Source organism: Petromyzon marinus, chromosome 73, assembly GCF_048934315.1.
Source record: "Petromyzon marinus isolate PM22_M1 ecotype Great Lakes invasive population chromosome 73, UKy_Petmar_22M1.pri1.0, whole genome shotgun sequence".
Taxonomy (NCBI): Eukaryota; Metazoa; Chordata; class Hyperoartia; order Petromyzontiformes; family Petromyzontidae; genus Petromyzon; species Petromyzon marinus.
Window position 1 is genome coordinate 5428208 of NC_133739.1, and position 143878 is coordinate 5572085.

At 52.2% G+C, this 143878-nt stretch overlaps 2 protein-coding genes across 4 annotated transcripts; one reads left to right on the forward strand and one right to left on the reverse strand.

The window, feature by feature from the left end:
• Positions 1-12210: 12210 nt before the first annotated feature.
• On the reverse strand, positions 12211-93333 carry LOC116957376 (uncharacterized). Of its 3 annotated transcripts, none has more exons than XM_076055863.1 (24): positions 92865-93333; positions 83561-83706; positions 69278-69478; positions 64398-64462; positions 63131-63409; positions 61296-61978; positions 56528-57265; positions 54100-54286; positions 51450-52690; positions 46207-46389; positions 44198-44231; positions 41961-42140; positions 40751-41145; positions 39686-39846; positions 38781-38897; positions 37367-37492; positions 35036-35128; positions 30952-34096; positions 24552-24621; positions 23325-23374; positions 22874-23151; positions 17968-18036; positions 15520-15670; positions 12211-14500 (listed from the first exon to the last, which is right to left on the reverse strand). In XM_076055863.1, exons 2-24 carry the CDS (start codon positions 83611-83613, stop codon positions 14357-14359), a joined length of 8643 nt encoding a protein of 2880 aa, XP_075911978.1. In that variant the 5' UTR covers positions 83614-83706; positions 92865-93333; the 3' UTR covers positions 12211-14356. The 3 variants fall into 3 exon arrangements, with proteins under 3 accessions (XP_075911978.1, XP_075911977.1, XP_075911979.1); XM_076055862.1 differs by having other exon boundaries at positions 24552-24624; XM_076055864.1 differs by lacking the exon at positions 92865-93333 and adding an exon at positions 71940-72001 and having other exon boundaries at positions 24552-24624.
• Positions 93334-105818: 12485 nt separating this feature from the next.
• On the forward strand, positions 105819-134100 carry PSMC6 (proteasome 26S subunit, ATPase 6). Its single transcript, XM_032979461.2, has 14 exons — positions 105819-105978; positions 107545-107624; positions 108510-108549; positions 112486-112538; positions 113862-113929; positions 114963-115077; positions 116024-116111; positions 116495-116556; positions 117439-117562; positions 123628-123689; positions 127171-127291; positions 131083-131163; positions 131680-131751; positions 133872-134100. Exons 1-14 carry the CDS (start codon positions 105876-105878, stop codon positions 133988-133990), a joined length of 1188 nt encoding a protein of 395 aa, XP_032835352.1. The 5' UTR covers positions 105819-105875; the 3' UTR covers positions 133991-134100.
• The last annotated feature ends 9778 nt before the right edge of the window (positions 134101-143878 follow it).

A 143878-nucleotide genomic window follows, 5' to 3' on the forward strand; every position in this document is an offset into this window, starting at 1 on the left:
ACTTTTAATAACCACACTGTTGGTATCTCCACCACTATCATCTTATGTAAGGACCTTGGACTCAGAAGGCACTGCGATATAAATCGACGCCGTGGCTAGGAGATGTTAACTCTTTCGCCCAGTATACAGGAGGTCGTGGGTTCGATCCCGACTCTGAGGCCTGCTGTATATTTGGAGTCTGCGTCTCTCTCCCCATGGTTGTGTGGATTTTTGTCGGGTCCTCCGGTTTAACCCTTCACATTTAGAATGAACATCTCTACGCGTTTAGAGCTTTTGGCTGCCATACATTTCCACGTGATGATGATAAGCCGCTTCGTTGAGCAATTACTTTTTCGTCAGCTTGCTTCTGAAAAAGAGCTACGTAGCTCACTAGTGGGCCTTCCCTGGTAAAATAAAACATTATTTAGTTTCATAATGTAGTTTAAATCGAAGATATATAAACATAAGAAGCTTGCTTTACACTAGACCTGCGTTCATCTCTTAGACCAGTAGTGACAAGGCAAGCGAACACTGCTGTTATTCACAACGTTGTTCCTGAAAATTAGTTAGTGTACTGCTGCATTCAGGAGTCGCAGGTTATCTCTAACCCCTAATCTTAGGAGTGTCCTGCTGCTACACTGGTTTATTTGTAAGGTGCGTTGATGATGACGAGCTGTGTTTGGTCTTCACGTGGGAGAAGGAAGAAAGCAGAGACAAACCCATGCCTAGCACAAGGGGGAAACGCTCTATCCCCATACAGATGAAGATTAGTCCACACGTTGCTGTACTGCCTTCTCTCCTGGCAAAGACAATGGTACGGCTCCTAAATGCCCACCCAAGGGTAGAAGGGACGTTTCAAAGCCCATCTGTGTGTGATCCACCAACCCTCGCTACGGTTGCTGCTGCTTCCAGACACTGCAGGCAGCCATGCGAGGCAGCAGAGCCACTACCTCCACCACCCCCACCCATCATCAGACAAAGATCCCTGTGTCGCCTTAACCAGACTGTTGGGGAAAGTGCTGTTAGTGAGCAGCGCCTTCGAAGGCCGACACAGCACACGAGGGGGTGGGTGGCCAGCACCACGCCCAACCGCCTTTGTCTCCCCAGTGGTGATGTTTAGACACTGCACCAGGTATTCATTTGAGGCTGAGTCGACCTATGGGAGGTCCACGACCGGTTCTGGTAATCGTCACTAATGTTGGCCGTGAGGGGGAATTGAACTTGGACTGCCAGATTCGTAGTCCAGCATAGCGTTAACCGCTACACCATCGTTCTCCATCGCTGCCACCAACAACAACAACGGCCGTGTTGCTTGTGCCAGGCCAGGTGCACTTTGAGGCCGCTTGAAGTGTTGAAAGGCTCGCTGCTGGCAGAAGGTCAAGGGATAGACCCAGGTGCCTTGAGTTGACTGAATGAGATGACTGGCCGATGCACCACCTGTGCTCCCCCTATTGTGCCAAATTGCGTGCGTTTTAGCCATCCGCTGCTCTACTCGTTCGTCGCTCCTCTGCCCTCCGTTGTTGCTGGAGGGCGACTGCCTCCAACAGCCCAGTAGCAGCGTCCTTTACGAGCCTACTCCATAGAGGCCGATCTTGACACCACTGGTACCAGTGATTGCCAAGTCCACTCAGCTCCACATCCTCCTGTTCTGTATCAGTCCAGCTCTTCTCGAGCCCATACCATGCCCGTTTAGCCCCCTCTATCCAGCCAAACAGAAGCTGCTTGGGCATGTCGTGGCTGGGCATGCAGGCTACATGACCCAGCCAACGCAGCATTGGCTGCAGGAGGAGTTCACCGATGCAACTTTGTTGAGTTCTTTCAAGGATTTGTGAGTGCCTCACAATCCAGCCTGCAGGTTAAACCCAGGATGCATTGTGTAGTGTTGAACACGGAGGCACACACTTGACTTGGAGGCAACACGTTTATTACACAGCCCCAACAGGGCTAACTACATAAACGTACACTGGTTCAACATCTACGTGATAACTACACTGTTAACTAGACCACAACAGGTTAACTACATAAACGTACACACTCTAGACCCTAACAGGGTAACTACATAACCGGGTCAGTCAGTAACGCCCTGACCGACCCACGATGCCGAGCGGAGACCGAAGATCGGAGAGACGTGGCGCTGAGGGTTGATTCCAGAAAACAGCCCAGAACACTCCCGTGTCTGGCCCTTTATGCGCCTGAGCATGGCCTCGCTCCGCCCTTGACCACGCCCCCTTCGATACCTTTCCCGAAGGATCTCGACCGAGCATCACGTGTCCCTCAAGCCCCCCTCGAGCCCCTTTCACTACCCTGTCCCAGTCACGTGTCCTCCCGGGTTCACCCAGTGTACCATGTCCTGACTTGCCCTCTCTCAGGCCGTCACCAGGACTATGCCCCCTAGGGCCCTTTTGCATGCCGTACTCTGGCCCCAGAGAGAACTTCCAGATGCACAGTAACACTTATAACAATGCCTGGCGCTAATACCATAGCGACACCCTTAATGTCACTACAATTGTAAGCAGGTTTATCTTGAATATTTCTAACCAGCAAAGATGTTCCATTAGAGCGGTACACGTTTCGCAATCAGAGAAGGGAGAGTAGTGTGGAGTGACAGAGCAGGTCGGTTTCACACAGAAGTACACAGCCAATGAAATTTATGCTGCTCTACTGATCCGGAGTGACAACTCTGCTGTCAAACCAAAACTGGTCATAAGCACACCGCCCAAGTACGGGAACCCCACCACTCCAAAACTGCCCCATCACTCATTGGGAGTTAAGTTTTGTTTGGGTTGATGATAAGATTCCACCTTAAGTTCAGCAGCAGAGTCTCCCCTCCTCTGAGTGAGCAGCATTTGCCAGATCTTCAGCATACATTCACGTAATACAGGTAGTTATTCATCCCAATAATTCAAATGTATAATGCGCATTCCATCCTAGGATCCCAAAGCGCAATGCATGAAAAGCAGGAAACAGAACCAGGGACAACCGACCAAACTAAAGAGGGAAGGCCACTTTAAAGAGATGGGTTTTCAAAGCAGACAAACATATCTATCATATCTGCCAGATTTCAAGTGGCAAGGCATTCCAAAGCTTGGGTTCCACGCTAACAAAAGCCCAATCACCAAAAGAGCACAATCTAGACCTGGGAATGCTGAGCAGTTGGAGAGGACCTTGATGGAATATATAAATGTATTAGTTCCTGAAAGTAATGTGGGGTAAGCCCTTTTAAAGCCTCATAGGTTAATAGCATTATCTTAAAATCCACTCGGAATTTGACTTGTAGTCAAATAAAAGATATGAGGACTGGTGTAATGTGCTCATAGAATGGTGTACATATAAGCACGGTAGCAGCTGCATTCTGAACAAGCTGCAGTCTGCCCAGTACTTTTCTCGGAATCCCAACCAATATGGGCATTCAGGTATAACTGTTATATTTCTATTTGAACCCGGTTTGAATTCGTGGTGATGAAGCGTAGCTAACTAGATAGTCTCAGCCTTCTCACCGTCATCTCCCCCAGAGCCACAAACGGTCGTCATCAGGAGGATGATCACGTAGATAGGGAGACATACTCTTTGGTTCTTTCGGTAAAGTAACGTAGGTAGAAAAATCATAAAAATAAAAAAATATATCACGACGTTTCGATCGCAACACAAGCGTCGTGATATATTATTTTTTTATGTTTATTTTGTTTTAATTTATACCTACGTGACTTTACCGAAAGAATCAAAGAGTATGGATTCCTGCAGTCACGAAAGCTTCAAATCAAGATTAGATAGGGAGAGTTTAGAAATGTGCCCCTTCGTTTCAACTGCCACCACTGCAGGACGCTGGAATCGAACCCGCAGTGCAAGTCTAGTGTTCTGGTAAATACTGCACCACGTCAACTACCGGATATGATAACGGACATGTCATGAGAGGTCTGATAGTTTGAGACCCACATTATCACACAGAAACCCACATTGTCACATAGAGGCCCATAGACTCGCATAGAGACCCACAGACTCGCATAGAAACCCACATTATCACATAGAGGCCCACAGATTAATATAGAGACCCACATTATCACATAGAGACCCGCATTATCACAGTGACCCACATTATCACATAGTGACCCACATTATCACATAGTGACCCACATTATTACATAGTGATCCACATTATCACATAGTGACTCGCATTATCACATAGAGACCCGCACTATCACATAGTGACCACTATCACATAGTGACCCGCATTATCACATAGTGGTCCGCATTATTACACAGTGACCCGCATTATTACATAGAGACCCACAGACTCATGATGGAGAAGTTTTGGAGAGAGTGTAGAAACTGGGTCTCGATGTGAGTCTATGGGTCTCTGTGAAGACATACTGAGATAATTTAGTAGCGTTACACGAGACTGACTTCAGTTGCTTCTCCTTGTGGCGCATCTTATTGTGGTCATCACCGTTCCCATCTGCACTGCTGCTGATCCCTGGCTCAAGAAAATTGAGAATCAGAAGAAGACATTAAAGCTTCACCTGCCAGGATGCAGTACACAGGGCTTGTGCAGTATTCATCATGGGTTCCTAGGTCCCTGCACAGTTTCTCTTATCTTCCTAGCTCAGGAGTCAGCAAACAAAATAACAAGAATATTTTTTTTACACGCTTTCATTAACTCACTCTTATCTGTTGTTTTTGTCGTTGTCGTTATATCCTCAAATCTTGTAACTCAATTGTAACCCACTTCCCAATGTGGTATCGACTGTAAACTTGGTGTACTTATGTCATACTGATGACAATACTATATTCTATCATAAAAATATATATTTTTAAACATTCTTTTTTTATATTATGTTTCGGCTTGGGTTTAATTGTCCACGGTCAACTGACGTTGGCTGTAATTGGCCACGGTCCCCTTACGTTATGCAAGCTTCGGGGCCACTTCTTAGAGTCGTGGAGTTCTGCCATTGCTAGTACATTTCAAAAAAGCGTGTTTTTAAAAAAAAATTACATTTATTTCAGAAATCGGTTAAAAAAAACTTCATATTTCAAGAGCCTCAATGCACTGTGTGGTGAATACGAGACGGTCGGTCCTTAATAAATAATGGAACGAAGCAGAAGTCCTTAAAGAGCCGCATGCAGCTCTGGAGCCGCAGTTTGCCCACCCCTGTCCTAGCTACTACTACTACACAAAGAAAAGACAAAGAGCCCCTGCATAGCCTTAACGGAATATTGGGGCAAGTGCCGTTAGCGAGCACCTATGAAGGCTGGCATGGTGGGTGGCCAGCACCACGTCCGAACCTTTATTATGAATTACGTTACTCGCGAAAGCCTACGACGTGGGAAAACGTACAAGGCTGTTACTGAACACGCATGTTTTTTCTCCAGATGTTACCGCGTCCTGCCCATTACTCCTTTTGCTCTCTGCAATTCCTCGCTCCTACTGAGAACGATTATTTAAGGGCGCTTTATACATTTAAATTATTATAATTATTGTGTCATCGTGCAATAATTGCCCCATGTCAGTCGACTTCCCAAGCATACGGATTCCTTTCACATTCGCAATCTCACTACTTTCTATTCTTGCTTCTTTTCTCTCAATGCCTCAATGTCCTCCCTTCTGAACGGCGTCGCCTTTGTCTGTAACCACGCCAAGGGCACTCGGGGCTCAAGGCAACATTAATGCGAATCTGTGAAATGCCATGAAAGTGCATCTTAATTTAGAAGCAGGTACAAAGACAAGATCCCCCGTATAGCATTAACAGACTGTTGGGGCAAGTGCTGTTAGCAAGCACCTATGAAGGCCGGGACGGTACACGAGGGGGTGGGTGGCCAGCACCACGCCCGGCCGCCTTTGTCTCCCCCGTGGCGATATTTACGCATCACACCAGGTACTCATTTGAGGCTAAGTCGACCTAGGGGAGGCCCAGGACCGATTCAAGTAATTGTCACTGGTGTCGACCGTGAGCTAGAATCGAGGTCGGGCCGCCAGGTTCGTAGCACAGCACACTAACCACTACACCACCGCTCCCCGCTACACACACCTAGACATTGTCTTAGAAAGCTGCGCATGCGTTTGAGGCTTATTTAATTCGTTGTTCATCACTCTCCTGCAGGTGGCTGTTTGGTGTAGAGCTCAAAGTATAAATTGGCACTGCTGAGATTTAACTCCATGGAGCTGCTTGTGATAGTGAATTATGTCAGCAGGTCATGGTAAATCGTCCGTAGGTAACCTGGCGATTCTCCGATAGCCACTGACCCTTTTCTGGCCCTGTTTTTTATCATTTCTTTATATATTTTACGGCCTTTTGACGATTTCGATCTGGGTTTGCTGTGCTTGTGTGTTTTTATTCATTATTTCTCTTTTAAAAAATATCGGCAAATTTCATGTTGATATTAATTGTGGAAAAAGGGGCATAAACAACAGTAGTAATTCATATTCTTAGTTTTTTCGGTAAAGTCACGTTGAAGAGAAACAACAAAATAACAAAATATATATAAAACAATAAAAAATTCTCACGACGTTTCGACCATAACTCAAACGGTCATCATCAGGTGTGTTGGTTTGCATAAATTTATTTTTATTTTTAAACGGCACATTTATTTATTTATAAAAAAAACGTTGGCGTCACGCGCAGCGATTTGGCAGTTTGCCCAGGACTAGTCCATCTATTTTTTTTAAAAGAGGAGGGGGGAGACGAAATTTTTTATAATGTATGCTGTCTGAAAGCCACTGTAAGCGTGAACAATCAATTAAGAACTGAAATGGTTTATCAAATCTTTCCAATGATTGCTAAGATAGAATCCATCTTCTCGGTTGAAATTGTCTCTGTGCTTGTATATGTGGATAGCCTCATGAACGAATCTCTCATGGAAGCCAGATGGCTTACAAAGAACCTCCGTCTTGGAAAAGTCAATGGCATGTGAGCCTACTGAATTAGAACAATGATCTGCTACGGCCGAGGTGTTGGTCCTACCGTGTTTAAGGTCTGCTTTATGTTCACGAATGCGGTCCGTGACTTTACCGAAAAAACTAAGAATATGAATTACTGCAGTCACGAAAGCTTTAAATCAAAACAGTAGTAATTTTGAGGGTTGCTTCTTTTTTATTCATCAGGCAGAAAGAGAGGAGTTTGGCTCCATTTTCTCTCAATGCAATTCCCTCAATATTATAGGGCACCAATGCGGACTTTTAAACATGCTTTAACAGTGACAGAAAGATCGACAAATAACTCAATCCGGAATACAGAAAATCTTAACAGGATTTGGAATGTATTAACAATGCTTTGGTTCATTATGCACTATTGATGCACTATGCAAAAGGACACGAATAAACTGTAACGGATGCTAATTTCTCAATAACCAAGTACAACCAACTCTTCAAAATTCTTAACATCTTCACAGCGCCCCCACGCATCGATTAAAAGAGAACACCGAGTACAAACAATTCTCAAAACTCTCGGCAACATTAACAGCGCGCATCAGCACAGCGCCCCCCTCATGTGAACAATTACAGAACACCGTGGCAACCAAACAGAAACAGAAAAAAACGCGACGACCGTTCGCACCAACCCTTATGCACGATCCACTCCTGGGTGACGAAACAACACAACAGAAGTCCAGGGTACACAACGGCAGTCTCAGGACTTCAACAGCGCCCTGAGCAACTCAACGCAGTTGCAATATGGGGACTTGGTTGTCACTATCAACAGCACTTTAAACAACTCAACGCAGCTGCTGTTTTGATCACGAATTTTATTCTCTCGGCAGAGCTCTGAGAGACTCCACGTGGCTATAGTCTCGGGACTTGGCTGACGTCCCCAATGGCACCCCGACCAACAAAACGCATGCACAGACTTGGTCCTGCCGTAACTACTGGTCCTCTCCAGGAGTCCTCCTAGTAACGGCGAGCGTCAAATCGTACGTCCTTTCCTGGGCGAATGCCGACTGCCTCGACCAATATAAGAACTGATTCTGCGTTGAGATCTGAACTTGGAGACCTGGCATAACACACTAATCCATACTCAATAAATGTCAAAGCGAGAATAATTGTATTACACTGATCGATAATACGAAGTTAACAGTGAAGCCGAGTTTAATCTGACATGCTCACAGCAACTGCATAACGGCATACGGGAATAATTGTATTATCCCGATTGATAACTGACCCTCGTCAACGAGGCAGGGCCTAATTGTCATAACGGCTCGCATTAGCATAAGCACACACATTCACATAAACAAATATGGATATATCTCGAATTAGCATAATTTATGCACATAATTACACTCATTAACATAACTTCAGATAATTATGCAAATTTCAACTTTCATTTACTTTTGTATTATTTTCATCAAATTTTCATAACCCACATATACAACACTACACAGGTAAGAGAAATACTCCACACATTCAAGGGCCTCTCCATCGACATAGATAGTCGGGGGGATGTTTGGCTCGTTAGATGGCGTTTGGTAGAGGACCTTGGTTTTGGTGATGTTCAGGGTTAACCCAAGGATATTACATGCAGAGTTGAATACATCGAGCAGTCGTCTGCAAACTACAGGTCGTGGATGTCCTTTGTGGTCAGCTTCTTCTTTACCCGAAAACATCCATGGTTGAAGGGCTTCCCGTCCAGACGGTACTGGATGGCGATGCCGATGCCATATGAAAGGCGGCCATGGACGAGGAGGGTGACCATGACCATATAGATGGTGAATAAGGTGGTGATAATCACGCAACCCTGTCTAATACCCGTTCGGATCTGGATAGCGTCCATTTCAGATCCCCCACTAAAAATGGTGGTCATATCGTCGTTCGGGAGCCGCAGGATGGTGACAAACGTCATTGGACATCCAAGCCGTTGGAGGACGTTCCAAATGAATTCCTGGTTGAGGGAATAAAATGCCTTGAACAGTTGTTGATGCTGCTCCTGACACTTTCAAAACATATGTTAGGCAATGAAGACAATATCTACAGTACCCCGGGATGGTCAGAATCCACACTGTATCTCCGGCAAGAATTTCTCAGCAACAGGACTCAGACGAATGAGCAGGATGCAGGCCAGGATATTTCCTGCTATGGACAAGATGGAGATCCCCCTGTAGTTTCTACAGCATTAACTTGTCCCCCTTCTTGAAGATTGTTACTACGGTCGCATTCCTGAGGTCGCCGGGAAGGTCTTCTTCGTGCCTGATCCAGAGGATCGGCTTGTGGAGCCTTTAAGTGAGCAGGTGGCTGCCAGTTTGGAAGACTTCAGCTGGGATGCCATCTGGACCACAGGCTCTGTTGGACTTCATCCGCTTGATGACACGCCTCAGCTCACCGATTGTTGGTGGCTCACCGAGATGGTGCTCTATGGGGGTGTTGTGGTATGGCTTGGAGGGATTCATTCGTCACGGTGGATTCCCTGTTCAGGAGCTGTTTGAAATGCCCTTTCCAGCATTGAATGATGGCATTGTCGTCCTTCAGGAGCTGGGATCCATCGTGTGACATGATGGGGTTTTGTCCTGTAGACCATGGTACAAAGGTTGTCCTTGTTACATGGAAGAAGTTCCGCGTGTCGTGCTGGTCGGCGTATCCCTCTACCTCGTTTGCCTTTTCCACCCACCAGCTGTCCTTCATGGCGCAGATCTGGCATTGAATTTCAGACTTCAGTTGGTGGTCTTGCGTCGTGTCCTTGGATGGTTTTGGCAGGCGAGGAAGGCAGCGCGCGCTTGCACTCCAGGAGGTCGCGGATCTTGGTGTAATTTGCGTCGAACAAGTTCTCTTGTTTTGATTTAAAGCTTTCGTGACTGCAGTAATTCATATTCTTAGTTTTTTCGGTAAAGTCACGTTGAAGAGAAACAACAAAATAACAAAATATATATAAAACAATAAAAAATTCTCACGACGGTTCGACCATAACTCAAACGGTCATCATCAGGTGTGAGTTATGGTCGAAACGTCGTGAGAATTTTTTATTGTTTTATATATATTTTGTTATTTTGTTGTTTCTCTTCAACGTGACTTTACCGAAAAAACTAAGAATATGAATAAGTTTTCTTGTCTTCGGGGTTCGTAGCCAATGTTCTGGGCACATGAGTCGAATACAGTGGTTTTGAGCTTGTCCCATTGTGCGTGAATGGTGGTGGCCTCTGGTGTGTTGAAAGGTTTTCCGTGGCATGGAGTTGTGCTTGAAGCTCCTTTCGCTTTCTGGGGGCCTTTAGGGGCTGAAAGATTCAGCTTCTCTGACCGGCCTTCCTTTGTAAAAAGAATGTCTCTCAAATCACTGGCACGGACGATGACATAGTCCAGAAGGTGCTGGTGCTTGGACCTGGATTGCTTCCATATGGTCTTGTGTTGGTCTTTCAGGCCACACTCTACCAGGAGGAGGATGCCGTTGGGATTGACTTTTACCACCCTGTCCTGACCAATGGTTCTGCTCCATTGGCCAGGTTGTGGTGACGTCTAACCTGGGCATTGAAGTCGCCCAGGAGTATGACCTTGTCGCTCACCGGGATGGCAGTGAGGGCATCATCGAGATCGGAGTAGAATTGCTCCTTGATGCTATCATCCATGTCGAGGGTCGGGGCATAGGCGCTGATGACTGTTACGCGTTGTTTTAGCTGAGGTGGAGGCGGAGAGTCATCAGCCTTTTGTTTATACCTGTGGGGAGTTCCAGGAGCACATCAGTAATTTTATTTTTGACTGCAAAGCCGACTCCGTGGATCCGAGGTTCACTGTCCAGAAGGTTTAATACCCTCCTCTCACTTCCCTCAGTTTCCCCTCTTCGGGACGTCGTGTTTCATCACTGAGCAGCAATATCAATGTTGTGCTTCGCTAACTCTCTGGACACGATGGCCGTTCTTCGTTCAGGGGAATCACTCGATGTTCTACACGAGTGTTCTTATATTCCAGGTGGCATATAAGAACACTCGTGTCCAACGACTATCACACATGCACCACCTACATGCAGTGTCTTGACCGAGGGCTTTCAGGTTCACAGCCATGCCCCCTTCATCGATCGTCCATCTCTGCAGGATTTTCCCTAACCTGACAAAAGCTGCACTTAAGGAGTTAATTTACGTGGGGACCCCGGGGCATGGGTGGGATCCAATGGCTGGGTCTAGTGGCATGGTGAGCCGCGACTAGAGCCACTTCTCCCGCTGCAGCCTTCGTCCGCCGCCTTCACAGCTGTTGAGACCCAGTCTCTGCCCGTTCGGACGTTGATAGACTTCTTGGATCGATGTAAGGTTGGAACCCACCCTTTAACCTTGCCGCCATGGGTGACTATACCAGGAGCACGAGGCTCCTGACAGCTTCGCTCTCGGGTTACGAAAACAAGCAAACCTATCCACTACAAGGTCACTCGCTCACTCACCCACTTACTCAACCACTCACTCGCCATCCCGTGCGATACAACCAGAGGAGGAGCTGCTGCCACGACTCACTCGCTTCCTCAACCTCTCACCTATTCACTCTCTATCCCATGCCACACAAACGGCACTGCTCGCTCTGTGCGGGCCCCCCTTGCACTGCCCTGGATCTTACAATGAGTGAGCTGCGAGCGCGAAGATTTGCTCAGCACTGGGAGGTGGAGGGGGGGGGCATTGCCTCTGGGGTACAGACACGAAGAGAAGATTCCGCAGTGATAAAACTGTTATATGAATAGTTAACATGCCTCATGAATGGTTACTTGTCATTCAGTAGTAGCTAACATTCCACATACTGATAGGTACCGATAATACTGGTAGGAACCTCCTGGTTACACCAGCCCACAGGGGATTATTGTGTCCGTCCGTCCGTCGTGCATCCAAAAATGGGAGGGGTGGGGCTGGGTGGAGAGGGGAGGGTGGGGAGGGAGGGGCTGGGTGGGGACGGTGGGGCTGGGTGAGGGGTGGGAGGGGTGGGGCTGGGTGGGGAGGGGCTGGTCACCCCGTGGTGCCCTTGTAGAACTCAACGTTTAACCTACTCGCGCCGGCTTGTGCCCGCCCTCACAGTCGGGAATATTTGCGGAACACACCACGTGGTGCCGCCCTTGACCCTGGCCATTGACCGAGCAACCCAACGTTCCTACCAGCTCCCTCCGCAGGAGAATGTGTTTGAGCAGTGGGCTGGCAAAGGGCTGAAACTACAATAGTTAACTGTAAACAGACAATGATGATTGCTTGTGTTGCAGTCGAAACGTCGTGAGAATTGTTTTATACTTTTACTATTTTATTGTTTCCCTTCAACGTGACTTACCGAAAGAACCAAGAATATAAAGACGAGAGTTTGTGAATTCACAAGGGTTTTATTGTAGACATCAAACTTAAATAAAAACGAGGGTGATCGAGTCAAACGTTATTTATTAGAACCGAGTTTTTGCTGTGAAATCGTATTTACAGGGCAGACGAACCAAAGGAAGCCACTTCAACACAAATAATGTTAACGACAAACGGAGATTTAAGGAAATCTACACCAGCCGCGGCATTCACCACGGGGGAGGGGGTGGGTGGGGGGGTGCGACTCCATCGGCGCTGCAATAAAACCAACGGAGACAAAATTCGCGTTGTGTTATTTTGTTGTTGTTGGGGGTCTGGGAGAGAGAACCATGAACTTTGGGGAGGACTCATCCACATCTGTGAACTGTGGGGGTGAGGCGGGGAAATGCAGGGGGGGGGTATTGCGGCATCTCCTCAGGTCCCCCCCTCTGCGTAGGTCCCACTTACTGAGTCGACAGCGACTCTATGAGACGTCACCCCCCCCCCCCAACCACCGTCGCGATCCAACGATAGATCCCTGCGTTCAACTTTGCGAGCAAGCCATCGGCCGCCCCCGAGAAATCGATGGCCGTCACTCAAGCGCTGGAGTCGTTGGTGGTCTCAACCCGGTGACCGACTGCCTGGGGACACAGCTGCTGCACACAGGGGGCTGAACCTCTGCGATCGCTCATCTTACTGCCGACGGACATTCGCCGCCGAGCCGATCGATCCCTTGCCGCGTAACAATTCCCAATCCTGTTGAGGGCTCGTGTTTTTAATCTCGCGTCGTGCTCTGCTCTAGCAAGCGGTCTCAACCAGCTGTCGTCTCGATTGTATTGCCCCCGTCCCCCATTTGCACCATCTCGTCAGCATCGACCGATCCCGTCCGTTAACGTTCAGTTTGTGTATTTCCCAAGCGTCGCAAGCGAGCCACCCGCTGTGTGTGTGGCCAGCGAGACGATCGTACGTAAATGAGATCCCGACAACAATCTCCACACGCACACCGTCACGCACGTCAACAAATAGAGTCGTCGTCATCGTCACACGAGTCAATTCATTCGGCGGCACAGGCTTTTTCGCTGTGCGTGGTGGGGGGGACCAATCAGTGGCCCACAGAGTTGCCTACACAGAGTCGCTCCACACAGTCAAATGTGTGCCCACACACAGTCACCCCCCACAGTCGCCAGCCACATAGGGTCGCCCCCCCCCCCCCCACACACAGAATCACCAGCCCCCCACCCCCAACACAGAGTCGCCCACCAGAGTCGCTCCACACAGTCAAATGTGTGCCCCCACACAGAGTCACCCCACACAGTCGCCAGCCACATAGGGTCGCCCCCCCCCCCCCACAGAGTCGCTGTGTGCCCCCCCACAGAGTCACCCCCCACACAGAGTCGCCCACCACCACAGAGTGTGTGTGTGCGGGCCCTATAAGTTCGTCACGACGGACGCCGTCTCCCCCGGGGTGTTCTCTAGAACTTCTCCCAGAACTCCTCATTCCATCGTGCCGGGCCCCAACGTGCTCCCCCTCATCACCCACCCTCCCGTGGGCAGCGGATCGCTGCGTGGGCCTCCCAAACCGCGGGGTCGCTTCAAGCGTCCGGTGCTCACCGCCGCCGCCCTCGAAATCAAACGCAGCAAACGAGGACATCGCGACCCCACCGGGGAATCGTCACCACCACCACCACGACAACGACGACGACGACGACCACGACGGTAGCTACGACAAATAATGACAACAACGTTACCGCCACTCGCACCAATTTGGTCACTGGGGGGGGTGGGCGCCGCTCTCGCTTGGTAAAAAAAAAAAACACATGTCGTCGTGTCTTCTGATGCTGTCCGTGGTCGGTAGCTGCTCCTCGCTCCATCTCCATTATCCCATCGTGCTCCTCCCCACCCCTCCATGCCCTCCCCCCCGCACGAAATTCACGGAGCACTCCCCCCCCCCCACCCACCCACCCCCCCTTACACCCACCCAGCGCTTCCCTGAGAAAGCACTTTGATATAAAAAAAGACAGCCGCCCCTGGTCCAGGTGATGATGCTGCGGCTTTGCGATGACGTTGTTTGCTGAGCGACGACGCGGCGGCTGAACGACGACGCTGCGGCTGAGTGACGACACTGTGTCGGGCCCGGCTGAGCGACGATGCGACAATGCTGCAGCAGCGGGCGCATTCACGCATTGCGCTGCTGCTGCTCCTTCTGCTGCTGGTGCAGGGCCAGGATGAGCTCTTTGATCTCCTGCCTCTTGTGGCGAGTGGCGGCCGGGGGGAACCACCCGTCCAGGCGCATGGGGAGGTCGAAACTTGTCACGGGCGTCTCCACACACACACACACACCACACACAAAGACAAACGTGCTGTTAGCGGGCAGCGTCAATGAAGGCTGGCACCGCGGCACACAAGGGGGTGGGTGATCAGCACCGCGTCCAAACGCCTTTGTCTCCCCAGTGGCGATGTTAACTACACACCGCACCAGGTACTCATTTGAGGCCGAGTCGACCTAGAGGAGGCCCAGGACCAGTTCAGGAAATCGTGACCGGTGTTGGCCGTGAGCGAGAATCAAACTCAGGTCGCCGGATTCATAGCACAGCACGCTAACCGCTACACGTCCGCATGTAAACCTCAGACAACAACAACCGCCAATCACCACTAAGTGGCGGTGACATCACCACAGCGCTTGTGCAAGGCTAGGTGCACTTTAAGGCCACGTGAAGTTTTGACTGCCCGCTGCCAGGAGGTGGCATGGGTTGACTGAGATGACTGGCCGATGCACCACCTGTGCCCCCTACTGTGGCAACTTGCCGTATTTTAGTCGCCCGTTTCGCCCCCTCTATCAGGCCAAACAAAAACTGTTTAGCCATGTGGTGGCTGGGAATGCAGGCGATATGACCCAGCCAATGCAGCCTTGCCTGCCGGAGGAGCTCACCAGATCTTTCAAGGATTTGCGAGCTCTTCAGACAATCCAGCTGGGGTAAACCCAGGATGGATTGTAGGTAGGCCAGCCCAAACGTTTCTAACTGGCAAAAATGTTCCATGAAGGGAGGTCCACATTTCTCAAGCAAAGAGAAGGGAGGGCATGACCGTGACCGAGAAGACCCGAAGCTTTGTGTGGAGCGACAGACCACGCGTACACACACAAGCACGCGCACACACACAAGCACGCATGCACACACGGCCAGGTTCAATCCACTACGGGATGAAGGGGGCCTCCCAACCGTCATCAGACAGGGTACGTGTGGAAGTGTGTGTGTGCATTGAACTTCTTTCGCACCGTACGTAGCCAACCGTGCTAAATCGCAGGTGCATCGGCTGCTGGACAGCGGGTGTGCTTCTCACCTTGAGGAAACTCTCAACGTATTGCAGCAGGAAGACACCGCAGTCGCTGAAGTTGTCCTGCTGAGGCAGCAGCACGGAGCACGCGGGCATCGTGTCCCTGCTGAAGCGCCTCCGCGTGCCCCGCCTTGCCTCCCACTCCTCCTCCAAGTACCTACATAACCAACAACCACCATCACCACCACCACCACCACCAACAAGAACAACTATCCCCACCACTACCATCAACACCATCACTACCATCATCACCACTACCATTAACACCATCATCACCAATACCATCATTAACAACCAACATCGTCGCCACCACCACGACCATCACCAACAACCACCATCGTCACCACTATCATCACCAACGACCACCACCATCTTCGTCAACAGCACCACCACAACCCCCGCTATTGCCAACACCATCATCACCATCACGACCATCCCCACCATTGGCAACATCATCATCACCACTATCATCATCATCACCACCACTATCATCAACACCATCGTCATCACTATCGCCATTCACCAACATCACCACCACCGTCTCCACCACTGCCAACACCACAACCACAACCCACCATCAACACCATCCTCACCATTGCCAACATCAGCACCACCACTGCCATCACCACCACTGCCATCAACACCATCATCACCATCACCATAGACAACCACCATCGCCAACACCACCACCAACACCACTACCATCATCACCATCACCATTGCCAACAATGGCTCCTGAGGCAGATAGGACATTAAAGTTGAAATAATGACATAGGGCAGTCTGCGCACAGACTTGGGAGACCATTGCTGCCTGCCGCTCTACCTGCTCTCAAGACTGTTGATTGCTCCCCGTCCTTCCTCAACAGACGGCACCCTCAGCCAGCCACAACCAGGGAGTGGACACGTCCTCCAATATTAAAGGCACAGTAGCCCCCAGTAGGGTCAAACTCCACCTTGCCCCATGATGTTATTCGAGCTGAGGAGTATCCCCTCAATCAACACCTCACTGATATGCTAAAAAAAAACCTGCAGACATGTTCCTGGGGGTTAGAGATCGGGTCACCATTCTTTCCTTTAAGGATGGTACAATGTGTGGCTCTGCAAGTTAATTTTTTGAAGGAGTTAAGAGGGATCACGAGCTACTGAGGGCAGTTTCCATCTCCTCAGCAAACCCGCGACCGCCACTCATCCTTGCAGCGCCACACAGCTCTCCAAACCTCTGAGTGATGCTATAGACTTTGGGTCTGTTGATTTGTTCAGGTAGCCAAAACACCTGGGGACGTCTGGACTGTTTACCCAATATAGCCATAGCTGCATGAGCCACAGCCCTGAACATCACCTCATTTCCTCTCAACAATAACATCACCACCATGACCACAATCGCTTATGTCACCATCACCAACATCACATCACTCATTCATGAACACTCACCCAGTCACTCAGTCGCGCAAATCACACCATCAAAATCACTCATAGTAGTCACACCTAATCTCACACCTAGTAACTCACTGAATCCCCCACTCACACTAACTCATCAACTTACTCGCTTACCTCAATGAAGAAGTTCCCCACTAACTGAACCACTCATTTTCCATTGTAATTTTTGATAAACTTTTCATTCTAACACACGCAGGTGTGTGTATGTCTGTGGGGAGCGGACGAGTAGCGGTTAGCGCGCTGCGCTATGAACCCAGCGAGCCGAGTTCGATTCCCGCTCACGGCAAACACCAGTGACGATTGTTTTAACCGGTCCTGGGCCTCCCCTAGGTCGACTCGGCCTCAAATTAGTATCTGTGTGGTGTGTAAAACATTGCCACTGGGGAAACAAAGGCGGTTGGGAGTGGTGCTGGCCACCCACCCCCTTGTGTACCGGTCCGGCCTTCATAGGTGCTCGCTAACAGCACTTGCCCCAAAAGTCTTCCTGGCTATATGGGGGATCTTTGTCTTTTTTGTGTGCTAGTACAGTGATAACTTAGCAGTACCCTCCTGCAAACAAGGCTTGAGACTAAGTGCGGCATTCCTGGGTACCCAAGCGCTGTAACGACGACGACGATGATTGAGGTTTCTCTCCACGTGTTAGGATCGTTGGCGCAGTGGCTAGCGCACTGAGCTACGAACTTGGCGACCCGGATTCGATTCCCGCTCACGGGCAACACCAGTGATGATTATCTGAACTGGTCCTGGGCCTCCCCTAGGTCAACTCAGCCTAAAATTAGCACCTGGTGTCATGAGTATTGAACATCAGCGCTGGAGAGACTGCCACCTAGGTGTGGTGCTGGGCACACCTCCCGATTTCTGTGTCCATGCCGGCCGAAATAGGTGCTCACTAACAGCACTTGTCATAAAAGGCCATGTGGGCTACGCAGGGGATGGTTGTATTTTGCCTGTGTGTGTCTGGGACCTATTTGCACAGGCGAATCAATGCAACCCACACACCCACAGCCCGGCACTTACTCCCAGATGGTGTCGAACACGTGGTCTCGGTTTGGACCACGAAGCGAGTCCATAAGTAGGATGCACGGTCTGCAGAGACACAGACACACGTACATATATATACGCACACACGTACATATACACACACACGCACATATATACATACACACAAGCACATATACAACCGCTATTCGCCACAAAGTGTCGGTGACGTCACCATGGCGCTTGTGCCAGGCAATGTGCACGTTAAGGCCATGTGAAGTGTTGAACGCCCGCTGGCAGGTCACGGGACAGGCCCAGGTACCATGGGTGGCAACCTGCTGTGTCCCAGCCACCTGGTGTTCCGCTCGTTGCTGTGATCGTCGCTCCTCCGCCCTCCGTTGTTGCTGGAGGGTGACTGCCTGCAAATGCCCAGTAGCGTCCTTCACAGAGGCCGATATTGACACGACTGGTACCAGTCATCGGCACGTCCACTCAGCTCCACATCCTCCTCTACCACATCGGCCCGACTCTTTTATAGCCAGTGCTGTGCTCGAAACTTGAATTTGGAGCTTTCGTGACTGCAGGAATTATTCTTTGTTTTTTTTTGTAAAGTCACGTAGAAATAATAAAATAACATAATAGTGTACGACGTTTCGATTGCAACACAAGCAATCATCATCAGGTACAGAAGAGACCAGCCTGTCTCGAGGACAGCACCGGAGCGAAACACAGCCAAGCTCAGACCCAGACCTTTAAGGTCGCGGTCTATATATGTGTATGCGGTCTGTATATTTTTTAGATTTTAAATTTCACACTTAACTTACAATTTAGCAATCTTTGAAATAACGTAATCAACCTGACCTTGCGTTAATTGTGTTTTGACCGGCCGTCTGTGTTGCATTATATGGTTTCTAAATCTTGCTAAAACCTGTTTGATTTAGTGTGCTCCCACGTCTCTCTCTCTCTGTATCCCCTGTTGTATCTGTGTATGTATATATATCTGCGGGTATGTGTCTCCTCTCTCTCGTAAATTTAGCACTTCTGTACCTTTCTAGATTTGAAGCTTTCGTGACTGCAAGGATCCATACTCTTTGGTTCTATTCGGTAAAGTCACTTAGGTAAAACAACAAAAATCACGACGTTTCAGCCACAGCACAAGCGGCCTTCATCAGGTGGGGGGACCGGACTGTATCGGGGACAGCGCTGGAGGGAGGCGCAGCCAAGCTCAGACCGCGACCTTAAAGGTCGCAGTCTGAGCATGGCTGTGTTTCGCTCCGGCGCTGTCCTCGAGACAATGTCTCTTCTGTACCTGATGATGATTGCTTGTGTTGCAATCGAAACGTCGTGACTTTACCGAAAAAAACAAAGAATAATTCCTGCAGTCACGAAAGCTCCAAATTCAAGTTTCAACCACCTCTTCGGGGAGGTATGAGGTATGTGTCTTTGTGTTCTCTACTGGTGTGTTTACCTTTGTGTTCTTGACATAGGTTTGTGTCTCTGTGCTGTCTCTGCCTGTGTTTGTGCCTTGGGTTTCCGAGTGTGTGCCGTTTCCTCTGTTGCCTCCGCGCCGCCCCTTGCTGCATGCTTCATGCTAATTTGTGTCCCATTGTCTCGCCGATCATGTGTAGTTTCTTCCTTGGCCCTCGTGCCGCGTTCGAATTTGTTGCCCCTTTACATCTCAGCCCCGCCCTCTCTGTCTATTTAAAACCTTGACACAGAGATGATGCTTCACTGTGTGCCTGTCTCTCTCCATGTGTCTCTGTGCTAACTCGTTCTGCTTGGATGTCTGTATATGTGTATGCGGTCTGTATATGTTTTAGATTTTAAATTTCACACTTAACTTACAATGTAGCAATCTTTGAAATAACGTAATCAACCTGACCTTGCGTTAATTGTGTTTTGACCGACCGTCTGTGTTGCGTTATATGGTTTCCAAATCTTGCTAAAACCTGTTTGATTGTGTGCTCCCACGTTTCTCTCTGTATCCCCTGTTGTATCTGTGTCTGTATATATATCTGCGGTTGTGTCTCCTCTCTCTCGTAAATTTAGCTCTTCTGTACCTGATGATGATTGCTTGTGTTGCAATCGAAACGTCGTACACTATTATGTTATTTTATTATTTCTACGTGACTTTACCGAAAAAAACAAAGAATAAGTGCTGTGCTCGTTTAACACCCTCTATCCGGCCAAACAAAAGCGGTCTGGCCACGTGGTGGCTAGACATGCGGGCTACATGGCCCAGCCAACGCAGCCTGGCCTGCTGGAGGAGCTCACCAATGGGAACATGTCCATATCTTCCAAGGAATTGTGAGCGCCTCCCACAATTCAGCTTGGTTAAACCCAGGATGGGACATCGGCAGGCCAGCCTTAATGTTTTAAACTGGCACAGATGTTCCATTAAAGGGATCCACATTTCACAAGGGAGGGCAATAACTGTGACCGAGAAGATGCAGAGCTTCATGTGGAGTGACGAGCCAAGGAGCTTCTTGACAGATAACGCCCCTCAACTGCTTCGGAGTGAGACCTCTGCTGCAAAACCAGAATTGGTCATAATCACACTGTCCATGTTCAGCAGCAGCGCCTCCAACTCATTCTCAGAGTGAGCAGCAACCAGTAGTTAATCAGCATACATAACATGGTTGTCCAATAGAGAGCCATCCCTTGACCGCACCCAGACATCAATTAGCCTCCCATTGTATCTGTAACAGATGGAAATTCCTATGGTACAGCTATGTAAAGCTTCTCGAACTATGTGGTCAAATATGTGAATTAATTAAACTCCCAGACATGCAGCTTTACCCCCGGACATGCCCACCATTGTGAAGATCACGAATGATTATGATCATAGGGTCAGAGGGACCCCAAAATCAGGACGAATAACCCAGAACCCTGGCCTATTGATGACATCAGAGGCCTTGACCAGGTCAATAAAGTCAAGATGTAGGTCCCACTGAAATTCCCTACACCTTTGCTAAAGCAGACGGACAAAGAAAATGCTGCCTGTGTTGGACCGCCCTGGCCTGAAACCACATTGGGGCTCCATAAACCTCTACTCAGCACGCTGCCTGGCAAGGGGGCGATGTTGAATAATCCTTACCTTTCCTGGACTCGCACTGAGGAGGGAGATGCCTCTGTAGTTACAATCAGAACGGTATCCCTTCTTAAAGAGGATCACAAGGGGATCCCTCCGATGCTGATTAACCTATCCTGTGGTCCACAGTTGTAATAATGTCACATAGGGCAGTCTGCACACAGACTTGGGAGATCATCACTGCCCGCCCCACTTAACCTTCTGTTAAGACTCTGAATCGCTTCTAATCCTTCCTCAATAGATGGCATCCTCAGCCAGCCACTACCACAGGGAGTGGATACTTCCTCCAATTTTAAAGGCACAGTAGCCCCCAGTAGGGTCAAACTCCACCTTGCTCCATGATGTTATATCTGGACTGAGGAGTTTCCCCTCATTCAACACCTCACTGATATGCTCAGCAAAACCTGCAGACATGTTCCTGGGGTCACCATGGGTCACCATTCTTTCCCTTAAGGACGGTGTTGTGTGGCTCTGCAAGTTACGTTTTTGAAGGACGTAAAGTAGGATCACGAGCTACTGTGAGCAGTTTCCATCTCCTCAGCGGCCCATGACCACCACTCATCCTTGCAGAGCTACATGGCTGTCCGAACCTCTGAGTGAAGGCTGCGGTAAGCCTCCTCATCCTCTAACGTGGGATGTTATAGATGGCGGGAGTGGGCCTGCCGCTTTTTCTCAGCCAGCCAGAACACCTCCTCTGTCAGCCAGGGTCTCCAGGGAGGTCTGGACTGCATACCCAATGCAGTGATCGCAACTGCATGAGCCACAATCTTGAACCTCAACCATTTTTTTCTGGCATCAGGAGGAGGTGGGGAACAATTCCTACCACAGCCGAAAGTGATTAAAAAATTCTTCCCCACCACCGCAATGGAAATATAACAGGCACATCTTAAAGATAACAGACCGATGGTCAGGGGGCAGGTCCCTTTGTCAAGGACATGGGTCCACATCCGCTGTTCCGTCACTATGTGGTCCAGCAGATGTTCTTGCTTGGACCCGGCATGCATCACTGATGTTGTGTGTGTGCCGATGCCGAAGAACATGTTGGTAATTACAAGCCTATGGGCTGCACAGAAGTCTAGCAGCCTCCTACTGTTGTTACTGAGCTGATCTAGCCCATGCCTTCCAATCACTCCAGCCCAATTGCCTACATCACAACCTAGCACGAGGGGGCCACTTCAGCTAGCACCTGGAACAGGTCATGGGAGGCATCAAATTCATCTGCCTTGCCTGCGTCCCACCACCGATGTTCATCTTCGGTGGGGGCGGAAGTCACCAACCCTCCACCATTGCTCGCCTTCCTTTGATGGGGAGGCGAGCCCACAGAAGCCTGGGGCTTACAGCTTCCCACGCTTCGCCTCCACACGCCCTCGCCCCCTTCAATCCTTTCGTACAGAAGCAGAGCCACTGCCTGTTATTTGGCAGTGTGCTGCTCCCAAGTGGAAGACTGTACACAACACCTCATGGTGACCTCGAGTCAGAACCAGCACCACCAGATCTCTTGTATTCCAGAGGTCCAGGCGATACAAGTCCAGCTCCCGACAAAGGAAAGGCAGCCTTTCCTCCGCAACGAGCATTCGGATATTCCACATGGCCAACTGCAGTGGTTTCCTGTTTCTGGAGGAACCCCGAGAACGGGGTTCAGTCTGGCCCCGCCATTTGGGGTTTGGCCAGACGGCATCATAAACAGACACGCACAAAAGACAAAAACAAACACATGGACACAATCAGAAACACAGACACACAAACACACTGGGGACCCTGGGACCTGGTCTCCCTGGGACCTGGTCTCCCTGGGTCCCGGTCTCCCTGGGTTTCACTGTGGACAATGGTACATGGTCGCTCTCTGGTTCTCACTGTTTGCAGATCTGTGGGTTCTGTGCAAGCCCGTTGTGCATGAACTGTGACGTGTAGTCATGGTCGTCTTCATGCCAGGCCTCCTCCTCTTCATCCTCCTCCTCCTCCTCCTCTTCATCCTCCTCCTCCTCATCCTCCTCCTCCTCCTCATCTTCATCCTCATCTTCATCCTCCTCATCTTCATCCTCCTCCTCATCCTCCTCCTCCTCGTCCTCCTCCTCGTCCTCGTTTCTCTCTTCGTTGTCTTGGTCCGAGTGGGTGTCAAAATTGTTGTAGCACTGTGGGGTGTCACGCGATCACAATCATCATCATCACCATCACCAACATCATCACCACCCCCAACATCATCACAATCATCACCACAACCACCTATCATCACAAAGCATCATCATTAATGCGACCAACATCACCACCGCTACCATCAACAGCACAGTGCACTGTGGGTACACACCTGGTCCAGGGGCGGAGAGGAGGGGCTGCCCCTCTGTGCTGCCTCCATCTCTGTGGCAATGTGGGGGGGGGGGGATAGAGGAGGGGGGGTCACACATAGATCCCCACGTTTAGTAGCCACACTCTCATCATCATCACCACCATCGCCATCCCCCCCCCTCCCTGCTCGTTCAGCCAAGAAAAGTCATCATCGGAGTCCCAAGACTCTGTATTTTGAGGAGGGCTCCTGCCAGGCTGTCCAGCAAGGGCCCAATGCAGCTGGTGCTGTGATCCCCAACTGAACAATGTGTGGCTGAGTTTTTCACATTTGGACTTGCAATGGCCATACACAACGGCCATTCCTTTACCGAGGTTTTTGTTGGGTTAGAGATTGCATGAATATAAATGTTGTGCCGTTAAACCTGCCAATGCCCTACTAGTTACAGCACGCCGGTGTGTTAGAGAGTAAACCCATTATGACATTTACAATTACTCTCCAACACACAACCGGTGTGCTGTATTATTAACGAATTGGCACGTTTTGTTTTCGTAAAAAAACCTTGCTAATTGGCTGTGTCTGGTGGTGGCGGGTTTAACGACATATTTACATTTACGCAATCTAACCCAATCTCTATTACGGATGTTGGTCACGAAAGTCTACGTCTTAAAGTGGCCCTCCTACTCTCGTAAACGATGTCACAGCTGTATTTATTTATTTATTTACCAGGTGTAAGGCCCCCAACTGAGTTGTGCGGCTTTTTCAGAAGCGATCTGGCCGTCACAAATGGTAGCAGCTCAATAAAGTGGCTTATCATCATCATCATCATCACGTGGACATTCATAGCAGCAGCCAAATACTCTCAATGCATGATGTCGATAATTATAAATGTGGAGGGAAAAACCCAAGGACCCGGAGACAAAATCCACGTGACCATGGGGCGAGAAAGACGCAGACTACAAATATACAGCAGCAGGCATCGTCAGGGTCAGGATCGAACCCACGAACCCCTGTATACCAAGCGAGGCAGTTAACGCCTCCAAACGACTGCAAAGCGGTCAGCGCGCAATATGATTGCACAGCTCATACATCAGCGCAGTATTAATCAGGGCAGCCTGCCGGATTCTAACCGTGCCGGATTCTAACCGTGCCGGATTCTAACCGTGCCGGATTCTAACCGTGCCGCCGTTTAAAAGGGGGGGAACAGGAGACAGTGACAGGGCCAGCACGGGCAAGTGAAAGGTCTCTCACCTCGGGCCCGAGCATCGAGATCCATCAGACTGACAGCGACATCACCCCCATCGGCTGGCTCCTCTCCCCCCTTCTTCCGAGACACACACGGGGAGAGAGAGAGAGTGTTCAGTTTCAGTTTAATTTATTAGGTATAGCCCTGTGAGCAAATTCGACTCTTGAATCGGGTGCAACTGCAATAAACAAAAACATGAACAAAAAACATCTTAAAGTGACTACGCGCAAACAGAAAAATCCAGGAAAAAACAGCAGTCTTCCAGAGAAAGCACCGAATATCAATGCTGTGTGCAAAAATCCTAGTGGGATGCAAGTCAAACAATAATCATAGGACCATTTAGATTAAAGTTATCAGTCTAACTCTGTACTACAACAAACAAATATGGCTAGAGAGAGAGAGGAGAGAAGAGAGAGACAGTGAGAGGTCAAAGAGACGGGCAGTTGTGGGCAGTGTACATTCTGGCAAAAAATCACCCGATGATGCTGGATGTAATTACCGGCGAAACATCACAGTACTCAAATCGTAATTGTTGTCGTAAGTTTACTCTCCAACACACAACCGGTTAGTGCTGAACTAGTAACTAATTGACACGTTTTGTTCACGTAAAAAAAACCCCTTACTGATTGGCTGCGTTGAGTGGAGGGTTCACGACACATTTATACTTACGCAATGTAACTGAAAAAAAACCTCTATTATGAATAATATTGGTCGCAAAAGCCAGCTCCATGTTAAACTGTGGGGAGTGTGTTTGTGTCATTGGTACCACTGTGCCCATTCATCCAGGAAATAATCAGTGAGCGCCATGGCTTTCTCAGGAGGGTGCTGCAGTAATGGTGGGCAGTGACGGCTAACACGTGAGCTAAAATCGCTGTGCTGCCTGTGTGAATGGCCCAAAAGGATGACATCCCACTTCATCCCTGGTGGTGGCCGCTTAGTAAGGCTGTGGTGGTGGCTGTAAGCAATGCCCACTGGAAGGAAGGCCGGAACCAATCGGCGGTGCTCACTAGCTGCCGCCAGTGGCCAACGTAGCCCTCTGGACGGGTGGGTAAGGGGGACTTGGTGAACTCCCTCCGCCTTCGACTCAATTACCACAAAAAACATGGTGAAATGATTGTAAATAACCTGGTTGATGGAGGCCCTGGGGGTAACAAGGCATCTCTGATGTCTCCTGACCAAACCGTGGTTGGAAACTTCTTCCCTACCTCCCCAACACTCCTGGAGTTCCTCCAGAAGAACATGGAATGTTTCAACACTCACTCTGCAGGAGAGGCTGCTATTTCTCAGTCGCGAGCAGGACCTCAACAGACTGGACCTCTGTGGCATTCAGGAGGTCTGGTGAACCGGCTCTGCCTCCAATCACCATGAGGGGTGAACAGTCCTCCATTCGGTGCAGGAAATAATAACCTCTATTTTATAAAGCCAAGTATCTCAAAGTTCTGTACACAAAAAATAAAGCTACACTCACAAGCATTGCTAAAATCTAAGCGAACTAGGAATTATGATAACAATATCGACTCTGGAAATTTCAATCAAATTAAGAAATGATAAAAGCGAATAATAATTGCAGAGTAATCCAACGAAACAAACTTGGTTTTTAGATCTTGAGGTTTTGAGGGAAAGCTTGCAGCACAAATCGGTGAGTTTTAAGACGGTGATTGACAACGTGAAAGAGACACAGAATCCCCAATGGACCGAGGGGACTCCACAATTGCAGTAGTGGTGGCTTACACCTCTAAAGAAGATGACCATCAGTGGCGGGAAGCAGGCAAGGCTGATGAGTTGGATGCCTTCTAGGACCTCCTGTCCCAGGTGCTGGCTAAAGTGAACCCTGAGGATAGAGTCAACCTGTTTGGTTACTTTAATGCTCGAGGCACCTGGGCTGGAGTGACTGGAAGGCATGGGCAAGATCATCTCAATAACAATGGTGGGAAGCTGCTAACCTTCTGAGCTGCTCATGGGATTGTAATCACCAACGTGCTGTTCCGACATCGGTGTATCCACACAACATCATGAATGAATGCTGGGTCCAAACAATAACATTTTCAAAACTATGTTGTGATGGGACAGTGGACGAGGGGCCATGTCCTTTACACTAAACCCTACTGTGGTGCTGACCTGCCCACTGCCATTCTTCCATTCAAACCCATAATAGCCTTGTCTCAGCTTGCTGATGAAAGTTTCAAGTGAGAATGTTAACATCGTTTTCAGCTGAGGTTGCCATTGCCACCCCCCCCTCTCATCCTGGGAAATGGGTAAGGTTCAGGACTGTGGCTCAAGCAGCTATGGCTATATTTGGAACCCAGTCCAGTCCTCCCCAGGGACCCTGGCTGATGGAGGAAGTGTTCCGGCGAGCTGAGAGAAAGCGACAAGCCCACTCCCGCCATGGCAACATCCCATGTTGGAGAATGAGGCGGCTTACCGCACCCTTCGGGCGCTGCAGGATTTCAGTGCTTCACGGCATAGTGTGTTACCAATTGTTTTCTTGGTGACTATGGTCCCAGCTGCCTTGAGATAATTGACAAGATCCTCCCATGTAGTTCTGGGCTGATTCCTCACCGTTCTCATGATCATTGCAACTCCACGAGGTGAGATCTTGCATGGAGCCCCAGGCCGAGGGAGATTGACAGTTCTTTTGTGTTTCTTTCATTTGCGAATAATCGCACCAACTGTTGTCACCTTCTCACCAAGCTGCTTGGCAATGGTCTTGTAGCCCATTCCAGCCTTATGTAGGTCTACAATCTTGTCCCTGACATCCTTGGAGAGCTCTTTGGTCTTGACCATGGTGGAGAGTTTGGAATCTGATTGATTGATTGCTTCTGTGGACAGGTGTCTTTTATACAGGTAACAAGCTGCGATTAGGAGCACTCCCTTTAAGAGTGTGCTCCTAATGTCAGCTCGTTACCTGTATAAAAGACAACTGGGAGCCAGAAATCTGATTTAGAGGGGGTCAAATACTTATTTCCCTCATTAAAATGCAAATCAATTTATAACATTTTTGACGTCGTTTTTCTGGATTTTTTTTGTTGTTATTCAGTCTCTCACTGTTCAAATAAACCTACCATTAAAATTATAGACTGATCATTTTTTTGTCAGTGGGCAAACGTACAAAATCAGCAGGGGATCAGATACTGTTTTCCCTCACTGTATCACCCAGAAGGGGAAAAAAGGTGATGTGATCTCTGACCCCCCATGAACATGTTTGTGGAGCATTTCAGTAAGATCTTGGGGGCAGGGAAATCCTTCAGCTGAAATAACATCAGGGATCAGGTGCGTTTGACCCTATTCGGGCCGCTGTGATTCAAATAATGGAGGAAGTAGCCACCTACTGTGAAAGACTATGGCTGAAGTGTCATCTGTTGAGGAAGGACGGGGGAGCAATCCAGACTCTGAGATCAGGAAGAGCGTCGGTCAGAGATGACCTTCAAAGAGAGCTGCTGAGGGAGTGTGGTGATTGCATACAGGCTACTCTATGTGACATCACAACCATTTGCATCACCGGACGGATTCTCCAGGGTTGGAAGGATGCACTGGTGGTGCCCCTCATGCATGTGTAAGTAGACAGCGCCACCTAGGGGGTGACAAGGGGTATCTGCATGGCCACCACTGGGTAATTGGAACCCAATCCGAAGCGGCGATTCCATGTAGGCCAAAGGTAATGGGCGGAGCTAGAGAGAATGTATGGGAACTTTTGCATCTTGGGGACAGCATTCCTTTGCAAAGGTCTCACATGAAACACCTCTCTGTTATATCCCATGCTATGATATGGGCAACATCATTGTTCACAATGACAGGGATGTCAGTTTGCAGCTCTTCCAGAGAGAGAGTTGACAAGCCTCTACCATTTCTTACTGGTTAAGGTGCGATCAGTAAGCTCCTCCTTGAATTTGATGTTGTAGTTCCTTCTAGCCTGCTTCTCAGCCTGGTTGAACAAGTGTCTTGCTTTGGCAAATTTCAGCTTGATGACGGCAGTATTGTTTTTATTGAGCTAGCGGAAGAGGTGTCGCTTCTACCTTGGAGCTCTCCTGCACTTCTCGTCAACCCATGCCTCATCTCAAGAGCTTTTTGGTGAGAATGTTGCTGTGGATGTATAGCTCCATAACATTACAGGAAATTGAACAATCTGTTGGAGACCCAAGCAGCTTGCAAGCTGTAGAGCTTGGCAGCCAGCTGAGTATGTTGTTCAGCTACCTAGCCAGTCTTCATGATAGACATTGAAGTCTCCCACCAGCATGATGGAATATGCTTCAAACTCTGTAATTTTTATGGGGTTTCAGTGTCCATGTAGTTAAAGACGCCATTGTTAGCACTGGGTGGTCTGTACACAGCTCCTTCGAGTAGCTTCCAGGAACTTAAAGTGACTGTCTGCTCCGTCTCAAACAGATAGGTCTAGGAATGTTTCCACCACAATGGCAACTGTGGGTTCTTTCTCCTTGCACACGTTCACGTTGGCAAGTTCTCCGATGTTGGATCTCAGGCCACAGATGTTGACCTCAACGATTTGCAGTTCCTTGTCTTACAGTCGGTGGGCAAGCGCAATTCGTTTCCATGTTGTTCCGTCCTTTTGAGGTTTGGCTTTGTTACTTGTAGAAATTGAGGAGGGTTCAACGTTTGCTGGCCCTTGATCCCAGGCATACTAAGTATACGCTATACATGACATGATCTTAAAGTATCCGAAGACTCGTAACATATTGTACTCAGGGATCAGCCACTCGGTCAAGGGTGGGGTGACCAGCGTTTTGTGATCCCCCTACTCCGTACAGTTGGCTAGGTATGGTGCGAAATAACTTCAAACGGGTGTGGCATGGGCTAGAGAAGAGATGGGCTGATGTGGTACAGGAAGATGAGGAGCTTAGTGGGCTTGCCAATGACTGATAGCAGCGGTGTCAAAACTGGCCTCTGTGGAGGAGGCTCGGCACAGATACTGCTTGCCAGGTGGAGGCAGTCGCCCTCCAACAATGGAATGCAAAGAAGCCACACTCACAACAATGAGCAGAGCGCCGGGCAGATAAACCGCAGCAAGTTGACACAGGTGGTGCGCGTCTGCCAGTCATCAGTCAACCCACGGCACTTGGGTCTGTTCCGTGATCCCCCTTCCAGTAAAGAGCCTTCCACAAAGTATACTCTTCTATCGCTACTACCATGATTAACTCTGTGCCCGTGAACTCACTCTGATTTCTCCTCCTCCCTCCATGTTAAGGCCTCTGTCGACCACGTTCAACATATCCACTGTGTTCGAGCACAACACCGCACAATCACAACGCTTTCCTGTTTCATCTTTGGCACACTTCAAATGAGTGGCATTGTCATCTCTTACCCCCCCCCCCCCACAATTTTGTATAACCTGGAAGCTCAATTTAAGAAAGACATCAACTCCGATATCATCGCCTCGCTTTTTACGCGCATTTATATGACGGGATTTTGAAAGAGCACGTCAAGATTAATATAAAACTAATTTTTGTTATGCGCGCACTATTATTCAAATAACGCACTCAAGAGCGTTGGGCCATGGTGCACGGAGCGCGCTGCAGGCTCATCGTTAGTCAGGCAACAAAGTTTCAATCGCGACAACAAACACCACAAGAGCATCTCCTTCTCGCACGCCATTCTCAAGATCTTGTCCACGTGAAGTATGTCTTTGCACACATTTGAAAGCGCCATCAATCTCCACCATCGTGATCCCCGCCACTCTTCACTCCCTCCACCACCAGCCCCAATACTGCCACACTCAAGCATCTAACTTTGTTTTACTTTATTATTTTTTGTATTCTTTCTTTAAATAGGCTGCTACTATCTTTAACACATGTATGGTAGTATTGCACATATATGTATTGTAACCTGTAAAATATGTAGATGTAAGAATGAGGTTCGATAGCGTGCTCTCCCGAACACTAACCCGTTTCTTTTAATTCGTATGGGAAATGTACATTAAAATTTACGTGATTTCAAGTTACGCACCATTTTCAAGAACTTGACCCCTGCGCAAAAAGAGAGGTAGCCGCAGTGCTATTTTGCTGTGGGCGGGTTGACTTTTTCGGCCACTGGCCTGTGGTCAAAACACCTAGGAGCCTGGCAAAGTTTGGAAGTAACGGCTGCTGTTTTTCTCTGCAGGGAGCAGCGGCACATCATGAATTAGCGGGCAAAGTGCCTCACAAATCCTGTCACGAGTTCGATTCTCGTTCATGGCCAACACCAGCAATGAAATATTTAAACCGGCCCTGAATCCTGCCCTAGATCGACTCTGCATTAAATGAGTAGCTGGTGTCGTGCAATCATCAGTGGAGACTGAAGTTGCCGGGCGTGTTGTTGGTGACACTACCCCCCCAACCCTCACAGGCACTCCGCGCAAACAGCACTTAGTCAGTGTGGCCTACATGGGGGGATTCTTTTTGTTTTTTGCCTCACCTTGGATCCATCTCCACCACAAGCTTGGAGCAGCACGGCCATCAGACGACTCGAAACCGCCACCCGGCCCTCTTCACCTCCTCCTCCTCCACCGTGCTGCTCCACTTCCTCGTCTGTGCCACCTCCTCTTTGTGCCGCATCAACTTCATCATCACCATCGCCTCCTGGCGGCTTCATCTCATCATCCTGGGTGCCTCCACCTCCTCCTCCACCTAGTTGCTGCTCAACCTCCGGGATGTTTACCTCATCAGTACGGTTTCTATCTACTGCACCCCCTTGCTCATCAATTTCCCTCATCTCATCTCTCATGTCTTCTCTTTCATCACCACCACCTCGTTGAGCCACCTCCTCATTCTCCTTCACCTGGTCTCCATACCCAGTCTGCCGCACCCACTCACCCTGGTCCCTACATCCCTCACCTCTTTGCTGTTCCTCCTCCAACTCGTCAGCCCGGCCTATGCCCACAACACTGGCTCGCAGCTCCACCTCCTTGTCCTGCATTTCCTCATCCTCACCTCCTCCTCGCTGATCAAACTCGTTGGCCACAGAGCGAATCTCCGTAATGACAATAGCCGACTCCTCCACTTCATTCGCCCCATCTTCCTCTACCCCCTCCATCGCCTCCAAACTCTGCTCCTTCATGGTCTTCTCCATTACCTCCTCTGCACCCTTCACCTCCTCCATCTTCCCCTCATGTCTCTTCACCTCCTCCATCTCCACGTCCTTCTCATCTGGTTCCTTCACCTCCTCCATCCCCTCCTCCTCCTTCCCCCTCTCCACCTCCCCCTTATCCTCTGTTATCATCCCCTCCTCCGTGCAAAGTGACCGTGTCTCCAAAATGATGATGCCCTGTCCACTTGCATCGCTCCCCTCTTCCTCCCCACTCTCTCCATCCCTCCGCCCACTGCTGCCTTTCTCCTGGACGTGGCCTCCTTCCCTCTCCCCGATGTCTTCCATCCAGTAGCCTGTGTCTCTCTCCCTGTCCCCACTTCCTCCCTCCTTTTCCCTGCTCTCTCCCCCTTCCACGCTCCCTCCCTCCTCCACACAGCCTTCCTCCTTCTCCACACTCTCTTCCTCCTTCTCCCCACTCTCTTCCTCCTCCCCACTCTCATCCTTCTTCTCCACAGTGCCTCCTTCAATCTCCCCACTGCCTCCCTCATCCACCCCACTGCCTCCCTCTGTGGCCCTGTCTCTCTCACTCTCCCTACTGCTGGTTCCCTCCTCCCCACCGTCTCCCTCCCTCTCCCTTACATTGTCTCGTTGCCCCTCGCCAAGATTGCAGGTCACTGTGCCCGCCGCTGTGGCCGCTGCATCGTGCGGCGAGTCCGAGCTTGGCTGGCAAAGCTGGTGGAGAGGCTGTGGCGAGTGGGCATCACAAGGGTAGGTTTGCGAAGGGCAGGCGGAGGGATAGGCACCAACATTGCCACCACCACCTCCATCAACGCCGTCACTAGACCTGTTCTTCACAGCAGTGCCATCAGCACCACCATCGATACTCCCGCTGTAACCGCATCCATCTGCACCATAGGCAACACCAGCAGCGCCAGCCCCATCAGTGTCACCAGCACTACAAGTATCTGCCCCTTTAGTGCTGCCACAGCCATTATGAGTGCCACCGCCATTCCCATTTCTGGTGCTGTGGGGGGTCACAGGGCTCTGCTCTCCATGCCTCGGGCTCTGCTCTCGGCTCTTCGGGCTCTGCTCTCGGCTCTTCGGGCTCTGCCCTCCGCGTTTTGGGCTCTCCTCTCGGCTCTTCGGGCTCTGCTCTCGGCTCTTCGGGCTCTGCTCTCGGCTCTTCGGGCTCTGCTCTCGGCTCTTCGGGCTCTGCTCTCGGCTCTTCGGGCTCTGCTCTCGGCTCTTCGGGCTCTGCTCTCGGCTCTTCGGGCTCTGCTCTCGGCTCTTCGGGCTCTGCTCTCGGCTCTTCGGGCTCTGCTCTCGGCTCTTCGGGCTCTGCTCTCGGCTCTTCGGGCTCTGCTCTCGGCTCTTCGGGCTCTGCTCTCGGCTCTTCGGACTCTGCTCTCCGCGTTTTGGGCTGTGCTCTCCACGCCTCGGGCTCTGCTCTCGGCTCTTCGGGCTCTGCTCTCCGCTCTTCGGACTCTGCTCTCCGCGTTTTGGGCTCTGCTCTCCACATTTCGGGCTCTGCTCTCCGCGCCTCGGGCTCTGCTCTCCAAGGCTCGGGCTCTGCTCTCCGCGTTTCGGGCTCTGCTTTCCAAGGCTCGGGCTCTGCTCTCTGCGATTCGGGCTCTGCTCTCCTAGGCTTGGGCTCTGCTCTCCACGTTTCGGGCTCTGCTCTCCACGTTTCGGGCTCTGCTCTCCACGTTTTGGGCTCTGCTCTCCGCGCTTCGGGCTCTGCTCTCCAAGGCTCGGGCTCTGCTCTCCGCGTTTTTGGCTCTGCTCTCCAAGGCTCGGGCTCTGCTCTCCGCGCTTCGGGCTCTGCTCTCCAAGGCTCGGGCTCTGCTCTCCGCGTTTTTGGCTCTGCTCTCCAAGGCTCGGGCTCTGCTCTCCGCGCTTCGGGCTCTGCTCTCCAAGGCTCGGGCTCTGCTCTCCGCGCTTCGGGCTCTGCTCTCCAAGGCTCGGGCTCTGCTCTCCAAGGCTCGGGCTCTGCTCTCCACACCTCGGGCTCTGCTCTCCAAGGCTCGGGCTCTGCTCTCCAAGGCTCGGGCTCTGCTCTCCGCGCTTGGGGCTCTGCAGTCCACGCTTTGGGCTCTGTTCTCCACGCTTGGGGCTCTGCTCTCCGGGCTTGGGGCTCTGCTCTCCACGCTTGGGGCTCTGCAGTCCACGCTTTGGGCTCTGTTCTCCACGCTTGGGGCTCTGCTCTCCGGGCTTGGGGCTCTGCTCTCCACGCTTGGGGCTCTGCAGTCCACGCTTTGGGCTCTGTTCTCCACGCTTGGGGCTCTGTTCTCCACGCTTGGGGCTCTGCTCTCCGGGCTTGGGGCTCTGCTCTCCACGCTTGGGGCTCTCTTCCCCACGCTCGGGGCTCTGATCTCCGTGGCTCGGGCTCTGCTCTCCGTGGCTCAGGCTCTGCTCTCCACACCCGGGGCTTTCCTCTCCATGGCTTGGGCTCGGCTCGTGATGGTTGGGGTTTGGTTCGAACGTCGGCGACTCCAGGCCCGGGAAGCAAACAACAGCGAGAAACCAGTGATGCCTGAGGGAGACACAGCGGCATCATCACAGATGGTATCATGACAGACGGCATCAAGAAATAAGGTTCAGTGACTTGGTAGAAAGCAGTCGCTAGTTGGTGTCACCATCTCCTGGATGATAGTCGAACTCAGCTGTAGCAAATGTCCCAGAGGTGGTATCGTGGAAGGAACCAGGCCTCTCTTGCGGCCATGAGCTCTCGAGTAGAGGTCGTGTGAACGAGGGACTCCAAAAAAATAAAGCAAGACGGCCAAGCGGCCTCGTAGCGTCGCTCGGAACGCCGCTCGAGCTCCGTAGGGGCGGCCGACGCTCGGGAGCACCGCAGATTTTATTTATTCAAATTGGGAGGAGTCTCGTTGCCTCCGGCACACGTTTGCGAGTTCGCTCTCGACCGATTACGCTAGCACGACATGAGAAAAGGGGGAGACAGAAGGAACACTAGGGCGCTGTTGCACTGCGTACAGGTTCACTCCTTCCTACAGGAGGCCCTATCTAGACTCTTCTTATCCTCCTGCACCTGCTTGGGCTGCAGTGAGGCTCCCGTGTAACGGGCAAGGCAGACGGGAACTGCTATCGTCAGGGTCGACCTGAGGGTCAACGGACGGCGGTTTCTCACACACACGGCTCCATGACTCTGGCCTTTGTGCAATGACCGGGTGACGGTGGAATGCCAGTAATGGTCATATGCCGATGATGGTGTGACGCTGGTGGTGGAGGAATGACGCTGGTGGAGGAGTGACGATGGTGGTGGAGTGATGCTCGTGGAGTGACGCTGGTGGTGGTGGAGTGATGCTGGTGGAGTGATGCTGGTGGTGGTGGAGTGATGCTCGTGGAGTGACGCTGGTGGTGGTGGAGTGATGCTGGTGGAGTGATGCTGGTGGTGGTGGAGTGATGCTGGTGGAGTGATGCTTGTGGTGGTGGAGTGATGCGGTGAGAGCCTCACTCCTCATTGATGGGGATGAAGATGAAGTTTTTCTTGAAGAGATCGACTCTCCTTGTCCACGTCCTCACGCGTGCATGCCGCCGCTGGGCCAGGCTGCATGTTACACACACACACACAGTTACACACACACACAGTTAGACACACACACACAGTTACACACACAGTTACACCAATACCCGCCATTCACCACCAAGTTACGATGACATCACCACGGCACCTGTGCCAGGCCAGGTGGACTCTGAGGCCACATGAAGCGTCGAAGGCTCGCTGACAGGTCTCGCGACTGACCCAGGTGCCATGGCTTGGCTGACTTAGATGACTAGTAGATGTCTAGCACTGTAGTGTGTAGTGTATGGTATGCAGTGTCTAGCAGTGTAGTGTGTAGCGTATGGTGTGTAGTGTCTAGTAGTGTGGTGTGTAGTGTATAGTGTGTATTGTCTAGTAGTGTAGTGTATAGTGTATGGTGTATAGTGTCTAGTAGTGTAGTGTGTAGTGTATAGTGTGTAGTGTCTAGTAGTGTGGTATGTAGTGTATGGTGTGTAGTGTCTAGTAGTGTGGTGTGTAGTGTATGGTGTGTAGTGTCTAGTAGTGTAGTGTGTAGTGTATGGTGTGTAGTGTCTAGTAGTGTAGTGTCTAGTAGTGTGGTGTGTAGTGTATAGTAGTGTGGTGTGTAGTGTATGGTGTGTAGTGTCTAGTAGTGTGGTGTGTAGTGTATGGTGTGTAGTGTCTAGCAATGTGGTGTATAGTGTATGGTGTGTAATGTCTAGTAGTGTGGTGTGTAATGTCTAGTAGTGTGGTGTGTAGTGTATGGTGTGTAGTGTCTAGTAGTGTGGTGTGTAGTGTATGGTGTGTAGTGTCTAGCAATGTGGTGTATAGTGTATGGTGTATAGTGTCTAGTAGTGTAGTGTATAGTGTGTAGTGTCTAGTAGTGTGGTGTGTAGTGTCTAGTAGTGTAGTGTCTAGTAGTGTGGTGTGTAGTGTATGGTGTGTAGTGTCTAGTAGTGTGGTGTGTAGTGTATGGTGTGTAGTGTATGGTGTGTAGTGTCTAGCAATGTGGTGTGTCGTGTATGGTGTGTAGTGTCTAGTAGTGTGGTGTGTAGTGTATGGTGTGTAATGTCTAGTAGTGTGGTGTGTAGTGTATGGTGTGTAGTGTCTAGTAGTGTGGTGTATAGTGTATGGTGTGTAGTGTCTAGCAATGTGGTGTATAGTGTATGGTGTGTAGTGTCTAGTAGTGTAGTGTGTAGTGTATGGTGTGTAGTGTCTAGCAATGTGATGTGTAGTGCCTGGTGTGTAGTGTCTAGTAGTGTGTAGTGTCTAGTAGTGTGGTGTTAAGTGTATGGTGTGTAGTGTCTAGTAGTGTGGTGTGTAATGTATGGTGTGTAGTGTCTAGTAGAGTGGTGTGTAGTGTTTAGTAGTGTGGTGTGTAGTGTATGGTGTGTAGCGTCTAGTAGTGTGGTGTGTAGTGTATGGTGTGTAGGGTCTAGTAGTGTGTAGTGTCTAGTTGTGTGGTGTGTAGTGTCTAGTAGTGTGTAGTGTCTAGTTGTGTGGTGTGTAGTGTATGGTGTGTGTCTAGTAGTGTGGTGTGTAGTGTCTAGTAGTGTGGTGTGTAGTAGTGTGGTGTGTAGTGTATGGTGTGTAGGGTCTAGTAGTGTGGTGTGTCGTGTATGGTGTGTAGTGTCTAGCAGTGTGGTGTGTAGTGTATGGTGTGTAGTGTCTAGTAGTGTAGTGTGTAGTGTATAGTGTAGTAGTGTGGTGTGTATGGTCTAGTAGTGTGGTGTGTAGTGTATGGTGTGTAGTGTCTAGTTGTGTGGTGTGTAGTGTATGGTGTGTAGTGTCTAGTAGTGTGGTGCATAGTGTATTGTGTGTAGTGTCTAGTAGTGTGGTGTGTAGTGTATGGTGTGTAGGGTCTAGTAGTGTGGTGTGTATGGTGTGTAGTGTCTAGCAATGTGGTGTGTAGTGTATGGTGTGTAGGGTCTAGTAGTGTGGTGTGTATGGTGTGTAGTGTCTAGCAATGTGGTGTGTAGTGTCTAGTAGTGTGGTGTGTAGTGTCTAGTAGTGTGTAGTGTATGCTGTATTAACAGTGTCTAGTAGTGTGTGGTGCAGTGTCGTGTAAAAAAATGCTATAGCAGTGTGTGTAGTTTGTATTTTATATTGTATGCTAAGTCTGTGCAGCGGTGTGTGCAGGAAGAGTGTGCAGGATGGGTGTGCAGGGGGTGCAGAGTGGGGTGTGCAGGGTCGGTGTGCAGGGTGGGAGGGTGCAGGGTGGGTGTGCAGTGTGGGGTGTGCAGGGTGGGGGTGCAGGGTGGGAGTGCAGCAGGGTGTGCAGCGTACGTGAGGCTGGCCATGTGCTCTGTGAGCACGCGCTCCGTCTGCAGCAGGCGCTTGTAGAAGAAGGTGCTGAAAACGTGGATCCCGTCCGAGTCCTCACGGCTCATGCGCTCACTACTCACGAGGAACCTGGGGGACACGCATGGGGGGGGGAGACAGACACGGAGAGACACGGGGGAGACAGACACGGGGGAGACACAGAGAGACACGGGGAGACACGGGGGAGACAGACACGAAGGAGACAGACACAGAGAGACACGGGGAGACAGACACGGGGGAGACAGACATAGAGAGACACAGGGGAGACAGACACGGGGGAGACACAGAGAGACACGGGGAGACACGGGGGAGACAGACACAGAGAGACACGGGGAGACAGACAAGAGGGAGACAGACATGGAGAGACACGGGGGAGACAGACACGGGGGAGACAGACACGGAGAGACACGGGGGAGACAGACACGGGGGAGACAGACGCGGGGGAGACAGACGCGGGGGAGACAGACGCGGGGGAGACAGACGCGGGGGAGACAGACACGGGGAGACAGACACGGGGAGACAGACACGGGAGAGACAGACACAGAGAGACACGGGGAGACAGACACGGGGGAGACACAGAGAGACACGGGGAGACAGACACGGGGGAGACAGACACAGAGAGACACGGGGAGACAGACACGGGGGAGAGAGACACGGGGGAGACACGGGGGAGACAGACACGGGGGAGACAGACGCGGGGGAGACAGACGCGGGGGAGACAGACGCGGGGGAGACAGACACGGGGGAGACAGACACGGGGGAGACAGACACGGAGAGACACGGGGAGACACGCAGGGGGAGAAACAGACACGGGGGAGACAGACACGGGGGAGACACAGAGAGACACGGGGAGACAGACACGGGGGAGACAAGACACGGAAATACACGGGGAGACACGCAGGGGGAGAGACACGCACAGGGAGAGATTATTATCCGCAGTCGTCCTCCCCGTCATGAGTGCGGATAATCGAGAGTCTGCCGCATTATAATTAATACCGGGACTCCTCTACTTATGAATGAGTTAGGTTCCAGAGGTTTGTTCGGAAGTTCAACTTTACTCCTGTAGATTGCGAACATGTTGTACGGCAAGTATACGGGGAATGGCTTTAAAAGTTGTATAATCTTCTGCAGATGTATATGCCACTGGTTCTTCACGTTCTGCAGATGAAGATGCCACTACCGCCATCTATTGCGCGGCGCTTGAACGTACAACTCTCGGTCCGAACAGCTGCAACTGGATATAGGGGACAGGTTCACTCTTAAAATTCGTAAGTCGAACGTTCGCAAATAGAGAAGTTCCTGTACTTCCAATTCCACCCCCACCCGTCCGCTCTTTGGACCCGTCATAGGAATGTAGAGTTTGCAGGGCGCATCTCACTTGAGGTAGAAGTCGATGATGATGTCATTGAGGAACTCTCCGGGCTCCAGGCAGAGGAGGTCCTCCGTGGTGACACTCAGGCCACCCTTGGTGGGTGGCGGGGGATAGATGATGAGCCTGGTCACAACAACACAGTAACGAAACACAAAAATAACACAAAAACACAGCGTCATAACACAACACAATAACACGTCACTACAACACAGCACGTCACCACAACATCACAAGTCGGACGATTCCTAAGTTGAACTGTTCATAAGTCGGAAAGGTTTGTAAGCCAAACGGTTCATAAGTCGGACGGTTCGTAAGTGGGACGATTCCTAAGTTGAACCGTTCATAAGTCGGAAAGGTTCGTAAGTGGCAATACGACAATTAGCTGAAGGGGCAGTCCAAGGCTTACGAACGGGTTCCGTGACTTAAGTGGCGGTGACGTCACCCCGGCGCTTGTGCCAGGCATTCATGTCCACATGAATGCCGCGTGAAGTGTCGAACACCCGCTGGAAGGTCATGGGACAGACCCAGGTGCCATGGGTTGACCGAGATGGCTGGCCAATGCAACACCTGTGCCACCTACTGTGCCAACTTGCTGTGTTTTAGCCACCCGGCGCTCGGCTCGTTGTTGTGAGCATCGCTCCTCGGCCCTACGTTGTTGTTGGAGGGCGAGTGCCTCCAACTGCCCAGTAGCATCCTTCACGAGCCTCCTCCAAAGAGGCCGATCTTGACACCGCTGGTACCAGTCATCGGCAAGTCCACTCAGCTCCACATCCTCCTGCACCACATCACTCCATCTCTTCTCTAGCCTGTTACCGAGGTTCGTAGCACAGCGTAGCACTATCCGCTGCACGATTAACACCACCGCCACAACCTCCACTACCTCCACCCTGCAACCTCCCGGCCCCCGTCACCTCTGCACAGGGATGTTGCTGCTGCTGCGCTGGCTGCTGTCGGCAGGCACTGCGAAGGGCGGCGCCGGCGACGACGACGAGGAGGCCGGCATCAACTCACTGGCGTAGTGCCCACCCTGGCGCAGCTGCAGAACGGAGAAGTCGGCCGGCCACGGAACTCCCTGGGCACCACCACCACCACCACGGGCACAACGCTGCTCCGATACCACCACGACTACCACCACCACAATGCTAGGACAATACCACCACTACTACACTGCACCACCAGCACAACGCTACTACGACACCACCGACAACAACTGCCATTTGCCACTAGGTGGCAGTGACATCACCACACTTACTTGCGCACAGACTCATGCACAGACTCATGCACAGACTCAACAACAACCGCCATTTGCCACTAAGTGGCGATGACGGCACCATGGCGCTTGCGCCAGGCTATGTGCAAGTTAAGGCCACGTGAAGTGTCAAACCCCCGCTTGCAGGAGGTCACGGGACAGACCCAACAGGTGCCATGGGTCGACTGACTGAGACGACTGGCCGATGTGCTATCTGTGCCCCCTGCTGTGCCAACTTTCTGTGTTTTAGCCGCCCACCGGAGTGGAAGAATGGCAGGCGCATCTTTTAGATGACAAGCCGATGGTCAGTGGGCAAATCAGTTCCCCAGAAGTTCCTGGTGTCAAGGACATGGGCCTGCATCTGCTGTTCCGTCACTATATAGTCCAGCAAATGTTCTTGCTTGGACCCTGCGTGCATCCATGGTGTTGCGTGGATGCGCCGATGCCTGAACAGCGTGTTTGGTAATTACAAGCCCATGGGCTGCACAGGATTCTAGCAGCTTCCTCATAATATCGCTATCACTGGTGTTGGTCGTGAGCAGGAATTGAACTCGGGTTGCCGGGTTCATATCACGGCGTAGCGCTAACCACTCCACTACCGCTCCCCATTGTGTTACACGCAACACACGGGGGGACACACGGGGGGACACACGGGGGAGAGAGACATAGGGGACACACGGGTCAGACACTGAGACACATGGGGAGACACGCGGGGTGAGACTCTTACCACCCCGTGCTGGAATCCATGTGGCGGGCGCCCCCCACCAGGTCCGTAGGGAGGCTCCGCAAACCCCGCCGCAACGTACGCAGCCACGGCATGCTGATGATGCTGATGGTGCTGATGGTGGTGCTGATGGTGATGATGCTGATGATGGTGATGCTGGTGGTGTTGATGGGCGGGGGCGAGCGTTAGGGCACCGTGTGCCGAGGTGGGGTGCGGCGCCAGCGGGGAGTGGGGGGCCAGGCCCCCCGGGACGCGCGACGACGACGAGAAGTTGTGATGGGGGGGTGGGGGGCCACCGTTTCGGCGCGCCACCTCCAGCAGCAGCTCCTGCAACAGGCGCAGCGACGCCGGGGGCAGCGGCGCCTCCACCACCAGCGTCACAACGCGCTCGGGGGGCTCTGACAGACGGGGGATCGGGGTGGGACGGACAGGGAGTCGTGTCTCTCCCGTGTCTCCCCATTGACCCCGTGTCTCCCCCATGTCTCCCCATTGACCCCGTGTCTCCCCCGTGTCTCCTCCGTGTCTCCCCATTGACCCCGTGTCTCCCCCGTGTCTCCCCGTGTCTCCCCCGTGTCTCCCCATTGACCCCGTGTCGACCCCGTGTCTCCCCCGTGTCTCCCCCGTGTCTCCCCATTGACCCCGTGTCTCCCCCGTGTCTCCCCCGTGTCTCCCCCGTGTCTCCCCCGTGTCTCCCCATTGACCCCGTGTCTCCCCCGTGTCTCCCCCGTGTCTCCCCCGTGTCTCCCCCGTGTCTCCCCATTGACCCCGTGTCCCCCCCGTGTCTCCCCCGTATCTCCCCATTGACCCCGTGTCTCCCCCGTGTCTCCCCATTGACCCCGTGTCTCCCCCATGTCTCCCCCGTGTCTCCCCCATGTCTCCCCCGTGTCTCCCCCGTGTCTCCCCCGTGTCTCCCCATTGACCCCGTGTCTCCCCCGTGTCTCCCCCGTGTCTCCCCCGTGTCTCCCCCGTGTCTCCCCATTGACCCCGTGTCTCCCCCTTGACCCCGTGTCTCCCCCGTGTCTCCCCCGTGTCTCCCCATTGACCCCGTGTCTCCCCCGTGTCTCCCCCGTGTCTCCCCCGTGTCTCCCCCGTGTCTCCCCCGTGTCTCCCCCGTGTCTCCCCGATGTCTCCCCCATGTCTCTCCCATGTCTCCCCCATGTCTCCCCCGTGTCCCCGAGTGTCTCGGTGTGAGTCCTCATGCCCCACGGCATACCAGTCGCCTCCACGCTGTCCAGGCCAGCCCAGCTGAGGAGCTGTGAGTGGACGCTGAGCGCCAGGCTCGGCTCCAGGGCGAGCAGCAGGCTGGGGCCCTGCGGCTCCGCCGTGTTCACAGAGCATGAACAGAGGGAGCGCGCGGGCAGCGAGAGCACGCGGGGGGCACGCCCCTCACCCACTGCACACATAGACACATAGCCAGTTGTACACAGAGAGACAAACATACAGAGACAGATGAACACAGACAATCACAGAAAAACAAATACAAACACAGACAGATGTACAGAGAGATGTACAGAGACAAACACACACACAGACAAGCACACAAACACAGACACACAGACAGACAAAGATCCCTCGTGTAGCCTTAACAGACTGTTGGGGCAAGTGCTTCTAGCTAGTAGCACCACAACAACCATCACTGCCACCATCATCATCACCATGAGCACCACCAACACCACTACAGCCATAAAACACAAAGATCTCTCGTGTAGCCTGAACAGAGTGTTGGGGCAAGCGCTGTTAGTGAGTAGCAGCACCTATAAAGGTCGGCACGGCACACGAGGGAATGAGTGGCCAGCACCAGTGGTGATGTTTACTACACACCGCACCGGGTACTCGTTTGAGGCTGAGTCGACCTAGGGGATACCCAGAACCGGTTTAGATCATCGTCGCTGGTGTTGGCCGTGAGCGGGAATTTAACCTGTGCAGTATGATAACTACTGCACCACCACTGCCCACATCTGTGGTTAAGTAGGTAGGTGAGTGAGTAAACAGGTGAGTGAGCAGGTGAGTGTGTGAGCGAGTGTGTGACGGAGTGTGTGAGAGAGAGTGTGAGCGAGAGTGTGAGCAAGAGTGTGAGCGAGTGTGTGACGGAGTGTGTGAGAGAGAGTGTGAGCGAGAGTGTGAGCAAGAGTGTGAGCGAGAGTGTGAGCGAGAGTGTGAGCGAGAGTGTGAGCGAGAGTGTGAGCGAGTGTGTGAGCGAGTGTGTGAGCGAGTGTGTGAGGGAGTGTGTGAGCGTGTGTGTGAGCGAGTGTGTGAGCGAGTGTGTGAGCGAGTGTGTGAGCGAGTGTGTGAGCAATTGTGTGAGCGAGTGTGTGAGCGAGTGTGTGAGGGAGTATGTGAGCGTGTGTGTGAGCAAGTGTGTGAGCGAGTGTGTGAGCGTATGTGTGAGCGAGTGTATGAGCAAGTGTATGAGCGTATGTGTGAGCGAGTGTGAGCGAGTGTGTGAGCGAGAGTGTGAGCGAGTGTGTGAGCATGTGTGTGAGCGAGTGTGTGAGCATGTGTGTGAGCGAATGTGTGAGCGTGTGTGTGAGCGAGTGTGTGAGCGAGTGTGTGAGGGAGTGTGTGAGGGAGTGTGAGCGAGTGTGTGAGCGTGTGTGTGAGGGAGTGTGTGAGCGTATGTGTGAGCGAATGTGTGAGTGTGTGTGTGAGCGAGTGTGTGAGGGAGTGTGTGAGCGTATGTGTGAGCGAGTGTGTGTGAGAGTGATCACGTGTGTATTTCAGTTTGTAAGAGTGTTGAGGAGTGGTAGTGTAGAAGTGAGAATTCTGCGCTACGAGCCTGGTGACCCAGAGTTCGACACCCGCTCACGGCCAACACCAGTTACATTTGAACTGGTCCTGGGCCTCCCCTAGGTCGACTCAGCCTAAAATCAATACCTGGTGCGGTGTGTAAACATCGCCACTTGGCAGACAAAGGTGGCCAGGCGTGGTGCTAGCCAACCCACACATCGTGCGCCACAGTGCCGGCCTTCGTAGGCACCGCTCACTAACAGCACTTTGTGGGCAAGTGAGTGAGCAAGCCGTGTGTAAGCAGCTGACTGAGCATTTGAGCGAGTGTATGAGTGAGCGAGTGTATGAGTGAGCGAGTGTATGAGTGAGCGAGTGTATGAGTGATTTAATTAATTGGTGAGTGGGTGAGTGAGTAGTTCAGTGAGTGAGTGGATGAGTGAGTAGATCGTTGAGCAAGTGTATGAGTAGATCGGTGAGTAAATGTATGAGTGAGTGTATGAGTGAGCAGGTGAGTAGAGTGGGTGAGTGAGCGAGTGAGCAGATCGGTAAGTGAGTAGATCTGCGAGTGAGTGTATGAGCAAGCGGGTGAGTAGATCAGTGAGTGAGTGCACGAGTGAGCGGGTGAGTGAGCAGGTGAATGAACGGAGCAAACAGTAGATCGGTGAGTGTATGAGTGAGCGGGTCAGTGAGCAAGTGAACGGGTGAGTAGGTGATTTGGTAGACCTGCTATTGGAATGTCCACTGAGATCACCGACACCTGCAAAAAGAGAATAACAAACAAGTCAGCAAACAACCACAATTCTCCACTAAGGGGCGGTGACATCACGGCGGCACCTGTGCCAGGCTAGGTGCACTTTAAGGTCATGAAAAGTGTCGAACTCCCGCCGGCAGGTCAGGGGACATACCCAGGTGCCACGGGTTAACCGACTGAGATGACTGGCCGATGCGCCACCTGTACCCCCTACTGTGCCAACTCGCTGTGTTTTATCCGTCGCTCCTCTGCCCCTCTGCTGTTGCTGGAGGGCGACTGCCTCCAACTGCCCAGTAGCAGCGTCCTTCACGAGCCCCCTCCTCCATAGAGGCCGATTTTGACACCACTGGTACTGGTCATCAGCAAGCCCACTCAACTCCACATCCTCCTGTACTACACATTAGTCCATCTTTTCTCCAGCCCATGCCACTCGCCCACGAATCCAACCACTCATCCATCAGCTTCATCTCTTCTCGAGCCTATGCCGTTCCCATTTAGCCCCCTCTATCCGGCCAAATACAAGCTGCTTGGGCATGCGGTGATTGGGCATGCGGGCTACATGACCCAGCTAACGCAGCTTCGCCTGCTGGAGCTAACCGATTGTACAAAAGTGCATGGTACATGGTGCACTCTTAGTGTCGTGTGTTGTATGCTGTGCAGTAGCATATGGAAATGTGTGGTGTATGGTAGATGTGGTAATGTTGTGGTGTAGTGTATAGTAGAATATGGGAGTCTATAGTGTATAGCACTTCAATAGTGTTGTGAATGGTAGTGTACGGTTGCGCAGTGTTTGGTAGTGAAGGGTATAATATAGTCGTGTAGTGTATAATGTACTGTAGTGTATAGTGCAGTGTATAACAGTGTAGTGTATAGTAGTAAAGTATATAGTTGTGTATAATGTATAGTAATGTATAGTAGTGTGTAGTAGTATAGTATATAGTAGGATAGTGTACAGTAGTGTCGTATATAATGTATAAGTGTAGTGTATCGTAGTATATCAGGTATAGTAGTATATGAGGGGGATAACCGTGACAGGGTCCATTGGTCAGTGTAGTAGTGTCGTGTATAGTATATTGTGTGTAGTGTAGAGTATATTGTGTGTAGTGTAGAGTATATTGTGTGTAGTGTAGAGTATATTGTGTGTAGTGGAGAGTATATTGTGTGTAGTGTAGTGTGTAGTGTAGAGTATATTGTGTGTAGTGTAGAGTCGTGTGTAGTATATTGTGTGTAGTGTAGAGTATATTGTGTGTAGTGGAGAGTATATTGTGTGTAGTGTAGTGTGTAGTGGAGAGTATATTGTGTGTAGTGTAGTGTGTAGTGTAGAGTATATTGTGTGTAGTGGAGAGTATATTGCGTGTAGTGTAGTGTGTAGTGTAGAGTATATTGTGTGTAATGTAGTGTGTAGAGTATATTGTGTGTAGTGTAGAGTACATTGTGTGTAGTGTGTAGTATATCGTGTAATGTAGTGTGTAGTGTATAGTATAGTGTGTGTAGTGTAGTATGTAGTGTAGTGTGTAGTGTAGTGTGTAGTGTTTTGTATATTGTGTGTAGTGTGTAGCGTAGTGTGTAGTGTGTAGTGTATAGTATAGTGTGTGTAGTGTGTAGTGTATAGTATCGTGTGTGTAGTGTAGTGTGTAGTGTAGTGTGTAGTGTAGTGTAGTGTGTAGTGTAGTGTGTAGTGTAGTGTGTAGTGTAGTGTGTAGTGTATAGTATATTGTGTGTAGTGTAGTGTGTAGTGTAGTGTGTAGTGTATAGTATATTGTGTGTAGTGTAGTGTGTAGTGTAGTGTGTAGTGTATAGTATATTGTGTGTAGTGTAGTGTGTAGTGTAGTGTGTAGTGTATAGTATATTGTGTGTAGTGTAGTGTGTAGTGTAGTGTGTAGTGTATAGTATATTGTGTGTAGTGTAGTGTGTAGTGTAGTGTGTAGTGTAGTGTGTAGTGTAGTGTGTAGTGTAGTGTATAGTATATGAGGGGGATCACCGTGACGGGCCCCGCTGGACGGTGCTCTTCTCCACCCACGTACACCGCAGCACAGTCCAGCAGCACGCGTCGCCGTGGCGACAGGGCGCGCTGTCGCCATGGCGACACTGCAGGCAGCAGGTGCGGATGCACCACGCCGCGCGCGCGCTTGGCCTGGCGGCACCGTAGCAGGGAGGCAGCAGCCTGCGGCACGAAACAACACAGAGCGGAGACAGTGGAGAGGGGGGCCCTGCAGGGTCAGCGCGCTCACTGGGTGAGCAGGTGGGTGGGCGGGTGAGCAGGTGAGCGGGAGGGTGGGTGAATAGGTGGGTGAGCGGGTGGGTGGGCGGGTGAGCGAGAGGGTGGGTGAATAGGTGGGTGAGCGGGTCGGTGGGCGGGTGAGCGAGAGGGTTGGTGAATAGGTGGGTGAGTGGGTGGGCGGGTGAGCGGGTGGGCGGGTGAGTGGGTGAGCGAGTGGGAGGGTGGGTGAATAGGTGGGTGGGTGAGTGGGTGGGTGGGTGGGTGGGTGAGGGGGAGGGTGGGTGAATAGGTGGGTGAGTGGGTGAGTGGGTGAGTGGGTGGGCGGGTGAGCGGGTGGGCGGGTGAGCGAGTGGGAGGGTGAATAGGTGGGTGGGTGAGTGGGTGGGTAGATGAGTGAATGGGAGGGTGGTGAGTGAATGGGAGGGTGGTGAGTTAGTGTGTGGATGGGTGGGTGAGTGGATAGGTGGGCGAGTGAGTGGATGGGTGGGTGAGTGAGTAGGTGGATGGGTGGGTGAATAGGTGAGTAAGTAGGTGAGGGAGTGCATAGGTGAGTGAGTGAGAAGGTAAGTAGATAAGTGAGTGTGTGCGTGAGAGACTAGGTGAGTGAGGTGAGTTGGTGAGTCTTTGAGTGAGTCGGTGAGGGGACACTGTCAGGCTGGTTGCCACTCCTGCCCCACTCGCGTTGATCTTTGTCTTAACTTTGTATACGAATTAAATATATTTATCATTTAAATAAACATTTATTTCTGTTTGAAAGTCACCTTCTAGTTTCCGAGTTTTACACTATAGACTAGTTATTTTTTTAGCTTAAGGAGCTGCTGAGGCCTCACTGAGCTGCTGCTCCTTGGGTCTGCCTGAGCTGCTGCTCCCTGGGTCTGCTTGAGCTGATGCTCCCTGGATCTGCCCGAGCCCTTGACTTAAACCAAGTTGATTTCATCTCTTGATTGGTGTTTCAGTATAACCACTATCTGATTGGCCTACTACCACACCTGCTCATCTTGGCCTGTGGTCAGCTTGCTGTGCTCTACAACCAGCGTGTGTCTTGTCGCAGCCAAGTTCATCTCATCACCTGATGTGCGCTTACTCAGTTCATGACCTTAGGAGCCTCCGTCCCTTTTCCCCCCACACCCCCCCCCCCCTCCGAGGACTTTTGGCTGGACTGGTGGACGGAGGAGGCCTGTCGGGAGGTTGGGATCTGGTAGCCAGTGAGGATTTCCAATTCATTGTCTACCCATAACATCTCAGAAGTATCACATCTGCATCGGACCCTCAGATCCAGACTCCCAGATGCCCTTGCCCATTGGCCTAGGGTTATAATAAATATACATAACCAACTCTCCACTGAGCTGCAGTGGCAAGAAGGACCCTGTACTGAAGTTCATGCTCATGAATGCCAGGTTGGTCGTGCAATGCGCTCCTTCAGTACGTGACACGATCGCCATGGGCTGTCCCCACCTCACTTTTATTACCGAAACATAGTTTCGACCTGGAGTCGACAAAAACCTTTGGCTGATTTAGTCCCAGGTGGGCATTCAATACTGCATATTCCCCAGACAGGTAACAAGAGGGGTGGGTGGGGTGGCGGTGATCTTTCAGACTCATTTCATCTGTGCCATGCGCCCTGGTCCCAAAATTGAGTAATTTGAATTACATGATTATGCGTTGTGCCCCGAATGAGAATCAGGGCCTGTATTTCACCCTTGTTTATAGACCACCAGGAAGCCAAGGGGATTTCAGGTCTCAGCTGTCTGAGGTGATGCCTCCTTTCTTCTTGAAATTCCCTCACACAATTGTGCTGGGAGATTTCAACATGTGGATGGATGACACATCTGACAGTTCAGCTACAGACCTTTTGGATACCATCGGTTACATGGGATTTACTCAGTTTATTCAGGGCCCAACCCATCATCATGGCCACGCGATCGACCTAGTATTCGCCCAGGGGGTCTCAGTTATGACCACTACATTTTCGTTCGAAATATGGACTGATCACAGAGTGATTCATGTTGAGATCAAGGGTCTCCCCACCCCTCTGCGAAGGTCTGGTTGACTTCAGGGACGCTGGGTTCGGCACAAAAGGCTCATGCCCCCTTCTGGATTTCATGACGCCTAATCGGCCAATATTTCCTCTGACTGTGACAGTGGTACCATCAATGAAAGGGTTGATAAGTACAATATAGTGCGTCGATCTGCTATAGATGACCTTGCTCCTCACCGCCGTCTTCATGCTCAAGTTACCATAACCACTGCCGGGTATTCCAGAGAACTCGGGTCCCTGAAAATACAACTTAGGATAATGGTACGATGCTGTCGCAGATCTCAGCTTGATGATCGAACAACTCTACGAGCCTGTCAATGGGCTTACACACGGGCTGTCTTCATGGCGAAAAAAAATTAGGTCGCCATGAGGATTGACTCAGCAAGGAATCGCCCCCTGCTGAGGTGTTCAGGATGGTCAACGGCTTGCTTCACCCAAACTATACGTCAATAAAAGTTGCTCCTTCTGAAGAGCGCTGCAAAGATTTACATCAGTTCTTTGCTAATAAGATCGATTGCATTAGAGAGGGCATCTGCCCAGTAATTAGTCCTGATCCTAGCTTGGACCCAAGGGCTCCTCTCATTTGAGGCTTTTTACTGGTCCTGCCTGCAGACCTCATTCATAATAGAGTTTTTTTTTGGTTAGATTGCGTAAATATATAAATGTGTCGTTAAAACCCGCCACCACCCGACACTAGTACAGCACACCGGTGTGTAGGAGAGCAAAGCCACAACATTTACAATCTGAGTACGAAGTTACGCCAGTAACTACGAGCTTCGTCAAGTGACAGCCAGATTTGTGGAGAAGTCCACCTGTTTCGTTCCTTCTATTGAGGTGTAGATGTGGTGGCCACACGTCTGTGCTCCTGCGCAAAGTTGGGGGGGGATGGTTAATGAGCCAATGTACATTATGCATTCGCATTATGAGAGCCCTTTGATCCTGTCCTTCCTGTCCACTGTGTATAAAAAAAATTGCCGTATTAACAGTAATTCTTATTGAAGTATGGTGCCCTGTATAGACATGCATTTAAACAATGTAGTATTTGATGATTCGCTTCCACGCAGCACTAAGTCGGTTGCAGTCCCAAACGGTTACAATTATTTGTCTATCTTAAATTTTCGCTATATTCTCGAATTAGGCGTGGCCAGTAGTAGCTAGTTTTGCACAGAATTTAAACATTATGAAAATCAAATGAGTGTCCTTGTTGGCACGCGTGTTCTGCTACTGCTGACGGTACTCAGATTGTAAATGTTGTGGCTTGGCTCTCCAACACACCGATGTGCTGTACTCGTGACGAATTGGCACGTTCTGTTTACATGACAATCCGTACTAGTTGGCTGTGTCGGGTGGTGGCGGGTTTTAACGACATTTATATATTTACGCGATCTAACCAAAATAAACTCTATTTTGGATATTCGTCGCGAAAGCTGACGTGTTAAACAGACCTCATCCAGGCTACTGCGGGGAAGAAATGGACCACATGTGATTTATCTCCCTGTCCCGCTTGGCTTCTTAAGGATGCCTTTGAGCCAGTCATCAACTCCTCCCGGGACCCCCTGAAAAGGGGTTTAGTGCGAGCTTTGACGATGAAGATATCCTGGCTATCGCCTAATCTCAAATCTTCCATTTTTAGGGAAAATATTCAAAAGGGTGGCCGCCTCCTCCCAGTTGGAATCGTATCTCGAGGCCAAGTGCTTCTTTGATGTCACCCAATCAGGCTTCAGGGCCCATCATGGAACAGAGTCCACCTTGGTTTGCGTGGCAGATAATCTCCTTATGGCGATAGCCAGGGGCTGTATTTCAGCCCTTCTTCTTTGGTTATTTCGGTAAAGTCACGTAGAATGAGAATAAAATAATAAAATAACAATAAAATTCTCACGACGTTTCGGCCACAACACAGGTGGCCTTCTTCAGGTGAAAGGAACAAACCTGACGGGACGACAGAGCTTCAATGAGCGTTGTTAAGATTCGTAGCGTCTTTTAAGCTGGTTTAGAGAAGTGAGGCGCCTTGACAAAGGGGTTTACATATCAAACAGGAGAATTTAGCATTGAAATAACTGAGGGATTAGCTTGTGACTGGTCACAGAAATGGCTATGTTAAAGTCAAAGCCTACACATCCACAGAGGCACCTAGTACAAATCAAACAGGACAATTTAGCATTGAAATAGCTGAGTGATTAGCTTGTAACTGGTCACAGGAATGGCCATGTTAAATTTCGATTTAAAGCTTTCGTGACTGCAAGGATTCATCTTCTTTGGTTCTTTCGGTAAAGTTACGTAGAATGAGAATAAAATAATAAAATAACACAATAAAATTCTCACGACGCTTCGGCCACAACGCAAGCGGCCGTCTTCAGGTGAAAGGAACAGGCCTGTCGGGACGACAGAGCTTCAATGAACGATATTAAGATTCGTAGCAACTTTTAAGCCGGTTGGGAGAAGTGAGGCACCTTGACAAAAGGGTTTACATATCAAATAGCTGAGGGATTAGCTTGTGACTGGTCACAGAAATGGCTATGTTAAAGTCAAAACCTACACATCCACAGAGGCAACTAGTAATTTAGCATTGAAATAGCTAAGGGATTAGCTTGTGCAAATAGCTGAGGGATTAGCTTGTGACTGGTCACAGAAATGGCTATGTTAAAGTCAAAACCTACACATCCACAGAGGCAACGAGTAATTTAGCAATGAAATAGCTAAGCGATTAGCTTGTGACTGGTCACAGAAATAGACGTTAAAGTAAAGGCCTACACATCTGTGACCAGTCACAAGCTAATCCCTCAGCTATTTGAGCGCGTGAGAAGGCGAGCGAGTGAGCGCGTGAGAAGGCGAGTGAGGAGAGCGAGTAAGGAGAGCGAGTGAGGTGAGCACGTGAGTAGGCAAGTGAGTAAGTGAGTGAGTAGGTGAGCGCGTGAGAAGGCGAGTGAGGTGAGCGAGTGAGGTGAGCGAGTGAGTGTCTCCTCACCTTGCGTTTGCCACCCTCGGTGTCGCTCTCGCCACCACCACTCCCCTCGTCCAGTGCCAGAATCGCCCCCTCCTCCTCCTCCTCTGGCTCTTCTTCCTCTTCTTCCTCCTCTTCCTCCTCTTCCTCCTCTTCATCTTCATCGTCAAACTCCTCCTCATCCTCCTCATCCATCTCCTCCTCTGCATGCCGAGCGCATTCTCCCTCTTCGCAGTCGTTACAGATCTCCTCATCCTCCTCCTCCTCATCCTCCAACTCCTCCTCCTCCTCACCGGCTCCGCACTCCTCGCAACCCTCCTCGCCGCACACAGCACACTCCTCCTCCTCTTCATCATCCAGCTCCTCCTCATCAAAGTCTTCCTCCTCATCCTCCTCATCATCGTCGTCATCGTGCTGCTGCAGCAGCAGGAGCTGCTGCTGCAGCTCGTCGTCGTCGTCGTCGCCGAGGATCTCTTGACGTCCCTGCGTGGCGGCCGCTGCGCTGACCGTGCCCTCCCCCTCCACCTCTTCCTCCCCTTCCCCCCCCGCCTCTCCCTCCTCCGCCTCGTCGCACCGAGGAGGAGCCGAAACGGCCGCCTCCTCCTCACTCACCTCGTCGTGCTTCGCTGCTGCTGCCTCCTCTTCCCCGTTCTCCTCACCTGACTCCTTCACCCTCACCACTGCAGTCTCCTCCTCCTCCTCCTCCACCTCCTGTGTCTTATCTTCCGTCGTCTGCTGCTGCTCCTCCTCTCTCTCAGCTCTCACCTCTTTCCTCACCTCATCTCCCTCCTCCTCCTCACCCTCTCCCTTCCCCCGTTTCCCCTCCTCCTCCTTAACCTCCCCCTTCTCCTCCTCCTCTTCCTTCTTCTCCTCCTCTTCCTCCTTCTGCCCCTCCTCCTTCTGCCCCTCCTCCTTCTGCCCCTCCTCCTTCTGCCCCTCCTCCTTCTGCCCATCCTCCTTCTGCCCATCCTCCTTCTGCCCATCCTCCTTCTGCCCATCCTCCTTCTGCCCATCCTCCTTCTGCCCCTCCTCCTTCTGCCCCTCCTCCTTCTGCCCCTCCTCCTTCTGCCCCTCCTCCTTCTGCCCCTCCTCCTTCTGCCCCTCCTCCTTCTGCCCCTCCTCCTTCTGCCCCTCCTCCTTCTGCCCCTCCTCCTTCTGCTCCTCCTCCTTCTGCTCCTCTCCCTCCTTCCCCGCTGGTTTCTTGCCGTGGTTCCCCTCTTTATTCTCAACCTCGTCGTCGTCCTCATCGCCACTGGACAGCACAACTAGATGCACGGGGTCACGGGGACACAGGGTCACGGGGTCACAGTGTGTTCGTGTGACGAAGTGTATAGGAGTGGTAGGGCAGTGGTTAGCGCTGCACTGTGCATTGAACCCGACAGTGACCGGAGTTTAATTCCTGCTCACGGCCAAGCAACAGTGATGGCGATTATCTGAACACAATCCCGGGCCTCCCCTAGGATGAGTCAGCCTTAAATAAGTACCTGGTGTGGTGTGCAAACCTCAGCACTGGAGAGACAAAGGCGGCCGGGTGTGGTGCTGGTCACCCAAACCATAGGTTTCTGTGAGTGAGCGTGCACGCATGTGTATGTATATATCTGTGTACAGTTAACATTGCCACTCGCCTGGTATGCAGGTCGTGGGTTGACCCGATTGGTCAACGATGTTATGTATGCTGATGATCTGGTGATTGCTGCTCACTCTGCTGCTGAACCTCGAAAGTGCCACTAAGAGACAGGGTCTTACCATCAGCCCCACCAAAACCGAGCACCTGCCTGGGTATTTTGTGCCATCAATCACTCCACCCCCACAACTCCCAATTGGTGATGGGGCAGTTGTGGAGAGAGTGGAGAGTTTTCCATACCTGGGCAGTGTGCTCATGGCCAGCTCCGGTTTAACAGCAGAGGTATCACTCCAAATCAGTCGAGTGGCATTTCCTTTTTATCTGCGGCGTAACGCTGCGTTTGAAGCTACCTGGTGTGTAGCTCAGCCACATTAATGATCTCCTTTCTCTATGCTTGCAAAAAAAGGACTCCTGCAATGGAATATCTGCACCGGTTTGAACACTCAAAACATTTAGGCTGGCCTGCGCCTATGATCCATCCTGGGTTTAACCAGGCTGGATCGTGCGAGGAGCCCGCAAGATCCTTGAAATATTTGGACGGTCCCACCAGTGAGCTCCTCCAGCAGGTGAGGCTGCGTTGGCTGGTTCACTAAGTCAGCATGCCCAAGCAGCTTCTGTTCGGCCGGATAGAGGCATGTGTGTGTGTGCGTGCGTGTGTGCTTGCGTGAGCATGTGCGTGCAAGCGTGCGTTCATGCCTGTGCATGCGTGCGTGTGTTTATGCCTGTGCGTGCACGCGCGCGTGTGTGCGTGTGCTTGCACATGCGTGCGTTCACATGTGCGCACGATCGTGTGCACGAGCGAGTGCGTGTGTCTGTGCGTTTGTGTCTGCACGTGTTTGTGCGTGTCTCTGTGCGTGTGTCTGTGTGTGTGACGTCGTGGTGACGTCACCGCCACTTAGTGGCGAATGGCGGTTGTTGTTGTTGTGTGTGTCTCAAGGTGCACATGGCCTGGCACAAGCGTCGTGGTGACATCACCGCCACTTAGTGGCGAATGGCGGTTGTTGTTGTTGTTGTGTCTGTGTGTGTGTGTCTGTGTGCGCGCTCGCTCACTGGGCTCGTCAGGCTTGCTGTGGATCGGGGTGAGGGGCAAAGGGCGGCCGTGAAGAGGGGGGCCAAGACGCCCCCCATTGCATTGCAGGCGCAGGGAGGAAAAGGCGTGGTGGGGGTGCGGGGAGCCCCCCACAAAACCTGGTGGCTTCATGGCTCCATTGGGGGGCCAGCAGCTGGAGAAAGAACCCTGAAAGAGAGAAGGGGGGGGGGGACAGAACAGTCTCTGTCTCTCAGACTCAGAGACACACACAAAGACTCGCACAGAGACACAAAGAAACTCGCGAGGGCCACGTGAAGTGTCGAATACCTGCTGGCAGGAGGTCACGGGACAAACCCAGGTGCCATGGGTTGCCTGACTGATATGACCGATGCACCACCTGTGCCCCCTACTGTACAAATTTGCTGTGTTTAAGCAACGCGGCGCTCCGCTCGTTGTTGCGAGCATTGCTCCTCTGCCCTCCGTTGTTGCTGGAGGGCGACTGCCTCCAACTGCCCAGCAGCGTCCTTCACGAGCCTCCTCCAGAGGCCAATCTTGACACCACTGATACCAGTCATCGGCAAGTCCACTCAGCTGCACATCCTCTTGTAACAAATCACTACATCTCTTCTATAGCCCGTGCCGCGCCCGCTGATTAGGCATGCGGTGGCTGGCATGTGGGCTACATAACCCAGCCAACGCAGCCTTGATTGCCGGAGGATCTCACCAATGGACTGTTCAGATCTTTCAAGGAATTGTGAGCTCCTTACATTAATCAAACCTGGTTAAACCCAGGATGGATCACAGGCAGACCAGCCTAAATGTTTCTAACCGGCGAAGATGCTCCATTTGGGGGGTCCCCGTTTCGCAAGTCATAGATGTCTGCCCACAGTAACCTCCGGCACAAGTTTAGTTAAGAATTTTACACGTTTGTCTTTGGTAATTAAATTGAAGGTGGAGGGGTTACCAGCCCCTCGCACCCGTCCAGAGCCCCCATTTGGCCGCTGTGGTGGCCACAAACGCCATGAGGGGAAAGGCCAAACGGAATTGGCCCTCCCTCCACAGCACTGCCCACGACAGCGTTGCCCGTCCGGGCACCACGAGGAGGTAGGGGGTTGTTTTGACGGACCAACATACACATCCACTCATTGAACTGCTCGTTAATTCACTCACCCACTCACTTGCTCACATACTCACTCATTCACACACCCACTAACCCACTTTCTTACCCACGAACACTGCTCGCACCTGTCAAGAGCCTCCATTGGCTGCTGTGTTGGCTACAAACTCGATGAGGGGAATAGCCGATTGAAATTTGACTTCAATGGCATTGCGCACCACACCGCCTGGCACCACCGAGGAGGTGGGGGGTTGTTTTGCCGGACTCGCACCCAGAGACGAACACAGAGTCTCACATAGACACTCACAGACACTCACACAGACACTCACAGAGTCTCACACTGACACTCACAGAGTCTCACACTGACACTCACAGAGTCTCACACAGACACTCACAGAGTCTCATACAGACACTCACAGAGTCTCACACTGACATTCACAGTCTCACACAGACACTCACAGAGTCTCACACAGAGGCTCACACAGAGACCAACACAGAGAACTCGCACACAGACACTCACACAGAGGCTCACACAGACCCACACAGAGACCAACACAGAGAACTCACACAAAGAGACTCACAGAATCTCACACACAGTCTCACACAAAGACCAACACAGAGAACTCGCACACAGACACTCACACAGAGGCTCACACAGACCCACACAGAGACCAACACAGAGAACTCACACACAGAGACTCACAGAATCTCACACAGAGTCTCACACAGAGACCAACACAGAGAACTCGCACACAGACACTCACACAGAGGCTCACACAGAGGCTCACACAGAGAACAACACAGAGAACTCGCACACAGACACTCACACAGAGGCTCACACAGACCCACACAGAGACCAACACAGAGAACTCACACACAGAGACTCACAGAATCTCACACAGAGTCTCACACAGAGACCAACACAGAGAACTCGCACACAGACACTCACACAGAGGCTCACACAGAGGCTCACACAGAGAACAACACAGAGAACTCGCACACAGACACTCACACAGAGGCTCACACAGACCCACACAGAGACCAACACAGAGAACTCACACACAGAGACTCACAGAATCTCACACAGTCTCACACAGACCCACACAGAGAACTTGCACACAGACACTCACAGAGGCTCACACAGAGACCAACACAGAGAACTCACACACAGACACTCACAGAATCTCACACAGAGTCTCACACAGACCCACACAGAGAACTCGCACACAGAGACCCGCACACAGAGACTGAGAGACCTGCACACACACCATCGCTCTCTCCATCACAACCTCCACATTCGCCAACTATCAGTCTCGGGCAGTGCATCTCACCTGGGCGCCTCGCTGGTGGCCCCCACCCAGCGGCAGCTGCCCCACCCCACGGCCTCCCCGGCCCCCCGCGGCCGCCATTAGAGCCGCCCCACCCCCGGCGCCACCCCTGGCCCTCCCGGCCCCCACCAGCGCGGCCCCTCGCCCGGCACGCAGGAGGGAGTGCTGCTGCTGCTGGTGGTGCTGGTGGTGCTGGTGGTGGTGGTAGTTGCGTAGCTGCTGCTGCTGCTGCTGGTGGTGCCGGTCATAGTGCGGGATAGCTCTGGGCGAGGCAGCGGAGCAAGCGGCAGAACCCCCCACGCCCCCTCCCCTAGGACCGCCCCTCTGCTGCTGCATCAGGGAGTGGTGCAGCAGCAGCTGAGAGGCGGCTGCCCTCTGCTGGGGTTGCTGGGCCGGGGTGCGAAGCGCGGGGAGGCGGCCGCCCGTGGAGGAGCGGAAGGGCCCGCGGGGGCCAAACGACGGCGACGCGTGGCCGGAGGGGTGGGCATGGCCCTGGCGTGGGGAGGGGCGGCTCAGGGAGAGGGGGCGGCCGCCATGAAACCCAAACGCCGTGTGGTGGTGGTGCTGCTGCTGCTGATGATGATGATGTTGTTGATGTTGTTGTTGGTGTTGTTGGGGTGCGGGTTTAAGCCGCTTGACGGTGTTGGCAGGCAGCTGGGCACCGCAGTGGCTGCAGTAAGTGTGGCCGTCGCTGTTCTTGAGGCAGAAGGGACACTCGGCCCAGTAGCGATTCATGTCCAGCTGCGCGGGTGAACGGGACGGCACGGGGAGACAGAGACAAAGATTCCACGAGTATTAAGACGCACACGGTTTCCCTGTGTAGCCGCACAAAGACAAAGATCCCCCGTATAGCCTGAACAGACTGTAGGGGCAAGTGCTGTTAGCGAGCACCTATGAAGGCCGGCACAGCACACAAAGGGGTGGGTGGGTGGCCAGCACCATGCCCGGCCGCGTTTGTCTCCCCAGTGGCAATGTTTGCACACTGCACCAGATACTCAGCTGAGGCTGAGTCGATCTAGAAGAAGCCCAGGACTGGTTCCCATAATTGTCACTGGTGTTAGCCGTGAGCGCGCTAACCACTACACTACCGCACAACACACACACACAGAGACACACCGCGCAGAGATAGACACAGAGGCCGATCTTGACACCGCTGGTACCAGTCATCGGCAAGTCCACTCAGGTCCAGATCCTCCTGTGCAACATCAGTCCATCTCTTCTCTAGCCCATGCTACGCCCGTTTAGTTCCCTCAATCCGGCAAAACAGAAGCTGCGTGGGCATGCGGTGGTAGGGCATCTGGTCTACATGACCTAGCCAACGTAGCCTCGCTTGCTGGAGGAGCTCACTGATGAAGGGACCGTCTCCAGATCTTTCAAGGGTCTGTGAGCTCCTCACACAATCCAACTGGTTTAACCCAGGATGGATTGTAGGCATGACAGCCTGAATATTTCAAACTGGCGCATATGTTCCTTCAGAGGGGTCCACGTTTCACAAGCATAGAGAAGGGAGGGCATGACTGGCCCGAGAAGCCCCAGAAGCTGTGTGGTGTGACGGACCAGGTAACTTCCAGAGCATTACGCAGTCGATGAAAAGACAATGCCGCTCAAGTTACAACTCAGCCGCCGAACTGGAGCGGGTCATAAGCACCCTGTTAGTGAGTATTTGGTGGCATAAAACACACAGGCAGGTGCCTTTTTTTGTTGGGGCTGATGGTAAAGCCCCAACTCTTAGTGGCATGCGCCAGGTTCAACAGCAGAGCCTCCAACTCTCTCAGAACGAGCAGCAGCAATCGCCAGCATACACGGTTTAACATTGGGGAGCCATCCCTTAAATGCACCTAGGCAATGATTAGCCTACCATTGTATCTGTACCAGATGGAGATTCCAACGATACATCCATGTAAAGCTTATTGAACTACGTGGTAAAAGACGTTAAATAATGTAGGGGCCAGAGAACATCCCTGTCGGAATTGAAGAGTGATTGTGATTGCGGACAACTGAGCCATATTCCATGTCCTCAGCAACCCGCACCCACCACTCATCCTTGCAGAACCGCACGGCTCTCCAAGCTTCCAAGTGAAAGCTGCAGTAAGCCTTAACATTCCCTGACGTAGAGATGTTGTAGATGGTGGGAGTGAGCCTGTCGTTTTCTCTCAGCCAGCCGGAATATCCTCCTTGATTAGCCAGGGTCTCTGGGGAGGTCTGGACTCCGTACCCAATGCAGCCGCATGAGCCACAGTCCTGAACATCACCCATTTCCCCTCACCATCAGGAGGAAGGGGAACGATGGCAACCCCAGCTTCATGCAATGATGAAATTCTCACTTGCAACTTCCATCAGTGCGCCAAGAGAAAATTACTGTCACTTTTGAATAGGATGCTAAGTGAACGCCCATCACCACCACCGCCACCAGAGTGGAAGAATGGCAGGCACGCATCTTACAGATGACGAGAGCCGATGGTAAGTGAGCAGATCAGCTCCACGGTAGGTTTTGGTGTCAAGGACATGGGCCAGCATCATCTGCTGTTTCCATCACTGTGTAGACCAGAAGATGTTCTTGGTTGGACTCGGCATCCATGCATTGAGATTATTTAGATTATTTTGCTGCTAGAAATGTCCAAATGACAAGCCACTTTGTTGAGCCATCATTTACGGCCAGGTTGTTTAAAAAAAAAGTAATGCCTCGGTGGGCTTTGCCTGGTAGGATGGGGATGGTTTAGTTGTCTTTGTATGTTGTGTTTAGGTGATTTGTATTATTTAGTTGTAAGGTTTTTACCCCGTGCCCCTACTGGACATACGCGAATAAAAATGATGTATAGCTCATCGGATTCCTCCTGCAGTATAAATGCAATATTCTGATTCTGGATCCATGATGTTGCGTGGATGCACAGATGCTGGGAGTAATTACAAATGTAGCGCCGTAGATGGAACGGTACCGTCAGGGGAGGGGCTACAGTGCCAGCCCAAGAGGGGAGGGGCTGCTGGGGGCTCAGGATCCCAGACAGCTCAGTTGAAGACGGAAGCCGAAGAGCAGCTAGATAGGACCCTGAGACCCTAGCCCCGCTGTCCTTATCAGGGCCGAGACTCTGTGCGGCTCAGTGGTGAGACCCCGGGAACCCCTGGCCCGACGTCCGTGTAAGGGCCGGGTCCAGTGGGTCAGGGGTCGGAACTCGCACCCTGGCTAGGGCGAGTTAGAACACATTCCTGCGGAGGGGGCTGGTAGGAAATTTTGAAGTAATTATGAAGTAATTATGTACGGATATTCAAGCCAAACTTGTTAGGGTCGTGCGCAGAAGAAAGCAAAATGAAAAGTGAGCAGAATTATAAAACGACGCCAGAAAGTGCAGTGTAAAAGAGGTCGCACCAGAAAGTGCAGCGTTATAATCCCCTGCCTCCTGTGAATTAATCCCGGTTGGGCTTCCAGTCCATATCAGGGCACCACGGGGTGACCAGCCCCTGCCCACCCAGCCCCACCCCACCCAGCCCCACCCCTCCCACCCCCCACCCAGCCCCACCCAGCTCCTCCCCACCCTCCCCTCCCCACCCAGCCCCTCCCCACCCAGCCCCTCCCCACCCAGCCCCTCCCTACCCTCCCCTCTCCACCCAGCCCCACCCCTCCGACGTGGACAGACATACACCAATTAATCCCCTGCCTCCTGTGAATTCATCCCGGTTTGGGCTTCCAGTCCACTACGTTTCCTACCAGTAATAGCCTCCCCCTAGGCACCCATAGCCGGAGGACCCTGAGTGTAGTCCTGTGTTAGGGCACGTTAGCCCAGAGGCAGTACCTCCCCAAGACAGTAGGTGTAGGAGGACAGTAACCCTGAGTGTTCTGGGACTGTACTGCCGAGCGAGGTATTTTAATAAAGTGTTGCCTCAAAGAACCGTCTCCGACATCTACCGAATCCACAACACTACACAAAGTCCATGGGCAACAAACAAGTCCAGCAACCTTCTACCAAGCATTATTTGGCCCATGCCTCCAGGCCAGGAGGCTGCCGTCATGACCCACTCAGGCATTAACGTCACTCAACAGGATGAGTCTATTCCAAGGGGCCACCCCTTAGCTAACACCTGTGACAGGCGGTCATATGAAGGCATCAGACTCATCAGGTTTGCCTGCATCCCCTCAACTGATGTTCATTTTCGATGGTGGTGTTAGTCACCACCACCACCACCATTCTTCGCCTCCCATTCATGGGGAGGCGAGCGCACATTAGCCTGGGACTGACAGCTCCCCCACACCTAACCTCCCTGGCTCCCAAAAACCCACACTCATTGTTCTGTTCAGAAGCAGAGCCACTCTCTGTTGTTTGGCAGTTCCTGCCCTGAGTGTAGAACTGTCCACTCATGATGACTGGAGCCAGAACGAGAGGTCCAGATGGTACAGGTACAGCTCCTGACAGAGGAGTGGCAGACTCTCCTCCGCAGTGAGCGTTCTGACATTCCACGTGGTCACCCCCCGCAATGGTCTCCTGCCGTTTATGGAGGAACCCCGAGGGTATGGGTTCCGTCCCCTGGATACGCCAAATGGGATTTGGCTGGGAGACGTCACACAGACGCCTGCTCCCTTTCAGGACAGCCCCGTGGGCGTGTGCCGAGGTAAACGTAACCGTTGGTAGTGGAGTGGTTACCAGCCCCATCCATCTGCATAGCCACAGACACGCAGAGAGAGACAGAGCCACACGGAGAGAGACAGAGGGCCACACACACGAGGATCCCCATGAGAGAGAAGGCGGTGGGGGGGAGGGAGAAGAAGCTGCACACTCACCTGTGAGTAGGTGACGCCAGGCCCCTCGTAGGTGATCTCCACCACCTCTTCCACACCCAGCGCCTCTGCCTCCATCATCAGAGCCATCGCCTCTGCCTCCTCGTCGTCCTGCTGCTGCCGGTCTTCCTCCTCGCGCGACGTGGCCACGGCCGCCACCTCCACCGACATCACCACCTCCTGCTGCTGCTGCCCCTCGCCTCCCTCACAACTTTGAGCGCCTTCACCTCCCTCGACGTCGCCCCGCAATGCCTCAGCGACCACTTCCGCTTTCCCCCTCTCCTCCTGCTTTTCCTCCTCCTCCATCTTCTCCTCCATCTTCTCCTCCTCCTTCTCCTCCTCCTTCTCCTCCTTCTCCTCCTCCTTCTCCTCCTCCTTCTCCTCCTCCTTCTCCTCCTCCTTCTCCTCCTCCTTCTCCTCCTCCTCCTTCTCTTCATCCTTCTCCTCCTCCTTCTCCACCTTCTCCACCTTCCCCTCCTCCATCATCTTCATCATCTTCATCTCATTCTCTCTCTTGCCACTGCTGCTCCCCCCCACCATGCCCCCCAGAGACGCCGAGCGGACACGGCCACCCCAAGAGCCACCCCTGGAGACACCCCACGCACCTCCCCCTCGGTCCAGTTTAACCCGCTTGGGGGACACACCCTCAGAGACGTCCACCTCCTCCAGCAGGTGCTTCACACCACCTGCAATGCACGGGAAGAGACAGAGAAATGGGGGGGGGGGGGGAGAGAGACACGGGGGGGGGGGGAGAGACACGGGGGGGGAGAGACACGGAGGGAGAGACACGGGGGGGGGGGGAGAGACACAGGGGGGGGAGAGACACAGGGGGGAGAGATACAGTGTGAGAGAGACAAAGGCAGAGGCATAGGGAGAGAGACGTGGGGAGAGAGACACGGGGGGAGGGGGCGGAGAGACACAGGGGGGAGAAGAGACACAGGGGGGGAGAGACACGGGGGGGGGAGAGACACGGGGGGGGGAGAGACACGGGGGGGGGAGACACGGGGGGAAAGACAGGCAGAGACATAGGGAGAGACGTGGGGAGAGAGACGTGGGGGAAGAAACAAGGACATAGTGAGAAGGAAACAAAGAGCATGGAATTTTAACACGACCTACATCTCTGCTTTAATTGACTTGGCAAAGGCCTATGATACCATCAGTAGACCAGGGCTCTGGGTTGTTCTTCGTACTTTCAGAGTCCCTGACTCTATGGTCACAATCATTAAGGGCCTTCGTCATGGTGGGCAGGCCCGGGTAATGCTACGTGGCCAGGAGTCAGAGCCATTCCCTGTTCACCTTGGGGTGCGACAGGGATGTCCCCCTCTGGCCCCAACATTAATGAACATCTTCTTTGACCACGTAGTCCGAGAATCTTTCCACAGTACCATCTGGTATGGATACAATGGGAGGCTGAGCGATGCCTGTCTGCGTGTGTGAATCTGCGTGCGTGGGTTTCTGCATGCGTCTGTGTGAAGCTTTGCGTGTCTCTACTTCACTCCGCACAGCCCTAGATTTGTCTATCCACATCTTTCTTCGTTTGTCTCTCTCCCAGCGTGTCTATGTCCCTCTCCCAGTGTGTACGTGTCTTTCCCCGCCTGCCCGTGTCTCTCCCCGCATTTGCCGTGTCTCTCTGCATGCCCGAGCCTCTCTGCATGTCCGTGCCTCTCTCTGCATGCCCATGTCTCTCACCCCGTGCGTCTCCGTGTCTCTCACCGTGCGTCTGCGTCTCTCGCCCCGCGTATCCGTGTCTCACCCCGTGTGTCCGTGTCTCTCTCCCCACGTGTTTGTGTTTCTGCCCCCGCGTATCCGTGTCTCTCCCCGCGTGTCCCATGGCTCACCCCGCGCGTCTCCGAGCTGCCCGTCGTCCGGGAGCCTCTCACAGAGGACGCGACAGGCCAGGCCCGCAGGCTCCAGAGAGCGCAGCGAGCGCGGAGAGATCAACGACGTTGGGGGAAGAGGAGATGGTGCTGAGCTACGCACTGCGGGCGGAGTCGCGCATGATGGTGATGATGGTGGTGGTGGAGGTAGAGATGGTTGTGATGGTGACGCTGATGGTGGGTTTGATGATGGTTGTGATGATGAGGACGCCTTGGGTACGGAGGTATCCAAGGAGATATCTAGAGGCAACAAAGGGGGTGGGTTGGTGAGAGTGAGGGCAATTGTGAGTGTACGCAATTGAGTCCACGAGCGAGCATGAGTGTATGTTAGTGAGGGAGTAAGCGAGCGAGTGCACGTGAGTGAGCGAGTGTGAGTGTACGTGTGTCAGCGAGTGTGAGTGTACGAGTGTGAGTCAACATGAGTCGGTGTACAAGTGTACGAGTGTGAGTCAACGTGAGTGAGTGTACAAGTGTGAGTGTGAGTCAACGTGAGCTAGTGTACGAGTGTGAGTCAACGTGAGTGTACGAGTGTATGAGTGAGTGTGTGAGTGAGCTAGTGTACGAGTGTGTATGTGTGATGTGTGAATGATGGGGAGCAGTAGTGTAGCAGTTAGCACTACGCTGCGCTATGAACCCGGCGACCCGAGTTTGATTCGTGCTCATGGCCAAAACCAGTGACGATTGTCTAAACCGGTCAAGGGCCTCCCCTAGGTCGGCAAAGACTTAAATGAGTCCCTGGTGCGGTGTGTAAACATCGACACAAGGGAAGATAAAGGCGGCCGGGAGTGGTGTTGGCCACCCACCCCCTCATGTGCTGTGTCAGCCTTCATAGGTGCTACTCGCTAAGAGCACTTGCACCAACAGTTTGTTAAGGCTATACGGGGGGTATTTATATTTGTCTTTGTGTGTAAGGGTGAGTGAGTGTGCGAGTCTAAGACGGTGTGTGAGTCTGCGTGAGTGAATGGGCGAGTCAGCATGTGTGAGAGTAAGTCAGAGTGAGTGTGCGTGTGAGCGAGCGTGTGAGTGTGCGAGCGAACGGTGAGTGTGTAAGTGAGCAAGTGAGTGTTTGAGTGTGCGAGTGAGTGCGTAAGTGAGTGAGTGTGCATGTGTGAGCGTGCAAGTGAGTGTGCATGTGTGAGCGAGTGAGTGAGTGTGCATGTGAGCGTGCGAGTGAATGTGCATGTGCGAGCAAGTGTGAGTGAGCGAGCATGTGCACGTGAAACCTCACCTGTGTTAAAAGCATGTCCATCTCTCAGTTCAGACTCCTCCACAGCCAAGACAGACTCCGCCTCCCTGAGTAGGCACACACACACACTCAGCTGTGAGCCAGTGAGAGTGTGTATATATATACAATCTATGGGGAGTGGTAGTGCAGTGATTAGCGTGCTGCGCTATGAACCCAGCGACTCGAATTGGATTCCTTCTCACGGCCACCAACGGCGATTATCTGAACTGGTCCTGAGCTTCCTTCCCTAGGTCGGCTCAGCCTCAAATGAATACCTGGTGTGTTGTGTGAACATCGACACAAGGGAAGACAAAGGCGGCCGGGCGTGGTGTTGGCCATCCACCCCCTCCGTGTGCCGTGCCGGCCTTCATAGGTGCTCGCTAACAGCACTTGCCCGAACAGTCTGTGAAGGCTATACAGGGGATCTTTGTCTTCGTCTAGTGGTGTGTGTGTGTATAGTTGTGTATGTGTGTGTATAGGTGTGTGTGTGTGTGGTCCGGCGAAACAACGTCCTACCTCCTTGTTGGTGCCGGACGGTCACGCTGTGGTGAGCAGTGCCATGGGGGGAGGGACCAATATCAATTGGCCATTCCCCTCATGGTATTTGTAGCCAACACAGCAGCCAAAGGGGGTTCTGGACAGGTGTGAGGGGGCTGGTAACGCCTCCTACTTAAATAAATAACCACAAAATCGCGGAAAAAACATCTAGCTCAGCTTGTGCCCGAGGACCCGGGGGGACAGGCCTCTGTGACTTCTCCTGGCCAAACCCCATTTGGCGGAGCCAGGAGACCGAATCCTTACCCTCAGGGTTCCTCCAGAAACAACAAAAAGCCTCTGCGGGTGGCCACGTGGAATATTCGAATGCTCACTGCGGATCAGAGGCTGCCACTCCTCGATTGGGAGCTGGACCGATCTCTGTGGTATTCAGGAGGTCCGGTGGACCGGCTCTGGCTTCAGTCACCATGAGGGATGGACAGTCCTCCACTCGGGGCAGGAAATTGATAAACAACAAGGAGAGGCTCTTCTGAACAAAAGAATGAAGGGGGTGTGGGAGCGTGGCAATGAGGTGTGGGAAGCTGTAAGCTCCAGCCTACTTTTGGCGGGGAGTGGTGGTGGTTACTTATGCCCCCACCGAAGATGAACATCAGTGGAGGGATGCAGGCAAGGCCGATGAGTCAGATGCCTTCTATGACCTCCTGTCACAGGTGCTGGCGAAAGTGGCCCCTCGGGATAGAGTCATCTTGTTGGGTGACTTTAATGCCCAAGTTGGTCATGATGCTAGCACTTGGTCTGGAGTGATTGGAAGACATGGGCCAGATCAGCTCAACAACAACGGTAGGAGGCTGCTAGATTTTTTAACAGCCCATGTGCTTGTAATTACCAACACGCTATTCCGGCATCGGCGCATCCACACCACATCATGGATGCACGCCGGGTCCAAGCAAGAATATCTGCTGGTGACGGAACAGCAGATGCGGGCCCATGTGCTTGACACCAGGACCTATCATGGAGCTGATCTGTCCACTGACCATATGCTTGTTACCTGAAAGATGCGCCTGCCATTCTTCAAATCCGGTGGTGGGTGTACATCCAGGAACCAATTCGAAACCACAATGGCCTGGTCTCAGCTGGATGATGAAAGTTGCAAGTGGGAATTTCATCATCACTTGCAGCTGGAGTTGGCATCGTGCCTGATACCGAGGGGAAATTGGAGGTTTAGGACTGTGGCTCATACAGCTGCAAGGGCTGCTTTGGATGAACAGTCCAAACCTCCCCAGAGACCCTAACTGACAGAGGTTACAGGCTCACTCTCACCGGCTACAGCATCCCATGTCAGAGAATGAGGATGCTTACCGCAGCCTACTCTCGGAGGTTCGGAGAGCTGTCCGGCGCTGCAAAGATGGGTGGTGGTCACGGGTTGCTGAGGAGATGGAGTCTGCCTCAGTAGCTCGCGATCACAAATTACCTTCACTCCATCAAAAAAGTAACTTGCAGCGCCACACCTATCACCATCATAAGGGGAAAGTGATCCGATCTGTGTCCCCCAGAGATTTTCTGACCATTTTTGTGAGGCCTTGGGGGAGGAGAAATCCCTCAGTCTGAAAAACATCATGGGACAAAGTGGGGATGACCCTGCTGAGGCTGCGGTGCCTCAAATATTGGAAGAAGTCACCCCCTGTGAGTGGCTGGCTGAAGCGCCATCTGTTGAGGAAGTACAAAAGGCGATCCAGTCTAAGACCAGAAAATGCACCGGGCAGAAATTATCTCCCTAACGAAATGCTGAGGGAGGGTGACTTTTCTGCGCAGACTGCCCTACTTGACATCATAATAACAGTCTGGACCATTGGACGAGTTCTGCAGGATTAGAAGGATGCCCTGGTGGTCCCCCTCTTTAAGAAGGGGGACCGCACAGACTGTAACAACTACAGGGGCATCTCCCTCCTCAGTGTGCCGGGAAAGGTCCTGGGAAGGATTAATCAACATCGCCTTGCCAGACACGCTGAGGAGAGGCTTGCGGAACCGCAATGTCGTTTCAGGAAAGGGTGGTCCTGCACAGATACCACATTTTCTGTCCATCTGCTACAGCAGAGGTTTAGGGAATTCCAACAGGACCTACATCTCTGCTTTATTGACCTGGTTAAAGCCTATGATACCATCAGTAGGCCTGGGCTCTGGGTTGTTCTTCGTGCTTTCGGAGTCACTGACTCTATGCTCACAATCATTAAGGACCTTCATGATGGTGGGCAGGCCCGGGTAAAATTACGTGGGTGGGAGTCAAAGCCATTCCCTGTTCACCTTAGAGTGTGACAGGGATGTCCTCTGGCTCCCACATGATTTAATACAGTAAAACCTTGGATTGCGAGTAACTTGGTCTGCGAGTGTTTAAACTTATCAAGTTAAAATAAATTTTAACTTGATAAACGAGCCATGTCTTGCAATACGAGCAGTACATACAGTATACGCTTTGTCTGCCGAGTGTTACGTGATCACAACTGAGCCGATGGTTCTTCTCCCTCTCTCGCTGCGGGATTGTGGGTAATCGTCTCCCATGCTCGGTCTCAGTCGGCGTGCCTTACTCGTATAGTCAACATCCGTGCGAGCATATACTGTTTACTATAGTGGTGTGACCACGTGTGTGTGTGTGTGCGTAAAGCATTTTTTATTTTGTGTCCAAGTGTAGTGACTGTTCTTTAGTAACTGTACTGCAACAATGGCCCCCATGAAATCCTCAAAAGGAGGCAAAAGCAAGTGTCATTGGATAGGTTCCTTGTTAAAGTCGCACAAAAAGAAAAATATTCCAGTGAGTTAACAGATGGCAGTGATTCCGTTAGTGACAGTAAAAGTCGTCCTACACAATAACCCTCCTCCTCCTCTCCTCTCTCTCGTCTCCCTCACACTAGCCACGATTAAATTTAATGAATTAATTTGATTACTTTCTATTAAATTTAAATAATGAAAATATGAAAAGGTATTTTGCATTAATAATTTTCATTAGAATATTTTTGGGTTGTGGAACGAATCAGTTTCCATTATTTCTTATGGGGAAATTCGCTTTGATATACGAGTGCTTTGGATTACAAACACGTTTCCAGAACGAATTATTCTCGCAATCCAAGGTTTTACTGTATCTATTTCGACCACGTAGTTCGTGTAACCTTCGATGGCTGTACAGGAGGAATTTCCATCTGGTGCAGATACAATGGGAGGCTGATCAGTGCCCGGGTACGGTCAAGGGATGGCTCCCTAATGGTCAATCATGTTACGTATGCTGATGATCTGGTGATTGCTGTTCACTCAAAGGGGGAGTTGGAGGCGCTGCTGCTGAACCTGGAGAGTGCCACGAAGAGGTGGGGGCCTTACCAACAGCCCCACCAAAACTAAGCACCTGCCTGGGTATTTTATGCCATCAAACACTCTACCACCACAACTCCCAATTGGTGATGGGGCAATTGTGGAGAGAGTGGAGAGTTTCCCATACCTGGGCAGTTTGCTCATGACCAGCTCCGGTTTGACAGCAGAGGTCTCACTCCAAATCAGTTGAGTGGCATTACCTTTTCATCGGCTGTGTTACCCTCTCGTGAAGCTACCTGGTCTGTCGCTCCACACGAAGCCTCAGGTCTTCTCGGCCATGCTCATGCCCTCCCTTCTCCATGCTTGCGAAACGTGAACCCCCCCCTCCTAATGGAACATCTTCACCGGTTAGAAACATTTAGGCTGGCCTGCCTAAGATCCATCATGGGTTTAACCAGGTCGGATTATGTGAGGAGGTAAAAAATCCTTAAAAGATCTCCACAAAGTCCCATCAGTGAGCTCCTCTGGCAGGTAAGGCTGCGTTGGCTTGGTTATGTAGCCCGCATGCCCAGCCACCGCATGCCTAAACAGCTTTTGTTCGGTCGGATCGAGGGGGCTAAACGGGTGCAGGACGGGCTAGAGAAGAGATGGAGTGACGTGGTACAGGAGGACATGGAGCTGAGTGGACTTGCCAATGACTGGTACCAGCGGTGTCAAAATCGGCCTCTGTGGAGGAGGCTCGTGAAGGACGCTACTGGGCAGTTGGAGGCAGTCGCCCTCCAACAACAACGGAAGGCGGAGGAGCGACGCTCACAACAACGAGCGGAGGGCCGGGTGGCTAAAACACAGCAAGTTGGCACAGTAAGGGGCACAGGTGGCGCATCAGCCAGTCATCTCAGTCGACCCATGGCATCTGGGTCTGTCCCGTGACCTCCTGCCAGCGGGCATTCAACGCTTCAAGTGCACATAGCCTGGCACAAGCGCCGTGGTTACGTCACCGCCGCTTAGTGGCGAATGGCAGGTATTGGTATTGGTGTGTATAGAGCTGTGTGCGTGTATGTGTCTATACGGTGTGTGTGTGTTTAAGTCACCGGCTGCTGCTGCTGCTGCTGCTGCTGTTGCCGTTGTTGACGGTATCGTCGTGTCCATCGTTCCGCCTGCGTGGCGACGCCACCGCCGACCCCTCCTCCCCAGGCCCCCTCCCCCGGGAGCCCTCGGGGCCCCCAACCAGCTTCTGCATCTCCCCCGGAGAGATGGGGACCCTGAGCAGATGCAGAACCACCCGCGCCTCCCTACACACGGGCACCACACAGACCACACACGCACCACACACACACACACATGTACCACACAAGCACATAGATGCACACACACCACGCAGACACCGACACCACACACAGACACATACCACACACAACACACACACACCACACCACACACACCACACACAAAGATCCCCCGCATAGCCTTTAACAGACTTTTGGGGCAAGTGCTGTTAGTGAGTAGTAGCAGAGGCTATGATGGCCGGCACTGTGGCACACGAGGGGGTGTGTGGCCAGCACCACGCCCGGCCGCCTTTGCCGTCCCAGTGGCAATGTTTACAACACACCGCAAACAGGTACCCATTTAAGGCTGAGTCGACCTAGGGGAGGCACAGGACTGGTTCAGATAATCGCTATCACTGGTGATGGCCATGAGCGGGAATTGAACTCGGGTCATTGCTGGATTATACATAGATATTGACGTAGATATATCTAAATATAAACACATATACAGGTCCGAACGCTGTGTGAGTGAGCACTGAGTGAGTGAGCGCTGAGTGAGTGAGCGCTATGAGTGAGCGCTGTAAGTGACCGCTGTGAGCGCTGTGAGTGAGCGCAGTTAGTGAGCGCTGTGAGTGAGCGCAGTTAGTGAGGGCTATGAGTGAGCGCTGTGAGTGAGCGCTGTGAGTGAGCGCTGTGAGTGAGCGCTGTGAGTGAGCGCAGTTAGTGAGCACTGAGTGAGTGAGCGCTGAGTGAGCGCTATGAGTGAGCGCTGAGTGAGTGAGCACTGAGTCAGTGAGCGCTGAGTGAGTGAGCGCTGAGTGAGTGAGCGCTGTGAGTGAGCGCTATGAGTGAGCGCTGTAAGTGAGCGCTGTGAGCGCTGTAAGTGAGCGCTGTGAGTGCTGTGAGTGAGCGCAGTTAGTGAGCGCTGTGAGTGAGCGCAGTTAGTGAGCGCTGTGAGTGAGCGCAGTTAGTGAGGGCTATAAGTGAGCGCTGTGAGTGAGCGCTGTGAGTGAGCGCTGTGAGCGCTGTGAGTGAGCACTGAGTGAGTGAGCGCTGAGTGAGCGCTATGAGTGAGCGCTGAGTGAGTGAGCACTGAGTCAGTGAGCGCTGAGTGAGTGAGCGCTGAGTGAGTGAGCGCTGTGAGTGAGCGCTATGAGTGAGCGCTGTAAGTGAGCGCTGTGAGTGAGCGCAGTTAGTGAGCGCTGTGAGTGAGCGCAGTTAGTGAGCGCTGTGAGTGAGCGCAGTTAGTGAGCGCTGTGAGTGAGCGCAGTTAGTGAGCGCTGTGAGTGAGCGCAGTTAGTGAGCGCTGTGAGTGAGCGCAGTTAGTGAGCGCTGTGAGTGAGCGCTGTGAGTGAGCGCTGTGAGTGAGCGCTGTGAGTGAGCGCTGTGAGCGCTGTGAGTGAGCGCTGTGAGCGCTGTGAGCGAGCGCTGAGTGAGCGAGCGCTGAGTGAATGAGCGCTGTGAGTGAGCGCTGTGAGTGAGCGCTGTGAGTGAGCACTGTGAGCGCTGTGAGTGAGCACTGTGAGTGAGCACTGAGTGAGTGAGCACTGTGAGTGAGCGATGTGAGTGAGCACTGTGAGTGAGGGCTGTGAGCGCTGTGAGTGAGCGCTGTGAGTGAGCACTGTGAGTGAGCACTGAGTGAGTGAGCACTGTGAGTGAGCGCTGTGAGCGCTGTGAGCGCTGTGAGTGAGCGCTGTGAGCGCTGTGAGTGAGCGCTGAGTGAGTGAGCGCTGAGTGAATGAGCGCTGTGAGTGAGCGCTGTGAGTGAGCGCTGTGAGTGAGCGCTGTGAGTGAGCGCTGTGAGTGAGCGCTGTGAGTGAGCACTGAGTGAGTGAGCGCTGTGAGTGAGCGCTGTGAGTGAGCGCTGTGAGTGAGCGCTGTGAGTGAGCGCTGTGAGTGAGCACTGTGAGTGAGCACTGTGAGTGAGCACTGTGAGTGAGCGCTGTGAGTGAGCGCTGTGAGTGAGCGCTGTGAGTGAGCACTGAGTGAGTGAGCACTGAGTAAGTGAGCACTGTGAGTGAGTACTGTGAGTGAGCACTGTGAGTGAGCGCTGTGAGTGAGCGCTGTAAGTGAGCACTGTGAGTGAGTGAGCACTGAGTGAATGAGCGCTGTGAGTGAGCGCTGTGTGTGAGCGCTGTGAGTGAGCACTGTGTGAGTGAGCAGAGTGAGTGAGCGCTGTGAGCACTGTGAGTGAGCGCTGTGAGTGAGCGCTGTGAGTGAGCGCTGAGTGAGCGCTGTGAGTGAGCACTGTGAGTGAGCGCTGTGACTGAGTGAAGGAGTGAATGAAGGAGTGGGTGAATGAGTAGGTGAGTGGGGGGGTCGATGGGGTGGCAGGGAGGGGGGAGGTGGGTGAGTGGTTGGGGGGGGGGGGTCAGTGGCGGGTGGGTGGATGTGCGAGTGGGTGGGTGGGTGGGTGTGCGAGTGGGTGGGTGTGCGTGTGGGTGGGTGTGGGTGGGTGTGGGTGGGTGAGTAGGTGAGTGATACACACGTGAAGAAGGAGAGGTAGAGGAGAAGCAGCAGGGAGTGGGTCAATGCTGAGGCTTAGCACAGCTAGAGACCACAGACCGCACACACACACGCGCGCACACACGCACACGCACTCACACACACACGCACACACACACGCACACACACACACACACACGCACACACGCACTCACACCAACAAGCACACACACAGGGAGGAGGCGGCACACACACACACACATATTTGAGAAAGTCAGACTCCAGCATCACCGCACCTCGTGTACTGTATCTGTGTCTCTCCCGTGTGCGCTGTGTCCGTCCCGTATATATTGTGTCTGTGCCTGTCCCGGGTGTACTGAGTCTCTCCCGTGTGTCCTGTGTCTGTCCTGTGTCTCTCCCGTGTGTCTGTATCAGTCCCGTGTGTGCTGTGTCTGTTCCGTGTGTACTGTGTCTGTGTCTGTCCCGTGTGTACTGTCTGTCCCTTGTGTACTGTGTCTGTGTCTGTCCCTTGTGTACTGTGTCTGTCCCGTGTGTACTATGTCTCACCAGTGTGTACTGTGTCCTGTGTCTGTCCTGTGTCTCTCCCGTGTGTCTGTATCAGTCCCGTGTGTACTGTGTCTGTCCCGTGTGTACTGTGTCTGTGTCTGTCCCGTGTGTACTGTCTGTCCCGTATGTACTGTGTACTGTGTCTGTCCCGTGTGTACTGTCTGTCCCTTGTGTACTGTGTCTGTGTCTGTCCCGTGTGTACCGTGTCTGTGTCTGTCCCGTGTGTACCGTGTCTGTCCCGTGTGTACTGTGTCTGTCCCGTGTGTACTGTGTCTGTCCCGTGTGTACTGTGTCTGTCCCGTTTGTACTGTGTCTGTCCTGTGTATACTGTGTCTGTATCTGTCCAGTGTGTGCTATATCTCACCAGTGTGTACTGTGTACTGTGTCTGTCCCGTGTGTATTATCTGAGGCAGTGGCAGTGTTAAGTAAGATGCAAGTGTGGGTCTGCATGAGTCTGAGTCTTCATTCGTGTGGGCTGTACAGTGTGTGTGCAGTGTAGTATGTAGTAGTGTGTGTGTGTGCAGTGTGTTGTAGTATGTAGTGGTGTGTGTATGTGTAGTGTAGTATGTAGTGGTGTGTGTGTGTGCAGTGTGTTGTAGTTTGTTGTGTTGTGTGGTGTAGGCGAGTGCAGGGCTGAATGCCATGAGGTGTGAAGAGGGGGTTGTATGTGATGGGGTTGAGGTGTGTGTGTCTATGTTCAACTTCTTTCACGTCGTACGTAGCCAACGGTACTGATCGAAGGTGCTGGGGAAAGATAAACTTTACACAAAAATCAGTTATCAATAAATGAGTGTCAATCGAGAGGATTTGAACGTGCATAGCTACAACGGCTTCCTAACATCGGAGGGAAGAGCATTCCAGACGGCATCCGAAAGCGCCACGCGATGATGCGTTGACGGCCGTCTTTGTTCGATGGGCTGAGCCAAAAGCCGCTCCTGCTGCTGTGGTGACGAGCGGAGTGTCGAGTGATGACGAGCGGAGTGTCGCCTGATGACGAGGGGAGTGTCGAGTGATGATGAGCGGAGTGTCGCCTGATGACGAGCGGAGTGTCGAGTGGTGACGAGCGGAGTGTCGAGTGGTGACGAGCGGAGTGTCGAGTGATGACGGGCGGAGTGTCGCCTGATGACGAGCGGAGTGTCGAGTGGTGACGAGCGGAGTGTCGAGTGGTGACGAGCGGAGTGTCGAGTGGTGATGAGCGGAGTGTCGAGTGGTGACGAGCGGAGTGTCGAGCGGAGTGTCGAGTGGTGACGAGCGGAGTGTCGCCTGATGACGAGCGGAGTGTCGCCTGGTGACGAGCGGAGTGTCGAGTGGTGACGAGCGGAGTGTCGCCTGGTGACGAGCGGAGTGTCGAGTGGTGACGAGCGGAGTGTCGAGTGGTGACGAGCGGAGTGTCGAGCGGTGACGAGCGGAGTGTCGAGCGGTGACGAGCGGAGTGTCGAGTGGTGACGAGCGGAGTGGCGAGTGGTGACGAGCGGAGTGTCGAGTGGTGACGAGCGGACTGTCGAGTGGTGACGAGCGGAGTGTCGCCTGGTGACGAGCGGAGTGTCGCCTGGTGACGAGCGGAGTGTCGAGTGATGACGAGCGGAGTGTCGCCTGGTGAAGAGCGGAGTGTCGAGTGGTGACGAGCGGAGTGTCGAGTGGTGACGAGCGGAGTGGCGAGTGGTGACGAGCGGAGTGTCGAGTGATGACGAGCGGAGTGTCGAGCGGAGTGTCGCGTGATGACGAGCGGAGTGTCGCCTGGTGACGAGCGGAGTGTCGAGTGGTGACGAGCGGAGTGTCGCCTGATGACGAGCGGAGTGTCGCCTGGTGACGAGCGGAGTGTCGAGTGGTGACGAGCGGAGTGTCGAGTGGTGACGAGCGGAGTGTCGAGTGATGACGAGCGGAGTGTCGAGTGGTGACGAGCGGAGTGTCGCGTGATGACGAGCGGAGTGTCGCCTGGTGACGAGCGGAGTGTCGCCTGGTGACGAGCGGAGTGTCGCCTGGTGACGAGCGGAGTGTCGAGTGATGACGAGCGGAGTGTCGAGTTGTGACGAGCGGAGTGTCGAGTGATGACGAGCGGAGTGTCGAGTGGTGACGAGCGGAGTGTCGCCTGATGACGAGCGGAGTGTCGAGTGATGACGAGCGGAGTGTCGAGTTGTGACGAGCGGAGTGTCGAGTGATGACGAGCGGAGTGTCGAGTGGTGACGAGCGGAGTGTCGAGTGATGACGAGCGGAGTGTCGCCTGGTGACGAGCGGAGTGTCGAGTGATGACGAGCGGAGTGTCGCGTGATGACGAGCGGAGTGTCGAGTGATGACGAGCGGAGTGTCGAGCGGAGTGTCGCCTGGTGACGAGCGGAGTGTCGCCTGGTGACGAGCGGAGTGTCGAGTGGTGACGAGCGGAGTGTCGAGTGATGACGAGCGGAGTGTCGCGTGATGACGAGCGGAGTGTCGAGTGATGACGAGCGGAGTGTCGAGCGGAGTGTCGCCTGGTGACGAGCGGAGTGTCGCGTGGTGACGAGCGGAGTGTCGCGTGGTGACGAGCGGAGTGTTGAGTGGTGACGAGCGGAGTGTCGCCTGGTGACGAGCGGAGTGTCGCGTGATGACGAGCGGAGTGTCGCGTGATGACGAGCGGAGTGTCGCCTGGTGACGAGCGGAGTGTCGAGTGGTGACGAGCGGAGTGTCGCCTGGTGACGAGCGGAGTGTCGAGTGATGACGAGCGGAGTGTCGCCTGGTGACGAGCGGAGTGTCACCTGATGACGAGCGGAATGTCGCCTGATGATGAGGGGAGTGTCGAGTGATGACGAGCGGAGTGTCGCGTGATGATGAGCGGAGTGTCGCCTGGTGACGAGCGGAGTGTCGCCTGATGACGAGCGGAGTGTCGCCTGGTGAAGCGGAGTGTCGAGTGGTGACGAGCGGAGTGTCGAGTGGTGACGAGCGGAGTGTCGCCTGATGATGAGCGGAGTGTAGCCTGGTGACGAGCGGAGTGTCGAGTGGTGACGAGCGGAGTGTCGCCTGATGACAAGCGGAGTGTCGCCTGGTGACGAGCGGAGGGTCGAGTGGTGACGAGCGGAGTGTCGCCTGGTGACGAGCGGAGTGTCGCCTGGTGACGAGCAGAGTGTCGAGTGATGACGAGCGGAGTGTCGCCTGGTGACGAGCGGAGTGTCGCCTGGTGACGAGCGGAGTGTCGAGTGATGACGAGCGGAGTGTCGCCTGGTGACGAGCGGAGTGTTGCGTGATGACGAGCGGAGTGTCGCCTGATGACGAGCGGAGTGTCGAGTGATGATGAGCGGAGTGTCGCGTCGTGACGAGCGGAGTGTCGAGTGGTGACGAGCGGAGTGTCGAGAGTGTCGCCTGATGACGAGCGGAGTGTCGCGTCGTGATGAGCGGAGTGTCGAGTGGTGACGAGCGGAGTGTCGAGTGGTGACGAGCGGAGTATCGCCTGATGACGAGCGGAGTGTCGCCTGCTGACGAGCGGAGTGTCGCCTGATGACGAGCGGAGTGTCGAGTGGTGACGAGCGGAGTGTCGAGTGGTGACGAGCGGAGTGTCGCCTGATGACGAGCGGAGTGTCGCCTGGTGACGAGCGGAGTGTCGAGTGGTGACGAGCGGAGTGTCGAGTGGTGACGAGCGGAGTGTCGAGTGGTGACGAGCGGAGTGTCGAGTGGTGACGAGCGGAGTGTCGAGTGATGACGAGCGGAGTGTCGCGTGGTGACGAGCGGAGTGTCGCCTGATGACGAGCGGAGTGTCGAGTGGTGACGAGCGGAGTGTCGAGTGATGATGAGCGGAGTGTCGCGTCGTGACGAGCGGAGTGTCGCGTCGTGACGAGCGGAGTGTCGCCTGGTGACGAGCGGAGTGTCGAGTGGTGACGAGCGGAGTGTCGAGTGGTGACGAGCGGAGTGTCGAGTGGTGACGAGCGGAGTGTCGAGTGGTGACGAGCGGAGTGTCGAGTGATGACGAGCGGAGTGTCGCGTGGTGACGAGCGGAGTGTCGCCTGATGACGAGCGGAGTGTCGAGTGGTGACGAGCGGAGTGTCGAGTGGTGACGAGCGGAGTGTCCCGTGGTGACGAGCGGAGTGTCGAGTGATGATGAGCAGAGTGTCGCCTGATGACGAGCGGAGTGTCGCCTGGTGACGAGCGGAGTGTCGAGTGGTGACGAGCGGAGTGTCGCCTGGTGACGAGCGGAGTGTCAAGTGGTGACGAGCGGAGTGTCGAGTGGTGACGAGCGGAGTGTCGAGTGATGACGAGCGGAGTGTCGCGTGATGACGAGCGGAGTGTCGAGTGATGACGAGCGGAGTGTCGCGTGATGACGAGCGGAGTGTCGAGTGGTGACGAGCGGAGTGTCGCCTGATGACGAGCGGAGTGTCGCCTGATGATGAGCGGAGTGTCGAGTGATGATGAGCGGAGTGTCGAGTGATGATGAGCGGAGTGTCGAGTGGTGACGAGCGGAGTATCGCCTGGTGACGAGCGGAGTGTCGAGTGGTGACGAGCGGAGTGTCGCCTGGTGACGAGCGGAGTGTCGAGTGGTGACGAGCGGAGTGTCGCCTGGTGACGAGCGGAGTGTCGAGTGGTGACGAGCGGAGTGTCGAGTGGTGACGAGCGGAGTGTCGAGTGATGATGAGCGGAGTGTCGAGTGATGATGAGGGGAGTGTCGAGTGGTGACGAGCGGAGTGTCGAGTGGTGACGAGCGGAGTGTCGCCTGATGACGAGCGGAGTGTCGCGTCGTGATGAGCGGAGTGTCGAGTGGTGACGAGCGGAGTGTCGAGTGGTGACGAGCGGAGTATCGCCTGATGACGAGCGGAGTGTCGCCTGCTGACGAGCGGAGTGTCGCCTGATGACGAGCGGAGTGTCGAGTGGTGACGAGCGGAGTGTCGAGTGATGATGAGCGGAGTGTCGCGTCGTGACGAGCGGAGTGTCGCCTGGTGACGAGCGGAGTGTCGAGTGGTGACGAGCGGAGTGTCGAGTGGTGACGAGCGGAGTGTCGAGTGGTGACGAGCGGAGTGTCGAGTGGTGACGAGCGGAGTGTCGAGTGATGACGAGCGGAGTGTCGCGTGGTGACGAGCGGAGTGTCGCCTGATGACGAGCGGAGTGTCGAGTGGTGACGAGCGGAGTGTCGAGTGATGATGAGCGGAGTGTCGCGTCGTGACGAGCGGAGTGTCGCGTCGTGACGAGCGGAGTGTCGCCTGGTGACGAGCGGAGTGTCGAGTGGTGACGAGCGGAGTGTCGAGTGGTGACGAGCGGAGTGTCGAGTGGTGACGAGCGGAGTGTCGAGTGATGACGAGCGGAGTGTCGCGTGGTGACGAGCGGAGTGTCGCCTGATGACGAGCGGAGTGTCGAGTGGTGACGAGCGGAGTGTCGAGTGGTGACGAGCGGAGTGTCCCGTGGTGACGAGCGGAGTGTCGAGTGATGATGAGCAGAGTGTCGCCTGATGACGAGCGGAGTGTCGCCTGGTGACGAGCGGAGTGTCGAGTGGTGACGAGCGGAGTGTCGCCTGGTGACGAGCGGAGTGTCGAGTGGTGACGAGCGGAGTGTCGAGTGGTGACGAGCGGAGTGTCGAGTGATGACGAGCGGAGTGTCGCGTGATGACGAGCGGAGTGTCGAGTGATGACGAGCGGAGTGTCGCGTGATGACGAGCGGAGTGTCGAGTGGTGACGAGCGGAGTGTCGCCTGATGACGAGCGGAGTGTCGCCTGATGATGAGCGGAGTGTCGAGTGATGATGAGCGGAGTGTCGAGTGATGATGAGCGGAGTGTCGAGTGGTGACGAGCGGAGTATCGCCTGGTGACGAGCGGAGTGTCGAGTGGTGACGAGCGGAGTGTCGCCTGGTGACGAGCGGAGTGTCGAGTGGTGACGAGCGGAGTGTCGCCTGGTGACGAGCGGAGTGTCGAGTGGTGACGAGCGGAGTGTCGAGTGGTGACGAGCGGAGTGTCGAGTGATGATGAGCGGAGTGTCGAGTGATGATGAGGGGAGTGTCGAGTGGTGACGAGCGGAGTGTCGCCTGATGATGCTTTACAGCTCCTTGACGAGATCAGCAGCAAAGTGTGTGGTTCATTTTGCACTTTGTGTGTGCGATGACCTGACAGTAATAACGCTGTGTTCAAATTTTGATTTAAAGCTTTCGTGACTGCAGTAATTCATATTCTTAGTTTTTTCGGTAAAGTCACGTTGAAGAGAAACAACAAAATAACAAAATATATATAAAACAATAAAAATTCTCACGACGTTTCGACCATAACTCAAACGGTTATTTTGTTGTTTCTCTTCAACGTGACTTTACCGAAAAAACTAAGAAAACGCTGTGTTCGTTCGGCAGCCGGAAGCCAATGCAGCTCAGCGAGCACCGCACGGACACCGAGTGGCATCTTGGACCACCCCGACACGGCACTCGTCAGAGTTTTGTACTCGCTGCTGCAGCTTGCTCATGTTTTGTTTGCCAGAAGTCTCTTTTTAGAGTAGCGAGTTGCAATATTCGAGCCTTGTAGATGCTCCTACTATGCTACTACAACTACGCTACCACTACAACGCTGCACACGCAACCGCCATGTTGGCTATGTCGCGACTCAACAGTGACCGAATGTGTCGTAGAGCCCCGATATGAAAATTGCGTGACCAGACTCTAATTTACACGCGGTGGTGAAACAACAATCTGGTTGATTATGGTGCTGAGGCTCTTTAGATACGAGTAGAAAACTGAATCCTGGAATCTGCGACCGCCACACCCGATCCACTCAATAAAAATGTCACCTGGGCCCGAGTGCCAACCGCAAGCACCTCCAATTTCTCTGGATGAAGAAGCAGCTTTGTTTCGTACAAACCACACACGTGCACCGCTCACGAGCAATCTTCATTCATGAGTGTGAGAGAGTGAGTGAGTGTGTGTGTGTGTGGGTAAGATAGTGCGAGCGAGTGTGAAAGTGAGTGTGAGAGCGAGGAGTGTTCGTGGGTAAGCAAGTGGGTTAGTGGGTGTATGAATTAGTGAGTATGTGAGCAGGTGAGTGGGTGAGTGAATTAGCGAGCAGTTGAGCGAGTGGGTGTGTATGTTGGTCCGTCAAAACAACCCCCTACCTCCTCGTGGTGCCGGACGGGCAATGTTGTCGTGGGCAGTGCTGTGGAGGGAGGGCCAATTCAGATTGTCCTATCCCCTCATGGCGTTTGTGACCACCACAGCGGCCAAATGGGGGCTCTGGACGGGTCCGAGGGGCTGGTAACCCCTCCACCTTGAATTAATTACCGCTAAACCACAACGGACAAATTTAATTAATAAGCTTGTGCCGGAGGCCCCGTGGGGACAGGCGTCTATGACGTCTCCTGGCCAAACCCCATTTGGCGGAGCCAGGAGACTGAATCCTTACCCTCGGGGCTCCTCCAGAAACATCAAAAAACCACTACGTGTGGCCACGTGGAATGTTCGAATGCTCACTGCGGAGGAGAGGCTGCCACTCCTCTGTCAGGAGCTGGACCGGTACCGCCGGGATCTCTGTGGTATTCAGGTCCGGTGGACCGGCTTTGGCTACTGCCAGCATGAGGGGTGGACAGTCCTCTACTCGGGGCAGGAGACTGCCAAACAACAGGGAGTGGCTATTCTTCTGAACAAAAGAATGAAGGGGGTGTGGGAGCATGGCGGTGAGGTGTGGGATGCTGTAAGCCCCAGGCTACTTTGGAATCGTCTTCCTATCAACCGGAGGAAAGGAGTGGTGGTCGCGGTTACTTATGCCCCCACTGAAGACGAACATCCGTAGAGGAATGCAGGCAAGGCCGAAGAGTCAGATGCCTTCGATGACCTCCTGTCACAGGTGCTAGCTAAAGTGGCCCCTCGGGATAGTTATCTTGTTGGGTGACTTCAATGCCCGAGTTGGTCATGATGCTGGCACCTGGTCTGGAGTGATTGGAAGGCATGGGCCAGATCAGTTCAATAACAGCAGGAGGCTGCTGGATATTTGTGCAGCCCATGAGCTTGTAATTACCAACACGCTGTTCGGGCATCGGCGCATCCACACAACATAATGGATGCACGCCGGGTCCAACCATAACATCTGCTGGTGACGGAACAGCAGATGTAGGCCCATGTCCTTGACACCAGGACCTACCGTGGAGCTGATCTGCCCACTGGCCATCAACTTGTCATCTGTAAGATGCGCCTGCCATTCTTCCACTCCCGTGGTGGGTGTACACCCAGGACCCCATTTAAACCCTTAGTGGTATGGTCTCAGCTAGACGATGAAAGTTGCAAGTGAGAATTTAATCATCGCTTGCGGCTGTGGTTGGCATAGTACCCCACTCCTCCTGATGTCGAGGGGAATTGAGAGAGGCTTAGGACTGTGGCTCATGCAGCTGCAATGGCTGCTTTGGGTACACGGTCCAGACCTCCCCAGAGAGGTGTTCAAGCTGGCCGAGATAAAAGCGACAGGCCCACTCTCATCGGCTACAGCATTCCACGTCGGAGGATGAGGAAGCTTACCGCAGCCTTCGCTTGGAGGTTCGGAGAGCCGTGAGGCGCTGCAAATATGGGTGGTGGTCGCAGGTTGTTAAGGAAATGGACTCTGCCTCAATGGCCCGCGATCACAAATCGCTCTTTAATTCCATCATAAAAGTAACCTACAGCGCCACACCTATTACCATCATTAGGGGAAAAAATGGTGATCCAATCTCCGACCTCCAGGAACAGGTTTGCAGATTTGCTGAGCATTTCTGTGAGGTCCTGGGGGAGGGGAAATCCCTCAGCCTGGATAACAAAGTGGGACAAAGTGGGGATGATCCTGCCGAGGCTGCGGTGCCTCATATATTGGAAGAAGTCACCCCCTGTGAGTGGCTGGCTGAAGTGACATCTGTTGAGGAAGTACTAAGGAAAGGCACCGGTTAGAGATGATCTCCCAAGCGAAATGTTGAGGGAGGGTGGCGTTTGTGCAGAAACTGCCCTAGATGACATCATCACAACAGTCTGGATCCCTGGACGGGTTCCGCAGGACAGGAAGGATGGCCTGGTCATCCCCCTCTTTCAGAAGGGGGACCGCACAGACTAACAACTACAGGGGCATTCACTCCTCAGCATGCCGGGAAAGGTCCTGGCAATGATTATTCAACATCGCCTTGCTAGGCACGCTGAAGAGAGGCTTGCGGAGCCCCAATACGGTTTCAGGAAAGGGCGGTCCTGCACAGATGCCATATTTTCTGTCCGTCTGCTACAGCAGAGGTGTAGGGAATTCCAACAAGACCTACATCTCTGCTTTTTGACCTGGTCAAGGCCTATGATACCATCAGTAGGCCTGGGCTCTGGGTTGTTCTACGTGCTTTCGGAGTCCCTGACCCTCTGCTCACGATCATTAAGGACCTTCATGATGGTGAGCAGACCCGGGTAAAACTACGTGGCCGGGAGTCGGAGCCATTCCCTGTACACATTATTTAACATCTATTTCGACCACGTAGTTCGTGAAGCCTTCAATACCTGTACAGGAGGAATTTCCATCTGGTACAGATACAATGGGAGGCTGATCGATGCCCGGGTGCGGTCAAGGGATGGCTCCCTATTGCTCAACCATGTTATGTATGCCGATGACCTGGTAATTGCTGCTCACTCAGAGGAGGAGTTGGAGGCGCTGCTGCTGAACCTGGAGCTTTCCACTAAGAGGTGGGGCCTTGCCATCATTTCCACAAAACTAAGCACCTGCCTGGGTATTTTGTACCATCGGACACTCCACCCTCACAACTCCCAATTGGTGATAGGGCAGTTGTGGAGAGAGTGGAGAGTTTCCCATACCTTGGCAGTGTGTTCATGACCGGCACCGGTTTAACAGCACAGGTCTCACTCCGAATCAGTCGAGCGGCATTACCTTTTCATCGGTTGCGTAACGCTGTGTGGAAGCTACCTGGTCTGTCGCTCCGCACGAAGCTTCAGGTCTTCTTGGCCACGGTCATTCCCTCCCTTCTCTATGCTTGCAAAACGTGAACCCCCCTAATGGAACATCTTCGCCGGTTAGAAACATTTAGGCTGGCCTGCCTACGATCCATCCTCCGGCAGGCAAGGCTGCGTTGGCTGGGTCATGTAGCTCGCATGCCCAGCCACTGCATGCCTAAACAGCTTTTGTTCGGCCGGATCGAGAGGGCTAAATGGGCGCGGCACGGGCTAGAGAAGAGATGGAGTGATGTGGTACAGGAGGATGTGGAGCTGAGTGGACTTGCCGATGACTGGCACTAGCGGTGTCAAAATCGGCCTCTGTGGAGGAGGCTCGTAAAGGACGCTACTGGGCAGTTTGAGGCAGTCGCCCTCAAACAACAACGGAGGGCGGAGGAGCGATGTTTACAACAACGAGTGGAGCGCCGGGTGGCTAAAGTACAGCAAGTTGGCACAGTAGGGGGCACAGGTGGTGCATCAGACAGTCATCTCAGTCAGTCGACCCATGGCACCTGCTGGGTCTGCCCTATGACCTCCTGCCAACGGGCGTTCGACACTTCACGTGGCCTCAAGGTGCACATAGCCTGGCACAAGCGTCGTGGTGATGTTACAACTTAGTGGCGAATGGCGGTTGTTGTTTTTGGTGAGTGAGTTCATGTGGTGAGTGGGTGAGTGAATTAGCGAGTATTTGAGTCGGTGAATGAGTGGGTGGGTGGGTGAGTGAGTCAGTGAGTGGCAGGTGAGTAGTTGTTTGAGTGTGTTAGTGGGAGAGTGGCAGGTGAGTAGTTGTGTGGGTGAAGCTCATGAAGGACGCTCCTGGGCAGTTGGGAGGCAGTGGCCCCTACAGCAACAGCGGAGGGCGGAGGAGCGACGCTTACAACAATGAGCGGAGCGCCACGTGGCTAAAATTCAGCAAGTTGGCACAGAAGGAACCTGCGTCTGTCCCGAGACCTCCTGTCAGCGAGCCTTCGGCACTTCACGTGGCCTTAAAGTGCACCTGGCCTGGCACACGCGCCATGGTGATGTCACCGTCACTTTGTGGCGAATGGCGGGTATTGGTATTAGTATTGGGTGAGTGTGTGGGTGGGTGAGTGTGTGAGCGAGTGGGTGGATGAGCGAGTCAGTGAGCGAGCAGGCAGGTGAGTGAGTGAGCGGGTGAGCGGGTGAGCGAGTGAGCGGGTGAGCGAGCGGGTGGGTGAGTGACTGTGGATCGGTGGCCGTGAGCGTGGGTCTCACCGCAGCTCCGCTTGAGGGGTTCGTGGTTGAGTGCCCTTGCTTTCTGTCTCCATGGCAGGTCTGCACGGAGGGGTAACGGAACCCCGCAGCCCCCCCCCGCTCGTGGCTGGGGGGGGGGACACGGCTGGCTCTGTGCTTCCTCAGACCTGCGGTGACACCACACGACCACCGTCACATTCACCACCACCTGCACCCATCAACTCGCTTACTCGCCCAAGCACATCCACCACTATCACCTACCCACCTGCTCACTCACCCACACATCAAAACACCATCACCCAACCACTCACGCACTCACCCACCCACCTGATTACTCACTCACCCACCCACTCAGTTACTCACCCACACCAAGACAAAGATCCCCGTCGAGCCTGTAAGAGACTGTTGGGGCAAGAACTGTTAGCGAGCAACACCTATGAAGGCTGGCACAGCACACCCGGCCGCCTGGTGATGTTTACACACCTCACACTCGGTAGACATTTGAGGCCGAGTCGACCTAGGGGAGGAGGCCGAGATCCGGTTCAGATGATCGTAACTTGTGTTGGCCGTGAGCGGGAATCGAACTCGGGTTCCCCGCCGGGTTCGCAGCACAGCATCGATCCAACCGCTACACCACCGCTTGCTACAGCTGTGATCCAATAACCAATACCCGCCATTCACCACGGTGCCTGTGCCAGGCTAGGTGCACAGTTGGGATCAGACAAAGCAGCAGCAGAAACATCGCCCCCTGCTGCGCAAACTCGGCAGGACCATTCTAGATTTGAAGCTTTTGTGACTGCAAGGATTCATACTCTTTGTTTTTTTCGGTAAAGTCACGTAGGTAAAATAAAAATAAAAGAAAACTAAATTAAATCACGACGTTTCGGAGGCAACACAAGCTTCCGTCTTCAGGTGGAACAGTCACAGCAGAATAGCTGTACCAAGTGGGGAGCTCTTGAGACGACCGGGATCATATACAGGTTAAGGGGGGGGGAGGAGCCAGAAAGGGATGTGGGTGGGGGGGAGGGCTGAGTTAAGCCGCCTTTTGTTATGCTGCAGGGGGTGTTTGGGGGGAGCAATGGCGCGCTGCACGAAAGCAATTACAACCCCATTTTTGTTAGAAAGCAATGGAAATGGCTGTACAATTATAAAGCAGCTAAAGTTTAACATACAACCCACTGAGAGTAATGGAAATGGCTGTACAATTATAAGGCAGCTATCGTTTTACTTGGTTTATAACATCTTTCCAATGGTTGCTCAATTTGAAACCATCCTCTCGGTTGAAGTTGTGTCTATGTTTGCATATCTGGATGGCTTCATGGACAAATCTTTGGTAATAACCGGGAGGTTTGCAGAGAACTTTGGTATCAGAGAAAACAATGTCATGAGAACCCGCTGTGTTGAAACAATTTGTTCTGCCGTGTTTCAAATCTGATTTGTGCTCGCGGATTCGGTCAGAAATATGTTGTTTCGTCTCCCCGACATAGCAGTCACCACAGGTACAACTCAATTTGTAAACACCAGGGTACTGTAAGTCAGGAATTACATCCTTTACGGATGGGATCAGATCACGGATTTTGTGGACTGTATTGAACCGGACCTGAATCTTGTGTTTGTTTAGAATTTTGTAAATCTTTTTGGTAACGCCTGCTATGTATGGTAACGTGATGATTTTGATCGGAGTATCAGGTGGTTGTTTCTGTATGGTGGGAGAAGCAGCTTGGCGGATAGCACGGTCAGAGTATCCGTTCATCTTGAGGGCCAGATGTACATGTTTTAATTAACTGGCCAGGTGGTGTTGGTCAGAAATGCAATGAGCCCTATGGTATAATGTTGTGATGAGAGAATTCTTTTGAGTCAGGTGGTGGTGGGAATCAGGCTTTAAGTAGGAGTCTGTGTGGGTGGACTTCCTGTAAACAGAATGTCCCAAAGAGCCATCGGTCCTCCTCTCAAACAGAACATCCAAGAATGGCAGCTTGCCATCTTTCTCCACTTCCATGGTGAATTTGATGGATGGGTGTCTGGAATTAATGTGGTTTAGGAAATGGTTCAATGCTGGGAGGCCATGTGGCCAGATGACGAAAGTGTAATCCACATATCTCTTCCATAGGGAAGGGCGAAGGGTGGATGTCTGGATGGCGTCTGATTCAAATTTCTCCATGAAAACATTGGCTATTACTGGTGACAAGGGGGAGCCCATAGGGGTGCCCTGATTTTGTTTGTAGAAGGTACCATTCCAGGCGGCTTAACTCAGCCCTCCCCCCCACCCACATCCCTTTCTGGCTCCTCCCCCCCCCTTAACCTGTATATAATCCCGGTCATCTCAAGAGCTCCCCACTTGGTACAGGTATTCTGCTGTGACTGTTCCATTGGCAGGATCATCCTAAAAATGAATCTTGAGACTGAGCGAGGCTGTGCTGGTAAGCCAGCGGAATAGGGACGACAACGACAATGACCACAACGACGACGACGTTAATGTGCACTTCATGGCAATACAAAATACAAAACTCATGCGCAAGGAACGTAGCCCTTGGTGCAATCGGGCGTTGTGTGTAAAGTGAAGTCTCCCTCGTGTAACTCTGCTGACCCCATGCCCCTACTGGACATCTGCGATGTTCATCGCATTCCTCATCCTGCAGTCCAAAACAGAGACTCCGATTCTGATCTCTGCAGGATTCATTGAGCCTCAATTGTGAGATTACAATGACTATTGTGTGTGCAGTAAATTAAACAAGCAACAACCGCTATTCGCCACTAGTTGGCGGTGACATCACGATGGCGCCTGTGCCAGGCTATGTGCACGTTAAGGCCACGTGAAGCGTCGAACGCCCGCTCGCAGGTCACGGGACAGATCCAGCAGGTGCCATGGGTTGACTGAGATGGCTGGCAAATGTGCCACCTGTGCCCCCTACTGTGCTAACTTTCTGTGTTTTAGCCGCCCGGCACTCCGCTCGTTGTTGTGAGCGTCGCTCCTCTGCCCTCTGTTGTTGCTGGAGGGCGACTGCCTCTAACTGCCCAGCAGCATCCTTCACGAGCCTCCTACGCAGAGGCCGATCTTGACACCGCTGGTAACAGTCATTGGCAAGTCCACTCAGCTCCATATCCTCTCATATCACATCAGTCCATCTATTTTCTAGCCCATTCCACACCCGTTTTTAGCCCCATCTATCCGGTCGAACAAAAGCTCTTTGGGCAAGCGGTGGCTGGGAATGTGGACTACATGACCCAGAGTACAGACAACAACAACAACCGCCATTTGCCACTAAGTGGCGGTGACGTCACCACGACGCTTGTGCCAGGACATGTGCACCTTGAGGCCACGTGGAGTGTCGAACGCCCGCTGGCAGGAGGTCACGGGGCAGACCCAGGTGCCATGGGTCGACTGACTGAGATGACTGGCTGATGCACCACCTGTGCCCCCTACTGTGCCAACCTGCTGTGCTTTAGCCACCCGGCGCTCCGCTCGTTGTTGTGAGCGTCGCTCCTCCGCCCTCCGTTGTTGTTGGAGGGTGACTACCTCCAACTGCCCAGTAGCGTCCTTCACGAGCCTCCTCCACAGAGGTCGATCTTGACACCGCTGGTACCAGTCATCGGCAAGTCCACTCAGCTCCACGTCCTCCTGTACCACATCACTCCATCTCTTCTCTAGCCCGTGCCGCGCCCGCTTAGCCCCCTCGATCCGGCCGAACAAAAGCTGTTTCGGCATGCGGTGGCTGGGCATGCGGGCTACATGACCCAGCCATCGCAGCCTTGCCCGCCGGAGGAGCTCACCGATGGGACCTTGCCCAGATCTTTCAAGGATTTGTGAGCTCCTCACACAATCCAGTCTGGTTAAACCCAGGATGGATCGTAGGCAGGCCAGCCTAAATGTTTCTAACCAGCGAAGATGTTCCCTTAGGGGGGTCCACGTTTCGCAAGCGTAGAGAAGGGAGGGAATGACCGTGGCCGAGAAGACCTGAAGCTTAGTGCGGAGCGACAGACCAGGTAGCTTCCACACAGCGTTACGCAACCGATGAAAAGATATTGCCGCTCGACTGATTCGGAGTGAGACCTCTGCTGTTAAACTGGAGCCGGTCATAAGCACACTTCCCAGGTATGGGAAACTCCACTCTCTCCACAACTGCCCCATCACCTATTGGGAGTTGTGGGGGTGGAGTGTCCGACGGTACAAAATACCCAGGCAGGTGCTTAGTTTTGGTGGGGCTGATGGTAAGGCCCCATCTCTTAGTGGCATGCTCTAGTCTCAGCAGCAGCGTTTCCAACTCCTCCTCTGAATGAGCAGCTATTACCAAATCATCAGCATACATAACGTGGTTGAGCAATAGGGAGCCATCCCTTGACCGCACCCGGGCATCAATCAGCCTCCCATTATATCTGTACCATTTGGAGATTCCCCCAGTACAGCTATTGAAGGCTTCACGAACTACGTGGTCGAAATAGATGTTACATAATGTGGGAGCCAGAGGACATCCCTGTCGCACCCCAAGGTGTACAGGGAAAGGCTCGGACTCCCAGCCACGTAGTTTTACCCGGGTCCGCTCACCATCATGAAAGTCCTTAATGATCGTGAGCAGAGGGTCAGGTACTCCAAAAGCACGAAGAACAACCCAGAGCCCAGGCCTATTGATGGTATCATAGGCCTTGACCAGGTCAATAAAGCAGAGATGCAGATCTTGCTGGAATTCCCTACACCTCTGCTGTAGCAGACGGACAGAAAATATGGCATCTGTGCAGGACCGCCCTTTCCTGAAACCGCACTGGGGCTCCGCAAGCCTCTCCTCAGCGTGCCTGGCAAGGCGATGTTGAATAATCCTTGCCAGGACCTTTCCCGGCACACTGAGGAGTGAAATGCCCCTGTAGTTGTTACAGTCTGTGCGGCCCCCCTTCTTAAAGAGGGGGACCACCAGGGCGTCCTTCCAATCCTGCGGAACCCATCCAGTGGTCCAGACTGTTGTTATGTCATATAGGGCAGTCTGTGCACAAACTCCACCCTCCCTCAGCATTTCGCTTGGAAGATCATCTCTGCCCGCTGCCTTTCCTGGTCATAGACTCCGGATCGCCCTCAGTACTTCCTCAACAGATGTCACCTCAGCCAGCCACTCACAGGGGGTGACTTCTTCCAATATTTGAGGCACCGCAGTCTCAGCAGGGTCATCCTCACTTTGTGCCACGATGTTTTCCTGGCTGAGGGATTTTCCCTCCCCCAGGACCTCACAGAAATGCTCAGCAAATCTGCAAACCTAGTACAGACTCTCACTCACTCACACACACTTGGATAATAAAGCCGCACAGCATTAGACACGACTGTGTACACTCTCACTCGGGTCACACACTCCCAATTACGTTATCTCGCGCTCATTCAACACAATCAGAGCCCTGATTGTGCTGAAGCAATGCTGCTGCTGCGATGCACTCTCAGAAGGTGGTGTGGCTGATGGGATGTGTACAAAAATATGCTTGTATCGTTTATATGGAGAGGTGGTTGTGAAGGAGGAGGCGGTGTCTGTCCGGTTATTCTGCTGCACAGTATTCCCCCACTATTTGCAAGGGATACCTTCCGGAGATGCTCGTGAATAGCACATTTCGCAGATAATTATATTGGCATACAAAAACCCTACCTTTGTTCATGAATTGTCTTAAATAAATATGTAAATAGAGATTATGATGATGCAGGAGCCGTGTATAGTCCCAAATGCAATTCTGAGAAAATCGCGGACCGCAAGTTCGTGAATAAGGAGATAACCTTAGTCTCCCACCGTGCATCACACCTCTGCCCACTACTCTCTGATCCACTTACTCCCCTCCCCCGCGGAGTACATTATAACAGCTACCATTAATAACTATCAATGTCATTGATCGCTTTTAGATGCGCTGCTTCTGCGGCCGTCTGGAACGCTCTTCTTTCCAATATTAGGAAGCCACTGGAACTATGCACTTCTAAATCATCGAGATTGAAAACTCACTTCTTTAGAACTGCTTGTTGTTTTGTTTGTTGTCCTTCCCCCGCACCTCCGATTAGCACTGTCGGCTACATACGGTGCGAAAGAAGTTCATTGTACATACACACATTACCGAGGGTTTTAATGCATCACCTGGCGAGGTTGATGCTGGCGCGTTGGTGGCGGTGGTGCGCAAACAACGGAGAAAACTCCCAACGGGGTCTGTGCCTATGGCGACGCCGGCGCCTTGATAGGAAGAGGCGACGTTTCGGGCAACGACCCTTCTTCAGAGCTCACGTGCTATGAAAATGGAGCATTGCCCACAACGTCGCACGATATTTTAACTTTCAAGGCTACAACTACGGCATTATTTACTTTGCACTGCATCCATTCATCGGTGGAGGCTGCTCTGCGTTCGCCACGTGTAGTGAATCGATGAATCACATGCAGTGAAGTGTATAGTAGTGTAGTGTGCATTGTAGTGTATATTGTAGTGCATGTGTGTTGAACTTCTTTCGCAACGTACGTAGCCAACCGTGCTAACCGGAGGTGCGGGGGGAGGGACAACAAATCAAACACAACAGGCAAGCAATCTTAAGAAATGAGTTTGCCATATCTAGATTGATGGTTTTAAAGTTGTATAGCTCCAAGGGCTTCCTAATATCAAAAGGAAGAGTGTTCCAGACGGCCGCAGAAGCAGCGCATCTGAAAGCGCTGCGCGATGTTCCGGTGACCACAGTCTTTGTTCGACGCCGAAATCCATTGGCTCTCGCCTGATGATGCTGTTTGTAATTACCGGCGAAACGTCACAGTACGAGAATTGGGTTTACTCTCCAACACACGACCAGTTAGTGCTGAACTAGTCATGAATTGGCTCGTTTTGTTCAAGTGACAAACCCCTTACTGATTGGCTGTGTCGGGTGGTGACGGATTTTAACGACACATTTGTACGCACGCAATCTAACCCCAAAAAACGTCTATTATGGATAACATTGGTCGCAAACGCCTCCCCCTCCGTGTGAAACCAAAAGCCGCCGCCGCTGCGGCTGCAACAATGGCACGAGTGTCGCGTGATGATGGTTTATAGCTCCTTGACGAGATCAGCAGTGAGCTATCGTGTGGTTCATCTGTGGCAAGCACTTTGTGTGCAATGAGTGTGATGACTTTATAATAACGCTGCGTTCGCTCGGCAACCAATGCAGCTCGGTGAGCACTGGACAGACAAGGAGTGGGACCTTGCAGTACCAGAGTTTTGTACTCGCTGCTGCAGCATGCTCATGTTTGTTTTCGCAAGACGTCCCGTAGAGTAGCGAGTTGCAATAATCGAGTCTTGTCGATACTCCTACTACGCTGCTACTACGACTACGCTGCTACTACTACGCTACTACTACTCTACTACAGGCCACCGCTGTGTAATAATGTTTTCGTTCGGCTGCTGCCGAGTTTCTACCCCTCCCTATCAACTAAAACTAGAACCTATTTATTTTATTTTACCAGGTTGTAAGACCCACCACTGAGCTATATAGATATTTTGTGAGAAGCGACCTGGCTATCGCAAATGATAGCTCAACAAAGTAGAAGCCTAATATCATCATCACGCGGCGAATTGAAGCCGCAGCCAAATACTCTAAACGCGTGATGTCAATTATAAATGTGGAGGGAAAAACTGGAGCCGGAAAAAAAATCCACACGACCACGGGGAGAACATGCACACTCCAAATATACAGCAGCAGGCATTGTCATAGTCGGGATCGAACCCACGACCTCCTGTGTACCGGGCAAGGCAGTTAACATCTCGTCATGGTCACTGCAAAAGGATCTGCATCACAGCCAGATCAGCCTATGAAAAATAAGAATAGGTTTTGTCCTTTCTGGCAATAAAACAGGAGCTGTTAAGATGTTCAAACGCCAAAGAGAAACCTTTTTTCAACGTCTTTACTTGATTCCTTTGTTTGTCGTGGTCAAATCTTGTAATCAAAATTGTGTTCACTTTCCGTTGTCTAATCAATTCCACATTTTGCACACGTACTCGGATCCGGTGACAATGCATGCCTGTATCAAAATCGGCATCAATTAATTCGCTACTTTAAAGCAATTAACATTTCGGATGGACGCCTTTTTATTTATATATTTGTGAAGGTTAAAAACGCCGCGGTCCCTAAACTGTGGAATCGGCTCGCATAAAAAGCAGGGGCCGCGTGTCTCAGGCGCCATTGACGAGTTTAACGAAGTTGTTAATAAACCCATTAAATTTCACTTCAAAGCTTTCGTGACCGCAGGGATTCATATTCTACGTGACTTTACCGAAAGAACAAATAATAATAAAACAGTTGTTTTTAAAAATAAACTTTTTTTAAAAGAAGTTTATTGCAAGGATCAGTCTGCTTAGCCATGAACGCCACTGCGTCAAAATAACCAGATGTTTAAAAAAATATATATTGAAATAAAGGAGAGTAAACTAACTCCTAGCTTCCAAGACACCACTTCCGTTGTTTCGATGGGCAGCTCGGAGTCATTCGTTTTGCCCTCTCCCCAGACACCGGCCACGACCAACCAGCGGCAGCAGCTGACGCCACTCACCAGCACAGTTGGACCGCGTCGTGTGATCATCACCAACCACATCAATTGGGCCCCATTGTAAACCCCGCGGTGGCTATGAGATGTTAACTACCTCGCCCGGTGTACAGGAGGTCGTGGGTTCGATCCAGACCCTGGACGCCTGGCTGCTGCTGCTGCTGTGTATTTGGGAGTCTGCGCGTCTCTCTCTCTCCCCGTCGCCCCGTGGATTTTCCCCTCCACATTGAGACTCCTCAACGTCCTCTGCACGTTCAGAGGATTTGCCCGCTCCTATAAATGTCCACACGACGCTTGGCTGAGCTATCATTCGTAATGGCCAGGTCGTTTCTCACAAAGAAGCCAATAAACTCAGTGGGGGCATCACCTGGTACAATAAAAAAGTCATTGAGTTTAATTTGCCTTTGTTTATACCTTTGCACTCCTATTGTGTTCGCCGTTCGTAACATTCTAACCCCCGTGCCCCCCCCCCCCCGGACTGGATATCCGCGATTAAGAGCTTCACAGCTCATCGGATTCATCGTGCCGCTACAGTCTAAAGATGTACAGCATATTCCCAAGCAACCTCTCACAATCACAACAACAATAATAATAATTTTGAGCGCAGCTACAGTGCGCCCTATGCAAAATCAATTTTAGCAACAACAAAAAAAAACTCAAACCCCGCTCCGCAGCGGGAGATTCAATTAACGTCCCAATCAAAGCCACGACACATCACCACAACAACAACAATAACCACACCAAACAATAGCCACGACGACGATAACGATGCGGAGTGAGGCTCGTCGAATTTTCCCACGACGATTTTTCACCTCGCTGGCTTGGCGGTGAGGGGAGCGACACGGAGGGTTGGTGGTGGTGGTGGCGGTGGGAAGAGACCTCCCCAAGGCCTCACAGCCTCGGTCTAGCCTAGCGCCTCGCCCCCCGTGGGGTTGAGGTAGTGGGGGGAGGAGGCCGGCGCCGCCGAGGGGGAGGCCCGAGGTAGGCCGCGCGCCGCACGGAGCTGCTCCCCCACCTCTCCGCCGTCTAAGAGGTCGCAGCAGCCGCAGCAGCAGCAGCAGCCGCCACCGCGGTCGGGAAGCAATCTCGAAGGAGAGCGAGGGAGAGGTGGGACCCCGGGGGGGGAGTCGCGATCGGCCTCCTCGGCCTCCGCTTCCTCGCTGTGCCGCGAATCGCTCCGCGCGAAACGGCTCCGGGGCCCTGGGCAGGCGGCCGCCAGACAATGCTTCGGAGTGGGTAATGGTGGCGGGATCGGCGATGGGAGGGGGTCAGGGGTCACGAGATGGGGGCGGGGCGGGGGGGGGGAGCCCCGCCACCTCACGCGTCAGGCCTCCAACTCCTCCTCCACAGCCCCGCCCCCTCCCCCCCACAGCCCCCCCCCACAGCCCCCTCCCCCCCCACAGCCCCCACCCCTCCAACAAGCGCACAAGTCCCGCCCCGCGCTGATCAAGCCCCGCCCCCAATCAGCCACAGTTCCCCCTCCCCCATAGCCCTGTACCCCCCCGCCCCCCTCAGCCCCGCCCCTCCACTACAGGCCCGCCCCCTCACGCGTCACGCCCCGCCCCCATCTACGGCGATTGGGTGGAGGGGCTCGCGGGGAGTGGGGGGCTCACGGGGAGTGGGGGGCTCGCAGGGAGTGGGGGGGAGTGGGGGGCTCGCGGGGAGAGTGGGGGGAGTGGGGGGAGTGGGGGGCTCAAGGGGAGTAGGGGGCTCAGGGCGAGTGAGGGATGTGGGGGGCTCGCGGGGAGAGTGGGGGGAGTGGGGGGCTCACGGGAAGTGTGGGGGAGTGGGGGGCTCGCGGGGAGTGGGGGGGAGTGGGGGGCTCGCGGGGAGTTGGGGGAGTGGGGGGCTCACGGGGAGTGGGGGGCTCACGGGGAGTGGGAGGAGTGGGGGGCTCGCAGAGAGAGTGAGGGAAGTGGGGGGCTCACGAGGAGTGAGGGGAGTGGGGGGCTCTCGGTGAGACGTCGAGTAAATCTTTGATCCTTACCGCCTGTGTGTCGATAATTCTACAAACTAAACTCGTTTCATCTTTACTGGCTGGGCTCACGGGGAGTGGAGGTTAGTGGGGAGCTCACGGGGAGTGGGGGTTAGTGGGGGGCTTACAGGGAGTGGGGGGCTCACGGGGAGTGGGGGGCTCACGGGGAGTGGGAGGCTCACGGAGAGAGAGGGGAAGTGGGGGGCTCACAGGGAGTTGGGGGCTCACGGGAAGTGGGGGGCTCGCGGGGTGTGGGGGGCTCACGGGGAGTGGGGGAGTGGGGGGCTCACGGGAGTGGGGGAAGTGGAGGGCTCACGGGGAGTAGGGGGGGAGTGGGGGGCACGCGGGGAGTGGGGGGGGAGTGGGGGGCTCACGGGGAGTGGGTGGGATTGGGGGGCTCACGGGGAGTGGGGGGAGTGGGGGGCTCAGTGGGAGTGAGGCAAGTGGGGGGCTCGCGGGGAGTGGGGGCTCTCAGTGAAACGTCGAGTAAATCTTTGATCCTTATCGCCTGTGTGTCGATAATTCTACAAACTAAACCCGTTTCATTTTTACCGGCTGAGCATTGCAAAGCAAAGGGAAGGCAAACAAATCGCTTAATAATAAATACAACTTCAACACAACGATGTCCTTTGTTGTACCAGGTGAGTGTGGGGGAGTGGGGGGCTCGCGGGGAGTGGGGGGGAGTGGGGGGCTCGCGGGGAGTTGGGGGAGTGGGGGGCTCACGGGGAGTGGGGGGCTCACGGGGAGTGGGGGGAGTGGGGGGCTCGCAGAGAGAGTGAGGGAAGTGGGGGGCTCACGAGGAGTGAGGGGAGTGGGGGGCTCTCGGTGAGACGTCGAGTAAATCTTTGATCCTTATCGCCTGTGTGTCGATAATTCTACAAACTAAACCCGTTTCATTTTTACCGGCTGAGCATTGCAAAGCAAAGGGAAGGCAAACAAATCGCTTAATAATAAATACAACTTCAACACAACGATGTCTTTTGTTGTACCAGGTGAGGTGCGGTGCCACCGCAGCGAAGCCGCTCCGTCGGGGCCGTGCCCACCACCGTGACGCCGCCACCAAAGAGCGACGGGGCCGACGCTGCTCATCCCTCACCACCCCCCACATGAACGCACGCATAACCCCCCCCACGTAGAGCCCCGAGGGGAAGTCACCTGGCCGGCAGGTTTTCCCCCAGAAGCCCGCTCATGGGATCAAGCTTCACGGTTTCCTGCGACCAGGGAATTGGGCGATCTACCCCGAGGCTAACGCGCACCGCGGCGCCATGACCTGGTTTGTGGTTACGTGGTCACGGCGGGGGCTGCTGAGCCACCGCGGATAGAGGGCACCCACACTCGACACGGGTCAGCAGGCGGATAGAGGCTGGGGCAGAATAGCGAGCGGGGGGAAAAAACATGGGGCCGTCCTCTCCGTGTAGGACGCGTGCGCTTGTGCGGAGGGGCGGAAAGCGGACATCGGAGAAAGCATTAATCCGGCCATCGAAAGAGCGGGAAATCCGAGGCCCCTGATTGGACGGGAGGCCAGGGGGCGGGGCAGCGCGGTGCCCTTTGATGTGAGAACGATAAAAGAGGGTGAACCAGGGAGTGAAGGGAGTAGTGTTCTTCAAGGCATCGAGATCAGCGGAGTGGGGGGCCAGCCGTTCGAGTCGTCCGTGTGACGAGCATCCAGCGCAGGCGGGCCCAGTTCTCCACGGAGACATCGTACAACATCGCCCTTCCACAGCTTCCTGCGCATCAGAGCGGGAGCAAGAGTTAAGTAAGGGAGAGGTGAGTTTGGGCTAATTAACCAGAGGGTAGAAAGTGGAGCGACAGGCAGGATAATTTGAGTCCCGGATCCCCGAGGGATAGGCTAGTGTCTGCTGACCCACACAAACACGCGTAGTTTAGCGGGTTATTCGCGGGGAATAAATCGTCAGTAGAGGATAAACTGTGTCGTGTGGTCTTTGTGAGTGTGAAGAGGAGGGTGGAGTGCCTTGTGTTTGCGTGCACGCATGGCTGTTTACACGGCCTTTAAATTGGCTCAGAGGGACCTCCTCCAATCGGCTGCGAGCGCGCGGTAGACGCCCTTGCCCTCTGACCCTTGACCCCGAGTCCCTCGCATGCGATTGGTGTACGGAGCCGGGCAGGTAGCGGAGTCGGGTTTGTTGGCGCCTGGGTACGTAGGGCGTGTGTGTGTGTGTGAACGGATCGAACCCTCGACCTCCTGCATACCAGGCGAGGTAGTTAACATCTCCTAGCCACCATGACCACGTCAGGGTCGGGATCGAACCCACAACCTCCTGTATACCAGGCGAGGTAGTTAACATCTCCTAGCGACCGTGGCATCAGGGTAGGGATCGAACCCACGACCTCCTGCGTACCACGCGAGGTAGTTAACATCTCCTAGCGACCGTGGCGTCAGGGTAGGGATCGAACCCATGAACCTCCTGCATACCAGGCGAGGTAGTCAACATCTCCTTGCCACTGTGGTGAGAGGAGGAGGATGGAGGGTGCCGGGGATTGGGTTGAACAAATCTCTATCGAAAAAGCAGCAGCGGCAGCAGCTATGACACCATCAGGAAACAAAGTGGAGAAGAGAATGGTGTGGCAGAAAGATATGGCCACTACTTGAGTGTATTGGGCACTACAAGAGAGAAAGAGAGAGCGGAAAGTGGACATTACAAAAGACTAAATGTGCAGTGGACACCAGCTAGTCAGTTTCAGTTTATTTATTTTGGTATAGCCCTGTGAGCCATTCGGCTCTTGAATCGGGTGCAACCACAACAAACAAAAAAACAAAAACACGAACAAGAAAACATCTTAAAGTTACTATGTGATTGTGCAAACAGAAAAATCCATGAAAAAAAACAGCAAAATATTCCTGAAAAAAGCACCGTACACCAACGCTGTGTGCAAAAAATCCCAGTGGGATGCAAGTCAAGCAAAAACAACAACAACCACAAGAAAACTTAGATTAAGGCCATCAGTCTAACTCCGTACTACAACAAAACAAACATGTCCAAACCAAAAAACTTTTCGAAATCACCAAAAAATGTAAGCCATAATTGCAACGTAACAATGATCACAGGGACTGTGACCGAATTTTTACAATAAACTACACAAATAACATGTAACACCAAATCCTAGAGCCATACTACGGGCTATCTGCCGTGAAAAGTTGATGACGATATTTGTTTCGTAATTCAATTGTGTTACCCATTTGAGTTCAAATGTTATGCGATCATCAGTCTTCTCTCGCTGTTGAGTCAACCTTCGGCGACGTTATGTTCGGGGCACCTCGCACGTTGTGAGACGACACATTGGACCACTATCGAGTCATGACAGCCAACACAGCGGTGGTGTGTCGTAGCGTTGTAGTAATAGTGTAATGTAGCTCTCAGAGACACCGTCTTGTCTTTCTGTATATTTATTCTGAATAAAGTCCGCCGACAACTCAACGAGTAACCACAAATGACTATATACACTGGGGTAGTTAGACGACTCTATTCTGAGACAACATAGCTTCTGGTCTCAAGACATCTCGAAGACGATGGAGACGACCCATTCCAAAGATGACGACGACGACGGCGAGTCCCCACACCGACAGCCCCCCAGGTCCGGTTCACGCCGCCTCTTATGCCTCGCCCGATCCGGCCACGCCCCCATTCTCGAATTCTCCTCACCGCACCTGGCTCTGTCAATCTCCACCCTTATTACACTTCCCCGCCATTGAATCCCATGCTCCTCCTCACGTCACACTGGCAACGCTTGTCCCATCAATCATCATTAGCACGCCATTAGTAACCATAGTCCCGGGGAACCATACTGTCCCTCTATCGCTCCGTACTGTCTTTACAATAGTGTAGTAGTAGCATCGTATTCGTAGCGTTGCAGTAAGTGTCGTAGTAGCGTAGTAGTAGTAGTAGCGTAATAGTAGTAGCATCGTAGTAGTCGTGTAGTACTAATTAGCGTAGTAGTAGCGTAGCAGTAGAAGCATAGTAGTAGTAGCGTAATAGTAGTAGCATCGTAGTAGTCGCGTAGTACTAATAGCGTAGTAGTAGCGTAGCAGTAGAAGCATAGTAGTAGTAGCATAATAGTAGTAGCATCGTAGTAGAAACGTCGTGAGAATATTATTGTGTTATTTTATTTTATCAATTTATTATTTTATTCCCATTCTACGTGACTTTTCCGAAAGAACCAAAGAAGATGAATCCTTGCAGTCACGAAAGCTTTAAATCGAAAAAGCATAGTAGTAGTCGCGTAGTACTAATAACGTAGTAGTAGCGTAGTAGTAGTTGCATAGTAGTAGTAGCGTAGTAGTAGGAGCATCAACAAGCCTCGATTATTGCAACTCGACAAGCCTCGATTATTGCAACTCGCTACTCTACGGGACGTCTGGCAAACAAAACGTGAGCAAGCTGCAAGCAGCGAGTACAAAATTCCCTGGCGTGTGCCGTGATTGGGTATTGCAAGATCCCCCTCCATGTCAGTCCGATGCTCGCCGAGCTGCATTGGCTGCCGAGCAAACGCAGCGTTATTGTACTGGTAGGAAACGTAGTGGACTGGAAGCCCAACCGGGATTCATTCACAGGAGGCAGGGGATTAATTGTGTATGTCTGTGGATGTCTGTCCACGTGGGAGGGGTAGGGCTGGGTGGAGAGGGGAGGGTAGGGAGGGGCTGGGTGGGGAGGGGCTGGGTGGGGAGGGGAGGGTGGGGAGGGGCTGGGTGGGGAGGGTAGGGCTGGGTGGGGGGTGGGGCTGGGTGGGGTGGGGCTGGGTGGGGAGGGGCTGGTCACCCCGTGGTGCCCTTATATGGACTGGTAGCCCAACCGGGTACTAATTCACAAGAGGCAGGGGATTATTTGTGTATGGCTGTGGATGTCTGTCTACGTGTATCCGGACACCCGGATATATAACAAATGCGCTCCTAGTGGGCATTACTGGTAGGAAACGTAGTGGACTGGAAGCCCAACCGGGATTAATACTAATCGAGCAATGCATACGTCTTTTTTGCGGGAGAAACGTAGTGGTCGGCCAACAAGTTTGGCTTAAATATCCGTACATAATTACTTCAAAAATTCCTACCAGCCCTCTCCGCAGGAATGTGTTTATCCATAATAGAGGTTTTTGGGTTCGATCGCGTAAATATATATTAATGTGTCGTCAAAACCCGCCACCACCCGACACAGCCAACTAGTAAGGGTTGTCACGTAAACAGAACGTAGCCAATTCGTCACTAGTACAGCACACGGGTGTGTTGGAGAGCCAAAATGTGCTGTACTAGTGACGAATTGGCATTTTCTCACTTCTTTAGAACTAATGCATGTTGTTGTTGCTGTGTTTAGTTTTTTGTCCTTCCCCCCGCACCTCACGGTTGGCTACGTACGGTGCGGAAGAAGTTAAACATATATACAACGTACATACAACAAGCGCCAATCGCCACTAAGTGGCGGTGATGTCACCGCGGCGCTTGTGCCATGCTATGTGCACGTTAAGACCACGTGAAGTGTCGAACGCCTGCTGGCAGGAGGTCACGGGGCAGACCCAGGTGCCATGGGTTGACTTAGATGATTGGCCGATGCACCACCTGTACCCCCTACTCTGCCAAATTCCTGTGTTATGGCCGCCCGATGCTCCGCTCGTTGTTGTGAGCGTCGCTCCTCCGCCCTCCGTTGTTGATGGAGGGCGACTGCCTCCAACTGCCCAGGAGCAGCGTCCTTCACGAGCCTCCTCCACAGAGGCCGACCTTGACACCGCTGGTACCAGTCATCGGCAAGTCCACTCAGCTCCACGTCCTCCTGTACCACATCACTCCATCTCTTCTCTAGCCCGTGCCACGCTCTGGCCGAACAAAAAACGTTTAGGCATGCGGTGGCTGGGCATGTGGGCTACATGACCCAGCCAACGCAGCCTTTGCCTGCCGGAGGAGCTCACCGAAGAAGTGGGCTTTGTCTAGATCTTTCAAGGATTTGTGAGCTCTTCACACAATCCAGCCTGGTTAAACTCAGGATTTATGGTAGGCAGGCCAGCCTTAATGTTTCTAACCAGTGAAGATGTTCCATTAGGGAGGTACACGTTTCGCAAGCATAGAGAAGGGAGGGAATGACCGTGGCCGAGAAGACCTGAAGCTTCGTGTGGACAGAACAGGTACAGTGAGGGAAAAAATATTTGATCCCCTGCTGATTTTGTACGTTTACCCACTGACAAAGAAGGATCAGTCTATAATTTTAATGGTAGCTTTATTTGAACAGTGAGAGACAGAATAACAACAACAATATCCAGAAAAACACATGTCAAAATGTTATAAATTGATTTGCATTTTAATGAGGGAAATAAGTATTTGACCCCTCTCAATCAGAAAGATTTCTGGCTCCCAGGTGTCTTTTATACAGGTAACGAACTGATATTAGGAGCACACTCTTAAAGGGGGTGCTCCTAATCTCAGCGTGTTACCTGTATAAAAGACACCTGTCCACAGAAGCAATCAATCAGATTCCAAACTCTCCACCATGGCCAAGACCAAAGAGCTCTCCAAGGATGTCAGGGACAAGATTCTAGACCTACAGTGAGGGAAAAAAGTATTTGATCCCCTGCTGATTTTGTACGTTTGCCTACTGACAAAGAAATCATCAGTCTATAATTTTAATGGTAGGTTTATTTGAACAGTGAGAGACAGAATAACAACAACAAAATCCAGAAAACGCATGTCAAATTTTTTTTAAATTGATTTGCACTCAAATGAGGGAAATAAGTATTTTACTGGAATGGGCTACAAGACCATTGCCAAGCAGCTTGGTGAGAAGGTGACAACAGCTCGTGTGATTATTCGCAAATGGAAGAAACACAAAAGAACTGTCAATCTCCCTCGGCCTGGGGCTCCATGCAACATCTCACCTCGTGGAGTTGCAATGATCATGAGAACGGTGAGGAATCAGCCCAGAACTACACGGGAGGATCTTATCAATGATCTCAAGGCAGCTGGGACCATAGTCACCAAGAAAACAATTGGTAACACACTACACCGTGAAGGACTGAAATCCTGCAGCGCCCGCAAGGTCCCCCTGCTCAAGAAAGCACATATACATGCCCGACTGAAGTTTGCCAATTAACATCTGAATGATTCAGAGGACAACTGGGTGAAAGTGTTGTGGTCAGATGAGACCAAAATGGAGGTCTTTGGCATCAACTCAACTCGCCGTGTTTGGAGGAGGAGGAATGCTGCCTATGACCCCAAGAACACCATCCCCCATCGTCAAACATGGAGGTGGAAACATTATGCTTTGGGGGTGTTTTTTCTGCTAAGGGGACAGAACAACTTCACCGCATCAAAGAGACGATGGACGGGGCCATGTACCATCAAATCTTGGGTGAGAACCTCCTTCCCTCAGCCAGGGCATTGAAAATGGGTCGTGGATGGATATTCTAGCATGACAATGACCCAAAACACACGGCCAAGGCAAAAAAGGAGTGGCTCAAGAAGAAGCACATTAAGGTCCTGGAATGGCCTAGCCAGTCTCCAGACCTTAATCCCATAGAAAATCTATGGAGGGAGCTGAAGGTTCGAGTTGCCAAACGTCAGCCTCGAAACCTTAATGACTTGGAGAAGATCTGCAACGAGGAGTGGCACACAATCCCTCCTGAGATGTGTGCAAACCTGGTGGCCAACTACAAGAAACGTCTGACCTCTGCGATTGCCAACAAGGGTTTTGCCACCAAGTAATAAGTCATGTTTTGCAGAGGGGTCAAATACTTATTTCCCTCATTAAAATGCAAATAAATTTATAACATTTTAGACATGCGTTTTTCTGGATTTTGTTGTTGTTATTCTGTCTCTCACTGCTCAAATAAACCTACCATTACAATTATAGACTGATCATTTCTTTGTCAGTGGGCAAACGTACAAAATCAGCAGGGGATCAAATACTTTTTTCCCTCACTGTAGCTTCCACACAGCATTACGCAACCGATGGAAAGATAATGGTCCTCAACTGATTTGGAGTGAGACCTTTGCTGTCAAACCAGAGCTGGTCATGAGCACACTGCCCAGATATGGAAAACTCTCCACTCTCTCCATAATTGCCCCATCACCAACGGGGAGTCGAGGGGGTGGAGTGTTTGATGGCAAAAATACCAAGGCAGAGTATAAAATACATATGTAGAGGTATTATTGTGCACTCCCCATGCTGTCAGCTGGTAGTATCCCTCACATGTCAATAGGGGGCGGAAGAGTGACTAAGCCCAATGTTAAAGGACTATGGCCCAAAGGGCCAACGGCAAACCCTGGGATAACGGATCCAGGGACAAAGACCCCAGACCCCAGGAGGGGGGCTGGGGGATGATGTCACCCTTCCGGGACCTGGTGGAAGATTCTGGAAGGAAGGCGTGGCCAGGGCGGAGCATGCCACGGACCTGTATAAAAGCCGGACCTCTGAACGGTCTCGGCAGTCATCGTCTACCCGAAGATCAAGAGCCTCCTGGGGAGAAGAGCCCACGGGCAGAGTCGTCCCCCTGGCAAGGGTCGGCTCCAGCTTCTATGCCGGTGAAGACCAAGCTTCACTCAAGATGGGTTAGAATAGCCAGTGAGAGGCGTATCGGGTGTAAGGGGCCGTTACCCCTTTGTGTCTCATCAGTATTGTTGAATAAAATAGTGTTGCCTCAGATAGACTGTCCTCTAGTTTCTGACCCACAACACACGTACATAGAACATAATACAACACAAATACAAAATACGTACACTACAGATACAACACACGTACATCTCCATATATAACAGGCAAAGTTGCGATTATGTGTGTCTGTTCAAACTGTTCAGCCTACTTCCCGACATGCAACAAACTGGAAATTTGCCATGTGGGTACGTTCCAGACTGTACACCATGCAAAAATTATAAAAATACACTTTTGTGTGTTTTTTTTTTGGGGGGGGGGGAGCTCAATAATGCATATATTTTTTTGCACGGCAAGTGAGCTGTGACGTCAAATCGGTCACGTGACCCGCGCATGTGGAAGCGTAACGCATTCTAGTGTAGCGGTTAGCGCTACGCTGCGCTACGAACCCGGCGACCCGAGTTCGATTCCCGCTCACGGCCACCACCGGTGACGATCATTTCAACCGGTCCTGGGCCTCTCCTCGGTCGACTCAGCCTCAAACAAGTAACTGCTGTGGTGTGTGAACATCGCCACTGGGGAGACAAAGGCGGCCGGGCGTGGTGCATCCAAGTCCCGGGGGAAGCCGGGTAGTACAGCTAGTCTTCGATATAAAAACACTAGCTTGAAATAATCGTCACCGGTAGTGACCGGTTGAAATAATCGTCACCGGTGGTGACCGGTTGAAATAATCGTCACCGGTGGTGGCCGGTTGAAATAATCGTCACCGGTGGTGGCCGGTTGAAATAATCGTCACCGGTGGTGGCCGGTTGAAATAATCGTCACCGGTGGTGGCCGGTTGGAATAATCGTCACCGGTGGTGACCGGTTGAAATAATCGTCACCGGTGGTGGCCGTGAGCAGGACTCGAACTCGGGTCGCCGGGTTCGTAGCGCAGCGTAACGCTAACCACTACACTACAATGCGTTACGCTTCCACATGTGCAGGTCACGTGACAGATTTGACGTCACAGCTCACTTGCCGTGCAAAAAGATATGCATTATTGAGCTCCCCCCCCATAAAAGTGTATTTTTATAATTTTTGCATGGTGTACAGTCTGGAAAGTACCCACGTGGCGAATTTCAAGTTTGTTGCATGTCGGGAAGTACGCTAAACATTTTGAACAGACACACATATTCACAAACGGCACGTACACCACCTCTTTCCTAAAATCCGCCAATCAAATGCTATTTTTTATGCTAATTTCTTCGTCAGAACACCTTGTTTGCTCGCACACAGTTTAAAGGTCCGCTGTCTGAGCGTGGCTGTGTTTCGCTGAATTCTCCTGTTTGATGAGTACTAGGTGCCTCGGTGAATGTATATGCTCTGACTTTAACATAGCTATTTCTGTGACCAGTTACAAGCTAATCACTCAGCTATTTCAATGCTAAATTCTATGCTAATTCCTTTGTCAAGGCGCTTTGTGTTTTTCTTCTCACACAGCTTAAAGGTCGCGATCTAAGCGTGGCTTCTTCCACTCCAGCGCTGTCCTCCAGACAGTCTCGTCCCTTCACCTGATGAAGGCCGCTTGTGTTGTGGCCGAAACGTCGTGATTTTTTGTTATTTTATTTTCACCTACGTGACTTTACCCAACAGAACCAAAGAGTAAAAACATTCACAACTTTGCCTTTTATATATATGGAGATAGATATAAGATTCACCTACTGCTAGGGTTGCAGCATTGTGAGGAGTGCAGTACTCCTCACAATGTTGAGGGGAGTGATGGAGAACGCCGTTATAAGAGCACGGATTTGCCAAGGCACTGCAGTGAGAGGCAAGGTATCATTTGGCACGTAATTATATCACGAATAAAAGAATGTTCCATCATTTAGAGCTCGTCAAAAGTTACGGGCGAAACAAATCGGATGGTTACTCATGGCCTGCCTTGTATAATGAATGGATGCGTTATTTATTAATCACAATTTTTTTTATATCTGAAAATGTATTCATATTGAAGGAATCCGATGAGCTATAAAGCTCTTTGTTGCACTCCTATCTCGTGAGTAGTGTTTTGTGTGTTCGCTGTTGTAACTTTGCTGAACCCGTGCACCCGCACTGGACATCTGTGACGAAGAGCTTCGTAGCTTTTCGGATTCATCTCGATTCTCTCGCCAAGTCCGGCATGCGACGTCACTCGCGTGTGAGTGTGGCGATGACGTCACGCGTTTGCGAGTGGTTGCTGACAAATATCTTGTGAATATCTGGGGACGTCACGCACGCGTAGTTGCGCCGGTGACGTCACGGACATGTCAGTAGTGGTGACGTCACACTAATGTGAGCGTATCCCGTGAGGTCACTCCAGTAGCGTCAAGCCAGCGTGAATGGTTTCAGTTTTCAGTTTCATTTATTTGGTAGAGCCCTGTGAGCCATTCGGCTCTTGAATCGGGTGCAACCGCAACAAGCAAACAAAGAAAAACATGAACAAGAAAACATCTTAAAGTGACTATGTGACTGTGCAAACAGAAATTCCAGGAAAAAAAACAGCAAAATATTCCTGAAAAAGCACCGTAAACCAACGCCAGACCAGGCAGTTATGGCGTCACATCAGTGTAAGCAGTAGTGACGTCACGCTAGTACGAGTAGTGGTGACGTCACGACAGTAGGAAAACTAGTAGCGTCACGCTCGTGCGAGCAGTCGTAGCGTCACGCCAATGTGAACAGTAGTGACGTCACGCCAGTACGAGTAGTGGTGACGTCATGCCAGTGCGAGTTTAAGTGACGTCATGCAAGTGCGAACAATAATGACTTCACGTCGGTGCGAATAGTAAAGTCACGCCAATGCGAGCAGTGGATGACGTCACGACAGTGGGAGTCGTAGTGACGTCACGCCAGTGCGAGCAGAGGGAACGTCACGCCCGTGCGAGTAGTTGTCAACGTCACGTAAGTGCGGGCAGCAGTGATTTCACGCCGGTGGTTGGCTTAGTAGTGACGTCATGTAGTGCGAGCGGTGGTGACGTTTTGCCAGTGCGAGTAGAGGGGACGTCACGCGCGTCAGAGCGAACACTAGGAACGTCACACCAGTACGAGCGGCCAATGGCGTCGCGCGAGCTTCGAGCGACGTCACGCGAATGCGACTAGCGCCGACGTCACGCTCGAAACGAGTACTAGTGACGTTACGTCAGAGCGCACACTAGAGACGTCACGCCAGTACGAGCGGCAGTGACGTCACGCCAAAAATGCGAGTGTCGGTGACGTCACGCGAGCCCGCGAGCGTCCAGTGGCGTCATGTCAGTGCAAGGAGCAGCAATGGCGGAGCGAGACGCGGCGCTTCACGAGCACCGCAAAAAGCTGCTGGAGCACAAGGAGGTGGACGGCAGGCTGCGGGAGCGTGAGCGGCACCCTCACCACTCGCCCCTCACCCCTCACCAGCGCTCACCCGCACGCGCCGCGTGCAGGGAGCGGCATCTCCCGCTTTGTGCAGAGTCACCGGGGGGACTCGTTCCGCTAGGCCTCAAGCCCGCCCCGATTCGCACTCCCGGCATCCACTCACCATCACTAACTAACACTATCACTAACACTATCATTAACACTCACAATCACTAACACTATCATTAACACTCACCATCACTAACTAACACTATCACTAACACTATCACTAACACTATCATTAACACTCACCATCACTAACACTATCATTAACACTCACCATCACTAACTAACACTCACTAACACTATCACTCACCATTACTAACACTATCACTCACCATTACTAACTAACACTATCACTAACACCATCACTAACTAACACTATCACTAACACCATCACTAACTAACACTATCACTAACACTATCACTAACACTATCATTAACACTCACCATCACTAACACTATCATTAACACTCACCATCACTAACTAACACTCACTAACACTATCACTCACCATTACTAACTAACACTATCACTCACCATTACTAACTAACACTCACTAACACTCACCATCACTATCTAACACTATCACAAACACTCACCATCACTAACACCATCACTAACACCATCACTAACACCATCACTAACTAACACCATCATTAACTAACACTATCACTAACACTCACCATCACTCACACCGCCACTCACCCTCACGAACTTTCACTTACACCATCAATCCCGCTCACTCACTAACCATCACTATCACTAACACTCCTTAACATTAACTTATCACTCGCTCCGCCACTCACTCTCACGAACATTCACTTACACTCACTATCACTCACTCTTATTATCATTGATGACGGTGGTGATGGTGTTGATGATGGTGGTGATGGTTTTGATGATGGTGGTGTTGTTTGCACAGTCACATAATCACTTTAAGATGTTTTCTTGTTCATGTTTTTGTTTGTTGCGGTTGCACCCGATTCAAGAGCCGAATGGCTCACAGGGCTATACCAAAATAAATGGAACTATGAACTATGTTAATGATGGTGTTGATGATGATGGTGGTGGTGATGGTGTTGATGGTGGTGTTGTTGATAATGATGATGGTGTTGATGATGGTGGTGTTGATGATAATGGTGGTGGTGATGGTGGTGTTGATGATGGTGATGGTGGTGTTGATGATGGTGGTGATGGTGTTGATGATGGTGGTGTTGATGTTAATGATGGTGGTGATGGTGATGATGATGGTGGTGGTGATGGTGTTGATGGTGGTGTTGATGATAATGATGGTGGTGATGGTGTTGATGATGGTGGTGATGGTGTTGATGATGGTGGTGATGGTGTTGATGATGGTGGTGTTGATGTTAATGATGGTGGTGATGGTGTTGATGATGGTGGTGATGGTGTCGATGATGGTGGTGTTGATGTTAATGATGGTGGTGATGGTGTTGATGATGGTGGTGGTGGTGATGGTGTTGATGGTGGTTTTGATGATAATGATGGTGGTGATGGTATCTCTCAGTCCGTGAACAGCTCAAGGATCTGACTAAGCAGTATGACAAGTCCGAGAACGACCTCAAGGCTCTGCAGAGCGTGGGCCAGGTACAGACACAAGGCACTACCACTACCACCACTCGCTAAAGGACAGTCACTACTGCCGCGGGAGTCATTGAGTGAATGACCGTGTGGTTATTGAGCGAGTGTGTCAAAGAGTGTCACTGAATGAGTGTTTGAGTGAGTGAGTGGCTGAGTTTGACTATTGAGTGTTTTACAGAGTCACTGAATTAGTTTTTGAGTGAGTGAGTAACCGAGTGAGTGTCTGAGTGTGACTATTGAGTGTCAATGAATGAGTGTTTTAGTGAGTGAGCGAGCGAGTGGCTGGATGGTTATTGAGTTTGTCTATTGAGTGTGTGATAGTGTCACTGAATGAGTGTTTTAGCGAGTGATTGATCGAGTGAGTGACTGGATGTGTTACAGAGTGCCACTGAATAAGTATTTTAGTGAGTGAATAACCGAGTGTCTAAGTGTGACTATTGAGTGTGTTACAGTCACTGAATTAGTGTTTGAGTGAGTGAGTGCGACTATTGAGTGTCACTGAATGAGTGTTTTAGTGAATGAGCGAGCGAGTAGCTGAGTGTGTCTTTTGATAGTGTCTATTGAGTGTGTCACAGTGTCACTGAATGAGTGAGTGAGTGCCTGAATTTGACTATTGAGTGTGTCACAGAGTGTCACTGAATTAGTGTTTTAGTGAGCGAGCGAGTGGCTGAGTGGTTAGTTATTGAGTGTGTCTATTGAGTGTATGGCAGTGTCACTGAATGAGCGTTTTCGCGAGTGAGTGAATAACCGAGTGTCTGAGTGTGACTATTAAGTGTGTCACAGAGTGCCACTTAATAATTGTTCGTGAGTGAGTGATCGAGTGAGTGGCTGAGTGTGACTATTGAGTGTTTCACATTGTGAGTGTTTCACCAACTGTTTTTTGTGTTGCAGATTGTGGGAGAGGTTCTCAAACAACTCACTGAGGACAAATGTAAGAACTGGCTCTGAAAATTACACATTCCTATGGCAGGGCCCAGTCTGGAGACCAACACCAACAGATGGACGGTGGTGATGGCGATTGTGATGGTCATGATGGTGGTGATTGTGATGGTGGGGAGCGGAAGTGTAGCGGTTAGAGCGCTGCACTACGAACCCGGCGACCTGAGCTCGATTCCTGCTCACAGCTAACACCAGTGACGATTATCTGATCAGGTCCTGAGCCTCAAATGATTACCTGGTGCGATGTGTCAACATCGCCACAAGGGGAGGCAATGGCGGCCGGGCGTGATGCTGGCCACCCACCCCCTCGTGTGCCGTGTCGGCCTACATAGGTGCTGCTCGCTAGCAGCACTTGCCCCAATAGTCTATTAATGCTATACGGGGGTTCTTTATCTTTGGTAGTAGCGATGTTACTGTGTGTCGTGTCTCTCCCTGCCTCTCCGTGTCTGCGTAATTTGGGTAGCACTGCTCGGTAAAATAAACCCCCCACCTCGGTGGTTGCCTGTTGGTAACGCTGTGGTGGCTGTGAGCAATGCCAATCCATTGTTGCCCTCATGGTGCTCACAGCCGCCACAGTGGCCAACGTTGGCTCTGGACCGGCGCCAGGGGCTTGTGACCCCTCGACCTTAAATTTAATTACCACTAAAACTACAAATAAAATATATCAACCGTTTTCCGTTACGAGACGTCTGCAAGTTGCCGGGTGGTGGGTGTCCCCTTCACTGCTGAATCTCAAGGCGCGAGTGGTTCAGCGTCAATTTTATATAGAGGCGTAGTAGCGACGTTTTTATGAAGACATTGTTACCGCAGAGAACCGTAGTGACACGACCGCTGTACTCTACGATAGCTGGCGCCAAACTGTGGCACACACCCCTCCAGAATGGCCTTGTGGTGAGCCTTGGTACCGATAAAGTTATTTTATTTTAGTTTTAATTGGAAGAAAAAACGATAATGTACACAAACGCCGTCGGGAGATGGAGCGGTATTGCCTGGACCTCTGGATTACAAGAGGGTCCGGTGGATTGGTTCTTGGATAGTCCTGCACACAGGGCAGGAAACTTCCAAACAACAGGGAGTGGCTCTGCTTCTGAACAAAAGAATGAAGGGGGTTTGGGAGTGTGGAGGTGAGGTGTGGGAAGCTGTGAGTCCAAAGCGACTGTGGGCTTGCCTCCCCATCACCAGGAGTTGGAAGAATGGTGGTGGTGGTGGTTGGTTTACACCCCCACTGAAGATGAACACCATTGGAGGAATGTAGGCAAGGCTGATTAGTCGCATGCCTTCTATGACCTGTCACAGGTGCTAGCTAAAGTGGCTCTTGGGATAGTGACTATCAGGTGACTTCAATGCCTGGTTTAGATGCAGTTATGTGGGCCAGATTGATTGGATTGCATGGGCCAGATCAGCTCAATAACAACGGTAGGAGGCTGTTAGACTTCTGTGCAGCTTATAGGTTTGTAAACACCAACACGTTCCAGCATTGGCGCATCCACACAACTACATGGGTGCATACCGGGTCTAAGCAAGAACATCTGCTGGACTAGATAGTGATACGAGAATTCGGCCCATGTCCTTGACACCAGGATCTATCGTGGTGCTGCTCTGCCCATTGACCATCAGCTTGCCATCTGGAAAATGCACCTGCCATTTTTCCACTCCGGTGGTAGGTGTCCATTTAGGACCCCATTCAAACCCAAAGTGGCGTGTTCCCAGCTAGATGATGAAAGTCGCAAGCGAGAATTTCATCATCGCTTGCAGCTGGGGTTGACATGGTTCCCCCTTCCTGATGCCGAGGGGAAATGGGTGAGGTTCAGGACTTGCTCTTGCAGATTCTATTGGCTGCATGAAGTACGTGGTCCAGACCTCCCAAGAGACCCTGGCTGACAAGAAGTGTTCTGGCTAGTTGAGAAAAAGCAGTGTACGCACTCCCACCATCTACAGCATCCCACAGAGAATGAGGAGGCTCAGTGTGGCCTTTGCTTGGAGGTTCGGTTAGCCGTGTAGTCACAGAGTGGTGGTCGCGGATTGTTATGGAGATGGAAAGTGCTTCCGTAGCTCGCGATCACAAATCACTCTTTAATTCCATTAAAAAGTAACTTTTAGTGCCACACCTATCACGATCCTTAAGGATTTGCTGAGCAATTATATGAGTAACTTGGGGGAAGGGAAATCCCTCAGCCCAGATAACATGGAGGCAAGGTTGGGATAACCCTGCGCTGGGACTGCTGTACCTCAAATATTGGAGATATTTGGCTTCCATCATTTGGGGAAGTACAAAGAGCAATCAAGATCCTGAGACCAGGTAAAGTGTCGGCCAGAGATGATCTCCCAAGTGAACCGCTGAGGGAGGGTGGCGTTTGTGTGCAGACTCTCCTATGTAATATCAATACAACTGTCTGGACCACAGGACGGGTTCCGCAGATTGGAAGAATGCCCTGGTGGTCCCCCTCTTTAAGAAAGGGCACCACACAGACTGTAAAAACTTCAGGGGCATTTCCCTCCTCGGTGTGCCGGGAAAGTTCCTGGCAAGGATTTTTAACATTGCCTTGCCAGGCACGCTGAGGAGAGGCTTGCGGGGCCCCAATGTGGTTTCAGGCCAGGGTGGACCTGCACGGACGCCATTTTATGTGTCCGTCTGCTACAGCAGATGTGAAGGGAATATCTAACAGGACCAGCATTTCTGCTTTATTAACCTGATCAAGGCCTATGATACCATCATAATGCCAGGGCTCTGGATTCTCGTGCTGCTGGAGTCCCTAATTCTCTGCTCACAATCTTTAAGGGCCTTCATGATGGTTGGCAGGCCTGGGTAAAGATGCATAGCCTGGAGTCAAGAGCCATTCCCTATTCACCTTGGGGTGTGACAGGGATGTCCTCTGTCCCATGTTCTATTGAACATCATCTTTGACTATGTACCAGAGGTATTTCCATCTGGTACATATATAATGGGAGGCTGATCGATGCCCGGGTCAAGGGATGGCTCCCTATTAATAAACCATGTTACATATGCTGATGATCTGTTGATTACTGCTCACTCTGTGAAGGCGTTGGAGGCGCTGCTGTTGAACCTGGAGCGTGCCACTAAGAGATGGGGCCTTACCATCAGCCCCACCAAAACTAAGCACTTGCCTAGGTGTTTTATACATTATCAAATACTCCCACCCCCTCAACTCCCCATGAGTAGATGGGGCAGTTGTGGAGAGAGTGGAGTAGTTGCCGTACCTGGGCAGTGTGCTTATGACCAAATCTGGTTTGGCAGCGGAGGTCTCACTCAGAATTCGTCTGGTGACATCTCTTCATTGGCTGCGTAACGCTGTGTGAACGCTACCTGGCCTGTCGCTCCACATGAAGCTTCGGGTCTTTTCGGCCATAGTCATGCCCTCCCTTCTCTATGCTCGCGAAACATTGAGACCTCTCACTCAGAATCTTTATTTAGACTGGAGGAATGGAACCTCTGCGCTGGTTTGAAACATTCAGGCTGGCCTGCCTACGATCCACCCTGGGTTTAACCCGGATGGAGGACGAAGGAGCAATACTCAGAAGAACGAGCAGAACTCCAGACGGCGGAAACGCAAGAAATTGGAGGGCGGAGGAGCGACGCTCAGAACAACGAGCGGAGCGCCGGGTGGCTAAAGCACAGCAGGTTGGCACAGTAGGGAGCACAGGTGGTGCATCAGCCAGTCATCTCAGTCAGTCAACCCATGGCACCTGGGTTCTGTCCCATGACCTCCTTTTGGCGAGCCTTCGACACTGCTCGTGGCCTCAAAGTGCACCTGGCCTGGCACAAGCACCGTGGTGATGTCACCACCACCTAGTGGTGTTGTTGTGGTGTGTACGTGTATGTCTGTGAGTGAGAATGCTGGCCTGTCTGTGTCCCAGGTATTTGGATGTTCACGATATTGACAATGATTTCTCTCCCTCTGTGTCTCAGTTATCGTGAAGGCTACCAATGGGCCTCGCTATGTGGTCGGATGTCGCAGACAGGTGACTATATAACTATACATTATATTAATTTTACTAGGTAAGGCCCACTGAGCTATGTAGCTGTTTTTCAGAAGTCACCTGGCCATCACAAATGATCGCTCAACGAAGTGGCTTATCACGTGGACATTTATAGAAGCCAAATACCCTGAAACGCATGACGTTGATTCTAAATGTGGATGGAAAAACTGGAGGACCCGGAGAAAAATCCATGTGACCACGGTTTAGAGAGAGACGCAGCCTCTAAAGATACAGCAGCAAGCATCGGTCAGGGTTCTGATCGAACCCATGTCCTCCTGCATACCAGGCGAGGTAGTCGACATCTCGCCAAAGCGGGACAGAGCACTCCACATGTGCTGTGTGTCCCCTGTTTGCCTCGTGTGTGCTGTGTGTGCTTTGTGTCCCCGTGCGTGCTGTGTGTGCTTTGTCCCCATGTGTGCTGTGTGTCCCGTGTAGGATGTGTCCCGTGTGTGCTGTGTGTCCCCGTGTGTGCTGTGAGTGCTGTGTGTGCTGTGTGTTATGTGTCCCCATGTGTGCTGTGTGTCCCGTGCAGGCTTCGTCCCATGTGTGCCGTGTGTGCTGTGTGTCTTTAGGGGAGCTGTGGTGCAGCGGTTAGCGCTGTGCTGCGCGACGAACCCCGGCAGAGACCCAAAGTTCGATTCCCGCTCACTACCGCCACCAACACCATCAGTGATAGCGATTATCCAAACCGGTCCTGGGCCTCCCCTAGGTCCACTCGGCCCTCAAGTGATTATCCGGTGTAGCGGTGTGTGTAGTAAACGTCACCACTGTGGAGACGAGGGCGACCGGGCGTGGTGCAGGCCACCCACCCCTCGGCCTTCATAGGCGCTGCTCCTCACTAACAGCACTTGCCCCAACAGTCTGTTACAGGCTAAGCGGGGGACCTTTGTCTTTGTGTTGGGTAGTGGTGGTGCATTGGATAGTGACAGCAAATATCAGTACCAGTCATGGGCCTCCTCTAGGAAGACTTGGCCTCAACATAAGCGCCTCCAGTTTGTTAAACGTCAGCACTGGGAGGCAATGGTGGCCAGGTATGGTGCTGGTCACACCACTCCCTCATGTGCTTCTATTTCTGCACCTCTCACTGTATCTGCGTATATATCTTCATGTCTGTCTCTCTGTATCTGTGTGTATATTTTTCTCAGTATATCATATATCTCTGTATATGTCTATCTCTGTGTCTATATATATGTCTGCATGTTTCCATCGTTCTCGATATCTATGTATGTCTCAGTGTGACTAGATATATCTCTCAGTATCTGTCTCTCTGTAGATCTCCGTATATCTGTCTGTCTCTCTCTGTAGCTGGACAAGTCAAAGTTGAAGGCCGGAACCCGAGTGGCCCTGGACATGACCACGCTGACCATCATGAGGTGGGGTCACCCAGTGCTGCCCACTGGATCTCCTGCCCTTCCCATGTGAATGTGGAATTTCCCAGCCAGGGTTAAAGCTGCTCCTCTTCCACTGTATCATCATCATTGCAATCATCACCATCATCACAACCACCATCATCACCATCGTCATATCTGAGTGGCTGAGTGAGTGGTTGGGTGGGTGGTTGAGTGATTGGCTTAACGAGCGAGCGAGTGGCTGAGTGAGTGGCTGAGTGAGTGGCTGAGTGAGTGGCTGAGTGAGTGGCTGAGTGAGTGGCTGAGTGAGTGGGTGTGTGGGTGGGTAAGCGAGTGAGTGGGTCGGTGGTTGAGTGAGTGGATCGGTGGTTGAGCGAGTGGGTCGGTGGTTGAGTGAGTGGGTGGTTGAGTGGTTGAGTGAGTGGCTGAGCGAGTGAGTGGATGAGTGGGTGGGTGGTTGAGCGAGTAAGTGGGTGGGTGAGTGGTGGAGTAAGTGGCTGAGTGGTGGAGTAAGTGGCTGAGCGAGTAAGCGAGTGGGTGTGCGGGTGGGTAAGCGAGTGGGTGGGTGGTTGAGCGAGTGAGTGGGTGAGTGGTGGAGTGAGTGGCTTTACGAGTGAGTGAGTGGGGGGGGGTGTTGAGTGATTGGTTGAGCGAGTGGGTGGGTGGGTGAATGAGTGGGTGAGTGGGTGGGTGGGTGAATGAGTGGGTGAATTGGTGAGTGGGTGAATTGGTGAGTGGGTGGGTGAGCGAGTAAGTGAGTGGGGGGGGGGTGATTGGCTGAGCGAGTGAGTGGCTAACGAGGGAGTGGCTGAGCGAGTGAGTGGCTGAGCGAGTGAGTGGCTGAGCGAGTGAGTGGGGGGGTGGTTGAGTGATTGGCTGAGTGAGTGGGTGGGTGAATGAGTGGGTGAATGAGTGGGTGAGTTGGTGAGTGGGGAGGGGGTGTTGAGTGATTGGCTGAGCGAGTGAGTGGGTGGGTGAATGAGTGGGTGAGTTAGTGAGTGGGTGGGTGAGTTGGTGAGTGGGTGGGTGAGCGAGGCCCCACCGTGGTTCTCCCCAGGTACCTGCCCAGAGAGGTGGATCCGCTGGTGTACAACATGTCCCACGAAGACCCGGGCCAGGTCTCCTACTCGGAGATCGGGGGGCTCACCGAGCAGATCCGGGAACTCCGAGAGGTGAGCAGCCCCCCCCCCCCCTCCACCTCACTCGCACAAAGACTCACAGAGACACACACGGCCACAGACTCTCAGTCTCACTCAGTCACACAGAGACTCCCAATGACACACGTAGACTCTCACAGACTAACTCGGGCTTACTCGCTTACTCAAACTCCCAGATACACGCATACTCAAGACTCGTGCAGACTCACACACACAGAGACTCACAGAGACACATTCATACTCACAGACTCTCACAGGCTCACTCAGACTCACTCACTCAGACTCAGAGACACACACGCAAACTCAAGACTTGCACAGACTCACTCAGACTCACTCACTTACACAGAGATGCATGTAGATCCTCAGTCTCACGTAGACTCACTCAGACTCACCCACTCACCCAGAGAGACACGCAGACTCTGTCTCAGACTCACAGACTCAGGCAGACTCATAGGCTCGCACGCTCACAGTCTCATGCGCGTGCGAGTGAGCAGGTGATCGAGCTGCAGACTCACCACATGCAGACTCGCCACACACAGACTCCCACATTCACAGTTTCACTCGCATGTGAGCGAGCAAGTGATTGAGCTGCAGACTCAAACGCAGACTCACCACATGTAGACTTAATACACGCAGACTCACACAACTCACACACTCAGACCCTTACACAGAGACTCACATGCTCAGAGAGTATCACATGTTCGCAGTCTCACGTGCGTGGGAGTGAGCAGGTGATTGAGCAGCAAACTCACCACACGCAGGCTCATTCAGAGACTCGCACACTCACAGACTCACGCAGAGACTCGCGCACTCACAGACTCGCACCCAGTGACTCGCACACTCACAGACTCACGCAGAGACTCGCACACTCACAGACTCGCACCCAGTGACTCGCACACTCACAGACTCGCACGCAGAGACTCGCACACTCACAGACTCTCACGTGCGTGTGAGTGAGCAGGTGATTGAGCTGCCGCTGCTCAACCCGGAGCTGTTCCAGCGCGTGGGGATCACCCCCCCCAAGGGGTGCCTCCTATACGGGCCCCCCGGTAACCAACACGCCGGGCCCCCCCCGCTCCGCCCCACCCACCTGTAAACAATGCACGCACGAACACGTATATGTGCGTGTGCACGTGAGTATGCGCATGTTTACATGTGTGTATATACGTGTGTGTATCTGTGCGTATGTACGTGTCTGTATAAGTGTGTGTGTATACGTGTGTGTGTGTTGTTTACGTGTTTGTGTTGTTTACGTGTGTATACGTGTGTGTGTGTTTACGTGTGTGTGTGTGTGTTTTCGTGTGTGTGTGTGTGTTTACGTGTGTGCATGTTGTTTACGTGTATGTGTGTTGTTTACGTGTTTGTGCGTGTTTACGTGTTTGTGTGTGTATACGTGTGTGTGTGTGTTTACGTGTGTGTGTGTGTTTTCCAGGCACTGGTAAAACTCTGTTAGCCAGGGCCGTGGCGAGCCAGCTTGACTGCAACTTCCTCAAGGTGAACCCCAGTCGCACTCATTCACACTCACCCACCCACCTACCCACTCACCCACCCACCTACCCACCCACCCACCTACCCACCCACCCACCCACCTACCCACCCACCTACCCACCCACCCACCTACCTACCCACCTACCCACCCACCTACCCACCCACCTACCCACCCACTTACCCACCCACTCACCCACCCACCTACCCACTCACTCACCCACCCACCTACCCACTCACTCACCCACCCACCTACTCACCTATCCACTCACTCATCCACCCACCTTCCTACCCACTCACTCACCCACCCACCTACCCACTCACTCACCCACCAACCTACCCACTCACTCACCCACCCACCTACCCACTCACTCATCCACCCACCCACCTACCCACTCACTCACCCACCCACCCATGCACTCACTCACCCACCTACCCATTCACTCACTCACTGACCCACCCACCCACTTACCCACTCACCCACCATCATCACTCACTCACCCACTCACCCACTCACCCACTGACCCTCACCAGTCACTCAGCTACCCACCCACTCACCCTCACCATGCACCCACCCACACTCACCACTCACACAGAGGCACGCAGACGCTCAGTCTCACACAGACTAAGACTCACAGACTCACTCGCACACAGAGACACATACAGACTCGAGACTCACATAGACTCACTCAGACTCACTCACACAGAGGCACACAAAGACACATGCAGACTGTCTCACGTAGACTCACGCAGACTCTGACTCACCCACTTACACAGAGACACGCGTAGACTCTCACAGTCTCACAAAGACTCATTCACACACGCATCGAGACTCGGAGAGACATGCAGACTCACTCACCCACTTACCCACCCCGTGTCCCCCGTGTCCAGGTGGTGTCCAGCGCCATAGTGGACAAGTACATTGGGGAGAGCGCACGACTTATTCGCGAGATGTTCAACTTCGCCCGCGATCACCAACCCTGCATCATCTTCATGGACGAGATCGACGCTATCGGTGAGTGAGAGAAAGAGAGATGCACATGCTCAGAGGTACAGGCATACAGATAACCCTGAGATACACACACAGATAACACTGAGATACACACAGATACACTAAGATACACACACAGATAACACTGAGATACACACAGATACACTAAGATACACACACAGATACACTGAGATACACACACAGATAACCCTGAGATACACACGCAGATACACTGAGATACACACGCAGATAACCCTGAGATACACACGCAGATACACTGAGATACACATGCAGATAACCCTGAGATACACACAGATACACTGAGATACACACGCAGATAACGCTGAGATACACACACAGATACACTGAGATACACACGCAGATAACACTGATATATACACACACAGATACACTGAGATACACACACAGATACACTGAGATACACACACAGATAACGCTGAGATACACACACAGATACACTGAGATACACACGCAGATAACCCTGAGATACACACAGATACACTGAGATACACAGGCAGATAACACTGAGATACACACAGATAACCCTGAGATACACACGCAGATAACCCTGAGATACACACAGATACACTGAGATACACAGGCAGATAACCCTGAGATACACACAGATACACTGAGATACACACACAGATAGCCCTGAGATACACACAGATACACTGAGATACACACACAGATAACACTGAGATACACACGCAGATAACACTGAGATACACAGGCAGATAACGCTGAGATACACACACAGATACACTGAGATATACACGCAGATAACACTGATATACACACACAGATACACTGAGATACACAGGCAGATAACGCTGATATATACACACACAGATACACTGAGATACACACACAGATAACACTGATATACACACACACAGATACACTAAGATACACAGGCAGATAACCCTGAGATACACACACAGATACACTGAGATACACACAGATACACTGAGATACACACAGATACACTGAGATACACAGGCAGATAACACTGAGATACACACAGATAACCCTGAGATACACACGCAGATAACCCTGAGATACACACAGATACACTGAGATACACAGGCAGATAACCCTGAGATACACACAGATACACTGAGATACACACACAGATAACCCTGAGATACACACAGATACACTGAGATACACACACAGATAACACTGAGATACACACGCAGATAACACTGAGATACACAGGCAGATAACGCTGAGATACACACACAGATACACTGAGGTACACACGCAGATAACACTGATATACACACACATATACACTGAGATACACAGGCAGATAACGCTGATATATACACACACAGATACACTCAGATACACACACAGATAACACTGATATCAACAACAACAACAACCGCCATTCGCCACTAAGTGGCGGTGACGTCACCACGACGCTTGTGCCAGGCTATGTGCACCCTGAGGCCACGTGAAGTGTCGAACGCCCGCTGGCAGGAGGTCACGGGGCAGACCCAGGTGCCACGGGTCGACTGACTGAGATGACTGGCTGATGCACCACCTGTGCCCCCTACTGTGCCAACCTGCTGTGCTTTAGCCACCCGGCGCTCCGCTCGCTGTTGTGAGCGTCGCTCCTCCGCCCTCCGTTGTTGTTGGAGGGCGACTGCCTCCAACTGCCCAGTAGCATCCTTCACGAGCCTCCTCCACAGAGGCCGATCTTGACACCGCTGGTACCAGTCATCGGCAAGTCCACTCAGCTCCACGTCCTCCTGTACCACATCACTCCATCTCTTCTCTAGCCCGTGCCGCGCCCGCTTAGCCCCCTCAATCCGGCCAAACAAAAGCTGTTTCGGCATGCGGTGGCTGGGCATGCGGGCTACATGACCCAGCCATCGCAGCCTTGCCTGCCGGAGGAGCTCACCGATGGGACCCTGCCCAGATCTTTCAAGGATTTGTGAGCTCCTCACACAATCCAGTCTGGTTAAACCCAGGATGGATCGTAGGCAGGCCAGCCTAAATGTTTCTAACCGGCGAAGATGTTCCATTAGGGGGGTCCACGTTTCGCAAGCGTAGAGAAGGGAGGGAATGACCGTGGCCGAGAAGACCTGAAGTTTAGTGCGGAGCGACAGACCAGGTAGCTTCCACACAGCGTTACGCAACCGATGAAAAGATATTGCCGCTCGACTGATTCGGAGTGAGACCTCTGCTGTTAAACTGGAGCCAGTCATAAGCACACTGCCCAGGTATGGGAAACTCTCCACTCTCTCCACAACTGCCCCATCACCGATTGGGAGTTGTGGGGGTGGAGTGTCCGATGGTACAAAATACCCAGGCAGGTGCTTAGTTTTGGTGGGGCTGATGGTAAGGCCCCACCTCTTAGTGGCACGCTCCAGTCTCAGCAGCAGCGTCTTCAACTCCTCCTCTGACTGAGCAGCTATTACCAAGTCATCAGCATACATAACGTGGTTGAGCAATAGGGAGCCATCCCTTGACCGCACCCGGGCATCGATTAGCCTCCCATTATATCTGTACCATATGGAGATTCCCCTGGTACAGCTATTGAAGGCTTCACGAACTACGTGGTCAAAATAGATGTTAAATAATGTGGGAGCCAGAGGACATCCCTGTCGCACCCCAAGGTGTACAGGGAATGGCTCTGACTCCCGGCCACGTAGTTTTACCCGGGCCCGCTCACCATCATGAAGGTCCTTAATGATCGTGAGCAGAGGGTCAGGTACTCCAAAAGCACGAAGAACGACCCAGAGCCCAGGCCTACTGATGGTATCATAGGCCTTGACCAGGTCAATAAAGCAGAGATGTAGGTCTTGTTGGAATTCCCTACACCTCTGCTGTAGCAGACGGACAGAAAATATGGCATCTGTGCAGGACCGCCCTTTCCTGAAACCACATTGGGGCTCCGCAAGCCTCTCCTCAGCGTGCCTGGCAAGGCGATGCTGAATAATCCTTGCCAGGACCTTTCCCGGCACACTGAGGAGTGAGATGCCCCTGTAGTTGTTACAGTCTGTGCGGTCCCCCTTCTTAAAAAGGGGGACCACCAGGGCATCCTTCCAATCCTGCGGAACCCGTCCAGTGGTCCAGACTGTTGTTATGATGTCATATAGGGCAGTCTGTGCACAAACGCCACCCTCCCTCAGCATTTCGCTTGGGAGATCATCTCTGCCCGCTGCCTTTCCTGGTCTCAGACTCCGTATCGCCTTCAATACTTCCTCAGCAGATGGCACCTCAGCCAGCCACTCACAGGGGGTGACTTCATCCAATATTTGAGGCACCGCAGCCTCAGCAGGGTCATCCTCACTTTGTGCCACGATGTTTTCCTGGCTGAGGGATTTTCCCTCCCCCAGGACCTCACAGAAATGCTCAGCAAATCTGCGAACCTGTTCCTGGGGGTCGGAAATTGGATCACCGTTTTTTCCCCTAACGATGGTAATAGGTGTGGCGCTGCAGGTTACTTTTTTGATGGAGTTAAATAGAGATTTGTGATCACGGGCCACTGAGGCAGACTCCATCTCCTCAGCAACCCGCGACCACCACCCATCCTTGCAGCGCCTCACGGCTCTCCGAACCTCCGAGCGAAGGCTGCGGTAAGCCTCCTCATTCTCTGACGTGGGATTCTGTAGCCGATGACAGTGGGCCTGTCGCTTTTTCTCAACCATCGTGAACAACTCCTCTGTCATCCAGGGTGTCTGGGGAGGTCTGGACCGTGTACCCAAAGCAGCCATTGCAGCTGCATGAGTCACAGTCCTAAACCTCGCCCATTTACCCTCGACATCAGGAGGAGTCGGGGACGATACCAATCCCAGCCGCAAGCGATGATGAAATTCTCGCTTGCAACTTTCATCAGATAACTGAGACCAGGCCACTTTAGGTTGGAATGGGGTCCTGGGTGTACACCCACCACCGGAGTGGAAGAATGGCTGGCGCATCTTACAGATGACTAGTCGATGGTCAGAGGGCAGATCAGCTCCACGGTAGGTCCTGGTGTCAAGGACATGGGCTCGCATTCGCTGGTCCGTCACTATGTAGTCCAGCAGATGTTCTTGCTTGGACCCGGCATGCATCCATGATGTTGTGTGGATGCGCCGATGCCGGAACAGCGTGTTGGTAATTACAAGCCCATGGGCTGCACAAAAATCTAGCAGCCTCCTACCGTTGTTATTGAGCTGATCTGGCCCATGCCCTCCAATCACTCCAGACCAGGTGCCAGTATCATGACCAACTCGGGCATTGAAGTCACCCAACATGATGACTCTATCCCGAGGGGCCACTTTAGCCAGCACCTGTGACAGGAGGTCATAGAAGGCATCTGACTCATCGGCTTTGGCTGCATCCCTCCACGGATGTTCATCTTCGGTGGGGGCATAAGTAACCACGACCACCATTCCTCGCCTCCGGTTGATGGGAAGGCGAGCCCAAAGTTGCCTGGGGCTTACAGCTTCCCACACCTCACCGCCACGCTCCCACGCCCCCTTCATTCTTTTGTTCAAAAGAAGACCCACACCCTGTTGTTTGGCGGTCTGCTGCCCCGAGTAGAGGACTGTCCACCCCTCATGGTGGCAGGAGCCAGAGCCGGTCCACCGGACCTCCTGAATGCCGCATAGATCCAGGCGGTACCGGTCCAGCTCCCGACAGAGGAGTGGCAGCCTCTCCTCTGCAGTGAGCGTTCGAACATTCCACGTGGCCAACCGTAGTGGCTTTTCGTTGTTTCTGGAGTAGCCCCGAGGGTAGGTATTCAATCTCCTGGCTCCGCCAATTGGGGTTTGGCCAGGAGACGTCATAGACGCCTGGCCCCCCGGGGCCTCCGGCACAAGCTTAGTTGTTACATATTTCAGTTTAATTCGTAGTTTCGTGGTAATTAATTGAAGGTGGAGGGGTTACCAGCCCCTCGCACCCGTCCAGAGCCCCCGTTTAGCCCCTGTGGTGGACACATATGCCATGAGGGGAGGAGCCAATCAAAATTGGATCTCCCCCCACAGCGCTGTCCACGACAGAGTTGCCCGTCCGGCACCGCGAGGAGGTAGGGGGTTGTTTTGCCGGACAACACTGATATACACACACACTGAGATACACAGGCAGATAACCCTGAGATACACACACAGATACACTGAGATACACACATACACTGAGATACACACAGATACACTGAGATACACACAGATACACTGAGATACACAGGCAGATAACACAGATACACACACAGATACACTGCAGATGCACACAAATACACTGAGATATAAACAGAGATACACAAAGGTCCTTACACAGATACATGCGCACAGATACAAAGACACACACACACACATACGCACAGATACACATGCACAGAGATACAGAAGGAGATATGCACATGCACAGAGATACACGCTAAGAGATACACAGAGATACACACGGAGATACGCAGAGATTGACACACACAAGTACACACCGAGACATACGCATACAGACACACCGTGCTACGAACCTGGAAACCCAAGTTCGATTCCCACTCAAGACCAACAACACCGGTGGAGAATATTTGAACCGGTCCTGGGGTTTACCTAGGTCAACTCAGCCTTAAATTAATCCATGGTACGTTGTGTAAACATTAGCATGGGGGGGGAGACAGAGGTGGCCGTACCTGGTGCTGACCACACCACCTCAAAGCTGCTGCTACTCGCTAACAGCACTTCGCGAGTAGCAGTACGGTGCAGTGGCTAGGAGATGTTAACTACCTTGCCTGGTATGCAGGAGATTGTGGGTTCGATACCAACCCTGACACAATGGTGGCCCAGGAGATGTTAACTACTTCGCCTGGTATACAGGAGTTTGTGGGTTCGATACCAACCCTGATGCCTGTATATTTGTAGGTTGCATGTTCTCACTGTGGCGATGTAGATCATTCTCCAGGTCTTCCGGTTTTTCCCCTCTATGTTTAGAGTATTTGGCTGCAATACATTTCCACGTGATGATTAGCCGCTCCGTTGAGCTCAGTAGGCCTTACCTGGAAAAATAAAACATTTCGTTTTCAGCACTTGCCACAACAGACTGTTAAAGGCTACACGGGGTGTCTTTGTGTGTAGGTGGGCGTCGCTTCTCAGAGGGGACATCAGCTGACAGAGAGATCCAGAGAACTCTGATGGAGGTAAGGGCGTGAGAGTGAGTGAGACGGAGTGTGAGAGAGTTGCAGGTGAGAATTTCATCATCGCCTGCAGCTGGGATTGGCATCGTCCCCCCCCTCCTGATGCCAAGGGGAAATGGGTGAGGTTCAGGGCTGTAGCACATTGCAGCTGCAATGGCTGCTTTGGGTACGCAATCCAGAACTCCCCAGAGATCCTGGCTGTCTTCAGCATCCCACGTCAGAGAATGAGGAGGCTTACCGCAGCCTTCGCTTGGAGGTTCGGAGAGCCGTGTAGCGCTGCAAGGATCAGTGTTGCGTGCGGGTTGCTGAGGACATGGAATCTGCCTCAGTAGCCCACGATCACAAATCATTATTTAACTCCATCAAAAAAAGTAACTTGCAGTGCCACACCTAATTACCATCCTTAAGGGAAAGAAAGATGATCCAATCTCTGACCCCCAGAAACTGCTTTGCAGGTTTTATCAGCATTTCGGAGGTCTTGGGGGAGGGGAAATCCCTCGGCCCATAAAACATCACGAGACAGGGTGGGGATGACTGCTGGGGCAGCTGTACCTGAAATATTGGAGGAAGTAACTGCACCCTGTGAGTAGGTGACTGATGTCTCATCTGTTGAGGAAGCAGGAAGATTGATCTAATCTGAGACCAGGAAAAGCAACAGGCAGAGATGATCTCCCAAACGAACCGCTGAGGGAGGGTGGCATTTGTGTGCAGACTGCCCTTTGTGATACAGTGAGGGAAAAAAAGTATTTGATCCCCTGCTGATTTTGTACGTTTGCCCACTGACAAAGAAATGATCAGTCTATAATTTTAATGGTAGTTTTATTTTAACAGTGAGAGTCAGAATAACAACAAAAAAATCCAGAAAAACGCATGTCAAAAATGTTATAAATTGATTTGCATTTTAATGAGGGAAATAAATACTTGACCCCTCTGCAAAACATGACTTAGTACTTGGTGGCAAAACCCCTGTTGGCAATCGCAGAGGTCAGACGTTTCTTGTAGTTGGCCACCAGGTTTGCACACATCTCAGGAGGGATTTTGTCCCACTCCTCTTTGCAGATCTTCTCCAAGTCATTAAGGTTTCGAGGCGGACGTTTGGCAACTCGAACCTTCAGCTCCCTCCACAGATTTGCTATGGGATTAAGGTCTGGAGACTGGCTAGGCCACTTCAGGACCTTAATGTGCTTCTTCTTGAGCCACTCCTTTGTTGCCTTGGCCGTGTGTTTTGGGTCATTGTCATGCTGGAATACCCATCTATGACCCATTTTCAATGCCCTGGCTGAGGGAAGGAGGTTCTCACCCAAGATTTGACGGTACATGGCCCCGTCCATCGTCCCTTTGATGCGGTGAGGTTGTCCTGTCCCCTTAGAAAAACACCCCCAAAGCATAATGTTTCCACCTCCATGTTTGACGGTGGGGATGGTGTTCTTGGGGTCATTGGCAGCATTCCTCCTCCTCCAAACACGGCGAGTTGAGTTGATGCCAAAGAGCTCCATTTTGGTCTTATCTGACCACAACACTTTCACCCAGTTGTCCTCTGAATCATTCAGATGTTCATTGGCAAACTTAAGACGGGCATGTATATGTGTTTTTTGAGCAGGGGTACCTTGCGGGCGCTGCAGGATTTCAGTCCTTCACGGCGTAGTGTGTTACCAATTGTTTTATTGGTGACTGGTCCCAGCTGCCTTGAGATCATTGACAAGATCTTCCCGTGTAGTTCTGGGCTGATTCCTCACCATTCTCATGATCATTGCAACTCCACGAGGTGGGATCTTGCATGGATCCCCAGGCCGAGGGAGACTGACAGTTATTTTGTGTTTTTTCCATCTGCGAATTATTGCACCAACTGTTGTCACCTTAAATTTTGATTTAAAGCTTTTGTGACTGCAGTAATTCATATTCTTAGTTTTTTCGGTGAAGTCACGTTGAAGAGAAACAACAAAATAACAAAATATATATAAAACAATAAAAAATTATCACGACGTTTCGACCATAACTCAAACGGTCATCATCAGGTGTGTTGGTTTGCATAAATTTATTTTTAAACGGCACATTTATTTATTTATAAAAAACGTTGGCGTCACGCGCAGCGATTGGCAGTTTGCCCAGGACTAGTCCATCTATTTTTTTTTTTAAAAGAGGAGGGGGGAATTTCAACCGAGAAGATGGATTCTATCTTAGCAATCATTGGAAAGATTTGATAAATCATTTCAGTTCTTGATTGATTGTTCACGCTTACAGTGGCTTTCAGACAGCATACATTATAAAAAATTTCGTCTCCCCCCTCCTCTTTTCAAAAAAAAAATAGATGGACTAGTCCTGGGCAAACTGCCAATCGCTGCGCGTGACGCCAACGTTTTTTATAAATAAATAAATGTGCCGTTTAAAAATAAATTTATGCAAACCAACACACCTGATGATGACCGTTTGAGTTATGGTCGAAACGTCGTGAGAATTTTTTTTATTGTTTAATATATATTTTGTTATTTTGTTGTTTCTCTTCAACGTGACTTTAAATTTATGCAAACCGACACACCTGATGATGACCGTTTGAGTTATGGTCGAAACGTCGTGAGAATTTTTTATTGTTTTATATATATTTTGTTGTTTCTCTTCAACGTGACTTTACCGAAAAAACTAAGAACAATAAAGATCAGTCGAGCGGCATTATCTTTTCATCATCTGCGTAACGCTGTCTGGAATTTACCTGACCTGTTGCTCCGCACGTAGCTTTGGCTCCTCTAGGCCAAAATTCAGGCTGTTCTGCCTATGATCCATCCTGGGTTTAACCAGGGTGGATTTGGTGAGGAGCTCACAGATCTTTCAAAGATCTGGATACAGTCCCATAATCAGTGAGCTACGGCAAGTGAGGCTGCGTTGGCTGGGTCCATGTAGCCTGCATCCCCGGCCACCGCATGCTCAAGCAGCTTCTGTTTGGCTGTATTGAGGGGGCTAAATAGGCATGGCACTAGTTAGAGAATTGATGGAGCTGATGTGGTACAGGAGGATCTGTAACTGAGTGGACTTGCCGAAACCCGGTACCAGCGGTGTTAAGATTGGCCTCTGTGGAGGAGGCTCGTGAAGGACGCTACTGGGCAGTTGGAGGCAGTCGCCCCCCAACTGCGGAGGAGGAATGCTCACAACAACGAGCAGAGCACTGGGCGGCGAAATACAGCACGGTGGCACAGAAGGGGGCATAGGTGGTGTGCATCTTCCAGTCATCTCTGGCAGTCCTACGGCCACCTGCATCTAGTCTATCACAGAATATAACCCACAGCGTTGAACTCCTGGCAGCAAAAGTCTCAAGGTGCACCTAGCTTGGCGCAAGCGCCATGGTGAATGTCACCGCCACTCATTGGCGAATTGCGTCTGTTGTGCACATTAGTATATACGCATATGTAAATGCATGTTTATATATAAACTATACATATGTATACATACGTGTGTGTATCTCTATACCGTGGCTGCATGTGCACGCCTACAGCTGCTGAACCAGATGGATGGGTTCGACACACTGGGCAAGGTGAAGATGATCATGGCCACGAACCGTCCGGACACCCTGGACCCTGCGCTGCTGCGTCCTGGCCGCCTGGACCGCAAGATCCGTGAGTGACACACAGACTAGCACACTTACTCGCGCACAGACTCATGCACAGACTCATGCACAGACTCATGCACAGACTCATGCACAGACTCATGCACAGACTCATGCACAGACTCATGCACAGACTCATGCACAGACTCATGCACAGACTCATGCACAGACTCATGCACAGACTCATGCACAGACTCAACAACAACCGCCATTTTCCACTAAGTGGCGATGACGGCACCATGGCGCTTGCGCCAGGCTATGTGCAAGTTAAGGCCACGTGAAGTGTCAAACCCCCGCTTGCAGGAGGTCACGTGGCAGACCCAGGTGCCATGGGTTGCCTGACTGATATGACTGGCTGATGCACCACCTGTGCCCCCTACTGTGTCAACTTACCGTGCTTCAGCCACGCGGCGCTCCGCTCGTTGTGAGCGTGCTTCCTCTGTCCTTCGTTGTTGCTGGAATGCGACTCCCTCCAACTGCCCAGTCGCATCCTTCTCGAGGCTCCTCCACAGAGGCGGAGCTTGACATCGCTGGTACCAGTTTTCAGCAAGACCACTCAGCTCCACATCCTCCTGTACCACATCACTCCATCTCCTCTCTAACCCGTGCCGCACCCGTTTAGCCCCCTCTATCCGGCCGAATAAAAGCTGTTTCGGCATGCGGTGGCCGGGCATGCGGGTTGCATGACCCAGCCATTGCAACCTTGCCTGCCGGAGGAGCTCACTGATAGGAATGTCTCCAGATCTTTCAAGGATTTGTGAGCTGACGCAATCCAGGATGGATCGTTGACAGGCCAGCCTAAATGTTTCTAACCGCTGAAAATGTTTCATTAGGGGGTCCATGTTTTGCAAGCATAGAGAAGGGAGGGAATGACCGTGTTCGAGAAGACTTGAAGCTTCGTGTGGAGGGACAGACCAGGTAGCTTCCACACAGCATTACGCAGCCGATAAAATTGCAATGCCGCTCGGCTGGTTCGGAGTGAGACCTCTGCTGCCCAGGTATGGAAAACTGTCTACTATCCACAACTGCCCCATCACCAATTGGGAGTTGTGGTGGTGGAATGGTTGATGGTAAAAAAATACCCAGGCAGGTGTTTAGTTTTGGTGGGGCTGATGGTAAGGCCCCACCTCTGAGTGGCATGCTCCAGGTTCAGCAGCAACACTCTGAGTGAGCAACACTCTGAGTGAGCAGCAATCACCAGATTATCGGCAGATATAACATGGTTGACCAATAGGGAGCCATCCTTTGAACGCACCCGGGCATCGATTAACCTCCCATTGTATCTGTTCCAGATTGAAATTCCTCCAGTACAGCCATCAAAGGCTTCACGAACTAGATGTTAAATTCTAGATTTGAAGCTTTCGTGACTGCAAGGATTTATACTCTTTGATTTTTTTCGGTAAACTCACGTAGGCAAAAGAAAAGAAAACTAAATTAAATCACGACGTTTCGGAGGCAACACAAGCTTCCGTCTTCAGCTGGAACAGTCACAGCAGAATAGCTGTACCAAGTCGGGAGCTGTTGAGACGACTGGGATTATAGACAGGTTAAGAGGCGGGGAGGAGCCAGAAAGGGATGTGGGTGGGGGGGAGGGCTGGGTTAAGCCACCTTTTGTTATGCTGCAAGGGGTGTTTGGGGGGAGCGATGGCGCGCCGCACGAAAGCAATTACAACCCCATTTTTGTTAGAAAGCAATGGAAATGGCTGTACAATTATAAGGCAGCTAAAGTTTGACATACAACCCACTGAGAGTAATGGAAATGGCTGTACAATTATAAGGCAGCTAAAGTTTGACATACAACCCACTGAGAGTAATGGAAATGGCTGTACAATTATAAGGCAGCTAACGTTTGGCTTCGTTTATAACATGTTTCCAATGGTTGCTCAATTTGAAACCATCCTCTCGGTTGAAGTTGTGTCTATGTTTGCATATCTGGATGGCTTCATGGGCAAATCTTTGGTAATAACCAGGAGGTTTGCAGAGAACTTTGGTATCGGAGAAAACAATGTCATGAGAACCCGCTGTGTTGAAACAATTTGTTCTGCCGTGTTTCAAATCTGATTTGTGCTCGCGAATTAGGTCAGAAATATGTCGTTTCGTCTATATCGGGGAGACGAAACGACATTTCTGACCAAATCCGCGAGCACAAATCAGATTTGAAACACGACAGAACAAATAATTCACCACTAAGTGGCGGTGACGTCACCACGGCGCTTGTGCCAGGCTATATGCATGTTAATACCACGTGAAGTGTCGAACGCCCGCTGGCAGGAGGTCACGGGGCAGACCCAGATGCCATGGGTTGACTGAGATGACTGGCTGATGCACCACCTGTGCCCCCTACTGTGCCAACAGAGACTCGCACAAAGGCTCACACTCACAGACTCTCACGTGCGTGTGAGCGAGCAGGTGATCTAGCTGCAGACTCGCACGCAGACTCGCATAGACTCACACAGACTCACAGAGAGACTCAGATGTGTTGTGTATCATGTTGTGTGTGTTGCTTGCATTGTGTTGTGTGTGTTGTGTATGGGGAGCGGTAGTGCAGCGGTTAGCGCTATGCTGTGCTATGAACCCGGCGACCCGAGTTCGATTCCCACTCATGGCCAACACCAGTGACGATTATCTTAACCGGTCCTGGGCATCCCCTAGGTCGACTCAGCCTAAAATGACGAACTGGTGTGGTGTGTCATAAACATCGCCACAGGGGAGACAAAGGCGGCTTCGAGTGGTGCTGGCCACCCTCCCCCTTGTGTGCCGTGCCGGCCTTCATAGGTACCACTACTCGCTAACAGCACTTGCCCCAACAGGCTTTTGCAGGCTATACAGTGGGTCTTTATCTTTGTTGTGTGTATATTGTGCGTGTTGTGTGTACAGCGTGTGTCGTGTGTGCTGTGTATCGTGTGTGTAATATGTATATTGTGTGGTATTTTGAAAATCGTGTGGTATCGTGTGTTTATCATGCGTGTATACCATGTGGCATTGTGTAGTGTGTGTTGTGTTTATATTGTGTGACTAGCCTTATGCCCGTCCAAGGACCGGTGTATTTCAGTAAATCTGAAACCTGCAAGCGGAAATCAGACCACGACGTGATATTCATTGCAACAATTAATGTGCAGTGACAGACTTATTTCATTAAAAGGTTATAATCCCTTGTTCGTCATGACACACCCTTTTTACTTCGATGTCTCAACAGCGTTACGGAGACCACGTGATGTGGTGAGGGTTCTGTCTTTGTAGTGAGGGTTGTAAGTTGACGCCGAGGAGGGGGGAGGAGGCGCCTCGGCCCCCCATGTGGAGTGACGTCACCCGCTAATTATTATTAATGGGGGGTGGGGGGGTGTCAGTTTGGAAGACGTCACCTCTTCATGATTATTAATGAAGGGGGCTGTTCGATGTGGAGTGACGTCACCCCCGCTCATGATTATTAGTGGGGGGGGGGGGGGGTGCTACATGTGGAGTGACGTGACCCCCGCTCATGGTCATTAATGAGGGGGGGGGCTGCTCCATGACTAGCGTCATTCGCTCATGATTATTAATGAGGGGGGGGGGTCCATTTGGAAGACGTAACCTGTTCATGAATTATATTTTGATTTAAAGCTTTCGTGATTGCAGGGATTAATATTCTTGGTTCTTTCTACGTAACTTTACTGTTCATGATTATTGATGAGGGGGGCTGGCCGACGTGGCTCGTTATGGTAGGAAATATTGTGTATAGCGTGCGTGTTGTATGTTTGTCGTGTGGTTTTGTGTCTTGTGCTGTGTTGTGTGTTTATTGTGTCGCGCTGTGTTGTGTATCAGACATTGAACTCCCCAATGAGCAAGGGCGTCTGGACATCATGAAGATCCACGCTGCTCCCATCACCAAGCACGGCGACATCGGTGAACATCACCATCAACATCACCAATATCATCACCATCGCCAGCATGACCACCGCCATCATCACCACCACAATTGCCGTCACCATCATCACAACCATCGGCATCAACATCACCACCATCACCCACCCCCATGTCACCATAACCACCGTCACCAATGACATTATCATCACCATCATCAACATCAACACACTATCACGACCACCACAGCCATCACCCCGCCGTCACTATCACCACCATCACCCCCATCACCCTGTGTGTGTGTGTGCCTGTGTGTCCGTGTCCGTGTGTGCGTGTCTGTCTGTGTGCGTGTCCGTCTGTGTGCGTGTCCGTCTGTGTGCGTGTCCACGTGTGTGTGCGTGTCCACGTGTGTGCGCGTGTCCTTGTATGCATTTCCTTGTATGCGTGTCTGTGTGTCCGTGTGCGTGTCCTTGCGTTGTGTCTGTGTGTGCGTGTGTCTGTGTGTGCACGTTTCCGTGTGTGTGTCCGTCTTTGTCTTGTGTGTCTGTGTGTGCGCAGACTATGAGGCGATCGTGAAGCTGTCCGATGGTTTCAACGGAGCCGACCTGCGGAACGTGTGCACAGAGGCTGGTGAGTACCGCACTGTCACTCACCAATCACTCTCACCGACGCACTCTCACCCGCTCACTCAGTCACCCACTCACTGTCACCTACTCACTTACTCACTCACTCGCTCACTCACCCGCCCACCTGCTCGCTCACCCACCCACCTGATCACTCAGTCAGCCACTCACTGTCACCTACTCACCCACCCACCCACTCACCCACCTACCCACTCGCCCGCTCACTCACTGTCACCCACTTACTCATCCAGCTGCTCACCCACTCACCCATCCAGCTACCCACTCACTCACTCACCCACTCACTCACCCACTTACTCACCTGCTCACTTTCACCCACTCACCCACCCACCGACTCGCCCACCCACCCACTCACCCATCCACCCGCTTACCCACTCACCCATCCAGCTACTCACTCACCCATCCACCTACTCACCCGCTCACTGTCACCCACTCACCCACCCACTCACCCACTCACTCACCCACCTACCCGCTCGCCCGCTCACCCACTCACTCACCCATACAGTTACCCACTCATCCATCCAGCTACCCATTCACCCACCCACTCACCGCCCACCTACTCACCCGCTCAATGTCCACTCACCCACCTACCCACTCGCCCGCTCACTGTCACCCACCCACTCGCCCGCTCACTGTCACCCACCCACTCACCCACCCACCCACTCACCCGCTCACTCACTGTCAACCACTCACCCACCCACTCACACGCTCGCTGTAGATGTGAGGCCAGCTGTAGGGGTGGAGCCGGCTGTGGAGGTGAGGTCTGGTGTAGAGGTGAGGTCTGGTGTAGAGGTGGGGTCTGGTGTAGAGGTGAGGTCTGGTGTAGAGGTGGGGTCTGGTGTAGAGGTGGGGTCTGGTGTAGAGGTGGGGTCTGGTGTAGAGGTGGGGTCTGGTGTAGAGGTGGGGTCTGGTGTAGAGGTGGGGTCTGGTGTAGAGGTGAGGTCTGGTGTAGAGGTGGGGTCTGGTGTAGAGGTGAGGTCTGGTGTAGAGGTGGGGTCTGGTGTAGAGGTGGGGTCTGGTGTAGAGGTGGGGTCTGGTGTAGAGGTGAGGTCTGGTGTAGAGGTGGGGTCTGGTGTAGAGGTGGGGTCTGGTGTAGAGGTGAGGTCTGGTGAAGAGGTGGGGTGTGGTGTAGAGGTGAGGTCTGGTGTAGAGGTGAGGTCTGGTGTAGAGGTGGGGTCTGGTGTAGAGGTGGGGTCTGGTGTAGAGGTGGGGTCTGGTGTAGAGGTGGGGTCTGGTGTAGAGGTGAGGTCTGGTGTAGAGGTGAGGTCTGGTGTAGAGGTGAGGTCTGGTGTAGAGGTGAGGTCTGGTGTAGAGGTGGGGTCTGGTGTAGAGGTGAGGTCTGGTGTAGAGGTGGGGTCTGGTGTAGAGGTGGGGTCTGGTGTAGAGGTGGGGTCTGGTGTAGAGGTGGGGTCTGGTGTAGAGGTGGGGTCTGGTGTAGAGGTGGGGTCTGGTGTAGAGGTGGGGTCTGGTGTAGAGGTGGGGTCTGGTCTAGAGGTGGGGTCTGGTGTGTAGAGGTGGGGTCTGGTGTAGAGGTGGGGTCTGGTGTTGAGGTGGGTCTGGTGTAGAGGTGGGGTCTGGTGTAGAGGTGAGGTCTGGTGTAGAGGTGAGGTCTGGTGTAGAGGTGGGGTCTGGTGTAGAGGTGAGGTCTGGTGTAGAGGTGAGGTCTGGTGTAGAGGTGAGGTCTGGTGTAGAGGTGAGGTCTGGTGTAGAGGTGGGGTCTGGTGTAGAGGTGGGGTCTGGTGTAGAGGTGGGGTCTGGTGTAGAGGTGAGGTCTGGTGTAGAGGTGGGGTCTGGTGTAGAGGTGGGGTCTGGTCTAGAGGTGGGGTCTGGTGTAGAGGTGGGACCAGGTGTAGAGGTGGGCCGGATGTACAAGTGGGGCCCGGGTGAGGAAATTAACACCTCCTCGTCACCGTGGCATTCGGGTCGGGTGTGAACCCACGACCTCCTGCATACCGGGCGAGACAGTCCACATCTCCTAGCCACCGTGGCCCCACTTCAGCGCCGGGGAAGACAAAGGCGTCGGTATGAGAGCGCTCGCTGGACGGCCCTTGCCCCTGCTCTGCGTGGAGGCTACCCGGGGCCGCTCTGTCTGTGTCTGCGGTGTTGCAGGGATGTTTGCGATCCGGGCGGAGCGTGAGTTCGTCATGCAGGAGGACTTCATGAAGGCCGTGCGCAAGGTGGCTGAGTCAAAGAAACTGGAGTCCAAGCTGGACTACAAGCCCATTTGACAGATTCACGCACACACAGAGGGACACACACCGACACACAAAGGGACACACTGAGAGATAGACACATGCATAGACAGAGGGAGACACACATTGAGAGGCGCATGCATAGGCACACAGATAGACACACAGGTTGACACAGACAAAAATATACTGATCTAACATATAGCCTCTGTAGCAGACTGTTGGGGCAAGTGCTGTAAGCGAGCACCTATGAAGGCCGGCACAGTACACGAGGGGGTGGGTGGCCAGTACCACGCCCGGCCGTCTTTGACTTCTCCAGTGACGATGTTGACATACTGCTCCAGGCACTCATTTGAGGCTCATTCGACCTAGGGAGGACCAGGACCGGTTCAGATAATCGTCATTGGTGGTGGCCATGAGCCGGAATTGAACTCGCGGCACCGGGTTTGTAGCTCAGCGTAGCACGAACCGCTGCACCACTGCTCCCCGAACAGAGACACGCATAGGCCTGGGCAACACACAGACACGCACAGATACACAGGCTGACACTCATAAACACACACACTCACACGCAGAGGCACAGAGATAAACACACAGAGAGACACACAAACTCACACGGACTCGCACTGAGACTCACGTAGAGGCCTAGTGGCCGTGTTGCATTGTTGTCGTTTGTTGGTGACGTTGAGTCGATGTTCCAGTTGAGTTCCGAGTGCGATCAGAGTTCAGCGCTGGCTCGCAGGGATGGGCGCCATGCGTGTTGAGTTGCACTGGCGTGGTGAAGTATGGTCTTGTGTCCCCCCCCCCCCCCACACGTTTTCAAATAAACACTCGCATGAGTTCTACTCTACTCGTGCGCTGTGTGTGTGTGAGGAGGAGTGTGGGAAGGTTTTAGCTCGTTCCTAGGACGGGCTGCTCTTGTCTCCTACGTTAGTTCGGGGACTCGTGTGTGGTGGGCAGGGTCGATACCAGCGGTAGCAGCAGCAGGAGGCCTGTGTTGTAGTCACTCTTGACAGCTGTTTATGAACGATGAGCGAAATCATCGGTCCCCGCAGCCTGAGTTGAATTTACTTTGATCTGTTACACGTATGATGGTGATCCCATGTAGCCAGTTCCCTCGATAATATACGTAGAGACTCGTCAAAGATGAATAGATGTATACATTAGAGACACGTAGGGACCTGTATAAAAACGTAGAGACCCCAATTAGTTATGTAGATATTAAAGGTACATAGAGTCAGAGATATGTGGAGACTCGTAGAGATACAAAGATACACAGATACTCGTAGATATACATAAAGACTCTTAGAGATACAACAACCGCCATTCACGAAGTTGCGATGATGTCACCACCGCGCTTTGTGCCATGCTAGGTGCACTTGAGAACACGTGAAGTATTGAAGGCCCGCTGCTGACGGGTCACGGTATGTCAGGCAACGCAAGAGCAGGGTCGGGGGTGATTGCTGGGCCGGCGCCAACCGAGGCCTTGCTGGCACGGAGTAACCCTCACGCCTCTGCCAGGCCCTCGTGTGCCATCATCTCTGCAGTGGCTAGGAGATATTAATTATCTCGCCTGGTATACAGGAGCTCATGGGATTTATCCCGACCCTGACACCTGCTGTATGTGTGGAGCTTGCGTGTCTCCCCCTAGTTTTGTTGATTTTTCACCCTGCCCTCTGGTTTTTCCCTCCACATTGAGAATCCGCATCTTTACTCGTTTACAGTGTTTGGTTGCTATAAATTACCTCGTGCCGATAAGCCACTTCATTGGGTGATCATTTGTGATGGCCAAGCCGCTTCTGAAAAAGAGCTACACATCTCAGTGGGCCTAACCTGGTAAAATATATCAATAGTAATAGTTCTAAATTGCTTGTCTCCGCTAGCAACTAATTCGGGGGCGTGTCGCACGGCCCTCTGTCATACCGCCAGGCCTGGCTGCGGACTCGACGGGGCCGGCCCCCGGCAGGTCTCCATTTCCTCGGTGTCCTCGTCCCTTCCCCCCCTTTATCCTCTCCACACCTCCAAGTACACCGGCGTGTGCCACAGGTTCATCATCACACCCCCCAGCTGGGCAATCACTCCACACCTCGTCGTACGGCCGCTGATGTAGATGCAGAGCCAACAACTACACTTTCCCAAATCTTGACTTAAAGCTTTCGTGACTGCAGGAATTCATATTCTTTGGGTCTTTCGGTAAAGTCACGTAGATAGTTTTTTTTCACCTGATGACGGTCGCTTGTGTTGCTATCAAAACGTAGTTTTTCGTTTTTTTGTTATATTTTTAACCTCTCCACGTGGCTTTACTGAAAGACCCAAAGAATACAATTTCGCATTCAGGTGGTCAAGCCAGATAACCACAGCAGGAGTAGTGGAGTGTATCGCTGTGATGTCTCCGTATTTGTAGCTCGGGCATTGTGTCATTACACGTACTACAGTCTCTTCTGGATGACCACAGTCGCACCGGATAGTTTTTAATTTCCCATTTGTGTATCAGGAATCCGCGTCTACTGCCAAGGTTTGTGCAGTGGTTGCGGTTTACGGTGGACCATGAGCAGCTTTTTTGAAGATCAAACCTCTGGATGTTCTGCGTTGGGTCTTTCACAAGGTGTTTTGTGAGTTCTCGTGAACTCCATTCCACTCTCCAAGCTTCATCAGGGTTGAACTCGCATTGTTGAAGGTTAAGCCCATGGGTCCAAAAGGGGCTCGGCGTGACTTCAAGCGATGCCGAAGGATGTTATTAAGGTCTTGGTAAATGGGAAGGCAACTGTTTTCCTTGATTCGCAGGACTTCCCAGAGGGTTGTCGAAGATGCGGGGGCAGGGGGGGGGGCAGGAGAGACTCCGCACCTCATGAGCTCATATGGGGGTTTAATATTCTACCCGCCGCTTCGTTGAGTCGGAGGTGCCCGCGTGATCATCAGTTTTTACGGCTGTATCTCCATGTAGGTGGATATCTCTACACGTATATGGGTGTGTCTATGCATGTATAACCAGAAACTTAGTTTCCTGCCAGTGAGCCTTCTACACTTTACGTGGCCTCAGCCTGGCACAAGCGTCAAGGCTGTATATATGTAACATCTAATTAGGCATTTATATACATGTGTAGTTCCTATCGGAACTCTACAGCTTCCCGTTCGTCCACACACGTCCACTTTCCAGGGCGCTCTACCAGACTGCCACTCATCTATCCCCACTCTGCGCCCTAGCTCCCTGATTCGCCACCGATACGGGAGGGGTTGTGTGGCATTCGCCAGCGCTGATAATGTCACTCAGACTCTTCCATTCCACCTCTCCGTCAACCGCCCGTTAACTGAATCAACTTTTGAATTGCTTCTAGCGAGCAGTGGTCGTTCCCACAGGCTTGGAGCTCGGCTATTTCCATACTTCTGCTAAGGACCACCACTTAGGAGGCCGTCCATAAATAACGTCACGCGATTTTGGACGATTTTTGACCCCCCCCCCCCATTCGTCACACGGCGTCACAAAAAGTCAGACCCCCCCTCAAATTAAACGTCACAAAGCTCTGCGTCCCCCACGCCCCCAAATAAATAAAACATGATTCAAATCGTTTTAAACTATTGTCATTGTAGTGCGTATTTAATGTGGCGCTGCACTCTGATGTAGGATTAAACATTTATTGAAAAGTCTAAGTAGAACGTGTTCATATTTTTTAAAGTGCGCATTTTGACGTGACGTCACATTTCTCAAACCCCCCCTCGTCACACATCGTCACTAATGTCTAACCCCCCCCCCCCCCAGGTGCGTGACGTCATTTATGGACGGCACCTTATTCGATCAAAATTGAACCTCGTACATTAGGAAACACATAGTCAGGTCTCCGACTTGGAATAACTTGGCCTAAAAAACCTTTGTCCGAGGTTTGGGGGAATGGCGGCCCTAACATTAACAAGATGAACGAAGCAAAGTGCCGACTACAACGAGCATCTTCTTGTTTTCCTCTGATCATAAAAAAACAAGTGGCAGAGAGAGAGAGGGAGATCCACAAAAACTTGTCTTCCACATTCAACTTGCCCCTCTGTAGACAACACGGGGACCTCTTGAGAAAGGTTCCTTTGGCGTACTTGTGTAGAGGAGTAGAATGGGGAAGTGGCGTCACTTGTGCTGTCCAGGGCGATGACGTCACGTCATGCGCTCGGGGCAGCAGAGTGACGTCACGGCTCCTCAAGGATAAAAAGGGGACCCCGTGACGTAAGCGGGGTCGTAGCTGGAGAGTAGGGGTCTGAGAAGGGTGGAACGGGGAGCCAGGGGCAAGAGGGTAGGGATAGGAGAGAGCACAGTGCCATGCTAGACGTGGCTGTGCTCCTCGGTCGGCCGTGTTGGTTGATCCCACGGCCGGGGCAGAGGAGACAGCACAGGGCAGCCGGCTGTGTCGGGACCTAGCCCGGGGCCCCTAACCCCTGGGGAGTTATTCACCCCTGTGTATTGTTAAAGATTTGTAATAAAACCTTGGCGGAAGCCCTTACCTTACCTTAGCCTCCGATTGGGTCGTCGGGAACTCCTTTACAACTGGTGTCCCCATTGCCTTTGGCGCACGCGTTCACTCGTATATATTTGCATGGATGTGTTAGAAATTACAGGTATGCGCTGATGTTAATATGGTAAAAATGGACCCCATGGGGCGCGTGCCCCGCCCACATTAGCGGGTAAATGTGCCGGGTTCATCTTCAGGCCTCGGCGCCCTGTGGTTTATGGCTTCACACACAGACTCACCACACAGGGACCCATAGACTAACCACAGAGCGAGTCGTAGACTCACCACAGAGATCCATAGACCCGTAGACTCACCACACAGACCCGTAGACTCATCACACAGAGGCCTATAGACTCGCCACACAGAGACCCATAGACGCACACACAATCCCAGAGACTCGCCACACATACCCATAGATTCACTTCACAGAGACCAACAGACTAATCAGACAGAGACCCCAGAGACCCATAGACACCACACAGAGATCCATAGATTCACTACACAAAGACCCATAGAGTCAGTACACAGAGGCCTGTAAACTCACCACAAAGAGACCCATAGACGCACAGAGATCCATAGACTCACCACAAAGAGACCCATAGACTCATACAGAGACCCATACTACTCAGTACCAACAGCCTGCTAGAGGATACCTGGGTGGGAAATACACTGAGTAGTTGCTTCGCCGATTTATTTGGTTTATCTGCTCAGACCTCCATGCACAGGAGTCAGAGCTGAGCTCTGTTAATCAGTCAGTGATGTGCATTCATCAGAGAGGCATGCAGACTGTTTATTGACCTCGGGGTCATCTTATCTCCTGGGCCGTGTGTCCACACCAAACAGAGAGGGGTGGCGGGAGAGAAAGACGGTCGGGGTTATGAAGATTGAACGTCGCATTGTCCTTCCACATAACCATGGGGCCTTGTGCCAGGCTATTAACTTTAATGCCACGTGAAATGTCGAACCCCTGTTGGCAGGAGGTTAAGGGGCAGACCCAGGTGCCATGGGTTGACTAACTGATATGACTGGCTGATGCACCACCTGTGCCACCTACTGTGCCACCGTGCTGTGTTTAGCCACCTGGCGCTCTGCTCGTTGTTGTGAGCGTCGCTCCTCTGCCCTCCGTTGTTGCTGGAGGGCGACTGCCTACAACTGCCCATAGCGTCCTTCATGAGCCTCCTCCACAGATCTTGACACCGCTGGTTACCAGTCTTTGACAAGTCCACTTAGCTCTAATCCAGCCGGGTTAAATCCAGGATGGATCAGAGGCAGGCCGGTCTAAATGTTTCTAACCGGCGTAGATATTCTATTCGGAGGGGGGTTCACGTTTCATTATCATCGAGAAGAAAGGGCATGGCCGCTGCCGAGAAGACCCGAAGCTTCGTGTGGAGCAACAAACCAGGTAGCTTCTACATCGTGCTACTTAGCCAATCAAAAGACAATGCCGCTCGACTGATTCAGAGTGAGACTTCTGCTGTCAAACCGGAGCTGGTCATTAGCACATTGCCAGGTACAGAAACGTCTCCACTCTCTCCACAACTGCTCCACCAATAGGGAGTTGAGGGGGTGGAGTGTTTGATGGCACAACATACCCAGGCAGGTACTTGGTTTTGGATGTGCTGATGGTAAGGCTCCACCACTCTCCAGGTCAAGCGGCAGCGCATCAAATGAATTCTCTGAGTGAGCAGCAATTAACAGATCATCATCATCATACATAACATGGTTCACCAATAGGGAGCCATCCCTTAACCACACCCGGACATGGCTCATCCTCCAATTGTATCTTTAACAGATGGATATTCCTGCGGTATAGCCATGGAAAAATATATTCTTAGCTTTAAATCAAAATTTAAATGGAAAAAGATGTTAAATGATGTCGGAGTGGGTGAGTAGATGGTTGGGTGAGTAGGTGGGTGGGTAGGTGAGTGGATGAGTGGTGAGGGTGATTGAGTAGGTGAGTGAGTGGGTGGGCAAGTGAGTGGGTGTTTGGGTGAGTGGATGGTTGAGTGGGTGGGTGAGTGTATGGTTGAGTGGGTGGGTAAGTGGGTGGGTAAGTAGGTGAGTTGTTCAGAGAGTGAGTGCGTGGGTGGGTGAGTGATTGGGTGAGTGAGGAGTGAGTGCGTGGGTGAGTACGTGAGTGGTGAGTATTGAGTGGTGAGGGTGAGTGAGTGGGTGGGTGATTGAGTGGGTGGTTGGGTGAGTGGATGGTTGAGTGGGTGGGTAAGTGGGTGGGTGGTTAAAATAGTGAGTGCGTAGGTTGGAATGGGGTCCTGGCTGTATACCCACCACCGGAGTGGAAGAATGGCAGGCGCATCTAACATGATAAGTCGATGGTCAGAGGGCAGATTAGCTCCACGTTAGGTCCTGGTGTCAAGGACATGGGCTCGCATCCGCTGCTCCATCACTATATAGTTCAGCAGATGTTTACACACACGTACATGCGCACAAATACACACACGTATATATACACACACGTACACACGTATACACACACGTACACACATATACACACATGTATACATACATGCGCTCAAATGCACACACGTATATACACACACACGTGTTTGTGTGCGTTGTTTGTAGGTGGGGGTGGGCGGTGGTGGTCGGAGTGGGGGGGGCCCAGCGTGTTGGTTACGGGGGGGCCTACAGGAGGCACCCCTTGGTGGGGGGGGGGGTGATCCCCAAATATACATACACGTACACACACACACTCACACGTGTGTGTGTGTACGTGGGGGTCGAAGTGGGAGGGGGGGCAGGGTGTTGGTTACCGGGTGGCCCGTAGAGGAGACACCCCTTGGGGGGGGGGGTGATCCCCACTCGCTGGAACAGCTCCGGGTTGAGCAGCGGCAACTCAATCACCTGCTCACTCACACGCACGTGAGAGTCTGTGAGTGTGCGAGTCTCTGCGTGCGAGCCTCTGCGTGTGAACTCTGCGTGAGTTTGTGGGTGTGCGAGTCTCTGAGTGCGAGTCTCTGCCTGCGAGTCTGTGAGTGTGCGAGTCTCTGAGTACGAGCCTGTGATTGTGCGAGTCTCTGCGTGAGTCTGTGAGTGTGCAAGTCTCTGAGTGCGAGTCTCTGCATGTGAGTCTCTGCGTGAGTTTGTGAGTGTGTGAGTCTCTGAGTGCGAGTCTCTGCCTGCGAGTCTGTGAGTGTGCAAGTCTCTGAGTGCGAGTTTGTGAGTGTGCGAGTCTCTGAGTGCGAGTCTCTGTGTGCGAGTCTCTGCGTGCGAGTCTCTGCGTGAGTTTGTGAGCATGCGAGTCTCTTCCCCTAATCCCCAAACCCTAACCCCTAAACCGTAACCATATCCCCTATCCCCTAACCCCAAACACTAACCCTAAACTCAAATCCTAACCCATAAACCCTAACCATTATAAACCCAACCCCCTAACCATAACCCTAAACCCTAAACCTGTACCCTAAACCCTAGTCCTCACCCTAAACCCCTAGACCCTAATCTCTAGCCCCTAACCCTAACCATAACTCCTAACTCTAAAACCAAACCAAAACCCCTAACCCATGAACCCTAATCCTAACCCCTAACTCTAACCACTGACCCTAACTCCAAACCCTAACCCATAACCCTATCCTCTAACTCCTAACCCATAGACCCTAACGTAACCTAAAACCCTAGCCCCTAACCCTATCCCCTAATCCCTAACACACAACCAACCACCTTAACCCTAACCCCTTACCTTGAATCCTAACACTAACCCCTAACCATAACCCTAACCCCTAACACCAAACCGTAACCATCCTCTCAGCCGACAAGGGCAATGCCACTGTCATCATGGATAAAACCACTTACAACAACAAAATTCAGGACCTTCTTAATGCTGGCAGCTATACCAAAATCAACAGAGATCCCACCAACTGCCTAGCTACTAAAACCAACAATATAATCACTAAATAGACTTCTCTAATCGATCAGACCAAGCAGAGCTTCCTAAAACCTTCGGCTGCTAGACCACCCAGATTTTATGGCCTTCCAAAAATCCACAAATTAGGTACCCGCTCCGTCCTATCGTCTCCACCATTAACTCACCCACCTACAAACTGGCCTGATTTCTGTCTGAGACCCTGCTTCCTTTCACGGGCAAGTCCATCTATCAGCTCTATTTAACTCAGCTCACTTGATTTCTCTAATCAAGGACATCTCACTGTCTCCAGATGATTTGCTTGTCAGTTTCGATGTAGTCTCTCTGTTCACCAATGTACCGGTACCTGACACCATTGCAATTGTCGGGGAGGCTGACCCCCATTCCCTCACTCATGTGGGATCCACTGCTCCCCTCTTCCGTGTCCTGGGGAGGGTTACTGCTCACCGACTCCCCCCCCCCCCTTCGCTGCGGCCCCTCGGGGCACTATTCGGGCTGGCGCGTAGCCACCAAAATTCGACGCGGCTACCTGCCCGGCGCCGCACACCAATCGCACGCGCGGGACCCAGGGTCAGAGGGCAGGGGCGTCACTCGTACGCGCGCAGCCGATTGGAGGAGGTGCCCCGGAGCAGGTTAAAAGGGCTGTGTGAACATCCTCGCAGGTACGCCGCCCGTGCACCTTTCACACACGCTAACCACGAGCTACACAGTTAATCTCGCATGCACGCCGCCCGTCTATCTCGGACACACGTTAAGCAGAGGCAGTATGGGTGATCTCGCGTGCACGATGCCCATCTACCTCGCGTACACGTTAACTACGAGCTACACGCAGCGGCGAGTGCACACACGCGGGTAAAATACACGCTCCTGCGCGAACACAGGATACCACAACGAGAAGGCTCACAGCACCGTGCACTCCTCTCCGCACTCGCAGGGACGACACAACAAGGTTTATTGAGTACTGGCGATTTATTCTCCGCGAATAACGTAGCTAAACTACCCGTGTCAGTGTGGGCCAGCAGGGCAGGTCTAACCTATCTCCTGGTGGTATAGGACTCAATCTGTCCCGTCTCTCCCGAATCACTCTCCCTAAGGATAATCACCTTAATATCACCTCTCTCCTGCGTACTCACGGTTCGACTCCGAGGTATAGGAAGCCGTGGAAAGGCGAGGCTGCACGTAGTCCTTGCTGGGAATGGGGCCTGGCTGCGCTGCGACTCGTCTCACGGACGATCCAGTGGCAGGCACGATGACTCCCCTGATCCTTGACCCCAGAAGAATACGACTTACTTGCCCCTACCTTTCCTGCCCTTTTTATTGTCCCTACATCAAAGATAACGTGCCGCTAATCCGCTGGCCTCTCGTCCAATCAGGAGCCTCGGATTTCCCACCCCTCTCTAATCGGACTGGTGCTCTCTCCGACGTCCGCCCTCTATTCCCCAAACAAGCGCACACATTGTGCAAGGAGAGGGCCCCTGCCTTCCTGCCGCTTGCTACTCCGCCCCACTTCCTACCTGCCTGCTGACCCGTGTGTGTTTTGGGTGTTTTCTATCCGTGTTG

What these genes read in the sequence shown, in the direction of transcription:
- LOC116957376 (XM_076055862.1), bottom strand. Translation starts at nt 83,613, where the DNA reads ATGGAGACAGAAAGCAAGGGCACTCAACCACGAACCCCTCAAGCGGAG. An exon ending in GCCACCAGCGAGGCGCCCAG is followed by an intron (nt 54,287 to 56,527) that starts GTGAGATGCACT and finishes TCTCTCTTTCAG; the next exon opens with GGTTCTTTCTCCAGCTGCTG. An exon ending in AACCCACAGATCTGCAAACA is followed by an intron (nt 18,037 to 22,873) that starts GTGAGAACCAGA and finishes GTGTCTCTGCAG; the next exon opens with ACCGTGCATCCTACTTATGG.
- PSMC6 (XM_032979461.2), top strand. Translation starts at nt 105,876, where the DNA reads ATGTCAGTGCAAGGAGCAGCAATGGCGGAGCGAGACGCGGCGCTTCAC. An exon ending in ACAACTCACTGAGGACAAAT is followed by an intron (nt 108,550 to 112,485) that starts GTAAGAACTGGC and finishes TCTGTGTCTCAG; the next exon opens with TTATCGTGAAGGCTACCAAT. An exon ending in CCTCCTATACGGGCCCCCCG is followed by an intron (nt 116,112 to 116,494) that starts GTAACCAACACG and finishes TGTGTTTTCCAG; the next exon opens with GCACTGGTAAAACTCTGTTA.